This window comes from Liolophura sinensis, chromosome 1, assembly GCF_032854445.1.
Source record: "Liolophura sinensis isolate JHLJ2023 chromosome 1, CUHK_Ljap_v2, whole genome shotgun sequence".
Lineage (NCBI taxonomy): Eukaryota > Metazoa > Mollusca > Polyplacophora > Chitonida > Chitonidae > Liolophura > Liolophura sinensis.
In genome coordinates, this window is record NC_088295.1 from 81988844 (window position 1) to 82122366 (window position 133523).

Sequence of the window (133523 nt, forward strand, 5' to 3'; positions counted from 1 at the left end):
AAAACGGCAAAGCTGGCATAAATCGTTAGAGAGTTACAGGGCTCACAAACGTCATCATCTTTTCCGCCAATTTGGTACAGATAAGATTTTGCAGGACATATCCGCTGCAAAAATTTTATACTGAAAATGTCTTAATCGTACTTTAGAAGAGAGATAAGAAAACACTTTTTCAACATTACTGGGATCATAGCACGACAATGTCTCCCAATACCAACATATTTATAGTGCTACCTCACTGAAGTACCATGCCAAAGAAGCCAAACACGACACCTGGCCTCCACATTTTTCTAACACCCGGCCGATTAATAGATGGTGCATTCCTCATATACTGAGCGCAAAGCGAGGTTATAGATGTTGAAGTCTTCGGTATAGGGTCCCGGATTTACCGGATGCTCTATCCACTAAGGCGACGTAGCCCATGACAATGTTGTGTTTCTCTCACTACTTTTTCAACTCCAGTACAATGTACTGATTATCGACAAAATTACGCAAATTCTATTTCGTTCAGTGAAATCCGACAATATCTAAATGTATCAAGCCAACATAAAATCCATATCAATAAAGTAATTTATTGTTCATTATGTTAAATCAATTAAAGTGCATCTTATCTTATAAAAAGACAAAATTCGACGAGAAATACAGACAGCTACAATTTTCCACTAATTTGTATACACCGGAATTCCTCAACATCTTGGCATGTGACAAAGCATCTTTCAACGCAATTTATGCACATTTATAACTAGATTTTGGAGGCAAAATTATATTGGTTGGGTTGGCCAAATTCAGGGCTTTACAAAAAGTAAAATCGTATTAGTCTACACAGAATAGAGCCATAGTAATTAAACGCTTGATTAAACACCTTGCAGATATGCGAAAAGGTTGAAGAATTACTGTAACGAACGACCTCATTTAGCTGTCCATGAATAAGAATGCACTGCAAACTTTCCGTCGGTATCTTCATCTCAAACATTGTGTATGACTTTTAAAAGATAAGTCAAATATGATCATAAAAAAGAAAAGACAAGCTGTCACAACGTCAAGCAAATATATCTGTATAGAATATGGTCTGGCATGCTCATACAGGGCTATATGTATTTACAGGTCTGACAGGATGCAATGAAACTCACTGCAAGCTTTCATATCATTCTACACGGTCCTGTTTAAGAAAGCTATTTCCAGCTTAGGTCTGAAATAGCGGAAATTACTCAAAAATATATGCATCAAATGAATGAAATTTTGACAGCCGATTAATTCTGTGGTTGTACAATTTCAGCCAAGTTTGAGCACCCAGCCTCAAATATTTTGTTTTGTAAGTAAAATTAAAGGTTTGGATTAAGATTTGGACGAAAGGGCAAAATGGCTAAAATCTTATGAAGCCGGTCCCAGGCCACTATGTAAAGAAGTTTGTTTGAGTCATTCTTGCATTGCCTGTGAAATACTTCAACCATGCGGTGACATTACTCATTACTACTGACATTACTTTGTCTTCCACTCTTCATTTATGTTTCATTCCCTGCACCCAATGAGCCGCAAAATAAACAGTTGAAAATGGACAATATTACACAGATGAGCAAAATCCAAGATCAAATGTTATCTATCCTCGCTAAATACATGTGCATCTATATTTAGAGTATTTTCTCTGATTCCCAGATGAAGTTACCAAACCGATATTTGGAGCCCAAAATGTCTTCTTGTTAGCAAAGGGATCAAAGAAAATATTCTAACTAAAGTCACTTAAAAAGATTGAAAAAAAAAATACAAAAATATTTTCAAATGATACTTCAAATGTCCTTTTCATCGCCCTGTTGGTCAAGAATAAGTGAATAAATTACTGAAAATTTTTAAGGTAAGCTGTATCATTTTCAGTAAAGGAAAGTTGCTTAGAGAAATGGCTGTATAGCTATACTTTACACTGACTTCACTTCCACAGGTCATAAACAAACAATAGCTAAACGGAGATCATCTGCCTCATGCATGGGTCTGTAGGCTTCACAACATATGTCTACAGGACGCTGTTACACACAACTGACGTATCATATAATATCCATAACAATGAAAAATATATGACATGTGTATAATATATCCATACTTGCAAAGAATTCGTGTTCTAATATTAAATATCTTAAATGAATGAGTAAGGCACATCATAGTCTGCATGACTTGTAGTGCACAATTTCTATATGAATACCGTTCACAACAGAGGGATTGTTCATATGACTGCTTTCTCTGAAGTAAGTAAATCAAGACGTTGACTGAGCAGTTTCATCTCATAAGTATCTTAACCAAGCATTTAATTGCCATAATAACAATCTCAAATTCCTAATATTTGACTAAAGCTAAATGTAATAACTACTGTCAACAATTTGACCCTTGTCGAATATAATGTTAATATTTTACATCCTGAGGCATACGGAATTCTGTCAAATGAACGACAGTACCAATAATGAAATAAAACGTGCTGTGTTTGCGATTCCTTAATAAATAACAAAATGGCGTGGGATCTTGTTCGACACATGTACATTTTCACCAGTGTCTTGCATTTCAATAAATACAACGATGTTAAAAGTCGATGAGTTTTATTGCTGCACCGGTCCAAAGCAATGGTATCATTTTCACGCTTGGTCTCTCAGCCTTCTTGTGGTACCATCTTAATGGATTCCCCTTTCGTAAAAGTCTCGCGATAAGAACTCATCCGCGAGCTCCATGTAAGTTGTCGGGGGTACGTTGGGGTGCGGCAAGACTTGCCCCGAATCAGGCGCAAGAAGGTTTCGCGAAACTTTGCACCGGAACAAAAATACAGGAAAAAGTTTACAGCATGATTGGTATCCTCCAGGGTTTGAGCCATTTCCACGAAAAAGTAATCCTCCACGAAGGATTCGAGACCAGCATTGCTGTAATGTCTGAACAGGGTCAAGATGACCATTAAAAGTTCAAGTAGAAGGAATACAAACGCTGTGGTGAGCAACATGGCCGTCATCCGGGACGGCGCTTGGTAACGGCCTCTTGTTCTGAAGCCGTTCACTTTAACCTGTTGCCCGAATCTCCGTGCCTTCCTCAACCCAAATATGATCAAGATGTTGGTGACAAGAATTAGGGCGAAAGGTAAGATGATATAAAGTATAGGATGAAGTTTCTTGAGCACGGCCCTAGCGACGTCATATCTCAATCGGATGACGCAAACAGGCCCGTAGTGATCGTGATCCAGTCGGGCGTATAGCCAGAATGTCCAAACACTAGGGCCGATGAAAATCAAGGATCCAATGACCAGGAACAGAACTGCATGTCGCTTTGTGGATACAAGGGATACGCGCAGCGGAAACCACACGGCAACAAAGCGTTCCAGGGATATAACAACGATCAGCCAGCTTGCGGAGTACTGGGCGAAGAAGAACAAAAATAGCATGAGTCCACAGGAAACCTCTTGGGGAAGGGAAGGATATCTGACCAGATGGACTGCCAGAAGCTTACATAGCAGGCACACGGTATCTGTGACAGCCAAAGTGGCAATGTAAATAGATGTGGACGTGATGGGCTTCATGCTGCAGATGGTAATGAGAGCCACCGAGTTGCCCAGTAGCGCCACCGCTGTCAGGATATATGTAGAGTAAGTGTCCAGCCATTTCGCAATCTTAAAACGGGTTAAATGCGCTATAGCCAGAATACCGTCCGTGGAATTTTCTATGGACAGGCTATGTGTTGTGTTCTCGAACCAGACTGTGTCATAAGCACGAAGGGTACTATTGTCCACCTGGGATAAGAATGGTTCATATGCCTCAGTCGTATTCATATCTGCGGTGTTTAGCAAGTGTGCAAACTTAAGAAATGCATGGCTCACGCCGATGAAGAGGAATGGAGATATGGAGTGAAACTTTTGTCTTGGGAACCTCTCCTGTTCGCAGAGGTGTCTTATGTGTCAGCCAGCAGTAGAAAGCAGGGCTACTTGCCCATCTCACATGGTGGCGATGAATCACCTGTAAAGAAAACCAATATGAAATCAGTTGTTTGTCATTCGCAATGCTCTACCCTTTAAACAGGGCTAGTCGGTAACAAAATTATCGTCATGTTTTGAAATGTCATTCTGCAACAGCAGGTGATATTAGCGAGTGGGGTGGAGCGAAACGGCCAACAAAATCTGAGTCATTATTAATTAAACGTCTTTAAGGTGTGTAAAAAAAACACGTGCAGGTGTCACTCTGTCACGTATCACATTCACGGCCATGGCTATGGCCATGATGAAAGGTGCTGTGACCAGAGCTCTTGATACTGACTTCCATGCAAGGCCGAAACAGTATATCAGTAACGGTACACCCCAAGAGATAGCAATTTCTGATAGACTATGCATCATTTATTATTTGAGAGATGTACACAGCACATAAACCATCTGCGTGTGGTTCGAGGCACGAAGCCAACTGACTGTGGTCCCAAACCTAGACACCCATTGGTAACATTAAGGGAAAATGACATCGGTGCCAAAATTCTAAGTTCATAAATTATTCCAAAAGTGTTTTCATGGTAGAAAATATCTGGAAAATTCCAAAGGTTATGTATCTTTTAAACATACTGATCCATTGTTTCTTTCGGCTAAAATGATAAATCATCAATACCTCGTGCTAGTCATATTTGGCAAAACATTTGTAAATATAATATTTTATCCGAGTCTGCGATCTCTGCAACGACGAAACATTTGGCGCCTTGGAACGCGTGAGGACAATACATGTGAGGAGTTAGAAAACATTATATAGACATTTTTAAAATTTATTGGTTTCTTTATTTGACCGGTATTTCTACGCCAAAGTTACCATGAGACGGAGGTCAGGTTTATGACTGGAGCGAAACGAACAGACTCTGTTGAAAACCACCATAACGCGCTTATGGCCTGGCAAAAAAAACAACAAACAAAAAAAAAAACACAAACTTGAGCTGGGTTCGAACCTGTGGCTAGGCTGTCCAAGGCGTAATGGAAATGGGCAGAATTTGTTCAAGTGGGCTGCCTCTCAGATCGTTAAATGTCACTGTTATGATTATCTATAACTGTTGTATTAATATAATGGCGTAATTAGACATTGCAGGAAAATTTAGTTATTATCGTTTATGGGACATTATTACGAATTTGCATCAGAGACTTTTTATGGGTTCAAGAATGGCGCACCGGTATGTTTTGCTCTTATATTAGCTTTAACAAACTAATTCTTATATGCAAATGTATTCAACCATCTCTTTGAAAGATTATCATTTGAATCCGCAATTAACTTTCATAAGCAGCTAACCGCCATATATCCGTGAATATGGAACGTTCACAAAGTTATGTCCTCGCGTGTTAGCAATGTGCACTGTGCAACTTGTGGCGTGTTGAGGTAAGTTCACAGGAATTAAATACGGCCAGAAATGACAAATATTAAAACGTAGTCAATCATTTGGTGATTTTCGCCCAGTCCCTGGCGAAAATTTCTCTAAAAAAGGCGGCACGAAATCAGATTTTATTTTTGTTATGCACATGTACATCCACAGGCTGCTTGAATTCTTTTTGAAAAATTTTCAAATATCCAACACCGTTTCTGCACAATAATTGGTACTAACTTACAGTACATGTCATCTATAGGAAGCCTTTCATCCAGAAATCGCCATATCCAGTCAATGATTAATGGTGCATGTTTCATCTTTCATCTTTCAGAAAGCTGAATTCAAGAACTATGTGTAACATGATATATGCTATAGAGACTAGTTATTTCATACGACAATATCTCATGGAAACTTTACATAGGCCTTTATGTATATGTGAAATAATGTATAGGCCTACTGGGGTGTATATAGGACTACCGTAGTGGTTATAATTTTCACAAAAAGTACGCAGCATTTTTCATGTTACGGCACTCTTTGATCCTTCTCCACGTTAGGGTCTCGTAAAAACCACAATGCCTCGGAATGTTTTAATGAAGGTTTTCAACTAAGCTGTCAGTCGAAAACAAAACATTTCAACGAGTCGATCTAAAGTATTACATTTTCTGTCTTAACGGCCGACGTGACACTCATATTCCCTTTTCTAGAAGTAGAATTGGGTTATAATGATATAGCTTAGGACTGTTGTTTTGACTGAAGGTAATGCTTGTGGACTAAAATGAACAATATGTGACCAAGATATATGGAATTATGGCATTATTTTAGCATTTCACGCGTTCAGAACGAATTGCACAACGTTATGCTATCCATGTCGGTATCTGTTTAGCGTGCAGGCATCGGATTTACTTCTATTTTCACTAAAATAGACTGACAAGTCGAGCTTACCTCGTAGGTCTTTCTGGAACCGAATCCTATAATCTGTCTAACAGTCTGGTTCACGGCGATTCTCTGACGTAAGACATCTGTCTCTGTCCTTAAATACGGAATGGTACAGGTGAGGTGTGACACGGATGTGGTGTTCACCAGCAGGAGGAGGGACAGCTCCGCCCTTCACAATTCATATTAAGCTCTCATCAGCACGAATTAAAAACTACAAGGCCTGTTTCCCCCCAGAGGGCTGGCCTCGGTCTGCACCAGTCAAGTCCCAGCCTAGTTTTTTGTTTGGCCGCTACTGATGGTGAACATTCACAGTGCCGGGAGTGCCTGGGTTCACTGTAGTACGTCAGCCAGTGGCCCCTTGTGAATGGCAGCAGTCGCCTCGTCTATTGTTACTATTGTACTCTGCTTGCTGACATACTCGGCACACTCCCGAGGTAACAGCTATAGCCGACTTTCACACGGCCAAACTGGGCTCCGGTGGAGCGTATCGTTTAGTGGATCTATACCGAATAAAAAACCAGTTTATAAACAATTATTATCATTGTAAACAATTATACGACACTGTTCATGAACCCCACACGACATGAACGCTAAATCCTAACACTTTTATATTGTATGAATATAACGCGTTCCATTTACCATGTAGATAACAAGCAAAACTATTGCACAGCACAGGGAGACTGCGGTGAACTGATAACAAGTGTTGTATATATAGGTTAATAAAGCCTCAATTTAACACATTTTCCTGTCATAACTAGCTCAAAATTACCACACCAGTTTTCGAAAGCATGAAGTTAGCTTTTGATGTCATTAGTAGCATTGGTAGCCAGTGTGGTCCATCGCTTGAGCGTTGTGCTGGCTAGTGGCAATTCTCATGCAGTGGCAACAAGTGAGAAACAAACATCTTATCTCAGATTGCCGTGGCCGTAAAATGTGGCATACTGGGTACCAAGCGTATACAATTTCTATACGTGAGCGGATCCACAACATGCAACGCACCCAGTTGTCACATGTTGCATTATTTCTCAATCAGCTGCACACATCCATCATATAACATGACATGAATTACACCAGTGGGTAAAACATATATCACACGATTACTCACACTTTGGCAGAGATGAGTATTACACTGGTACATGTAAGCAATAGTTTCCATAAAATGGCATACACAATATTTTGATGTATTCTGTAAGAATGTATGGATATGTGTATATTCTGCCCATGACTCCTGTTACATGTGGTATATTGGGGTATGTTTATATTCGCTGCATATCACACCGGGCCTGGCAGCAGGCCTATACTTATGTGATACATAGGATGTACAGGTTGTAACAAAGACCTGATGCACAATTTCCTGCTTTATGCATTTTGTAGGATACATTCATGTCACACAATGTTGATGTAACGCTGTTTGAACATAGCAGGTCTATTAGTCGCACATGCACGCATCCATTTCTTTCCGTAATTTACCGATATAAGACTGGGATACAATATTGTTATGTGCATTCAGTTTATCATCTTCATATAAGTGTATCTTGATATAAGTGTATATAGGCCTATACGAATGTGACAATAATGGTGGCAATGCATTTATATATTTATTGTTTTTATTTATTTTCTTGGGTGTGTAACGCCATTTGCAAGATTGTTCAGATTGTTTCATGGACTTACAATAATGGTGGTGAGTCTTAAGGGTGGAAGAAACTGGATTAACTATTAAAGGTAAACAACAAAACTTTGGAAAGTTACTGACAAACTTTCTCATTTGTGTAAGGCATATGCGCTTCACTGGTGGAAGACATGTGGTCTTCAACGAAGCAGAGATTGCACTATCCTATGAGCTACGCCAAGCGATTAACTGTCACCTAGGCTCAAGGAACAATGAAAGCAGGGGAATCTGGAATCTGGGTAAGGAAGCCTTTATGTTTAAACATGTGCAGTGTAGTAATAATGGTACATGTATATGTAGCATTTGCATAATTTATTTGTTCACTTGTTGTTTTAATAACATTTTTTGTTTGTTTGAAGTCACGAGATTTTTGTGCGTGTATGTAGCCGGTTATAGAGTATAACACGCTGTCGTTGTATTAAACCCGCAGACTACTGACTTGTAGTCAACATTGCAATGCACGGCCTTATCCACATTTGCATAACACAGTGTATTACACATAGTGTATGTGTTGTTGACATCAGCTAAATGTGAAGCTGGTGGCAAACGACCATTGATTCACACGTCGCGGATAAAGGCGACGAGATACGGGTTTCAGTGTAATTATTTCGGGGACAATTCTAAAGGGAACACTTATCCTTGTTAATTAGGCCTAATATATAAAAACGACAAAAGGGGTCTGTGAACCCTGGAACATGGTTACAATCAAACATTTACATTTCTGTGACATTTTGAACACTTCTCCATGAGTAATTTATGTTCAAACTAAATGTTATGCCATGAGTGAGCAAAGTATCCGACCAATAAGATATACAATCCAACCATCATCCGCATCCCACATTACTTGGAGCACGTAGTGACACGCGTAGGCGTACACATGAGTATCCTGTTTTCCACAGTGCCAAATTAAGATCCACTGCATGCTTCAGCTTTACGCACTTAAAAATGAATGATAACGGCTTAACGCCAGTTCGGCAATACTGAATCCATATTGTGGCGAATTATTCACTTAAAGAGTTCAAAAACATAGACAAAAGAATAAACGCCGAGATGATTGCCAATCCTCGCCACTGATTTTACTTCTATTTCTTAATTTAATGTCCACTTTTGTGACCGATGTGGCGCGTATGTACTGGCCACAAAATTTCAGTTACGCTCTATTTATATATTTATTTGATTGGTGTTTTACGCCGTGCTCAAGAATATTTCACTTATACGACGGCGGTCAGCATTATGGTGGGAGGAAACCCGGCAGAGCCGGGGGAAACCCACGACCATCCGCAAGTTGCTGAAAGGACCTTCCCACTTACGGCCGGAGAGGAAGCCAACATGAGGTGGACTTGAACTCACAGCGACCGCATTGGTGAGGCTCCTGGGTCATTACGCTGTGCTAGCGCGATAACCAACTGAGCCACGGAGGCCCCCAGTTACGCTTTAGTCCACTCCACAAGCACGCTTCCCCATCTATCTTATGCCATACTTCGAACAAAACTTGTGTTTAATACGTGTGATTACTTTCTCAACATTGGACACAATGTTGGATAATTTCCTTTTTCTTTGCAGATGGTGCTGTTCTAGACAGTTTCATATTTTAATTAATCTGAGAATGGACTCGAATGGTTTCACCAAGTATATGGTTTGAGCACGGGGTTCATCTTCTTCGATTTTTGTGCACACACTGCTGACGACTTCAACTGAGAAACAGTGTGTCTAAGAAGATGTAGCGGAGTTCCATCACCTAGAATAATCTTGCGTTAAACCATGTTAAGAACGATGTTGAGGGCAGGGTATTAAAACAGGGTGTAGGTCTCTTTAACAGCATCTAATTGTGTTGGATTCAACAGCCTATTTCGGTGTTACTAACGACATCTGATTTTTCTCACAGTGTTCGGGGATAACAATTCTTTTCCAACCTGAAGTGGGTTGATTGAAATGTACCTTTTATTGGGATAACGACAGTATTGTATTTTAAAATGCATGTTAGTACTACTGCAATGCTCACTGTTGCATTCAGCTAACCAAAAATCACGAAGTTAGCACGAATCTTTAGATCCTTATTACTTCTATGCCTACAGAAAAGCCCGATTGTCATTGGTATGGCCTATCATGAATTTCGTTCTTTCACGTGATGATTTGGAGCTCTAAGTTCCTAGGCAAGTATTACTAAATAATCCCTCACAATAATAAGTCAATCTTACAGTTAGTGCAGAAAAAGCCATAACTTGATTCCAGATTCTAATGTGTTCGGACGATATTTTGAATGATATATAGCCGATGTGGCATATCACCCATTCATGCAATCAAACAAAAAAACCAGTGCCAATTATACTTGTGCTCAGGTTAGGTCACCCAAGCTCATAAATAGACTGAAACGAATTCATTTTACATATTATGTCACTGAAGCCAGCGTTCTTGTCCAATATCAGTTCACGTGTTCTTGATTCAGGTATGGGGTGTTTTCCTTATATATTCACAGGGTCAAGGATCGTGGGGAGTAAAGCTTAACTGAAACATTATGAGTAATTTAATGGACATTTCTATTACAACTGACCTGACTTGACATTGATAGCAGACATGAACTGATTCCATCGACTACGCTTGATCAAATTAGGTGAAACCTGGAGATATCGTATATAGCTGGAGTGTTTGGTGTACCATTAGAACCTGTATTGAGAGAATACATAGAACTACGACGCTTGTCAGGACTTGAGAAAATAACCGTTATCATTTTTTCAAGTTTGTCATATGGAGAGGATTGGCGGAAATTACTTTGTAGCCTCTATACCGAGCGACGTCTCATCAGAATCGATTCCCGCCCCATGCACCCAATTCTAGCCTGTGTCCGGAAAATTGAACACATAGGCCTATTCTTTGTCTTCTGCATACACTTGTAATGATAAGTGCGACTTGAAAATCAGAGGTTCGTTCCATTATTTTCCCACACAAGTGTTAATAATTGAGCATCACCTAGAGACAACACATCCCATTAGGCTTCCAATATTACCACTAAAGGACACACAACGGAACAGTTAAACCCAAGCACACCTTCACAATACAGCCTTTATAGTGATAATGCTTATACCTAATAGAACGTATAAAGGCTGTCCTGCATTCTGATTAGACACTCCCTACTCTGTCGTGCACAATATCAACTTGCAGAAAGTGTGCAAAGGCAGAGGTTTTCATTTAGGGCTACATTTCTTGATTGGAGAGAATGACAAGAGATACGACCAGGGGTAGCACTACCATTTCCTATGTGGGTGAGAAGGTTGTCGGGGGCTAAGTCTCTAATTAGGCAAGAACCTATCTAATAAAAACGATGTGGCGTTAAGCCATAATCATTCATTCTAATAATAAAGGCTGTTCTACGCAAGAAATGGAAGCCCGCCCTCGGGCTCCACGGTCACTGACGATGTACTGTAGATAATTCATGTGTTCGGATACAGCTACATATGGATGGGTTGCAGATATTATATTGGTAATTTTACTAGGTACTAGCAAAAGTTTGCACCCAACACAAAATGGCATGTGAATGGTCGCCCTTTAGTCGGGTTTGAAGCCGATAAGGCAGATATACCCCAATCAACTACCATGATTCACATTTCTGTCTTCGCAATAGTCAACGTTCGGCTTCACGGAGAACACATGCAATTCAGGTTAGAGGTGCAATGTCGGCACTGTTTACCTTTAGTCAAGACCAATCTGTTGACAATTATAGTTACCAGATTCGTGACAAGGAGCGTACGATCATAACCCGCAGTCAGACCGGACTACATCTGCATGAGGTAGCGCTTGTCCTGTTTTCATTCCATAGTCAAATTCCACCGTTTCACTGTCTATCGCGCGAGCGCATCTTAAAAGATACATGAAGATGAACACTAAAACAAAGACTTGGGATAGAAGGGTAATGAAGAAAGTTACGCACCCCCCACTTTTTTGAAGCATAATCTCCACTATTTTGTGCATATCTTTCGTCAACTGTTGGAAATGATGTCATCAATGAATTACCTGGAAATGCGGAATGGGTTTAGCTCCCCCGATATACCTATCACTGTTGACGTCATGAAAGGAGGCTACTTAATTTCCGGACTGACCACTAGGGCCTTAGAAAAACTGTTTAAGCCCAAAGAAAAAAGCGGAGAATCTTTTTTTGTATATGTTAATACACCTTTCAGTGTATCCTTAAATCCTAGGTCAATACCTATCGAATGGCATCATTGATTTCCAAATCCAGAAAGGACGCTCTACGGATTGTTGAGTGAACTGTTAACCTAATTTCATTTTTTTATTTCAAACATTTAAAACCCAGTATATGCTCCTGCTTTATCCGTAAACTGTTAATTATCGACTTCAAAAAAATTAGGGACAATTTATTATGGAATTTGGCCGAGCGTACGTAAATTATTCCATAGATGACGACCCTTTCATGCAGTAAAAAGCAAGTTCATATAGTTGACAATCGCCGAAGGCGCATGATTTTGTATCTATTTTTTCTAAGCCGAAAACATTCAGGTATTCAATTTGTTACTGTTGTTGGATACCAACCGTTCGACAGCGTTCTGCAGTTATTAATAATCTATCCAGAAGATCCCTTGAGCATGTGCGCCATTACACATGTACGTTAACGCCTTAGCTTAAACGCGAGGAGAGCATAATTACAAAAAAATATTCTGTATTCGTAAGGCAAAATAGATTTTCTTTCCTCAGCAGGCCTATGGATAATAGCTTGCAAATTGTACCAGAAACATAATTAACATATTTCTGTCAGGTTAAGCTTACATCTACACGTAAACAAAGCACCTTTAAATAATTTACATTTGGTGATGTCTGGCGAAGACCGTTTTTACACAGCCATGCCCAACGGAATATGGTAATAAAACATATCCTTGTCTCATTCGTTAAAAGCCCTCAACATGTAGCATGTGAAGTTTTTCGATGTGTGGACTGGCACAATTACATCCTGACGATACCCAATATCTGACATTCGAGCCTTTCACTAATTGGTGAGAGAAGTAATCCTGCTGGTCAAAGACTTGAAACCCTTGGTAGTTGACGGTAAATTCGACTTCACACCGGAAAAAGAAGACAGGTCTCTCTCTGGAGCCCAGTTATTCGTGAGGTAAATTAACCAAATGAGAGTTACTTCTTCCGACTCCATCCTCATCAAAGTGCAGTGTTTACAGATTGATTTTAGGACTGTATGTCGCCATTCACAGATCATTAACGGATCAACCTCAGCGGTGCGAGATCAGTCACAGCTGCTTGCTCATTACCACACAAAATAGTACAATACATCCAAGAATAATACACCTCTCGTGGCAAATGTCAGTTAATTGAGACGTTTCGTCGATGTGGAAACACTAGCTTCACTTCAATGAACAATGATAATTTTAGTTCGCTTGCATTATCAAACAAACTCAATTCCGTCTCACAATATACCCACTCTAAAATGTCAGTATAGTGGCATGACGCAGTCCGCCTGGTGATGTTGTAGGCTTAGTTCATTTGTCCTTTAATTCCACCTGCTACTTTAGTTTCAGCTCCGATTATGGACAGAAAGGTCTTCGATTGAATTTCAGACATAGGTTAAAACCACAAAAACTGGAAACATGATATGAGGTTGGCTTAGTTCACCATCTGGTCGTTCTCAATCGCAGATCTTGAAAATAGAAGGAATTAATAACAATACTAGTTTGGGGACAGCTAACAAGTATCCAATTGACAAGCGCGTGCGCAACAATGTCACAGGGAATAAGTATACAATTGACAAGGACATGTTCAACAATCACAGCGAACAAGTATACACCTGACAACCACATGTGAGACAAATTTCCAGGTTTTTATGTATTTATTTATTTATTTATTTTTAATGACATACTCAAGAAAATTTTGCTGAAATCTTAGTGTACAGTTTTATAGGTGGAGGAATCCAGTGTCCAGGTTAAACCACTTAACTTTGGCAAGTTTTTGGCAATTTTTTCACAAGTGACATGTGTCATATAGTAGTAAATGGTGCGTTTCTGTGTGATTATTGCACACTGCTTGCAGTCCAAGTCCCTGAAAACAGTGGAAGTAGGGGAATCTTTAAATTCCCTGACCACAAATGGGAATAACCCATATCATAATTGATGGCCATCTTATGTATGCTGTCACAATCTAATTCCAGTCATGAGTATTCAGGAATAACGTAATAGATTTAAAAGTTTGCTTAAAAATACTAAAATAATAATACAACTTTAAAAAAATGTAAAAAATTCAAAATATAAACTGGCTAAAAACCTATCTATATTCTTATATATAATCCACACCACCTCCATATGGCACATTTTCACATTTTGATAAAAGAATCAGTTAACTCTGTCTCTGATTCAAGAATTCATGATGTCTTTGCTTCACAGCAGGTATGATCTTAGACTCAATCTCAATGCCGGCTGCCATTTCTTCACTAGATATGCTTACAAATTCTTCACTTAGTCTGCTCACAAATAAGACTTTCTGTTTTCTTGTATCCAGAACATTGGCAATCACAAGCTGTGAAAAAGGAAACAGGAATACCTATAATAAACTAACGATATTAGTATAATCTCGTAATCTACTGTAAATCGTCAACTTTTTTGACCTCTAAAGCACTTTTTTTGGTGGAATTTATGCATAGAGTTATTATAAAATTGACACTAAAATGACAAAGATGCAAGCTTCATAAATCTGTGCAACTCATTTCTCTACCTCCTATAGTTGCTAATGTTTCAAAATATTTGTTGCAGAAGTGAATGAAAAGATTGAAGAATTTGGGTTACCTCCAGAAAATAAGCTAAAATATGTAAACATAAAATGTTGAACTTCAAAAATGCTGGATTCATAGGTATTCATGAAATGATTGAAACAAATGACCATTTGTCACTAACAAATTATCTTAAGTTATCAAGTACATGTATGTGAAAATATTACTTTTATTTTAAAAAAAAAAGGACGTTCAAAAGATAAAAATTACCTGATGTTGATATTTTGTCAAGGAGTCCTTTGATTTTTTCACAAGAATTTGTTCATCTGTTTCAAGCTACAATAAATGTAATGCACAATTACATTTACAAATGATGTAGAAATGATGAAATATTACATTAAATCCATTAAAAAATAATTCTTAATATTTGACCATATTCTTTACAATGCTGTCTTAATTTCTTATAGCTTGTGTTGTTGTTCAATCTTATACTTACATCAACTGAAACATAATTCAAGCAGAAATGGATCAGCATATCCTTTGGTAAGAAAATATAGAACACACGACAAATCCGAACACAAGTGTCCCTCAAGACAACCAGTGTGGTGTTACCTTAAATGAAACAACAAATGCACTGGGAACCCAGTCTTTCACCAGTGGCTTCAACATTTTGGGGACTAACTGTAGAGACAGTTGGAGGGCTCCATCAGAGGACTGTATTTTATGCTCTGGCTGCAAAAACAGAAATACATGAACTTCCAGCTCAAACCCACCTTTAAAGTACTAATGTGCTGTGAGCTTAGTGGTATGTGAAGCACACTGAATCCAATGCTCTTTAAAGGATTCAATAAATGGTAATATTTTTTTTGCACTCTATCGTTAGTTTTTGGCATGTTCCAACTTTTAGGAGGAAAAATAAGCTCTTCAGTCTACATGTTAAGAGGTTTAAATGGCTGTAAAGGTACAGCTTTGTCAGTTTTGAGCAGTCAGTCTGTCAGTTAACAAACTTAGCCAGATCAGTAATGTAAATTGTGCATGTTTTCAAAACAAGTGTAAATGGGAAAACAATAGAGATGGGGCACTAAGTCTATATATAAAATGTACATGTGGCTTAAGACTAGTCATCCTTATTAACCTCTGCTTTCCAGAAATCCTGAGTACGGACAAAAATATCCATAAACATGCAATATAATTTATAAGACAGCAAATATGTCCTAAAAAAAAAAAAAGACTTTTTTTGAAAATTTCTGCATTGTTAGCTTAAATGCTGAACATTTACAATCATCATCATGTTTGGTCAATCCTTTAATGCAAAAACACTGACCCAGCAAGCTGAAACTTGGAACATCTCTGTTATAGTGAGTTGTACAATAAAATTCATTTAAAAATATAAAGATGGATTTTAAATTTTTTTCTAAAAACAACCATGTCATTTTGTAGCCATTCACAGCACCGGAAGGTTCACAAGTACATAGTATGCTTATTTAAAGATATGAAGTTTTATTACATTCCTACTGTAGTGTACTACTTTTGCGTTGCATATCCACCTACCATTTCATTTTTGGGAATGTAGAAGTCTGAGACAGCAGCTGCCAGGTAGAGCACAGCTTTTGGTCCTATGGAATGTAAAGCCTGGCAACTGGCCCTGAGCAGATACAGGTAATCTGCCAATGAGGTGAACTCCACACAGAGAAGACTGCCTGATTGTCTAACACTCTCATACAGGCTCAGCTGCTTCTTGATCTTTGCTCGATAACAGTCTTTTACTGCAGAAAAACAACAAAATACAGCTGATCACATACCCATAAATAGGATGGATATTGTATACCATATGACACAATTACTGTATGTACAGAAAATAATTTATTTCTTGTTTGTTTGCCGTCTGAATGCTGTCTGTGTCAGTTTTAGTTACCCTGTTAATTAGATTTCATTGCTGATTGATGTGACAGAGACAAAAGGAGGCCAAGGATCAAATTGACATTGGTCGCTTTAGTCCAACGTAAGCAGAATTTTGCCACCTTAAACAGCCACTGACCTCAATGACCTGCGATTTATCAACATGTAATACAGTTACCATGTTTTTGACTACATCTACCTTAATAGCAAACAATTATCTACACATATGGCTTCTATTAGATACTATACGTGAAAATCAATCATACAGCAGTGATCATGATTTCCTATATTTAATTGAAGGACCAACTAATACTGAGGACTGGTAGATCTCAAAGGACCCCTGGTCCTACAGGCCAGAGACATTGTGTCATTAACTTTCAACTCCTGAGGTACAGCAGGTCAAATGCAATTACATGTACAGTCCTACTTCTTGGGGGGCAGAGCTACATTTGTCTGTCTATTTCTTCTGCCTGTGTGTTTTCTTTCTTAAGTCCATAAATATCTATGAAAAAACGATAAGCCATGTTCAAGTAAAACATAACATATTCATGTAATTGGATGTGAATACTTAACATCTGTTATTGGATATGGCAGCTACATGTACATATATATATACAGATAAGTTCAATCTGCATCTTACAAACAGCAAATTCTGATCCAGAGAAACCTCATACAAATCTGATCTCTCTCCACATGCATAAAATATATTAGTGTATTGTCTATGTCAAGTCAACTGACTAACAACCACCAGAACTAGATGTTGATCATGGATTATAATTTTCCTGAAACATTGCTGTACCTTGTATATCGATAATTTAAGTCAATAGAACTTGGTACAGTCATATGAACAAATCTTGAGGATTGTACTTACGCTTTGGACTCATGACTCAGTATGAGATTTAAAGTTTGCGTTTCCTAAGAGGTTTACATCAGCTCTACACTTACACCTTTGTCCAGTAATATCTCTCAGTGACTCGTCTCTATCACCTGTCTGCCATTATTCTCTTACGTTTTCCTTGCCAATATTTTCTCTCAGAAGCAGCACTGACCGAAGCATTTAGATTTAGTGGAGCAATCAAATGAATATTTTGAAACGAATGAGACAATTTTCATCGTCAAGGATAAAGGTAGGATCTTGTTTCTTCATCAGGACTTAAAAAATATCCAATTGCTTTCAAATTTAAAACTGTTGAAGAATTCATTGAAATATAGCCTTAAACTGTCAAGCTTCAACTGACCCATTTGCTCATTGTAAAACCCAATTTATTCATTTTATCATATGATTAATTCTTCTAAAAATCATTGCATCCTGCAAAAAAGTACTATTTACATTGACGAACACTGCTACCTGTTAATGTCTCCAGATCAGCATGTGTACAGCTAATCTCAATCAAGTCCAGGACAGACAGTCGGGAGAAGTGACGAGAGAAAGGCTTTAGAGAACGAGATCGGTGTAGAAACAGAACAGCATAGCCATGCTGTAGGAAATATCTGTTGAACTGTCAAGGAAATGTTCAGAAGACTTTTGGAGTATACATGTTAATGTGTATGTACTTTGCCTCTGTTCTGAACTTCTTCATAACACAACTACATGTACATTCATTTCATCTAATACACAGGTTTCGAGATATGACGTTACGACAACAGAGTGACGTCCCTTTGTGACATAACATCGTCGCTTTAAGGCACAGTAGGGCCAGTCTTGTAGTTTTAACATGCTGTGGTATATAGAATATAGAGTACTAATTAAAAAGGATTAGACTGATCTTCTGAATCATGTTCTTGGATGGATTTGGGTTCCCAATATTGCAAAACTAATGATGTTATCCTGGTACTTTGATCCAAACATGATCAGTGCCATGTTATGAGATAGGCAGTTAGCCCTACCGTGCCGTAAAGTGGCGACGTCATTTTGCAATAGGACGTCACTCTGTTGTCGTAATGACGTAACTCGAAAACTGCGTATTCAAACTTAATGATCTGAGTGTATAATACTGATTACAGATGAAAATTTCACATGAGCTGCAGTTCAAACACCGTATTAAGTTGTCAGTCTCCTTATTCAGGCAACGTTTCATAGAAGGATACTCTGCCGATGAAGAGCCTCTTGTTCCCACACTGAAGTTATCGATGAAACGAACAGTTCGGCTTTCTAATGGAACTGTGGTTCCCCCAGACTGTGAAAAACATAAATTAAGCAAACTTAATGAGAAATACTTGAATTTGACACAAGAAAATTTAGAGAGAAAAATAAATCTGGTATGCCAGCCATACCCACAACTGAAATTAGGTGTCCACAGAGCATTGAGTCTTAAACGTAATTTTGAGAATCTTTAATCACCCAGTGAAGATAAACCATAATGGAATCATGCAAGTTCTTAGGCTGATAAAATATGAAGGAGTACTGATATGATGTGACATGCATTCAAGATGTCAGTCAGAAAAAAACTTACATTCTGAGAGGAGTTGGAATGAGCAGTCATAAATTACATCGCAGTCTGTTCGTTGAAGAGTTAATGATGTGAACATGTGACAGGGGGGCAAAAAAAATGGGTCCTTGTGTAATAAGGGTCACATAATGGTCTTTAATAAAGCTGGAGTAACATGTTAAGAGGATCCAGATGTGACGTCAGAAAATGTGGAAATCAGCATTTGACTCATTTTATTTGCAACACACTAAGCCCTCAACATAATCCCGAGAGCACATAGAATATATAAAGCATACAAAACCTAAACAAATATTAAATCCTGTCTAATTGTACATGCTATTATCTTGTAAGACAATGACACATTGACTAGAACATGAAGAACTTCTTTCAGAGGTTAAGCTACCAGACCGTGACACAAAATAAATTTTGTCTATCAAAGGCAACTGCCTACATCACAGGGAGCTGTCAGATCAATTATTCCAAGTTTGTTCTTTATGTCATCCACAGTCTTTATAGCTGTTCAGTAGTATAAAGTATAATATTTTCAAAAAATATCCTTGATGGCCTGTTTTACATCATAATTTATATTTGTACATCCAGAATTGAAAGAAATCTGCATGTCCATGCCAATGTCACGTAATTACAAATCGGTAAGCCTACCAATATCCCTGCTTGACAAGGGTTATTTTCAGCCTTTGATTTTTGTGTTGTGTTTTATAGAAACCAAGACATGATCTCCAGCCAATCTGCAGATGTCTGTAGGTCATTACACCTTGGCCAAAATAAATTTTCCTTTTAATTTCAGATGACTCTGACTGCAAGACAGGAGAGAGGTTCTGAGCGCTGAGAACTCAGGTCTAGACATTTGTCAGTGAAAGGTCAGTGCCGGCAATAATGGCAGAGTAATAACATCAAGATGTGTTGAACTGTGCACTGTGTTTAAACTGTGCCTAGAGAAGCTAGGCAGAAATCTTAAAATGGTATGAAGGATACCCTATGGAACAAAGATAAAACCACGGTTCAGAAAGATTTACAGCGATTAACACTATTTAACCACTATAAATGAAGAGTCCAAAAAACAAAATCTTTGGCAGTTTCCGTAAACTTTTCCTGATGTGGCAATGAATCAGACAGATGCGATGTCGAGTAAGGCAGTTATGCTGGAATGACATCTTGTGCCTGAAGTACGACTTCATTTGTGGCTATATGTCAGCAGTGGGTGACGCCAAGTGTTCTTGCATGACGTCACACCAGGTAAAATTTAAAATGACAGGAAACTTTTTTTCTGTACTTCCCTCTGAAACAAACGAGAGTGATTTTAATAAGGTGAAATTTTTTCCCCAATTTAGGAAAGAAATTCAGGCTATGGTTATCCTTGAATTATTACTTGACCCTGCTTTTAAGACATACGGGTCTTGACACTGGAGTTGCTCTTTACAACTGTGCAATAAAAATCATTCTAATTCTGATTCTGCCACTACCTCAAACTGTCACTGTAGGCTATACATGTACAAGTAACTCGCTCGAAGGTAGCTCAAAGCTAGCAGGACGTACTTACGTAACACAAGGCAAGCAAGTTTCCTATGTGTAAGTTCGTCCAGCCAGCCTTGGGTTAACTTGGGCATCAAACAGCCTCGATCAAAACATTCTCCAATCGGACAATGAGTGCAGCTTACCGTTACAAGAACTACGTCTTTACCCAATGCTTTATGTGAGTCGATAAATGAATTTATACGAGATTTAGTCTCGTCAAACTGTTCTGGGACAGCAATTCTTGTAAATATATCATCCCACTTGTCATGTTCTGCCATCTCTATCAATCACTAGGGCCACACGTGCGACCATACCTAACGTGGTTTTCATTACAGAAGAGCTCCATGGCTGCTCATTCCGAGGTGATAGAAGGGCGAAAGTACATGACTTAGTTTCACTTGAGGTCGTAGAACGGCTTGGTCGATGCCATTTTTCAGCATAGATCATTAGGTAATGCGTGTGTGTAACCATGCTCATGACATTCTTTTCCACTGCTTTCAGGGTCAGTCCACAGATTGAAGTTCAAATTGTATTGATCACTAGTATCAGATTGATGACGATGTGCTGTTTTAAAATGATGACTCGGGATACATAAGTGTTTTAGTGAAAATGTCAAACTTTTAAGGTAATAATAACTCCATCTTAACAGATTACATTTAATCTTAATTAGCACGGAGGCGTCAAAGCCAGATCTTACACTGACTTACAAAGTTACAGGGCCATTAACGATTAATCTATGTATCAGCAAAGGCCAATACTATTATTGCATGATATGCAGTAATAATTGGACAGTAAATATCATATTTTTACAGTGGAACCATTTACCGATGATGATTTTATTCTTCATAAGCACATATATTTCCTTTGAAACATTTTAAAAATGAATAAGTGTGTTAAAGTCACAAAATAATTTGGAGAAACAGTTTGCTTAATTTGTTTGGAGGGGCTCGGTGGGATTTACGAGGATCAGGCCATCCATAGAAACAGTTTCTGTAATTATGTGGTGTTTTGGAAAATGAGGTCATGTAGATTTACATGTAGCACAAAAGCTTAACATTAGTGTCAAGAACAGGCCTAGAAAAAAACATAACTTATTTGTTGGCTGACTCTATTTATTAGGCACTGGCCCAGACATCTCAGTAGAGCATCTGCGTCGAGGGCGGTAGATCCAGGATCAATCCTGTATCGGGTCACACCCAAGTCTTTAAAGAGGAAGTTGTAGCTCCCTTTCTTGGCATTCAGCATTAAGGTGATAGTGCAACCACTGGTTGACTCCTTTCTTGCCTTCAGTATGTCGTTGGTTTCATGGGCTGAAAGATTTAATGCCTGAGTGAGCCAATGCATATTTAACAGTGTGCATATATGTAACATTGTAAATTGTATTGATCATCAGGGAATAAATCAACAGGATATGATTTACCACAATTATAGAACAAATATTTTTGTCGGATCTTGATTTGTCAATGTAGAAAATGTGACATTTTTTTAATGTCATGGGCACTCAGCATCTATTTACGTTAGGAGATTGAGTACTGTACTGCATGCATTCTGTAGTAATCTATAGCAAGGTGACATAGGTACATGTATATATATAACACCAAGTGCCTTTGTTACAATGACAAGGCAGAACACAAGTAGACCTAATGCCCAATCCATGTATCGCAGCAGGTTTTCTGCAATAATATTATGCCTATGTGTTTACAAATAGATTGATGTTTGTTAAACTGACAGTTATGATAATGTCGTATATAATATCTTTACATTGACGTGTGAATGCATGAATGAAAGAAGTAATGGACTGTTTTTCATTTGTCGGTGTTGTAGTTCAGTCATCACATCCCCGTTTCAGTATGCTTCACAGGTATGTATTGTATGATTTGTTTCAAAGCACATTTTGCCAGCCTGTGTACTTATTATTCAAAACTGCATTGTCATTTATGGATGAATGTTAAAAGAGAACCCCAATGCCTTCATTTTCATACTAAATGTTCCCTAGACACAATATTTTTGCTATGTTAGTGTGCAAACTGCATTTAAAACAAATATTATTTTAACCAGTTCCACTTAAAAAACCCAGTTTAAGCTGGTGCATCTGTCTGTCTTGTAGGGTGTGAGGCCCTGATTGGGTGATGGGGTGGCGGGATATAAGCCTTGTCCATCGGCCTTTTACTTTAGTAGGCGTGGTTGAATTAGGCAGTCACGTACGACTGTGATAGAGTTCTCTGTAATCAAAGGTGATTTGCATGAGGTCTGGCCCATATTTTCTCAATCTATGGCATTGTTAGGCCACGTATGTTACTTTACAGTACCCTGTGTTTGTGTTAGTGCAGTCGCAAAGCCACACTTAGGCATGGAATAATGTCGAAATTAGTTGTAAAAGTGTAGTGATTGTCTCCTCTGTATTGTACATTGTCAATTTTCTTGTCTTGCTTCTGAAGGCATAAACTTGTTTGGAAAAATGAGTTGGACTTTATAAATGTTGATTCAATCTTGTCAAATGTTGACTTACTTGAGTATAGCAGTTTGGTGATGGTTGTTAGGGTTACACCCATCCATTTTTCATATATGTATCTACATCTATCTTCAAAGCCTTGAAGTTTTTTTAATTAAGAGAAATTTGACAGAAAAGGAAATGAACACAAGGACAGAAAAATTTTAAAAAAGACTTTTTAATATATTACCACTAAGAACCTTAGAACAGGGTCCTTTGTGGCAGGGTCATTCTGTTTATGACCAACAAACATAATTTTATTAATGGCGTATCTGACATGAGAATTTTCTTTTAAATCAGATTCTACACTCAAATCATCAGCTGTTCATTAAATATAACTGCAGTGTTCAGAGCACTCTGCAATACTTTATGTAGTAATGTAAAATCACAGAGACAAATTTTGTGTACCTGTGCATTCCTTACTTACCATCAAACAGACAATATGTAGTAATACATGTTCGTTTTGATTGGTGACATTGTTGCAGGTCATTAGAACGAGTGAGGGTAGTTCTTCGTCACATTGTAAGTACATTTCACTTTCTTCTGTAATGAATGGTATATAAGGAAGCATTCTTGATGATGCATGTCTGTATAAATGTACCCCGAATATTCAAGTTGTATTCTTATAAACATTAAAAACATTAGGCACTTATATTTAAGTTTTTTGCAAATACATACATCATTGAGCAGTACTAAAAGTTTTGGTAGATCTATCATTTTTTTGACTGTAGCTAAAATCTTACATTTAATTTGCATTACCACGTGGGGTATCCTAGGCTGAGTGATTAGTGTGCTTGTTTGCTGTGAGCCGGGGTCCAGCTCATGTGGACGTGTGTTTCCCAGAGTGCTGTTTTCTCAAACCATAATGCTGGGCACCATTGTATAAAGTTATATATTCTAAAGTAGGGCTTCAGCATGAAGGGGATAGTGCAACGCCTGGTTGACCCATATCAGTATAATGGCTCGGGCGGGGCGGCATTCTTGCCTTTGGTAAGGCATTTCAGTGAAGCAGCACTAGATAAAAGAGCAGTGGAAATCTGTCCTGCAACAAGGAGGCACATTACATGCACTCTAAGGATTCCTTCGTCGTCATATGACTGAAAAATTGTTATGTACAACATTAAACCCCAAGCACTCCCTCACCCACTTAAAGTAGGGCATTAAAGGAGAAGAAAACTTAAAAACATGACACTGTAGGCTGAATAGAACACATTTTTTTTCTATCTGATGGTGCCTGCTGCATTATTTTGGCCATTTTTCCTTGCCATACACGTAAAGCCTGAAAACGTCAAAGCTGGCATAAATAGGCGAGTCCATCATGTAATTTATCTATAATATTATATGTGATATAATCTTTTGAATATACCAGATCGATAAATTTACATTTTAACTCTAGCGACCAACTACTGCTGTCAAGATTGTATGATTTCCCGTGAAAGTTAAAGGAAAAGAAAACTTTAAAACATGACACTATAGGCTGAAAGTGCACATTTTTTTCCTATCTGGTGGGGCCTGCTGCATAATTTTACGATTTTTCCTCGCCGTACACGTAAAGCCTGAAAACGGCAAAGCAGGCATAAATCGTTGAGTTTATCGCCTCCTCCATTTTTAACACCCTGTAATTTATGCTGGGGTTGTGTTGCCTCTCAGCCATTGAGAGTCGTTAATACTGCCGGCTTGTTCGTGTAAACTCGGATTCTACCCCCAACATTCCGGTTTCCCGATCGTCAAGCGGAAAACGAACTGTACTGTTTGCTACCTTCTGGGAAGAAAAGTTCTACCGGAAATGTACGAACTGCACTTCGGCGGTTTCCGACGGCAATTCTCCTCCTAACATAGAAGACTTTAGGACTAGTTCTTTGGCAAAATGAAGTCGCCCAGAGTGGATTTTGGTGCTAACTTTATTTATAATTTGTCAACTTGAGGTACATATTATAATTTTTTATGGCATGCACCTACGAGGTAAAATATACTCTTTTCAATGGTATTAAATTGTTATTTAAATTGTTATTTAAATTTTCCTCTCCTTTAAGCATCAATCAAATGAATAAACAAATAATACTGAGTGTTTAAATGTACTGTTTTGACTTGTGTTCCGCAGCTGGCTTCTGCCAAGATGTCCACAGAAGCAGGTTCTGCCTCAGAAGAAGTCATCTTTCAGACTGTGGGAAATAAAGGGGTCATAACTCTGAACAGACCAAGTGCCCTAAATGCTCTCAATCTGCCTATGATAAGGAAAATGTATCCGCAAATGTTGGTGAGAATAAGTCATATTGAGCAAGTATGGAATGGATGTGACATGTCTCATGTATGATGTTTGCTAATTGGTACATGCAGCAAGGTTCACTATAACCGTGGTGGCTGGCATTATGGTTGTAGGGAACCCAGCTAAGCCAGAGGGAAACTCGCAACCATCCATCCACAGGTTGCTGGAAGGTATTACCAAGAATAAGGGATTTACGTTATTACAGTGGATAAGTAGAAGAACTATCGATATTGAAATCTTTCCTCTAATGCGTGTGTATGATCTGCATATGAATTTCACTCAGATTTTAAAGTTTAGCATTTTTTAAGTGGCACATTCTGCTTGATTCTAATTGATTCTTCCACTCTGTAGGCCACTTAAGAAATTTTGTACGGTTTCATTAATTTCTTATCAGAAAATTTAAGGCTTTTATGTGCTTCTGGAAGTGCATTTTACATGCCAAACTTTAGGTGAAATGCTGTATTTAAAAATGTTTCATTCCGACTTTTAAGATCTATATCCCTGTTGGCCAGTATTACAGTTTCTTTCGCACAACATATATGGACAAGAAGTGTGTGGCAGCATTTTGAACCTTTCAAAGTGTGTTAAGTAATAGCAGCATATAATTTAACAATGTTATGAGGAATATTTCTGAATGAATTGTTGTCCTTTTTAGACTTGGGAGGACAGCCCTGAGGTCAGCCTGGTGATTATCAAAGGGACAGGGAAGAAGGCGTTTTGTGCAGGAGGTGATGTGAGAGGTAGGTCATAGTTATAGTTACAGTTCATTTACTGTAAGGTGGTTCTCACTGGAATAGAGGATAAAGACATTTCACCAAAGCACCACGATCCCAAAGACAGTGAGGGGAATCTGCATTCCTTGCCAGAATTGAACTTGCGCTGTGTGTGTGTTGTGATTAGAGCTGCACACTTGACCATTGTACCACCTTCCTTTCCCTGTCCCTTGATGATACACTGCTTAGTTACTGATAGCTCAGTGACTAATTCTAGCCTACTCTACTATTTTCTGTGCAAATTAACAATTTAAGGTTACGTAGCATCTAATTTTCACTGATACTGTAAATTACTTAATATTTATTGGAATTTATTTTTGCAGATTTACGTCAAATATATGTTCGCAGGGATTAATTTTCACATATTTATTCAAGGGAATACTGAAAACAATCTCAAAGCTGACTAATTTTCCTTGTTTTAATATGGCTCAAAATTACTCATGGACTTCAAACAGTATTTTCAAGGGTGGCTTTAGTCCTCTGTTGTTTCCTGTGGTGTCACTAATTGTCTTAATGTGGATCAAAGATTAAAACAATATAACCAAGAAGATTACTGTAGCACCTATGGTGAACAGTATTCATAGAGGTGTCCCGACTTTTCCCGCCATTTAATGAGTACTTTTAATCAACTGGCAAAATGACCTGTCACCTTTTGAGCAGTTCAGTGCAAAAAATATGAATTCACAATTATGAGACCCAGTCATTCATTCTTGTGTTCAGTTTTAATCTTCCTCTGTAGCTGGTCAGAAACTGCTAATGTTGCTGTAGCTGTCGAATGGCCATTGCATTGTTGTACACACTTCACAGTATGCTAGAAGTTCAATGGTCCAGAGCAGTGACACAGCCAATGGGATAGCATGAATAAAAGCAGCATTCAGCCAGCATGCTGGTATCTACTTTTCTTTCACTTTAACGGCATACCGTTAACGTGAATCAAACTAAAGATGAATGAACTTCCACTTTGTTTTGTACCCACCGTGCCCTATCACCAGAGTTTGCATATATTTAAAGCGCAATTTTTCTTCCCTGCTGTTAAAAATTTGTGATCCATCAGGCTTTCTTATCCCAACTGCAGTCAGCCTGGCAAAAGTTTCACTAATTTGTGGTTCACCAGGCTTTCTTATCCCAACTGCAGTCAGCCTGGCAAAAGTTTCACTAATTTGTGGTCCAACGGGCTTTCTTATCCTAACTGCAGTCAGCCTGGCAAAGGTTTCACTAATTTGTGGTCCACCGGGCTTTCTTATCCTAACTGCAGTCAGCCTGGCAAAGGTTTCACTAATTTGTGGTCCACCGGGCTTTCTTATCCTAACTGCAGTCAGCGTGGCAAAGGTTTCACTAATTTGTGGTCCGGTTTTTTAATACTACTACCTGCAACATGTGATTCAATATGGGAATTTTTTTAAGTTGGAATTATTTTTCACGGTTAATAATTGACTGCGGAATCTGCAAAAATTAGTTCCATGTGAAATTTAAGCACTTTACAGTACCTGTTTAATATCAAGGAAGGTATTTTCTACAGATATATCACAACAGTGTGGGTGAAAATGTACTTGATGGATATTAACATTATTTATGATATTTCTGTCATTAAAATTATTTGCAGTTTACGTAATCACTATCTTGAAAGTGTCATTATGTCTTTCAGCACTTTACGATGCTGGCCAAGTTGGAGACCGCTTGACACAGGACTTCTTTAGAGAAGAGTACATGCTGAATTATAAGATTGGTATGTCTGTGTGTGTACATGGACATGGATGGAGTACTTGTGTACATGGACATGAATGGAGTACTTGTGTACATGGACATGAATGGAGTGCTTTTGTACACGGACATGAATGGAGTGCTTTTGTACACGGACATGAATGGAGTGCTTGTGAACATGGACATGAATGGAGTGCTTGTGTACATGGACATGAGTGCATGGACATGAGTGGAGTGCTTTTGTACACGGACATGAGTGGAGTGCTTTTGTACATGGACATGAATGGAGTACTTGTGTACATGGACATGAATGGAGTACTTGTGTACATAACATGAATGGAGTACTTGTGTACATAACATGTATGTACTCTTCTGCTGCACTACACTAAATATAGGGTAAACTAGTTTTAGTCCAGGTTTTGTACAAAATGACTCACTACATTAAAATTTTAACATTACATTACATCTTTCCTAGGCTCACTATGTGTTCTGTTTTGTGTTCATACATATAACTCTGTATTTATGAATTTTGGGGGAGGAGGTTAAATGTTGTTCCACTCTTCTCTGCATGTTTTATTTACAAAAACTGGTAAAGCTATTCTAAACTGAGAATATTTCTAGGGAGCACTGTACCATAAAGAGACAAGGAGGAAGTAAGCACCAGTATTTTCATTGATTTTGTCTACAGGAACCTATAAAAAGCCTTATGTAGCTATCATTGATGGAGTTACAATGGGAGGGGTGAGTTGTCCCATACACATGTATTCAATTAATGACTAAAGTGTCAAGCAATCTAACAGATATTACTGAAAGAAAAAGTATGACCAACAAAAGGCAGCCATTAGATATGCAAGCACAAAGTTTTGTCTTCCTTTTGTACAAAAAATCTGAGATGATAGATTCTAGTGGTACATGTATAGTGTTAGACTGAAAACTGACTTCGCTTTGACTCAGTTGAACAACTCTGAGGTCACAATGATGAGGCAGGAAGTGATGTCAGAAAACACAAAACTCTGTCTCAACCTTTGCTTTCTAACAATACTTCATAAACATGCATTCGTTTTATGTAAGGTATGCACACTATGGTTCTAACCAGCACCTGAAGCAATTTTATTGATGAGTGCCCATTAAATAGAGTGTGTGGTGTCAGTGATATAGAGTAGCTGTAAAGTGAGCATAGAGTAGCTGTAAAGTGAGTGTAGAGTAGCTGTAAAGTGAGCATAGAGTAGGTGTGAGGAGAATGCCATCAGGAGTCATCTTCATTCTTACAGCGTGTTAGTTGTTTGCTGTCTGTTTTAGGGTGTAGGGTTGTCTGTACATGGGAAGTACCGTGTAGCCACAGAGAGGTCACTGTTCGCCATGCCAGAAACTGCCATAGGTGAGGTTATGTCTCTCAGTCTATAAACAGCATCATTAGCCATGGAACAGCATGTTTACGCATGTCAAATCATCAAAGCAGATTGTTGATGTGATTGACTGGTCAACCAATTAGAGGTGGTTCTTTCATAACTTATCTATCAGCCATTTTTATTGGTTTATCAATCAGTACAACAGTGCTTTTATTAGATTAACGATGTTGTACACAGTACGTGCTGAAGATAACTAGCCAAATAGATAAGCATGCTTTGGTTTGAACCAAATGTGCAGAAGACAGACCATGTGATTGCTTACCTAGTGAAAGTAGAGGATGTAACTACATGTAGGAGTAGAAAGTGCTCACTTTGACAGTAGCACTAGGAGTTTTGTTTTTTAAGTGGATTTAACAAATACATATATTACTGACAAGGAAAATACAACTGAACGGACTGAATCAAACATTTCAGTAAACGCCTCTATTTTGCTAGTTAAGATAACCTGTCTGAAAAAACCTAGGAGGACATTTTTAAAGTTGTATCACTGTCACATGGTTAAATTCAAGTTAATGTGCGTTATTTAGTTCATGCCTTCACATTGTCATCACCAAGTAGCTTAGATAGATAGATAGATTGTGTTTCAGACACAAATATGGTCCACAGAAAATAAATAACAATACAATAATGAATGAATAGTGATATACAAAAGAGAAGGCCACACGCAACATAGAGTGGCTGTTTCAGTTAATGCTGTAAATATAGGTGTATAGTAGTATTTAAATTACTTTAAATGGTGCAGACATTACTGGATGGATTTTTTTCAGATTGTCTTGCTTGCTCATTGACCAATCCACGCTGTTGTTTAAAATTGTACTCAAAATGAAGAATATCACATCATCATGCTCATTCAGCTTGTAGCATCCTTGATCTCTGGGTGGGAACTGCTCATCCTGAGTTGTGTCCCTTTGGTCCTCAAAGGATTCTCAAACTTGTTGTGCAGTGTTATCTTGTGTGTCATGTTACAGGTTTATTTACGGATGTAGGAGGAGGGTACTTCCTGCCACGACTGGAGGGTAAATTGGGGGTGTACCTGGCCCTCACTGGGTTCAGACTGAAGGGTAGGGATGTCTACCATGCTGGCGTGGCCACTCACTTTGTAGACGCTGATAAGGTAATGTAATTACAAATTGTGCCTTGTTTATTAATTAACTATAAAAGATGAGACATGTGACATTACATAAAACCCTTCTTTAACAGTTGAATCTTCCATCTATCTGGCTTATGGTGTCTTAACAGGATTTAATGGTATATAATATTGTATGACATGAAGCTGAAGCTTTGTTTATGTTGTAATTGGGATTTGGGGTGGACTTTCAGGTCATAGATGGATGTCAGTTTGTTGGTAGTAATATTTTCTTTTTTTTTTGAAAATATGTATAATTTCTGAATAAACTGTTTAAATCTATGGTGGATAATGTCCCTGTTCAGCAACTTCTGTTGAAATAAAAACACATTATTGTTTAACAGCTAGAGGCCCTAGAAGACAGTTTGCTGAGTTTAAAATCCACCACGGATAATGACATATCAAAGGTTCTGGGAACTTACCATGAGCAGGTATGTTTCTGTTATTTTAAATAATAAAACACATTTAGCAGTTCCATGGTTTAAGGCTGAAAGGACTGAAAGCTTCAGATGCAATGCATTGAAGATAGCTCCTCAAAGTGTTCATCCCAAAATGCATCCTGGAAGCAGAATAGGGGTTAGCAATCATTGCACAACTCCCAAAAGCCCTCATGTGGGGCAGATTCAATCCCAATTGGAGAGTGGAATTTTAAATTCTCTTGTCACTGTTCATGGGGTCGTGGTGACAATATATAGTTATTTTTGGCTGAAGTGTACTGAAGACCTCTTGTCAAGAATGGCATCATTTACTCTGAAAATTGTAAGAACAATCACTGCTATTATGAGGGTTTGAATTGAACTTTGTTCTGTGACATAAGAATTTGTAAGTCTTCTGTATGCTGGCTAGCCATGTGTCAATATGTGTTTCTGTCCTCATCCTTACAGAGTACAACAGGGAAGGGTTCTGAGTTTGTATTAGAGCACCACATTGATCGTATCAACACACTGTTCGCAGGGGAATCACTGGAGGAGATATTTGACAGGCTGAACAAAGATGGGTCAGAATGGGCTATGCGTCAACTAGAAACATTGAGAAAAATGGTGAGTAGTTTCTTTTTGTCTGTAAGCAGTTGGAGTTGTGCACTAATGAAATAAATTTCTATTAAATCACAGACATATTATAGGTTTGAGTATTGTTTTTTTCAGGGCCTTTGTTGGCTTAAGTAATTTACGTGTGATCCCAAAGTATGACTACATGCATTTCCAGGCAACTGAAGTAAAGTGTTCCAATCTAGTATGTGATTGTTTTCATTCTCCAGAGGTGCATGTGTTTCCTCCGGGATGTGACCACTTTTCTCCTCTTATAAACCCGAACACCATCAAAGAAGTAAAACATTCGTCAGCGCAGTGTAAAACATCAGCGTCAACATTTGTGTTCATTGTGGTCTGTAGCTTGTGTTTTCGTTTACTGATCTGTTATTTAGAGTGAACATAAAAGTCAGCCACTTAATCTGAATTAATTGATAATGTTGTATGTAGCAGGACCTTCTGATATATAACAGACAGTTTATTCAGATTTTAGGAAGATATTTTCATAATAGATCCAAACTTGCTAAAGAAAAATAATGCAAAGTCACAGTGTTTTTCTTCAAGCAATGACTCTCCCAAGGCGGTTTTCTTGCCAGCTCACCCTGACAAGTTACTGCTGTCTCCTGCTCGACATGTACGCATTGTGACTTGGGTAGCCGTTCTTAGTTCCCTGCTCATAAATGTGTGGATTAAAATGCACCAGATTAATGCTTAAACTAAACGCTAAAATCTAATTTATTGCATCAGTATCTGTCTAACCACTATAAGAAACCACACCGACAATAGAGAGCTAATAGGTTTATTGACTTGACACCCTATTGTCACATGACGCTTTCAGCAGTAGTGATTAGCCAAGTCCATAAGGGCTTCAGCAGCATAGCTGCTCAGAGTGAATTGTCTGTCAGTGCCATATCCCTAACGCTGAACTTCATCTCTCGGCTTTCAAAACATTATAGAGTTTTTTACATATTTTTGTGTGGTAAATGTGTCCTATAGCCTCTTTTACTGTGTATATAAAGTGGCAGACTTTATGTTCACTTTAAGTTCCCTACCTCGGTGTCTTATGCAGTTGCCCACCTTACAGTCCTGTTATTTAGACTTCTATCTCGCTGTTCTGTTATTTATAGTTGCCTTCCTCCCTGTTCTGTAATTCACAGTTGCCTTCCTCTCTTTTCTGTTATCTACAGTCGCCTACGTCCCTGTTGTGCTACTTAGTCTCCTATCTCGTTCTGTTATTTACAGTTGCCTACCTCCTTGTTATGTTATTTAGTCGCCTATCGCACTGTTCTGTTAATTACAGTCGCCTACCTCCATGAAGGTGTGCCTGCGCCAGGTGTTAGAGGGAGCCAAACTCAGTCTGGAGGAATGCCTGAAGATGGACTACAGGCTTGCACAGCGCTTCATGGAAGATAAAGACTTCTTTGAAGGTGTTAGGGCAGGTGAATGAAAATTGAACCTCACGATTGCGCTGGGTTATTCATGTAATCCAACTGAATCTGATCAGTGTCAGTTTTACAAGGTGTTTTTAGCGGACTTCCCCCCTTATGACATTTTAGTTTTCACTGTCTTTCTCCAGGATCCTCAAACAGAAGGGTGTAGGAGTTTGCCCAGACACTGGCATTGTCAGTTTCCTCCTCTTATTGATGGGAATACAACTCTTTATTATGTCTCTCAGTGTAAAACCAATCTTCTCGTTTCCTCCAATAATATGATTTGTGGTTCGTAAGTAGCATTTTGTTTGATTTTTTTCAGTGCTAGTGGACAAAGACAACAGTCCGAAATGGGATCCTCCATCAATAGAAGGGGTAACCAAGGAGAAAATAGACTGGTACTTTTCTCACTTACCACCAGAGCAAGAACTCAAATTGTGATGAAGAGTGTGCTGTTTGACATTCTTAATTCAGCATATTTGATTCGTTGTGGAATATCAGTGTCTAAACTAGTTGGACATGTGTACTTGCAATTGCCATGACATCAGAGGGGTGATTTCCTGTCAAGGCTAAGGTGTATGTTTGAATGACAGTATAATGAAATGCCATATAGTTACAATGTAACTCACAACCACAGAAACGAAAAACTTCAAATCAATGTCGGAATTTGCAAGAAACATTCATTCTTTTATACATACAGAATGAGATTTATATGAGATATTGTTAATGATTTGAGGATTTGTGAAATTCATGAATCTGTGCTTTATGGTGGGTTTATATTGAGCAGACTCAGTAAGTCATCAGATATCTGTGACTTATTCCTGCAACTTCCGGCAGGTTGAGTTATCAACTGCATATGGCTATTTTGTAACAGACAGTCCAGTGTTGACTCTGGCATGGCTACAGCCGTATTCACACTCGTCACATGCAACAAATGGAATGAAAATGGGACAAGTGTACTTTGTAACCCAAGTTCAGATGAAGCGATTTGTTGAATGGTATAGTGAGATGAAATAGCTTTTGTCATATTTTCACTTGACCGTGTAATTCAACAGTTGCACCATGGGAATGTGGCTTTATAGTTGTCTCATCTTGCATGTAGGACAGGTCTGCTGGATTATCTCCCCTGGTGGGCGCTAACAACAGGTTTCCAGCTCTAAATTTAAGAAGATGGGCAACTTCAGTTCAGAAAATAAATCGTAATCCCATGTGCTGAATACAACATTGTTCATCAACAAGAAGAGAAAAATGCTTACCTTATATACAACTTATTTCCAAGCTGAAGAGGCATATATAGAAGTTCACGGAGTAAAATCCCAAAGTTTCTTTATAAATTTGAGTTATTCGTTGGTACATTCCTATGTACATTCCAACATCGTTATGGTACATTGGAACGTTGATTAGATTAGAAGTTTATGCATCAAGAAACTTTGTGATGTTATTCTCAAACAGTGACAATCCACTCAATGATCATAGAGTATATTGTATATTGTTTCCAGACGCACGAGTACATGTATCTCGCTTCGGACAGACTTTTACATTATGTGCATATACCCTCTCAAAGTGGAATTGTATATTTTCGTTCATCTTCATCTGCACACAAGTTCTCTGGTATGGTCCCAGTTAAATTTGACAAACATAAAGCTTAGTTGGGGTAGAAGGTTTGGCAGAAAACATGGCTAACCTCCTGGGTTTTATCTGCAGCCAAACCAGCTAACTGGATTCAAGCATGTGACTGCAATGGTCAAGGACTTGCCCACCTGACCCAGTAAATTATTATGGCAGTTACCTGCAATTTTTGATCCGCTTCGGTGGCCTAATGGTTAGAGCGTCCGCCTCAAAGTTAGGAGACCCAGGATCGGGTCATACTAAAGATTGTCTGATGTCTTGATATTTCAGTGGTGGCAGCAATCCTCGCCGTTATACATGTATGACTGAAAAATTGTTAATTATGACGGAAAACTCTGGCATACATACATGCAATTTACAACACTTCATGATATGAAACTCTTCTAGCTAAAGCTTGGTTTTTACGATGGGTAGGATGAATTCAGGGAACTTTGGACATCCAGCTACCTTCGGACTAGATTAAAAATTATTTTATTTATTTATTTGATTGGTGTTTTACGCCGCCCTCAAAAATGTTTCACTTATACGACAGCGGCCAACATTATGATGGAAGGAAACCGGGCAGAGCCCGGGGGGGAAACCCACGACCATCCACAGGTCGCAGAGAGCTGAAGAAAGAATCTGTAAAATATCCAGATCTGGGATTGAATTTGTAATCGTCAAAAAGTCAATGTCTCAATGTCCTGGATCTATGTTCGAATGTACCTGACTGTGATAGCCTTGATACTTTTCAAGCAATAAACAAAGCCTATGAGGATGCATATTTTAGTTAAACAACTATGTGTAGAGAAAATATTTAGTAGTTGTTTGGCTCTGTGTCTGAAGATTCCTGACATTACTCTATACAGCAATAAATACTATGTCTGCTGAAGTTCACTCAATCTACAATATCAGAATATCTTAAAAATTAAGTGGACTTACTATATTATCACATAAAATCCTTGAGTATGTCTTTAAGCAAGAATCAAATTTATTTGATTAGTTTTATGCCGTAGTCAAGAGTATTTCACTTATTGGTATATGACAGCGATCAGCATTATGGTGGGAGGAAGAGCCACCATATTGTTAATATTGAATAGTCAAAATATGGGTTATACACAATAACAACAGTGCACCGAGTGCACATGCTGTAGATAAGTGTTATCACTTGCTTCTAAATGTTATGTCTCAGGATTTATTGGCCTTTGAAATATTGTGAATAAAAACATAATTTGTTTGTTAAGGTATACTAGTTATTAACCTTGGAATTGTAGAAATCCTTTTTTTGTCACTGTTGCTAGGATATGTGGTGCAACAGGAGCCTTGAACAAGAAAGCGAAACATTCCACAGTTGAAATGACATCGACTCTGAAGCTCTACCTATCTAGTTTGTACTAAGTCAGCATGGATATCAAGTAACAATGTACCTATAGATTTGCAGCAGTCTACATAAGGGGCATGACCTCTAATTCACATCATCAGTCTCTACGTTGCTACAGTAGCCCTTGTTTCACCGGTTCATGTCCGTGGATGCATAGTAAAGCTAGTAGCTATACAAGGCTTGTGTTTACATGTACCTATAAAGTTGTAGTTAACTTTGGGACGTTAGACATCCCACAAAAATCAGACATACACACAGGCTTATGTGCTCCGGACCATATCTGGACTCGGGTCCCAAACCTTAAATATGACATAATGATCTTGCAAGTTTTATATCATGCAACTTAGAATGCTGCTTTCTGAGAGCTTTTAAGTCTGTTAAGAAGGGAAGTTGTATGAAAACTTCACTTTTTATCTGTAAAGCATCACATTTTTGTTCAATTTACCCGTTAGTTTTAATACAGATAAATTAGTTTGAATGACCAAACCTTTTCCAAAACTAAAATGGCTCTAGATGTGACCCTGGTGCTCTGCAATAGGCATCAACTCGTTCAGCACACAGGAACACTTTCCAAAACTTTTACTAGTACAGTTTTAATAGAAGTATTTGGGTACATTTAAAAATACACTTGTTTCCATACAAGTATAATAATGTACCTGTTGTGATGGAATCTTGTGGTCAGTGTTATTAAAATAATACAACCATCAGTAAAATGGTTAATAAAATCTCCAAAGCACTAACAAAACCGCTCGTAATATATCATCAAACTGGTTAGTAAATATATCTGCATCTACACTTACTGAATACAGTCAGACCATTGGACTATATCTCTCAAAATGTTCTGTGAGTATAATTGCTTTCCATTAATTAATCTGTAGGAAGGCTTGTCTTTTGAGGATTGCAGAGTGCTACAGTAATATGTATACAAGTAAGCTACAATCTTGATCACTGCCCCTAAATGAGAACGATTTTGGGAGCAAAAGGCACACAGAACTGATCTTCGACATTTTTGGTTGTGGAATTCCTGTCCCTATTAATATAATACATACAAGATTTAAACAAAGGAAAAGAAAACGATAAGATATGCAGGATAAAATTTGAAAATATAACTCCTTAACCATGATATCTTTGCATCAACAAGTACCTGAAATCATTTCATAAAATCACTATAAACACTCCTTAATTTCCTCTTGGTAGACATGTGCCAGTGCATGGGTAACACGTCTGTGCTTTCTCCTGTTCAATTCACATACATTTGCTGATTCAACAGTAGAAAAGAATTAATGTAAATAAATAATATGCATGGAATACTAAATACTCCAAGGTAAAAATAGCAACACATAGAAACTTTCCACGTGCAATATCACAACAAAACCAAATCAATTAAATAAAAATGGAATTTTCAGAGTGACATTACAATAATCACTGTCAACATGATCTTCTATTTTTTTCGCTAGCAGTTAAATAACCCTGCATACATCAGGTTATAGCTACAACAGATGGTCAGTATAGCTACAGAAAATGGCTGGCATAACTGTTAAGGAGAAGAATACATGAAAATGATGCCAAAATCAGATGAAAGAGCCGTGAAACATATTTGCAAATATGGTCTTCAATACTGTATTCATTTTTCTTTCAGAGAAAAAGGTATTTGAATAACTTTTGTATGGAGCATTTGGGACCACCTGTTGGTATATATTTATAAATGTTCTAAATAAGGATGTGATGCATAAATTTATTTGGATGTAAATTTTTTGTTTACATATACACTTAATCTGAATAATAATAATATTTATGAATATATTAGATATATAAATATGATTAAATCCAGGCTGTACACATTTGTTGCTAGGAAAGAACAAATTCTAGTGCAAATGTGTTTATTAAACATACGTTACATCCTCACTTAAAACAACATTACGTGAAGACAATATATACCATGACATGGTCTCAAATACCCACCATATAAAAATTATTTCATCTATTTTCTCTTTACACCAATGTGCTCGCTGTGAATTCAAGTCCAGCTCATGCTTGCTTCCTCTCCGGCCATATGTGGGAAGGTCCCACAGCAACCTGTGGATGGTCGTGGGTTTCCCCCGGGCTCTGCCTGGTGTCCACCCACCATAATGTTGGCCGCCGTCGTATAAGTGAAGTATTCTTGAGTATGGCGTAAAACACTGATCAAATAAATAAATAAATAAATTTTCTCTTTAAAGAAAAATAAAAAAAAGTATTGACCACATTTACAACAAACGTTTCACACTCTTCCATCTGAACTTTACATAATTTTTATATTTTCTCCCCGTTTAATGGCTACATGATCCAGGCTAACATCTCTGCTTGATATAGTGAGATCTTCTTGTTGCCGACAACAATCACTCCAAATGTTGGTGTTCCTCTCTCCCATGATGAGTGCGCCAAGTTGAGAAAACTGCCACGCTGAAGAGAAAAGTTATGCCCACCAGAGAGAATGTAGTCATGGCATTAAAGTACTGTCTGTAGGCGAAACGGAAATACCAAATTGTGGCCAGAAAGACTGCAAATAGCGGAAACATAAAGATGCCTATGTCCAAGTCGTTCCTAGTGTCCGTGGGTGGAGGGGTTGATTGGTGTTGGGCCTCTGTTACCAAACAGTGGACTGTACAGTTATCCCGAATGTTGTACGACTGAAGAGTTGAAGTATCATTCTGCAGGCACTGACCATTGAAGATGAGACGCACCAGTTTGTTAGCTGCCAGCTCTGGACCAAAGTGAGTCCTGTCAACATGATGCAACATTCTATAATACATAGCTTTATGACTTACAGAAAACTCAAGCCTATAAATTGTAGTACAAGTACTTTACGCACACAAACACATTTGTGTATATCTATATATATATCTATATATATATATATATATGCATATTCCTACCAACACAGAAAGTTAAGCTTGATTATATTAAAGGTATATGAATACCATACAACATTTTAAAGCTCAGTTTTACCTGAATATTTTACTGGAACAGATTTATTTATTTGATTGGTGTTTTACACTGTACTCAAGAATATTTCACTTATACGACGGCCACCAGCATTAGGAAACCTAGTAAATGAAATAAAACATGAAAGTAGCACCTGTGATTCTAGACTCGGTGAAATAAAAACTTGGCCTAACTGTAGAAATTGTATACTGATGAGATAACAGGATAAAGCACTGCAGCAGTATCACAATAATGTTGTAGCACCTAATTATCCACATTTAGGTATTTCCATTCTTATATGACAATTAGTGTGTTTCACAACTATCAAAAAAATATGCCTTCTAAAATGTCTTAAACACATTACGTAGATTTGTTTGGACACTTCTGACAAACAGATCAATGTGAAAATAGCTTCTTCAAATTGTTGTGTTTCTGACAAAATACTTAAAAGCTGTATAAAAGACGGAAACTAACAGTAACTACTACATGTATTATGGATTTGAACCAATTAAGATTTCAAGTGACTTGGCAGTATTAGACATAGGGCCTAGCAGCATCCATTATAAGAGCAAAGGTACAAAATGTTTTCAAAAAATTCAAAAATGTTTTTTTTTTTTTTTGGATTTACTGACTTTACTTTTTCAACTAAGGGCATGCTTTTTTTTATCTAATCCTCTTGTGGAAAAGGTGGTATTTACAGTATATGTGTATGTTACTATCCGAATGCAGTTCTTGGGGGGCGCAGAGTATGTTCTTCCAGCGTGATATGTACTAACCTTTTAAACTGGCCAATAGTTTCCAATGGATTGGTCTGCACCAGCCGCTGAGTGTCATTCAGGTATTTTAGCTTCACCCTTATGTTTCCATCGCTCAATTCAATTTCCTGTAGAACGGACGGCTCAACTGAAGGTTCTTCATCCACACTTCTCTGTGGACTGATTTGGCTTGTTTCAGAATTGTCAGCATGTGATCCAGCACCATCACTGACATCACTTCTCTGCCTGTCAGTGGTAGTTTTATCTGATGAACCATTGACAGCTGAGTCTTTTTCCTTTGACAAGAAGGCTAAACGCCTTTGTCGAATTGTTTCATGATCAACCAAACTATTATCTAACTGCCTCTGATGATCATTTGAAGAGGAATGAGGAATGTCAGACCTGGTTGTCTCCCCTGTGGCAGTCACTGGCTCGTCTACAGTTTGTATATGATTGTTTACTTCCTCCTGCTGTTCACTGCCTCCACTAACTTCACTTGCCTCTGTGCTAGGGGTCTCGGCTACCACATTTCCACCATTCGTCTCGGAGTCAGTATTCACAACAGGTTGCACAGTCCTCCTGCCCCTAGTAAGCTCTACAATGAGAAGACTGAAGAATGGTATGTCCCTTGTGTGTGTGGACAGCCATGCACACACGACTACAATAACAATCAGTAGGGCAGCAAAAACAAATGTAACTTCGTCTCCTACTCCTTCAATAAGTGACATCTTCTGGGAATTATGTGCCTTGCATCTGGTGAAAAAAAACAAAAAACAAAAAAACAAAGAAACAAATAAAATCATCAGTTTGCAAATCTAATACATGTCATACCTACACTACTGACAAGTAAATGTATGGTACTATGTAGGGGGCCTGTAGGCTACAGTACTCGTCACGTGACACACACACCGCCTTTCATTCTGGCACCGTTCATTAACTCCGAACACTGGTTAAACTCCCCAGTAATTTCAAACCATCCTTATGTCACACATTTATTCAGGCACGCGCCCTTAACCAGTAAATCATTCTGATGTGCCTTTTCATATGATGTAAGACAAGTAAGCACACACACCTGGACGAAGGCATCAGTCAGTTTTCATGACGCCGTCCAAAAACAAACCTTGTCTCAACTACACCAACCACTGAGGGCAAACCATTTATCCATGAGCTCAAAGAAATCAGCGATCTGGTATAAAGGAAATATCAGTTGCACACCAACATTGTACAATTTTACACTCAAGTTCTTACCAACAATTTGTCACGTCTGTTCACATTTTCCCAATAACACTTTCGTCTACGTCATCAAAACAAGTGTTGCAACCAACCTACTTTCCGCAACAAACTGATGGTCTCTGCTAGTTCCTTGTTTGACTTCATTGCGAAAGGACTGCAAATGCTGCTGGTTTTCTCGTCATAAAATCCATACCTGATACATTGAAGCATAAGGTCGTGGCAGCGTTTCACTACTGGCCAAATTTACGTGCGAAGCGTGTCGGTTTGTGCAGAGGTTGTTTCTGATTTTGCAACATTTCTGTCATGTGAGGAGATTGCATGGTTGCACGTGATATGTCATTCCCATTCAAAATGGCGGGTTTAGCGAAAGCAAAGGCTGGTCGACTCATGGCTGTTATTGGTGATGAGGTAATATGGCCTTTCTGTTGACTCTTGTTTTCTCATGGCGATACACAGCAACTATGTACTATTCTATAGGAACACGTGGTTATGAATTTGTAAACGTGAGGGGAAGCTAAAACACTTTGTGTAGCCATAGAAATGGTCACGGTGTCCGAATTCCATGGTTGCTAGTGTTAGTCTGGCAGATTTGGGTTGACACCTCTGACACTAGTCCATCTGGATGGACTCGTGTGCCTTTTAAAAATTCTGCCAGTCATCGTAATAGTGAGTCCATAAATGCTTCCCAAAAAACATGACGCAGATTTCAAACTCCCATTTCTTCCCACTTAACTCACCTCCTCTGCTCATTTAGGGCCTATATGTAAATTTTATCGTGGAATCTCCAATACTATCCTCTTAGTTTACTATTCTGTAAAACGGGTCAGAAGTTTCAGGTCACGCGACCACCCTTTCGTGTCTAAGAATGGCCGCCCAATGTTTAAGTATTGAGGAAAAGGCTACTTTTTGCCTATTTGCTAGATACCAGTAAGGCCTAGCTGTACAAATTGACCTCCCGAAAGCTCTGCAGAATTACTGAGACTATCTGGAAAGCTGAAAATTATACAAAACCAATGGATACAAGATCACTGACAGGGATTCAAAAATAGACATTTTCCTATGCAGTAACGTTGGGAGGACCCTTTTCTTCACCCACACCGTTTGTTTCTAAGGAGATCACATGGTCTCTAGGTTCCAATCTGTCTTACAGAATCCTCTTCTATGAAATTGACTAACTTGCTGCGTGGTGGTCATGTTGACTGCTTGAATTTCAGAGGTACGAAGTGCCTCGCAGTCGACAAGATGGAGTTGATCACAATGAAGTCCTCGCTCACCGCACCCAAATTTACTTGCACTAAAAATATGTTCTTTTTTATGCCTTTTTGGATTGAATTAAGAAGGTTGAGTTTGTTCTTGCAGGTGGCAATCAAAATAAAACTTCTAGAGGATTTCAATACCAAAATTCAACTGCATTTCAAACCCAGAAATTGACATTGACTGTTACAATGCCCGAGACAGGTATGTGGTGACATACCTTCAAAGCGGAATATTCAGAAAAAAGTTACATACCATTAGCAATGTCAGATCGTTCTCAATTTAAAAACTCAATGCAGTTGCCTACCCTGGTCGAATTTGTCAATACTGTCAGTCCAGCAGGTGATTTTGAGCATCGGTCAACATTGTGCGGACGTGCTGATGGTGACATTTCTAAGCAGGGTGCATTAAGTATCGTGGTGCAGTTTTGACTTGACAACTTCTTTTAATCTTTGGGACAGATATTGGTAGTGTAGAAAGTAGAATATTACATTCAGGGCTCAATTTTAAGGATTTTTCCTGCATAGCCTGTTTTTGTCTTTCTGTGTGTCTGCACAGAATTTTGTTGCTCGAACGGTTTTATCTACAATTTTTCAGCGAAAGATTGATACATGTATACCTATTTTCCCAACATGGTGTTATTTACTTAATTTGTTTATTTGATTGGTGTTTTACCCGATATTCAAGAACGTTTCACTTATACGACGGCGGCAAGCATTATGGTGGGAGGAAACTGGGCTCGGGGTAACCCACGACCATCCGCAGGTAGCTGACAGTCCTTCCCAATGTACGGCCGGAGAGGAAGCCAGCATGAGCTGGACTTGAACTCACGGCGACTGCATTGGTGAGTGGCTCCTGGCTCATTATGAACGCTAGCGTGCTAACCAATTGAGCCACGGAGGACCCCAACATAGTATTAAACAATATAACCAACAATCAAAAAAAAAAAAAAAAAAGAAATGACACACTTATTACAAGTGAGTGTTATGGTGTTTAAAGTATATCACATGACACCAGGCTGCTCAGCATAATTTTTAACTTGGCTCTGCTAGTGCTGCGTGCTAACGGATGAAGACACAAGTTGCATGTATATGTTGTTTTTGTAACAGAAATTCAGACTTTAGTGAAACCGGCCATAAATTATAGATTTAATGAAATTCTAACAGAAATAATTTCATACTTAAATACAGAAATGTATTGTAGAACATGTAGAAAAGTACATGTAAATTTCGAACTTGTGAACATTTTTCTTACCACGAGAGCTTTGACAAGATTGCAGCACCTGCCAAGTTCACTGTTTAATCTGTAATGGCATTGTCAGTGAACCCTGTCTAAGAAACTCATTTCTAAAGACATCAGGTCGCCTTCTCCTGGATTTATTTACTGACTTGAACCACTGTCCTAAAGACCTTTCAGCAGTGGCAAGCTGTTAGGCATATGGTTCTTGAAATGAGTGTAACTCATATATTGGGTGGGCATAAAAAATGTGCTGTACTTTGATGCTTCATTGCTCCATTATTCTTTGTTCAAACCCTTTCAAACTTGTTACATTCAAATGGCATGATTTTGTTAATATACTGACCAGTTTTCAAGGTCATAGTTTGAGTAGTCTTTACACAGGGTTAAAATGAAAACATAGCCTCAAAAACGCACGTTCGGGTGACCCCATATGGCATCATCTGTCAGGTGTCATGAGTAGAGCACGCCCTGCACCTGTGTGACACGTGTCAATCAAGTGGCGTCTGGCTCCAGTGTCAGAGAAACCCTTCTGCCAGATAGGCACAAGTTTTGCTGAATAAAGATGGTTTTCTCTGTGGCGGACAAGGAATTGATCACCTTTTCAAGTAAAACAAGGTAGAACATCATTTTGAAATGTGCTGAAGATGCGTTTTTGACTCTATTTTGACTTTGGACCCATGAACAGAAATCTTAAAGGATGAAATTAAAATTTGGTCTGTATACTTGGGACATAATGGCTTTTGAGTGTGTAAATATTTAGAAGCTGATGTAAGAGGGTTTTGGAGATATTGAGTGTCAAAGTACGGCCCATTTTTTCATGCCCACCTGATATAATTTTCATGTAGCTTGATTCCAGGCCGTGTGTCTCCCAGCTAACATAGCATAATGTAGTGATGGTACCCATGAACCAGGATAACATGATGATCGTGGGAACACTGAAATTTGCCCATCAAAATTTTATGTCCAACACAAAATATTTTGAATTTGATTTTGTAAATTTAACTTTGTGTACTAAAAGAGATTTATAATTGTTTATAAGAGGGCTCTGATTATTGTTGACTCAATTTGGGCTGGGCCAAGAGTAGTTTCACCATAACATTTGTATTTTATGGCCCTTGAAGCAGGTCACAGGGCTGTTAAAACTAGTGAACTCTTGGTTCCTTCGAAAGTGTAACTATTAATGTGACCGCAAAACTGCTGAGTTCATTTGTATCCTAAGTGAGGATGTGTACTGGAGTTTGAAAGTCCTTTTCAGACTCTTGTTAAGCAAGTCGAAGCAATTCTCTTGACAAAGTGCAGGTTTGGACAAATAATTTCTTTGTTTATACTTACATGTGGTCACAGTGATAGTGGACTTCATTAAATGAAGCAGAACACAGATTTTTGTGATGAGATACTATTCTTTATTGGATATTAACAGGAAACAGCAATTTCCTGCCTTTAATGTGATTTATTGGTGTTTGTGTTACAGGATACATGCACAGGGTTTCTATTGGGAGGAATAGGTGAACTGAACAAAAGTCGGCAACCTAACTTTCTGGTTGTTGATAAAAGTAAGTTATATCTGTACCGTAATTTGGTTTAAGAAGTGTGAGCTTGCTGTGGCATGGTGTTTTATTACAAGGGCACAGCATGTTACACATTCTTGTTTGACTTATTTAACTGAAAATAAACCATGAGAAATTACATTAGGGTAACAAGATGAAAAAGTACTGCAGGAACATAGAAGGGTTGGCTTGGGTCACTTAACTTGGGTGATTAACATGTAAATGGGTAACTTGACTTGGGAATAGTTTCTACATGTTTCCTTGACCATATGCCTACATTGCACATGTAATCGACAAATCATTTTACAAAAGCAGGGATATATCTGTGTTCATGAGTTTTTCTGCATTATTGAAAAAACATGAGAAAAAAAAAAAAAAGAAACAGCAAAAGTTTCACAGTCCATAAAGATGTGATGAGACATCAGCTATGGTAAATCTGTCTGCTGTGGACAAGTGAAAATATATGAATCAGTAGATGTATTTATTTGTTTATTTGATTGGTGTTTTACACTGTACTCAAGAATATTTCACTTACATGACAGCAGCCAACATTATGGTGGGAGGAAACCAGGTAGAGCCCGGCGGAAACCATCCGCAGGTTGCTGGGTGACCTTCGCACGTACCCAGTAGATGTAAGTAATGTACAGATGGAACTTTAAAATTGCTAAATATTTTCTTCTATGATAATATGCACCCCCCCCCCCCCACACCCCCCCCCCCCCACCACACACACACACACACACAAAGTTTGTTTTGTTTGTCTCTGAGGAATGGAGTACTGCACTCCCACCTTAGAGAAAAAAAGATGATATGAAAGAGTGCTTGTAATCTCATGTAAAGTGTGCACTTGGTCAACACTGACATTTTTGCCTTGTAAGGGAGAGCACAAGTTAAAAGTAGCAGCTCAAGTTGTAGTTGTGCAGTTTTATCCCCTCTGCATTATAATCAGGTTTTTGTTATTGAAGTCAGATTTTAAACAAGGAAAAGGGATATGTATATGTAACTGAGTCCTTGTCAGTGCGTCTCCTACAGTTGTAATTGGATTTTTATAAAACTTTGTAGGCATTACAGATACCATCTCAGGATTGTACATGAGTTATTTGGATGGCACCTGATCAATTATTTCCCTTTGAAGATAGAATTGGGACTTGCACATAGTGAATGTTTGTACCTGGTACAAAAAGTTGTATCTGGTGAAGAGTTGTATCTGGTCTCTTTGCTGATATGTAGCATGCCCTTGCTTACATTTGTTGACATTTCTCATCATGCTTTCTTATACAACACATCTGTATTCTGAATGGGAGGGCAGTATTATACCACACCTTCCACCATCTTGTAAACAAATCTTACCTAATTTTAAGCCCATCTTGCATAGTGCGTGCAGGTGATGAGTTCATTGTGCAGTTGGTCTGTTGAGTATAGCACCAGGGGAGATTTGCTGTCTTGTCATCAGCATTTTGTTAAGCATTTGCTGTAAAGCTGAGTTTGCTATTTTAACTCATTCATGTACATTTCTGTTTCACATTCTAGATACAAGTGTGAGTGAGATAGAAGAAAGCTTCAAATCTTTCCTCAGACGAAATGATATTGCCATAATACTGATCAGTCAAAATGTGAGTGTCTCATGATGCGATTATGTTCTGTCTTTTGTTCTGTCTACAATGAGCATCTTTGTCATGTTATTTGATGTGAAGTGTCTTGTTTTCTTGTTTTCTTTTTTCTTTTGCCTCTGGCTAGGAATGTAATATTGAGTTCTTAGTAGATAATATCCGGTCTGGTTTGTTCATCTTGTGCAACTTTAGTTTAGTATATTTGAAGTTTGTTATTGGTAGTAAGTGATTGCAGAGCTACATGTACATCGGAGAAACCAATCATGTACTGAAGGCACTGCTGCTTGATCAGGAATCATCCCTGAGTTCATGTTTCATCTGCCTCAATTGCATGGCTACACCAGTGATGTTTGGCAAACAATCGATCAGCCCTTATCCAATCAAATTTTTGATATTTTTGCAATAGTCCAAGTAATTACCTTTTTCTCACAAATTATCAGCCTAGTTTCAGCACAAGTCGCCATTCAAAACTGATAATAAAGTTATCCTAGATAAATAAAAGAGGCCTTAGTGGCTCAGTTCTCCAAAATGTTCTCTCTGAAACTGATCGGCCAATGACCAATGAGGCTGCAGGCTTGAATCCTCTTTGTCTCCATAGAAGTCAAAGATTGGTTAGTATGACAATGGATAAATAAATAAATAAATAAATAATAATAACTAACAAACATGTGGAACATATTTCCAGGTTAACCAAGCTATAGTTTGTGTCATTATCAGATAGCTGAGATGATTCGACATGTGATTGACAACCATCTAGAGCCTATCCCAGCAGTATTAGAGATCCCCAGCAAAGACCATCCTTATGACTCCAGCAAAGACTCCATTCTCAGGAGGGCCAAGGTGGGTAAATGTACATGTACTTTCACACATGTGCCTATGTTCTTAAATTATCATTTGGTTTACTTTTGTCTGTGCCTGAATATGTATGAGGATGCTGTAGACTAATGAACCAAAATTGGTAAAAATGCTTTTGTTCATATTCATTTGCAACAGATACTCCAAGTCTTCAAATATATTTGACCACAGGCATAGAGAAACTTTTGTCAAATTAGAGTAGAGTTATCTGATCTGGAAAGATAATTTTATTACTCTTTGATGTACAAGTGTGCCCAGTCTACCTGGTATTTGAATTTGTTGGGGCTTTATGACAGTTGTTAAGAACCATTTTGTTCAAAGACTGATAAGTTTTCAGGTTAGTGATGAACCTAGGTATCAATGTGTTGTTTGTGTTTGTATTTTTGTAGGGAATGTTCTCCGCAGAAGATTTCAGATAGATATTGTGGCTGGTTTAGTTTGGCTGGGAAGACATTCCAGGAGTTAAGCATACAGATCAAGAGTAGGCCAGGAGTATTTAGGAGTGGACAAGGAACAAGTTAGGAGTAGACCAACAGTAGGTTAGGAGTAGATCAGGAGTACATTCAGAGTTCAGGATCAGACATTAATGCATCTGTATAATTTCAGTTTCTTTAACAACATTTGTAGGCAAGTAGCAGCCACTGCCTCTTAATTAAGTTAAAGCTAAAAGAATTAAAATCCAGTGTGTATAATTTCAGATTTATATATTTATTGGAGATGAACCTTGGGACTTTTGTTTTAAATCCTGTCCGAAATCTTGGCAATCTCCCAAAACTGAATCAGTGAAAGTGTTCAGAGAAGTTAACAGAGACTGTTCGTATCTTTTATTTGGTGCTGTAAGGGATATCTGCTAGGTGTCTGCAGGTGTGGTTAAGTGATTTATCCGATCTGTAAAGCATGGCTGTATTATATGTGTGTAGCTTGTACAAACAGGATTGTTTTCCCCATAAACATCTCATTGTCTGTATTATGTAGCTGCGGAATGGAAGAGAATTAAAATATATTATGTGTGTAGTTTATTTCTTGTATTGTGTCTGTTCAGATCAATGCATATTCAAGATGATCAGGATGATTGGTATCTTGTTTACTTGTTTTCTTTGCAGGTGCTTTATTCACCAGAAAGAGTTGGCCAGTTTACTATAAAATATCTGTCGCATGGTTCTGTATGGTATAGTGTAAATGTATATCAAAATTAGTCTGCCAACTGCCGAAAATACGTCATTAGCTTGCCAAAATTCCACCCTTTGCCGCTGATATGTAGATACATGTAGGTTGATGTTCCTCATGATATTGGACATCGCGAACTTATTTCATTAAATGGATGTCTGATTTTCCCCAGGTATTCCGGTTTCCTCTGGACGTGAAATTCTAACCGCCATTGTATGAGTGAATAATGCTTTGGCGCGGCGTTACACAACCGTCTGATAAATAAATAAATAAATAAATAAAAGTTGACCTATCTAGATTTTAGGTGTCATCTGTGTTTTTTTTTAAGTTAGAAAAATAGGTAAAAGTAAATGAATATATTTTTGTATGCCCCCTCTAATGGTGTAGACTTGAAGAAGTGCACGGTGGCCTGTTGCGACCAACTCCCTCGTGAGCTAATCGTGCGCGGTAAGGTAAGCAGCAGTCTGCGGATGGTCATGGTTTCCTCCCACCATAACGCTTTCGCACAAACATGATAAATGGAATAAGGGCTTCTGTGGCCGAGAGGATTAGCACGCGCGGTTCAATGACAAAAGCCGCTCACCAATGCGGTCGCTGTGAGTTCAAGTGCAGCTCTTGCTGGCTTCCCCTCCGGCCGTATGCCGGAAGGTCTACAGCAACCTGCGGATGGTCGCGGGTTTCCCCCGGTCTCTGCCCGGTTTCCTCCCACCATAATGCTGGCCACCGTCGTATAAGTGCAATTTTCTTGAGTAGGGCGTAAAACACCAATCAGATAAATAAATAAACAGGTAAATGAAATATTCTTGAAGACGGCAGTTAATTGTTCAAATTGAAAGATGGCTTTTATGGGCCATAATTTATTTTACATGTACATTTAATTTATACCCCAAACTGCATTTTGTGAAATTTATTAATGTAATATGTACCAGTAACTAAACTCACGAAGCAGTTGATCGGATTTATAGAGATCAGGCTACGATAAAAACTCATGATATATTGGAAAAATCTTGTACACATCTACCAATTCATGGTCCTGATAATCCATGTTACTGTCTGAAAACAAGATATGTACTTAAAACTTTTTCTCGATAAAACATCTTGAAAAATGAATACGCCTATGTTACATCATTTCGTTCTTTATGCTTTACTGATGATGCTGAATTGCATAAAGTTGTTGTTTTCTTCTTTATTAAGACCACATATCAAAAAGTCGATTATATTTATTTACATTCTGAAAATTTATCATTTCATAAACAATCGCTTCCGCTTTACCTGAGTTAAATAGAAATTTATTTCAGTCGATATTTACATAATTTCATTGTGCCACATACATGTAGTACAAAGGTTATTGGACAATAAACCACAATTAGAATTCAAATAAGACATACATCTACAAAAATTATACCCACGAAAATACCGAGCATAACCTCTAATAAACCCCTCTTATGAAACTTCGCAAATCGCATTATTAAGGAGGTTAACTGTTGATTCACTCCACTCACGAACGCCATTCAACGAGCTATACATGTGCTCTATCCGTTGTTCAGGTGTCTTCTGGAGGAGCTCGACAACGCCATTCAACGAGCTATACATGTGCTCTATCCGTTGTTCAGGTGTCCTCTGGAGGAGTTGGAGGACAGGCACTATTCTCCACAAAGGACCGCCAATGTCGGCGACGATAATGATGTTGTTACATGGAGAAATTGGTCTGCTACAAGCTTTTGCTATACTATGCAACTTGATACTCTCGCGACACTGGGATGTCGGACCAAGTCCTGCACCGTCAAGTGGGTTATCACAGGAAACACACCTCTAAATGTGCTTGGTTTCGTGAAAGAAAGTGTTATGAAGGTTACAAACCCACATGTTCATAACATCTGAAAAGAAGAAACTGGAAGGCTAGTTTAGAAATAGGCGTGCAGGAATGTGTATATTTTAGTGATTTTATATATAATTACATTAAATAATCATTAACCGGTTGCTTCAACAGAATGCCTAACTTAGTTGTTTGTACTGTTGAAAGCAGGTGACAAAATCTTGTGATATATGTACTCTCTTGAATAGAGATATTGCCGTTGGACACGTTTGACATATATAGTGATGTTGCCACATCACACATTTGACACAATTAACAGCTGATAAAACGAACAAGTCTGATATTGGGTGTTCTCTTAACACATAATAGATACACTTGGTCACATCAGTCATTGTAAAGTCTGGTTTGTAGGTCCGGCTATCCAACATAAATAAGGTATATCTCTCAATAAATACTGATTTCAAGCATATAGTTTCTATTATTATAAGTTAGGAACAACCTGTATTATTGCTTCGATCAATTTGTCATTGATCAAAGAGTATACAGGAGCATTCAACAATTCGGTAGTCGACTAGAAAATGGGAAATATCATTGTCTATAGGCGTGCTACTGCGTGGATTTGTCAGCCGAGATTTAATGAAATTGGAATATCCATATCAGCACACAAACACCCATGCGGTATTCATTTTCTTGTTGCGAAAGTAATACACGAGGGTTGTCGTTGCAACGCATAGTAAGTCAAACAGTGCAGCCTTCGAATCGGTCCACGATATATATTGTTTGCAATCCATTTCATGGCATTTAAGTGTCAGTCCATTCTTCATTTCCATCCACTCTAAAGACAAGTCATTCACGGGTAAAAATTCCAGTCGTGTCAAAGCGTGTGTGGACATCCACGCATGACCATGAATACCATTAAAATCTCAGTAATGTATTTTTCATCAGAATTAGGCTGGTGTCGGGGAATACTGGTACATGTCTGGGATAGCGGTCCATTATTGTGCAGTAGGGTGCTCAGCCGGGGGCTGCTCAGGAGCAGCACTGGTACTAGGCTGGGGATCCTACAACAAAAATACGTTTATTAACCTTGTGCGCATTCAGCGGACAAATAAAAGCTATAAGCCTTCATATATGTTACTTTATGTATAGCTAGCACAAATTCGAATCGAAAGACGTAATAAGTGGCGTGTTCGCTTCGTGTGGAGGTCAATGCTTTGATGTGTACGGCCAAGTACATCCAAACATAGGTATCGTGGATTATACATGTACTCCTCATACCCGGAAGCACAAAGGCTGGTCAATCTTGTGTCCGAATACTGCCCATCCACAGCTGGCTAATATGTTTAATGATGGATGAATGAATGGTTATGGCTTTACGCCACATAGGCAATATAGTTTAATGATGTCTTTAGTGAGGTAACACTATTTAAATATATTATCAGGAACATTTTTATTCGGGGTGGTTGGGGGGGGGGGGGGCAGCTTCGAGATATGATAGCAGCAGAGTTAAAAGACAGGTACATCTGGTTTCAAAATTTGTGGTGCTCTTTTAACCAATTTTTAGTGCTTGAATATAAAGACATATGCCTTTTAGTTGACTAATTACAACAGTATTTCAGGGAGTTCTAGTAGAAATTCTTAAAACGACTCAATGCTGTCAGTTTGTTATATCGATGGAGGTTATGTTACGTAAGCTAGGTTTTGCCATTGAAGGCTTTTACCTGGTATGGCTCCGTGGGTTCTAGCTCCACCAAAGGTCTGGGAATATGGGGCTGAAACACAAACGCATGTACCAATGAGATACTGGTGTGACTTTGAGATGGCTGGAAGGATATGGGCGTTCTAGATACAAAAACAAACACGGTTAAGCACCTGATTTAATAATCCACATAATGAGTTTAGCTGACACATATCGAGGCTTATAATATTCCAGGAAATGAAACCGTTGATTTAGCTAATAACTTACATCACGTCCCAACAACTGATGGAAAAGTTCAGCTGATGACAAAGGTTCTTCTCCAGGGGCTGAAAGAGAGAATTACCGTATAAGAACAGCTTGCTAGACATCACAGAGGTATACAGTTAAGCAACACAGACACATCTTGCTAAACAACAGAAACACATCTTGCTAAACAACACAGACACATCTTGCTAAACAAAACAGAGGCATCTCGCTAAACAACACAGAGACATCTTGTTAAACAGCACAGAGCTATATTGCTAAAGAAACAGAGAGATCACTTGCTCAACAACACAGAGATATTTTGCTAAACAACACGGGGATGTCTTGCTAAACAACACAGATCTGAAAGTCCTCAGTGTCTGTACAGTCTGCCTTTGATAATAAGGTCGACAAAGACTTGTGTTAGAATTTGTCAAAATATGACAAAACTGTATCCCGGCATGCGTCATAAGCATTCACTTATTTTAAAGGTATGTATAATTTGAAATTCTTCAGCCTTAGGCAATTTAAACATGCAGTCGCCATATAGCGTGGGACACACCATATAATGACGTGGTTCATGTTGTGGGCTTCCAAGTCCATATGGGTTTCACAGAGGCAAAGGGAAATTCGCACAAGCACACCCATGATAATAAATCAAAATACATGCACAAAATTATATTCCCCGTCGATTCTCATTGGTGGAGTGCTTCCACGCGATGGTCAGTCTGTCGGTCACTTTTGACATTCTTGCTTTTCGGGCGGGACAGTCACAGGCACTAGACCAAGGGGCTGAGTGAAAGGCGACATCCACTTTTTTTGGGGGGGGGGGGGTGCACAGCAAGTGCGAATTTGAGCTTTTGCCTCAATTAAGTCTATATTCTGACAGCTAATCACAATGCTTAAGTTCAAGTGTTCCACAGGCCAAGCGTTCTCTTGTCACTCATACTTAACCATTGAGGTGAGGTGTTGAAATTCACGGTCAAAAACTTTTTTGTAACTTTTTTTTTATAATCCAAGTTACAATATGACGTTAAATAATCTGAGATTCCTGCAAAGAAAAAAACTCTTTGAACAGAAATTTGATTTATGGTGTCTTATTGCACTAGGTCTCTCCGGGTCAACTAAAGCCTCACACAAAGTCTTGTAGGTCTACAGGATATCTGTTCTTAACCGGAGAAACCGACCCGGACGGCTGAGTTGGTAGAGCGTTCGCTCCGGGAACAGTAGATCGACGGTCATTCCTAGGTCAATCCTGGGTCGGGTCACACCTAAGACCTTAAAAGAGTAAGATGTAGTTCATTGCTTGGCGTTCAGCAATAAGGTGACAGTGTAACGACTGGTTTATCCGTATCAGTATAATGGCTCTGGTGGGGGAATGGCTTGTCTTCGGTAAGTCGTCTCAGTGACGCAGCACTAAATAAAAGAGCGCTGGAAATCCGTCCTGCAACAAGAAGGCCCATCACGCGTACATGCACTATAAGGACTCCTTCGTTGTCATATGAATGAAACATTGTTAAGCACGACGTCAAACCCTAAGTACTCACTCACTCACTCACTCTTACCCGGAGCCCCTTGGAGAGACAAAGCACTGTTCAGGCTACCCTCGTCCGGGAAGTGTGCCGAGAACATGACGTGTGGCAGAGGAGAGCGATGGTAGACGTCGATATTCTCCTCCGTGATAACATCTGTTGAGAAGGTATTGTCCGTGTCACTGCTGGCATCGGAACGGTGAAGAAATTCTCTCCAGTTCGGTGGGTAGGACAGGAACAGACTTCGAGGAATGCGGAAGGTCCCCGTGAAATACCCCCTGAAAGGAATAATACTGACGGTTGATAACCATGTATGTCCAAGGCTGATGTGTTTGTTTATTTATTTGATTGGTGTTTTGCGCCATACTCAGGAATATTTCACTTATTCGAAATGGCATTAAGGTGGGGCAAAACCGGGCCGGAGTGATCCATGAAAGACTTCCAGGCTATTTCATGTAGGTATCAAAAGTGTGCTAATAAATAATAATATATGCACATACATTTAGAGCAAATATTAAAACCATAAAGAGAGTACCGCGTAAAACACCAATAAAATTAATAAACAGATAAAACCATAGAGATTCTCCAAGATAAACATATTGCAGGTCAAAGAGAGAGCAAGGAATATGGCAGCAATCCTATTGCTTAGACTTTAGCTTTGGGTGGACAATGAGTAACTATTTCGAGTTAAATTTGGGAACATCGAGAGATTAAGATATATCACAATTTGCGCATCCATGTCCGTAAACTACACCACATTAAAGTCTTCAGATTTTGATCTAAATCATTTCGTATGTGATATTAATTATTTCCACACCACTGTGGATAAAGGCTGTAAATAGTAAAGATAGTCTATATATGTTCACAGTGACTCACCCAGGCGTGGTCGTATTATCTTCTTTCTTCTTCTTCTTCTTTCGTCGCATGGCAGCAACAATGGCATAACAGGTACAGCAGAGAGCCAGGGAGAGGCCGATAACCAGAGGCACCATGATTGCTACCCACACCATCGGGTCCCAGGACTGGGCGCTCGAGTAATGGCAATACTCTCCCCAGTAGTCAGACTGGCAACTGAAATTACGCGAATATGAACATTGCCGTCAGAATTAAAAAGGAAAGACCTGTTGATCAACACGTGTGTTTTTCTTTCAAAACAGGTTTATAAGTCTGCATATTCTCTTTAATGAACAAAGTGTTGAAGGGTATCGAAATAACAATATTCACCATAACTAGCAGTGTAAATCTGAGATTCATTTATTTAATTTCATTGATGTTGTACTAAAGGGCTACTGTTTGACAAGTGCTTTCACCTGCAGGCTGGATACCCGTTATCATTCTCATAACACCTCCCCCCATTTTCACAGGACTGTTTAATGTCATACAGGTAACACACGCTCCACTCCCGCTCAAGTAACGGTACTGCAAAACATGGAAAATTCACAGATTTAACAAATCATGGTTAACACAAACACATATTGTACTGGTATATATTTCGGTGAAGACAGTGGTTTAATTGATTTTCACTAAATAAGGCGAAATACCAGTGAAATACAACCGCATACATTTGAAACTTAAGAGTATGGGATTTTTCCCCCATACATTATTGTAACACTACACCATCTATCAGTTCAATCGGTCTCACCTTGCCCAAGCACAGTACCGTCACGAGCGTCTACAGGTATGTAAGTGGCATTGTCTATCGATCTGTTTAATGAGCGCAATTCTAAGAACAGGTGAGCGTTGACGTAATCCTTAAGGATGACAGCTGTATCCCACTCAGCCTGTGGGGTCGCAGGACTGGTGTACAGCACTCGGTGGTAGATGACTGCTTTTCCGTTAGTATTTCTGTAACACCGAGCCAAAACATCTTTATTGATGAATACATAAAACAGGATGCACAATCACGTGTATATTTATTACATGTACTGTAAATATTTCGAAGAATGTCCACTTGTATGAGTAATTCAGGTTATCTGCAGAAGTTTGTAATATCGGTCGCATGGCGTATGTCTGTATAACTTCGTTACTTTGAGCATGTCTTTGGAGCTTTTTCATGTTAAGAACAATCAGTGAGAAAAACTGAGGTGAATAAGGGTTTCATGCTGATATTCCACATCAGCCATAAACTGACTGGTTTACGGCTTCATTTTAGAGGATTGTAGAATACAAACTAAAATTTTCTTACGTTATATTAAGCATTTCTACCCCACTGAGATCCGGCACTGGTTTGTACAGATCACGGAACTGAAAAAAAAAAGAAAAAAAAGAAAAACATAACTGAACTATCCTCTACAAGAATAGCTATAGTGATATTTAACTTGTAAGTCCGGCATACAGATCCTGCATGAGAGAAGACAAAGACAGACCAGTCTGGTCTGACCTTGGTTGAACAATACTGGGATACAATACACCGGCATAGAAATGCTAAATTTATGTACGCTTCATGGCATGCACGGTACACCCCAATGTCAACTTCGGAAACAACTGCATTGTCTCAGAAATTGTATTGGGCTAGGAAGACTTAACTGTGCTTTAACGGTGCGTTTATCTGCATACCTGGCTACATATGTATATGCACCAAATAGTAAGTCCATGTCGCCAGTGCTGCTGAAGCATCATGCCGAAGACTCCAGAAATGACACCCCAACCAGTCACATTATACTGACGCCAGCCCAACAAACCATGTTTCCTCTAACCTCAGTGCTGAGCACTAAGCAAGGCACCAACAAGTACCATTCTTAAAGTCTTTGGTATGACCCGACCCGGTTCACCTGACTTCGAAGTGAAGGTTCTCACCAGTATAGACCACCGAAGCCATCCATTCGAGTTAGTCAAACCTACAGTGATTTAGGTCTGTCCATCAGATCCGTATGAGAACAGGGTTGAGAGCAAAACCGGTTTCTCGAAACTTTTAAAATTTAGTAAATTGCTTAAGTCGGCAGTATTTCTTACTTAAATCGAACGTGGATGTTTCACGAAAAAACCTATGCCAATTACTAAGTCTACATCACTTTATTACACGTTGCTTACACACACAAAAAACAAACCTTATGACACTTCATGAAACTGGGTCCAGAAGTTTGAAACTTACAAAGAGGAGTAGGTCTTGGTGCTCCTCAGTGTTATCTGTAGAGATTTCACCTGATAAGGTCAGTGTCATCAGGGACTCGTGCGGGTAGACAGTGCCTGTAACGCCAGTGATAAGTAATCGACGATGAGAATGATGGGGAGAATAAAGTTTCAGCCCAACAAGAAACGCATCGTGCACGTAATTAGAGTGAACGTGAAACTTGCTTGATATAGAAGACAACGTCTTGCCAAGTAAAACCAGTGTCAAAGTATGATAAATTTATTTGGCAAATGGTCACATATAACCGATGAAATGCGGCCTCTGGTCAGTTTATTTGATTTTGGATTTTATCTTTACTGTGAACGTCAATGCTTTAATAATAGCAACGTCGTCACGTGAAAATCAAATGGCTTAAGCAGAATTAGGTAAAAATTGCAAAAAGTAGTAATTTATTACATGTCACTGGTCTGTAAATGTCGAACATGTCAGATGCCGTCAGATACAAAAAACAATGACATGACATACCTGGAAAGCGCATGACTCCATTGCCGAAGGGCGTGGTCGTTGTGCTTTCGTTACCAACAGGTTTTTTGGTTGTATCAAGTGCTGAAATAGGCAAAGTTATAACTGGAGATAAAATAAATTACTTTTGTAGGTTTATTCTGTAATTGCTCACTTTCCAAGTTACGTCATTACGCCAATAGAATAACGTCCACGTGGAAGAAACCATTGCCCCATTGTGGAGTGGTAGGCCTACATACCTATGTTTTAACATGATAGCTTTCGCGTTTAGATCACAATATCAATATTTTTGCAATTTTGGGAACCCAAACCCATCGAAGAACATAATTTATAAGTCTTCTATACACATGAAAAAAAAACGTTAGCCATGTTAAAACTGGTAGATTTACCCTACTGTGCCGTAAATCGACGACGTTACGTCACAAAGGCACCGTTAACCTATTATTGCCACGTATATCTCACCACTTCCGCAACAGATGCATGCTTTGAATGACAATCATGTTAAATTACACAACAAAGTCAATGCATTTCAATACAATAACATCTGTACTTTAGGTTAAGCAAAATTTCACCCAAGGCCTAAACAGAAAAATATGACACGTTTAGCCCAGTATATATGTGACTTACTTGGGCAGCGACCTATGGAATTCTGTAACTGGCACATACAGGTGTAGCCTCCAGCATAGTTTATGCACGCCTCGTTCGGGGAGCAGTCATGGGTTCCTACATCACACTCATCTATCTCCACTTCACAGTATGTTCCTGTCCAGCCGGGATTACATACACAACCTTTCGTATTACTGCAGGTACGCGCACCGATACTACAGTCACAACTGCTTGCACAGTCTTCACCCCACATTGTAGGGAGGCAGTCTGAAGTATGCAGCAAATATCAGTGTAATGTAACAAATGCTGTCTCCATAATGCTGACAATGTCTAGAGTTTGCGTTGTCAACGACATAAGGCTAGTCAGTTTTATTTGTCTACATCGATCTACTGTCCAAATCCAGCCACTGCATGATAACCTATATTAAGTGTTTATTAATCCCTCGACTTATACGATATAGATGTGCTAAAGCAATAGTGGCTTAGACTTCCCATAAAATAGCTACTCCGAATTCGATCGGTTATTTCACATGACGCGTGGGCTCAAGATGCCTTTCTGATGTTCAAAGCGAACCGCTATACTGACAGCTGCGTGCTATTTAACAAGGGCAGGTAACTGCATCCGGCGTTTAAATGGGGCGCGCTCTGAAGTTAGATTGGGGTCATCCTTGGCCGAACAAAATTTATGTTACGCAGAACGTCACAGCAATCTCGGACTATAAATGCTCACGCACTTCCGCATGACCCGACTGACCCTGAGACTATCGAGTAGGCCTATGTTGTCTTTGTAACCTGGTGGGCTATGTTAGATTTTCCGTAGCTGTACATATTACTGTGCGCATTTACACATAAATAAACTAAGTGCCTTGTTGTTTGAAACAACTACATACCTTGGCATTCCAGTTGATTGTAATAAATGGCCATGCCGATCGGACATGCGCATTTGTACCCTCCTGGAGTATTCTGACATGTGCTCGGTGTGAGACAGCCATGGAGGGATGGGTCCAAACATTCGTCAACATCTGTAGACAGAGTGCGAATATACCAGAAATGTCGCTAAAAAATTGGCGTTTAGACGAAAGATAACTACAATGAATGGAAAATACTTAGCCTGTCTAATTACAGAGAGCCGAATATCTCTTTGAATAGTCGGTTGAATATGGAAGCTACCAAACGAACTGATATTAATTGAATGGACCAAGGACAAAAATTAATTGTAAACGTTTAATGGAATGAGTTGTATTAGAGAACAAGATATATGAACTATCATTAAGATACTAGTAATTAGCAAAACTATCTTTGATTTGCGAGGTTGGTAATACAGAAGGATGTGACATATCCCTTACGTTGACTGTCTTATAGACTACTATATATAATTAATATACGCGTATAATTGTCTTACCAGAACAGGTGTTGTCTTTTTCTAGCTGCCAGCCTCTTTTACAGAAACACCTGGCTTCCTCGGTAGTGTTGTGTAGGTGGCAGCCATGTGACCTGTCACATGACAAGTCTGTGCAGCCGTCAACGATTTCTTGCAAAAAAAAAGGAGATTGATCATGCAACTCCGTGAGAAAACAGAACTCTTGAATTGGAGAGACATCAAATTCTTTCATTATACAGTTTCCAATATTCCCAAACTGAGAGACGAGTCATTACAGAAACACAATGAATTCAGAAGTTTTGCACTCTTGCATGGTGTTTCACCAAATTCTTGCTGAAGAGGCAGGGATCTGGAAGATCCATCTTGACAATGCCAAAAGGTTCTTTTCACTTTACTAGGGACCATGATGGCAAATTATCTTAAAATTTGTTTATATACTTGACTGGTCTTGAACTGTATATCTGTGCTCAAAATTTATCATTTACATGTATTAACCAACGACCTTCGTCAGGCACCTCAAAGCGGCAGATGAATGAGCCATTCGAGCATTCCACTTCATGGGTCATCTTTATATAAAGTAAGTAACTGTGTACAACAGATGATAACTTCACAATCAGCATACGAGGCACTGCTCTTACCTGTTTGCACACAGCTGTGTCCGTCAATATGAAGGGAATATCCGGTATGGCAGTAGCACTGGTAGGAACCCATGTGATTGACACAGCCCTGGCTACAATCGTCTATACCCGCTTCGCATTCGTCAATATCTGTCGTCAAGAAACACGATAAAATTAGCGAAGTATTTCCACATGCAAACTAAAGTGTTGAAAGTACATGAGGAATTTACTATCCTCTAGAAGAATGCTACCTTTAATCACTTGTGATAATGCAGATCTAGGGCTTCATCTTTCATACCTGAACAGTTTTTTTGGTTGGCTGCCAGTCTATATCCTTTGTTACATCGACAAGAGTAGTCTCCCCGCGTGTTTCGGCACGTGTGCTCCCCACACAAGTCAGGATGGAGTAAACATTCGTCTATATCTGGTAAGAAAACAACAATTTCCTGTTATGGTGGCAGAGCACTTATATGGTATCATGGTAAAGAAACATAAACGTAGCCCCACGTATTCTCACATGCCATTACGTCTGTAAACTGTACACTTGTAGAGAGGCTTGGTTTAAAATAGAAAGATAACCCATTTACTCTTAAAAGGTACACTTTGATGCCTCAAGAATGTCTAGCGATGACAGAAAGAGCTCACCATAGCATCCTCCATGGGCATCCGTGTAGCCCGTTGGACAGTTGGTACAGTTGTACGGCCACTTTTGGACCCGGTGATCCGCAGGCGGGAGATCCACACAAGTGGCGTTCACTTCTTCACATGGATGAGTGTAGCAACCGTTAAAGTCCAGTTCACAATGGTAACCTGAAATTTAACAAATATATTTGACGTATAAGTACATCAAGTGTTGTAAGTTGTCGATCCCACTTTTCAGAGATTTTGCCTTCATTATACCTTAATCATAGCCTTAAAATAAACTGCACACTTCTGTAGTTTTATCTTCGTCCATAAGTAGGTTTCAGGAAATTGTGCATTTACATAAATATTCCATGATGATGCTAAAGAATTCCAAAGCGGAGAACTTGAAAAATAAAACATGCTTACCTGTCCAGCCTACAGTGCAGTCACACGCGGCTATCTTGAAAGAAAAGTCCAATGGGTTGGGGTGACTGAAAGCCTTGAAGTCACAGAGTCCGTGGTTAGAGCAGTGACAGAGCCTTATCACGACCATGTGTTCTGCGGAGACACCACCGTTCTCATCTGTGACGCGAAACCTACAGGGTGTAATGCACGACAACTATAGATCTATAAATGTACAGACCAGGTTACTAACACGTTAATCTAATATATTCATTAAAGCATCCCAATTTGTCTAGATGGCGTCAAAACAGACATTCACATACCAAAACATATAAACCAATATGGAAGTCAATAATAATAATAATCACAAGGCCAATTCCCAAATGATTGTTCAACACAAAGCATCAAAGAATTAAGAATTATGTAAAGTACAAAATTAAGACGAATTTATACGAAGACGACGTCGGAAGTTTTCATTGATGTTAAAAGGACGCAATGAGTATTGTAGGCAAATATATGAAATTAGTAGCCAAATCTTGTTCCATGCTAGTTCATTGGATGTCGATAATCAAAAGATTTATCTCATCTGCGCGTTGAGCTGTTCATATATCCAACGTGGCGGTCTAATTCAACACAATGACAATACGGTCTCCATATACCCGGGATAAATGAAATAGATAACGTTTGTTAGTTTAAAAGAAGCTGAACATAAATATGAGGAGAGATTAAAAAAAATCATGCAAAGTCACAATATTTTTCTTCAAGCAGTGACCCTCCCGAAGCGGTTTTCTTGGCAGCTCACCCTGTCAAGTTACTACAGTATCCTGCCCAACACGTACGCATTGTGACACGGGTAGCCTTTCTCAGTTCCCTGCTCATAAATGTGTGGTCCAAAATGCATCAGTTTAACACTTAAACTAACCGCAAAATCCATTTTACTGCATCGATATCTGTCTATCCAGTGTAAGAAACCTCACTGACAATAGAGAGCTAATGGTCTTTTTGACGTGACAGCCAATTATCACGTGACGCTTTCAGCGCTAGTGACTGGCCAAGTTCATAAGAGCATCTACAACATGACTACTCGGAGTGAATTGTCCGTCATTGCCATATATTCCCATTGCTGAACTTCATCTTCTCGACTTTCAAAACTTTATCGAACTTTTTACATATTTTTCTGTGATAACTGTGTCCTATATCATTTTTTATGGCAGACTTTATGATCACTTTAAAGGCTACTACCAATAACATAGTTATAGTATTAGAAACGCGCTGTGGATAACATTAGTTTTACTTTTATAGACAGCATGTACACGCCTCGCTCCGAACTGGATCTCAAAGCTGATCAGTAGACACAAGTCATTACACACACCTCATACGAGCAGTGTCGAGATTGGTTGGAGTCCACCGTACTGTGGCCATGTCCGAAGTCCGTCTCTCCACAGAAGCGTCGGTGGGAATGTTGTATGTCAGGTTCAGGTTTTGGTTCTCCCCATCCGGATCGTGAAATGTTATGTTGAAGGTAGTGGTTTCGTTGACAACCGCATTTAGGTACGTGGTTCCATTAATAAGGGGTGGCCTGTTGGCTGTCAGTGGATTAAGTTAAGCAGAATGAGTGAATATTCTAACGAGGAAACTTAAATGTAAGCAGAGACTTCTTGAAACAATCGCGTGTCCGTAAATATAGTGTTTATCAGGTGGTTTTAATGGAAGTTAAGTTTGCCGAATTTCGTCAGTAATACGTGTGACCGTTTGTCAGCTATCATACTGTCGTCACTGCTCTGGTTTTACTGTCTATGCTCTTATACTTATAACAACTGATGTCAGGCAAAGCTGAAAGATATCATGTTGTAATGATAATACATTATAAAAAGACAGATAAACTTGAGGTATTACAGTATAGAACACTGAATAGCCTCTTTACCGAGAATCCCAGTTACGGTGATCAAGTCTTGATAAGTCTGTTGCCCATCGACCGCGGCCTGTGTGCCCTTTGTAAGGCTGTCATACTGACAGACCTTGTTATCTCCGCAGAGTTTGTACGTCTCACTAAGCTCCTCTGGTGTAGAGCTGTTTTTCAGATCGTCCAGGATGACAGGCACATAGTTCACGTCGGTGTAATCCGTTGAGTTCAGTCCTTCCGGATACCATAGGACAGATTCGTCGCTGTTGATTCGCCCTGTGATTAGGAAGCACCCCGTCAAATGTTATAAAGTTTTAAAGGAAGCGCCATGTCAAAAGGAATGCCACGCATGTGAATTATAGTATCGTGTTAAAGACGTACCGCGCCTACTGGGTGCGGTGACAGATAAAATCATATGTCAAAAGAAGTTTTGTGTCACAGGAACTAATGTGTGATAGAAGGAGTGGTTTCAAACGTAGTTTAGAATCAAAGGAAGTAGCATGTCAAAGGAACTGGTGTGCCATCTTAAAGTTCGGTGTCATAAATTTAGTACCGTTTCAAATGTGCGAAATGAATTTGGTGTAAAGGAAATGCCGTGTCAAATGAGTTTGGTGTAAAGGAAATGCCGTGTCAAATGAGTTAGGTTTAAAGGAAATGATATGTCATATGGAAGACCACATCAAATACAGTACGGTGTCCTTTCGAATTAGTTACATAATTATGGAAAATTGTCCTCGTGAGGAAAGCGAAATGATGTAAATGTATGAAGTCAATTTTTCATTATTTCCCGTCCAAACTATCTGTAATGGCGCCAAGTGTGAATGTTAAACTACATTAATATTAATTCAACATTATAAGAGAATGTATGATGCGCATATATGAATTTTGTCTTTTTGGTAAATACCGTTGGAATCATTTCTTCAAAACTCACATTCTTTCATTGTATCGTAAATGAGTTGATCGTCAGACACGACAGCGATGGTATTCTTTTTCGGGGTCATCAGATCATCATTTAGGTCGCCATTCATGTTGCCCAGAAGTCCAGAGGTGCTATTGGCGTAACGTCCTGGACCAAGTATAAGACCCTGAATCTCCCCGTTCACCAGAGTAAAGTTTAACGCAAAGCCTTAAAAAATAAGAATAAAAATTGTACAGTATCAGTCGGGCGAGTTATTGCCGAATCCGAGGAATTATTTGTCTGAAAGACTTGTTATTAAACGTAGAAGAATAGTGTTAAAACTTGATGTTTGTCTTTCAATTGAAAAATGCCTTTCTATTTCAAGTGTGGGAAATTGTTACAAAACGTGTGTATAGTTCGGTAATAGCCGACATGGTATTGCGTATGAGTTTTCACTTTTATTGATAAAAGATTCCCCTGCTTGCAGTTCTATATATCTGTGACTAAATCAGGTATACTCTCACTGGCGTCCTGGACTCAAATGCAATGATCTTGGCAATTTCCAAAACATCCTTTCTCTCTTTTTATGTCTTATAGGCTTTGTTTTTTCAAATAAGGTTGATCAAATTAGCATGTTTGTAATGCATTGACACGACAAGTATGAATTTGTAAACAGTGCTGGTGATATTCACACACACTGAAACATATATAAGTACAAACATAAGATAATATTGTATGAACGCCGGGTAAAGAAGAGTTTTCAAAGTTGATAGGCCCATACTTATATGCAATATATATTCAAAATAGACGCGCAACAATAAACTGAGAGAGTTATAGTAATTGTGTATAGAAGAATCGGCATCTCTTTTGACAATAATTTTATGGTTATGTTTGATGTTCGTTAACTTGGAGACACGTTGAAAAGGCTAACCATATCTCTCGTCTCTATATACATGTGGTTATCCTATGTAAAATGTTCTTGTGCATACGGAATCTTGCATTCCTGTTTTCTGAGAGGTTTATTTATCTGACTGTAGTTTAACGCCCAAGAATGTTTCACTTATACGATGGCAGTCAGTTTTGTGGTTGAGAGAAACCGCAGTGCCTGACACAGACCTTTATGATATAAAAATAACCAGACACTGCCCATAGACGTCTACGCTAGCACTAAGAGAAGACAAACTTTGGAGTAAACTCATGTTATGAAGATACCTGAATTAAATCCGGCAATGATATGTTGTCCCTCTCGAAAAACTACCAGGTTTTCGGTTGACAGGTTGTCGCCATCGTTGTTAAAATCCACGGTCTTGTTTACGCCATTGACAAAAATTACCATACCTGTTTAGACAAAACATTGCAAAGGATTTTAATATGAATGAACGGCGTTGTGTGTCTTTTATCATTTTCTGCATAAAATGTAGCAAGTCGCGTAAAGGACAGGCTAAAGTTTGTATTCGCTTTGCCTGGCGCAGCGCAGATGAAATAATAAGTCTACATAAGACATCAAATGATTACCAATGTCTCTTCCTCTGTGACATGTCGTTTCTTTACAAAAAGCAAACACCTCGTTAATATATAGGGTCTGTTGTCAATGGACAATTGTTTTCAGTATAAACTAGAAATGTGTTTCTGAATGACAAACACCAAAGCAGCCCTCAGATGTTTCAGCTTCTGTATAACCTTGACCTATCGAACACTGTTCAGCTCTCAACCTTAGCGTAATGATGATAGCTGGTGTACTAAGCATTCCCGAGGCCTGGTCCCTTTGCATTGTTTTAATGTCAGTGTATGTTAATTGTGATGACCACACAGCATTTTGAGTAATTCTAGACCCGTGACGTCTAATAAACTGCAATTAACATCGCTGCATTTTTTTTTACCTAATTCTGCTTAAGCCATGGTGCTAGGGGGCATGTAATTTGCTGCTATTTATGCACTTATGTGAACCGCTAGAATTAAACCCTAACTGAGGTAAACTGAAACTCATCGCTGCTTCTGTATTTCTCTCTGTGCTGTACATCTTAATTATAACGTATATACGTGTATTTCATGAAATTTGAAATAACGATTAACTCGGAAACTTGCTTACAAGATTTTTGCCTTTAAGATTTTTAGTTTTTTCCACTGACTTTGACCTTTGATCTGTGGCCTCAGTATGACATACATAAGCCAGATTCCTCTGGTAGGTGCGTCACGTATCGAAAATATCACAGTCAAAGTCCTTGGGGTAGGATAGTAACTCCGAAAACAAAGTGCAGCGGCGATGGTGGAGGCGAATAAATCTCGACAAAAGTTGTTAACCTCGGAGACTGCTTAATGATCGGAGAGTTTTCTAGTCTTTTATCAATGTAGTAATGTGTTATTATAAAACAAACTGAGGTAAGGTACCTTTAGTTATTGGGTCTATTTCCACTTGGAATGACGAATTTTGTTCTTTAGCAGCAAAGGCAGTGAATGTGGAGCCCGAGGTGTTGTCAGCTGCCTCCATTCTACCTTGAATTGTAAGATCACCACTGGCGTTGACAAGAGTAAATTCCCCTTGACTGCTGAACGGATAGTCAAGACCGTCAAATGTGTGGATATGGGGCCCGCCCTTGAAGAACGCTGGAACAGAACAAGAATTTTAAGGTCAGTAAAGCAAAGTATCCTATCTTGTATGGACACCAGAAACACGTAAATGCTATACGAAAAACATCAAAAACATCATGTTTGTTCTGTCATGGTACATATCTGCCAGCTGCCGACCAGCAATCAGACATACATGTTGTCGGGGGAGGATATATACATCTTTCACAGGATGATACATACAGGTGTCTGTACTCTCTGACTGTGCATACCTGCACCTGCCGATCAGTGGTCACTTACCTGTTGTGAGAGAACGGTAGATTTTACAGGTGTCTACATGTCTGTACTCTCTGATGGTACATACCTGCCAGCTGCTGACAAGTGGTCACTTAGCTGTTGTGAGAGAACGGTAGTTCTTACAGGTCTACAGTCTACATGTCTGTACTCTCTGACTGTAGCCTACATATCTGCATTTGGTGATCAGTAGTCACTTATCTATTGTGAGAGAACGGTAGTTATTACAGGTTTCTACATGTCTGTACTCTCTGATGGTACATACCTGTACCTGTCGACCAGTGGCCATTTAACTGTTGTGAGAGGACGGTAGTTCTTACAGGTATCTACATGCCTATACCCCTGGGATGAAAAGATTTTAAAAATCGGTTTTGCTCTTGCTCGCTTTAGCGTTCAGCGCTGAGAGATAAGAGCAAGGAAACAGGACGGGTTGGCTCGGTGTTAGTATAACGTAACTGTAAGGGGTGTCATGGGTGGGGTGCCATGGCTAGTGTCTTCGGCATGATACTTCAGTGGTGGTGGCACTTTAGTGGCACCCTACCAAGGTACAGAATATGGAAATGGTAGTTCTCACAGGTGTCCCTACTCTCTTGTGGTGCATACCTGGCGATAAAATTACCGAAGAGCTGTCAGACTTACCGGTTGTGGGGGGAAGGTAGTTCTCACAGTTGTCCACAGGTCTGTACTCTCTGTATTGCTCACACATGTCTGTCTCCACACAGCAGCTCATGAAAGCCTCTTCATCCCCGGATTTGGAGACACTAACCGTTGTCTTTCCATAGATGTTCGTTTGTAAGCTGTTGTAGAAGGCACTTTCTGGTTCGTTGTTGTAACAGCAGTGCTGAAGATGAAAGATTCTCACCAGTGCATGTGTTTCTGTTCGACATGTGACGTGATAATTTAAAATTAAACCCCTGTGACCAAGAGACAGAGTACATGCGAATCCTAGGAACTATACAGGCACCTAGGATAGAGGGGAATGAGCCTGTATTGTACAATAGTTTTACGTTGTCTTGAAGATAGTATGACTTCAGATGGAATGGTGTGTAGTATATTACTGGAGTCTATAACTAGCCAAATAGACAAGCAACCACACAGCGTACTTATATCTAATTGTTTCTTATGGCTTCTCAAACACTTCTGTAGACATTTGTAGACAGTTCTCTGTCGGGTGCAGTTTATTTTTTCATAAAAGTGTAACAACTATTACTTTATTTTAACAATAATAATATAATTTACAAGCGATGACTTACCAGAGTTATCCCAGAGTCGTCGGTAAATCTGCTGTTAGCACAATAGGATTCCTGATCAAGCTTGTATTCCGGGTCTACCGAGGCTTGCTGGTAGTTACAAGGGCATCTGCCCACAAAGTTTGCCAACGTGGCTCTTTCCGTCACCTTCTCCTTAAGCAACCAATCTTGGCAGAGTTTATGATTGTTACTGCCTATATTCGCTGGGTTTTCGAGTTCGAAAGCCCACCGGCCCAAGGTACCTAAAATTATGTGGAGAAAAATGAAAAAAATGTGGAAGTAACAATGGATTTGGCCACTCTATGGCGATTACAACCGGGTTCAGTTCATGTTCAGTTTGTTGGGGCCCAAAAGTATTACGCCTAAACACCCAGTGCAACCGGAATCCATTATGTGTAGTTGTGGATATAAAGGTACTAACTTTACCGTTTTCGATTAAAATTCTACTCTTTCATTTATACACCAGATTAAAGTTATATGACCTACCCCCCCCCCCCTCCCCCATTCCTGTCTCCAAGTCGTCTAATGTGTCGTCTGAGATGTTGTGTTGAGCTGTGATGTATTGTCTTTTAATCGATTTTGCTCTGTTGTTGTGTTTTATTGACTACCGAGTAGTCGATGAATAAATGATAAATAAATAAATATATACTCTTTCGAACATGGTCTTACCTAAATTACCCTTAGTGGACGCAATGTCGAAAGCTGCTGGCTTGCCTGATGGATACAGATTGAAAGACGTATTTCCTCCTGAGTAACCTATATACACGTCCCTATTCGCATTCTCCTCCCATCCATTTTCCTTCCCGTCGTAGTTAAAGTACAGAAACGTCCGGTTTCCATCGGATATTAAGGACAGCTGGAATGTCATGGTCTGCGATTGAAAAAAATCAAGATGTAATACAAATTTTACCGTACGATGTTTTTAAACCTTTTGGTATTCCCGGAACATTAACAGTCGACATTAGTAGTGAAAGTTTGGCGGTAAAGCTGATACGGGTGTGGTTTTATTGATTCGCTTTTGCTGTTGAACAGTTTTGGAATTATTTTCTGTGTCTTAAGATCTTTGTGCCCAAAGATTAAAATTACCGGTGTCAACAGATAAAATGCTTGTTTTACCACCATGGTTTGGTATTTTACCACGGGTGTTTTGCTGTGTTACCACGGTGTTTTTCTGTTTCACAACAGTTATAGGTCAGTGAGCATCAAAACACAATGACTGGAAAGTAGTGTGACCGTCTTGCTCATATTATCAACTAATCACCAAACGGAAGGTGGCCGAAAAGACAGTGCATTGATATGTATGAAACATTAGCCTTTTATTTTAAGATTTTTGGTGGACTAAAATCAAAGCATTAAAATCTAAAAGGTAGTTATCATTGGAACCTCAAGGCTTAATTCACCTGGCGGCTGTTTTTGTTAAGTACGACGTAAAACCCAAGCATATATATATAAAAAAACCAAGCACATATATATATATATATATATATATATATATATATATATATATATATATATATATATATATATATATATATATATATATATATATATATATATATATATATATAAGGCGAGCGTCTTTCACGTAAAACCCAAGCATATATATATAAAAAAACCAAGCACATATATATATATATATATATATATATATATATATATATATATATATATATATATATATATATATATATATATATATATATATATATATAAGGCGAGCGTCTTTCACCACTAGACCACGTCTAACTCACAATCTTTTTTATGGATCATACTCTTGTCTTATATATGAATTAGCAAGATGTAATCTTCTTTTAACCATATGACACAAGATCTTAATTTCTAAACAACTGAAATGTTAACAGATTTGTAGATATATATGTGGTTAAAACTCAAGTGTCATCGTTCTTGATAAAAAAGGAAAAGTCTGATTTCAGTTTTCTCAAAATGGAATGGAATCATAACTCAAGTCATTTTTCACAGTGTTCTGGAATATCCTTACATTGGGTATATATCTCAAGTCGACTTCAAACTTTTCAAGTATGGACTGAGATTCTATAAATGACATCATTCTTCGTTCAGTTTTCGTTTTCAAGTTAAGGGTGACATGGGTAATACGAAAACAGTTACCTCATTGGTATGATTTGGTGTCAGTGTATATGGAGGAACTGAATCCCAAGTGACTACAAGCGCCCAGTTGGCTTGGAAATCTGTCTTCCTGTTGCTGTCTGACGTCTGGTTTTGTATGGAGTTGACCGCAGAAGACAACATATTCAGGTACTGTTCCTCAGATTCCCCTGTTTGTTTCTTGTATTGGTGGTAATATACGGTAGACTTATTCCCAGCTGTTGTACCCACGTCGCTCCAGAAAGGGGCTATTATGGCCGTACCTTCTATATCAAGTGGAAAGGCTTGAGGAAAATATCCGTTGGTCTTATTCCCAAAGGATAAAAAGCCATTTGGACTGATCTGAATATCACATGGAAAATCTTGTTAGCATCAGCAAAAGCAAAGTCTCATGATTCACATCTGGCCACACAAGACAAAGGTGACACAGAAGACTACGGCATGGAGATTAAAATTTGAGACAGTGTGAAATTTTGCAGATGGTCGCACGTAACCGACGAAATCCAACCTTTTGTTAACTTACCTTTTTATTCTAACTGTTCATGTGAATGCTTAAAAAGTACTCCCCTAAGCACCATGGCTCAGTCAGAATTAGGTGAGAAAAGACAGTAATGTCAATTGTAATTTAGTGGACATTCTAGAATTAATCATTATGTTGAATTGTCATTTAATAAGCATTTACCTGTACATGTGTAAGAGGGACCAGTCCCCGAGCGGACTCCTAGTTCATAGTGTATACAATACAAAACACTACAGTATGGAGAGTAAACTAGAGCAGAAACGACAGTATGATAGTTGGCAAATGGTTACACGAAACATTTTAGCCCTTTTTTCAGTGTCATGATTTTATTCTAAATATTTGTGACAAGGTTTACACATTGAGCATGCTTCAAAGTATAACAGCCTAAACATAATTAGTTACTAGAAAATTTGGGACGTAAAATGTTAGGATTGGCATTATTTTGCTGCAAATACTGTAAGGAATTATTTACATGACTTACGTGAAAAAAGTCATAAGTCTCCCCGAATAGTGAAACCTCGGAAGTGTGTATCCGCTCCGAAGCGTTATCGTCCGAGAGTAAAAGAATCGTATCGTTTGACTCCTTCCCATAGGGAAACAGGCGAGATTCTGTAAAGCAAAAAGTATGTCATTAATACACATGCTCCCACCCTAAAAGGGCACCTTGGGTTTCAGAGGGCACTTTGACATTTTCCTTCTAGGAGTTGAAGGTTAAACACCATTATAGAACTTATATCCACTTTTGAAAACCGTTGAAGAGATTTAAATGGGACTTTAAGATATGAAGACTGTCTGCGAAAAAAGATGCTCTGGAGAGATAACTTTTCATGGCACAAGCAATTTTCTTAATAGATACTCTGATTTACTTCATTGATTGTTTTACACAGGATGAAAAGATATATCATTTATGGAGCGGGGTTCTAAAGTAGACCTAGCTTGAAACCAGATAGGGCTAGGTGAAAACCACTGTCAGTTGCCTGTTCGAACTAATGCCGAATAGCAAGAAACTGCTTCTGGTTTTACGTCAATTACCTGCTGCTTGAACAGGAATAGTGTTTTGGTCTAAACCTGTGGTTGTACTTTCTTGACTGAGTGTAGAGGTGACTAAACCCGTCGTGTCCTTTGCAGCTGGGTTACTGCTAATCTCAGTTGTAAATGTTCCGGATACCGTAGTACCCAGATGCGGGATCGTCGTTCGATGTGAACTTGTAGACCCTGATGAGAGGGTAGGTGTAGATAATGCTGTCATAAGGGTTGTAGTAGAGGACGCCTGTGTTGTCGTCCCTTTACCAAATGTACTAGTCTTGTTATGAGCAGTTGTGCTCAAGGTAAGAACATCAGGCGATGACAAATTAAAAAACAATGTGTTTAGTGTAAGTAATGAGGTCATAGATGTCATCATGTGAGCATTTGTTGTACGAATGTTACCATTTTCTAAGGTAGACAAAGATAGCGTTGAGGTATTGTTAAAAACAGCTGCAGAAGAATGGCCCATAGACGAATGGCCTGGCGACGTATATGCCGAGTCAGTGGTCTGGGTGGATACTGTAGAATATGTTTTAGGGACACCGTCAGACACCGTAGATTGTGTGGTCGCTGCGGAAGAGGAGGAAGTGTCCTGGGACACTGTACTGCTGAAAGTTGTTGATGGCGCAGAAGTGGATGTTGGTTGTGTGGTCAGCTCAACTGTTGTTGGCTCTTGAGTACTTGCTGTTGTAACAGACTGTCTACTGGTTACATCTTTAGTGCTTGTTGTGGTACCTGCTGTGGACATGTCTGTAGTTTGGGTAGTAGGTGTCAGTGTTGGCGTTACGGATGGGGTAGAAAATGTAACGGTGGTGGCGGTTGAAATGTCCGGCTGCGTTGAGCTGGACTTTGTGGTTGATGTCTGTGTTGAGGAAACTTCCGTCGCCGTTGGTGTGGACTGCGAAACATCTTGCGTTGTACTCGTATGTACCGAGGCAGTGGTCTGGGTAGACACTGTAGAATCTGTTGTGGGGACAGCGGCAGACACCGTAGATTGTGTGGTAGCTGCGGAAGAGGAGGAAGTGTCCTGGGACACTGTACTGCTCAAAGTTGTTGATGGTACAGAAGTAGATGTTGGTTGTGTGGTCGCCTCAACCGTTGTTGGCTCTTGAGTACTTGCTGTTGTAACAGACTGTCTACTGGTTACATCTTTAGTGCTTGTTGTGGTACCTGGTGTGGACATGTCTGTAGTTTGGGTAGTAGGTGTCAGTGTTGGCGTTACGGAAGGGGTAGAAAATGTAACGGTGGTGGCGGTTGAAATGTCCGGCTGCGTTGAGCTGGACTTTGTGGTTGATGTCTGTGTTGAGGAAACTTCCGTCGCCGTTGGTGAGGACTGCAAAACATCTTGCTTTGTACTCCTATGTACCGAGGCAGTTGTCTGGGTAGACACTGTGGAATATGTTGTAGGGACATCGGCAGACATCGTAGATTGTGTGGTCGCTGCGGAAGATGGGGAAGTGTCCTGGGACACAGCACTGCTCAAAGTTGTTGATGGTGCAGAAGTGGATGTTGGTTGTGTGGTCGGATCAACAGTTGTTGGCTCTTGAGTACTTGCTGTTGTAACAGACTGACTACTGGTTACATCTTTACTGCTTGTTGTGATACCTGCTGTGGACATGTCTGTAGTTTGGGTAGTAGGTGTCAGTGTTGGCGTTACGGATGGGGTAGAAAATGTAACGGTGGTGGCGGTTGAAATGTCCGGCTGCGTTGAGCTGGTCTTTGTGGTTGATGTCTGTGTTGAGGAAACTTCTGTCGCCGTTGGTGTGGACTGCGAAACATCTAGCGTTGTACTCGTATGTACCGAGGCGGTTGTCTGGGTAGACACTGTAGAATCTTTTGTGGGGACAGCGGCAGACACCGTAGATTGTGTGGTCGCTTCGGAAGAGGAGGAAGTGTCCTGGGACACTGTACTGCTCAAAGTTGTTGATGGTGCAGAAGTGGATGTTGGTTGTGTGGTCGGCTCAACAGTTGTTGGCTCTTGAGTACTTGCTGTTGTAACAGACTGAGTACTCGTTACATCTTTACTGCTTGTTATGGTACCTGCTGTGGACATGTCTGTAGTTTGGGTAGTAGGTGTCAGTGTTGGCGTTACGGATGGGGTAGAAAATGTAACGGTGGTGGCGGTTGAAATGTCCGGCTGCGTTGAGCTGGTCTTTGTGGTTAATGTCTGTGTTGAGGAAACTTCCGTCGCCGTTGGTGTGGACTGCGAAACATCTTGCGTTGTACTCGTATGTACCGAGGCAGTGGTCTGGGTAGACACTGTAGAATCTGTTGTGGGGACAGCGGCAGACACCGTAGATTGTGTTGTCACTGCGGAAGAGGAGGAAGTGTCCTGGGACACTGTACTGCTCAAAGTTGTTGATGGTGCAGAAGTGGATGTTGGTTGTGTGGTCGGCTCAACCGTTGTTGGCTCTTGAGTACTTGCTGTTGTAACAGTCTGAGTACTGGTTACATCTTTACTGCTTGTTGTGGTACCTGCTGTGGACATGTCTGTAGTTTGGGTAGTAGGTGTCAGTGTTGGCGTTACGGATGGGGTAGAAAATGTAACGGTGGTGGCGGTTGAAATGTCCGGCTGCGTTGAGCTGGACTTTGTGGTTGATGTCTGTGTTGAGGAAACTTCCGTCGCCGTTGGTGTGGACTGCGAAACATCTTGCGTTGTACTCGTATGTACCGAGGCGGTTGTCTGGGTAGACACTGTAGAATCTTTTGTGGGGACAGCGGCAGACACCGTAGATTGTGTGGCAGCTGCGGAAGAGGAGGAAGTGTCCTGGGACACTGTACTGCTCAAAGTTGTTGATGGTGCAGAAGTGGAAGTTGGTTGTGTGTTCGGCTCAACCGTTGTTGGCTTTTGAGTACTTGTTGTTGTAACAGGCTGAGTACTGGTTTTACCTGTAGTGGCTGTTGTGGTACCTGTTGTGGACATGTCTGTAGTTTGGGTAGTAGGTGTCAGTGTTGGCGTTACGGATGGGGTAGAAAATGTAACGGTGGTGGCGGTTGAAATGTCCGGCTGCGTTGAGCTGGACTTTGTGGTTGATGTCTGTGTTGAGGAAACTTCCGTCGCCGTTGGTGTGGACTGCGAAACATCTTGCATTGTACTCGTATGTACCGAGGCAGTTGTCTGGGTAGACACTGTAGAATCTGTTGTGGGGACAGCGGCAGACACCGTAGATTGTGTGGTCGCTGCGGAAGAGGATGATGTGTCCTGGGACACTGTACTGGTCAAAGTTCTTGATGGTGCAGAAGTGGATGTTGGTTGTGTGGTCGGCCCAACCGTTGTTGGCTCTTGAGTTCTTGCTGTGTTAAGAGACTGAGTACTGGTTACATCTTTACTGCTTGTTGTGGTACCTGCTGTGGACATGTCTGTAGTTTGGGTAGTAGGTGTCAGTGTTGGCGTTACGGATGGGGTAGAAAATGTAATGGTGGTGGCGGTTAAAATGTCCGGCTGCGTTGAGCTGGACTTTGTGGTTGATGCCTGTGTTGGGGAAACTTCCGTCGCCGTTGGTGTGGACTGCGAAACATCTTGCGTTATACTCGTATGTACCGAGGCAGTTGTCTGGGTAGACACTGTAGAATTTTTTGTGGGGAGAGAGGAAGACACCGTAGATTGTGTGGTAGCTGCGGAAGAGGAGGAAGTGTCCTGGGACACTGTACTGCTCAAAGTTGTTGATGGTGCAGAAGTGGATGTTGGTTGTGTGGTCGGCTCAACTGTTGCTGGCTCTTGAGTACTTGCTGTTGTAACAGACTGAGTACTGGTTACATCTTTACTGCTTGTTATGGTACCTGCTGTGGACATGTCTGTAGTTTGGGTATTAGGTGTAAGTGTTGGCGTTACGGAAGGGGTAGAAAATGTAACGGTGGTGGCGGTTGAAATGTCCGGCTGCGTTGAGCTGGACTTTGTGGTTAATGTCTGTGTTGAGGAAACTTCCGTCGCCGTTGGTGTGGACTGCGAAACATCTTGCGTTGTACTCGTATGTACCGAGGCAGTGGTCTGGGTAGACACTGTAGAATCTTTTGTGGGGACAGCGGCAGACACCGTAGATTGTGTTGTCACTGCGGAAGAGGAGGAAGTGTCCTGGGACAATGTACTGCTCAAAGTTGTTGATGGTGCAGAAGTGGATGTTGGTTGTGTGGTCGGCTCAACCGTTGTTGGCTCTTGAGTACTTGCTGTTGTAACAGTCTGAGTACTGGTTACATCTTTACTGCTTGTTGTGGTACCTGCTGTGGACATGTCTGTAGTTTGGGTAGTAGGTGTCAGTGTTGGCGTTACGGATGGGGTAGAAAATGTAACGGTGGTGGCGGTTGAAATGTCCGGCTGCGTTGAGCTGGACTTTGTGGTTGATGTCTGTGTTGAGGAAACTTCCGTCGCCGTTGGTGTGGACTGCGAAACATCTTGCGTTGTACTCGTATGTACCGAGGCGGTTGTCTGGGTAGACACTGTAGAATCTTTTGTGGGGACAGCGGCAGACACCGTAGATTGTGTTGTAGCTGCGGAAGAGGAGGAAGTGTCCTGGGACACTGTACTGCTCAAAGTTGTTGATGGTGCAGAAGTGGACGTTGGTTGTGTGTTCGGCTCAACCGTTGTTGGCTCTTGAGTACTTGCTGTTGTAACAGACTGACCACTGGTTTTACCTGTAGTGGTTGTTGTGGTACCTGTTGTGGACATGTCTGTAGTTTGGGTAGTAGGTGTCAGTGTTGGCGTTACGGATGGGGTAGAAAATGTAACAGTGTCGGCGGTTGAAAGGTCAGGCTGCGTTGAGCTGGACTTTGTGCTTGATGTCTGTGTTGAGGAAACTTCCGTCGCCGTTGGTGAGGACTGCAAAACATCTTGCTTTGTACTCGTATGTACCGAGGCAGTTGTCTGGGTAGACACTGTGGAATATGTTGTAGGGACATCGGCAGACATCGTAGATTGTGTGGTCGCTGCGGAAGATGGGGAAGTGTCCTGGGACACAGCACTGCTCAAAGTTGTTGATGGTGCAGAAGTGGATGTTGGTTGTGTGGTCGCCTCAACAGTTGTTGGCTCTTGAGTGCTTGCTGTTGTAACAGACTGAGTACTGGTTACATCTTTACTGCTTGTTGTGGTACCTGCTGTGGACATGTGTGTAGTTTGGGTAGTAGGTGTCAGTGTTGGCGTTACGGATGGGGTAGAAAATGTAACGGTGGTGGCGGTTGGAATGTCCGGCTGCGTTGAGCTGGACTTTGTGGTTGATGTCTGTGTTGAGGAAACTTCCGTCGCCGTTGGTGTGGACTGCGAAACATCTTGCGTTGTACTCGTATGTACCGAGGCAGTGGTCTGGGTAGACACTGTAGAATCTGTTTTGGGGACAGCGGCAGACACTGCAGATTGTGTTGTCACTGCGGAAGAGGAGGAAGTGTCCTGGGACACTGTACTGCTCAAAGTTGTTGATGGTGCAGAAGTGGATGTTGGTTGTGTGGTCGCCTCAACAGTTGTTGGCTCTTGAGTACTTGCTGTTGTAACAGTCTGAGTACTGGTTACATCTTTACTGCTTGTTGTGGTACCTGCTGTGGACATGTCTGTAGTTTGGGTAGTAGGTGTCAGTGTTGGCGTTACGGATGGGGTAGAAAATGTAACGGTGGTGGCGGTTGAAATGTCCGGCTGCGTTGAGCTGGACTTTGTGGTTGATGTCTGTGTTGAGGAAACTTCCGTCGCCGTTGGTGTGGACTGCGAAACATCTTGCGTTGTACTCGTATGTACCGAGGCAGTGGTCTGGGTAGACACTGTAGAATCTGTTGTGTCGACAGCGGCAGACACCGTAGATTGTGTGGTCACTGCGGAAGAGGAGGAAGTGTCCTGGGACACTGTACTGCTCAAAGTTGTTGATGGTGCAGAAGTGGATGTTGGTTGTGTGGTCGCCTCAACAGTTGTTGGCTCTTTAGTACTTGCTGTTGTAACAGACTGAGTACTGGTTACATCTTTACTGCTTGTTGTGGTACCTGCTGTGGACGTGTCTGTAGTTTGGGTAGTAGGTGTCAGTGTTGGCGTTACGGATGGGGTAGAAAATGTAACGGTGTTGGCGGTTGAAGTGTCCGGTTGCGTTGAGCTGGACTTTGTGGTTGATGTCTGTGGTGAGGAAACTTCCGTCGCCGTTGGTGTGGACTGCGAAACATCTTGCGTTGTACTCGTATGTACCGAGGCAGTGGTCTGGGTAGACACTGTAGAATCTGTTGTGGGGACAGCGGCAGACATCGTAGATTGTGTGGTTGCTGCGGAAGAGGAGGAAGTGACCTGGGACACTGTACTGCTCAAAGTTGTTGATGGTGCAGAAGTGGATGTTGGTTGTGTGGTCGCCTCAACAGTTGTTGGCTCTTGAGTACTTGCTGTTGTAACAGACTGACTACTGGTTACATCTTTACTGCTTGTTGTCGTACCTGCTGTGGACATGTCTGTAGTTTGGGTAGTAGGTGTCAGTGTTGGCGTTACGGATGGGGTAGAAAATGTAACGGTGGTGGCAGTTGAAATGTCCGGCTGCGTTGAGCTGGACTTTGTGGTTGATGTCTGTGTTGAGGAAACTTCCGTCGCCGTTGGTGTGGACTGCGAAACATCTTGCGTTGTACTCGTATGTACCGAGGCAGTGGTCTGGGTAGACACTGTAAAATCTGTTGTGGGGACAGCGGCAGACACCGTAGATTGTGTGGTCACTGCGGAAGAGGAAGAAGTGTCCTGGGACACTGTACTGCTCAAAGTTGTTGATGGTGCAGAAGTGGATGTTGGTTGTGTGGTCGCCTCAACCGTTGTTGGCTCTTGAGTACTTGCTGTTGTAACAGTCTGAGTACTGCTTACATCTTTACTGCTTGTTGTGGTACCTGCTGTGGACATGTCTGTAGTTTGGGTACTAGGTATCGGTGTTGGCGCTACGGATGGGGTAGAAAATGTAACGGTTCTGGCGGTTGAAGTGTCCGGCTGCTTTGAGCTGGACTTTGTGGTTGATGTCTGTGTTGAGGAAATTTCCGTCGCCGTTGGTGTGGACTGCGAAACATCTTGCGTTGTACTCGTATGTACCGAGGCAGTGGTCTGGGTAGACACTGTAGAATCTGTTGTGTCGACAGCGGCAGGCACCGTAGATTGTGTGGTCGCTGCGGAAGAGGAGGAAGTGTCCTGGGACACTGTACTGCTCAAAGTTGTTGATGGTGCAGAAGTGGATGTTGGTTGTGTGGTCGGATCAACCGTTGTTGACTTTTGATTACTTGCTGTTGTAACAGACTGAGTACTGGTTACATCTTTACTGCTTGTTGTGGTACCTGCTGTGGACATGTCTGTAGTTTGGGTAGTAGTTGTCAGTGTTGGTGTGACGGATGGGGTAGAAAATGTAACGGTGGTGGCGGTTGAAATGTCCGGCTGCGTTGATCTGGACTTTGTGGTTGATGTCTGTGTTAAGGAAACTTCTGTCGCCGTTGGTGTGGACTGCGAAACATCTTGCGTTGTACTCGTATGTACCGAGGCAGTGGTCTGGGTAGACACTGTAGAATCTGTTGTGGGGACAGCGGCAGACACCGTAGATTGTGTGGTCGCTCCAGAAGAGGAGGAAGTGTCCTGGGACACTGTACTGCTCAAAGTTGTTGATTGTGCAGAAGTGGATGTTGGTTGTGTGGTCGGCTCAACCGTTGTTGGCTCTTGAGTACTTGCTGTTGTAACAGACTGATTAATGGTTACATCTTTACTGCTTGTTGTGCTACCTGCTGTGGACATGTCTGTAGTTTGGGTAGTAGGTGTCAGTGTTGGCGTTACGGATGGGGTAGAAAATGTAACGGTGGTGGCCGTTGAAGTGTCCGGCTGCGTTGAGCTGGACTTTGTGGTTGATGTCTGTGTTGAGGAAACTTCCGTCGCCGTTGGTGTGGACTGCAAAACATCTTGCGTTGTACTCGTATGTACCGAGGCAGTGGTCTGGGTAGACACTGTAGAATCTTTTGTGGGGACAGCGGCAGACACCGTAGATTGTGTTGTCACTGCGGAAGAGGAGGAAGTGTCCTGGGACACTGTACTGCTCAAAGTTGTTGATTGTGCAGAAGTGGATGTTGGTTGTGTGGTCGGCTCAACAGTTGTTGGCTCTTGAGTACTTGCTGTTGTAACAGACTGAGTACTGGTTACATCTTTACTGCTTGTTGTGGTACCTGCTGTGGACAAGTCTGTAGTTTGGGTAGTAGGTGTCAGTGTTGGCGCTACGGATGGGGTAGAAAATGTAACGGTGGTGGCGGTTGAAGTGTCCGGCTGCGTTGAGCTGGACTTTGTGGTTGATGTCTGTGTTGAGGAAACTTCTGTCGCCGTTGGTGTGGACTGCGAAACATCTTGCGTTGTACTCGTATGTACCGAGGCAGTGGTCTGGGTAGACACTGTAGAATCTGTTGTGGGGACATCAGCAGACACCGTATATTGTGTGGTCGCTTCGGAAGAGGAGGAAGTGTCCTGGGACACTGTACTGCTCAAAGTTGTTGATGGTGCAGAAGTGGATGTTGGTTGTGTGGTCGGCTCAACCGTTGTTGGCTCTTGAGTACTTGCTGTTGTAACAGACTGAGTACTGGTTACATCTTTACTGCTTGTTATGGTACCTGCTGTGGACATGTCTGTAGTTTGGGTATTAGGTGTCAGTGTTGGCGCTACGGATGGGGTAGAAAATGTAACGGTGGTGGCGGTTGAAGTGTCCGGCTGCGTTGAGCTGGACTTTGTGGTTGATGTCTGTGTTGAGGAAACTTCCGTCGCCGTTGGTGTGGACTGCGAAACATCTTGCGTTGTACTCGTATGTACCGAGGCAGTGGTCTGGGTAGACACTGTAGAATCTGTTGTGGGGACATCAGCAGACACCGTAGAGTGTGTGGTCGCTGCGGAAGAGGAGGAAGCGTCCTGGGACACTGTACTGCTCAAAGTTGTTGATGGTGCAGAAGTGGATGTTGGTTGTGTGGTCGGCTCAACCGTTGTTGGCTCTTGAGTACTTGCTGTTGTAACAGACTGAGTACTGGTTACATCTTTACTGCTTGTTGTGGTACCTTCCGTGGACATGTCTGTAGTTTGGGTAGTAGGTGTCAGTGTTGGCGTTACGGATGGGGTAGAAAATGTAACGGTGGTGGCGGTTGAAGTTTCCGGCTGCGTTGAGCTGGACTTTGTGGTTGATGTCTGTGTTGAGGAAACTTCCGTCGCCGTTGGTGTGGACTGCGAAACATCTTGCGTTGTACTTGTATGTACAGAGGCAGTGGTCTGGGTAGACACTGTAGAATCTTTTGTGGGGACAGCGGCAGACACCGTAGATTGTGTGGTCGCTGCGGAAGAGGAGGAAGTGTCCTGGGACACTGATCTGCTCAAAATTGTTGATGGTGCAGAAGTGGATGTTGGTTGTGTGGTCGGCTCAACAGTTGTTGGCTCTTGAGTACTTGCTGTTGTAACAGACTGAGTACTGGTTACATCTTTACTGCTTGTTGTGATACCTGCTGTGGACATGTCTGTAGTTTGGGTAGTAGGTGTCAGTGTTGGCGTTACGGATGGGGTAGAAAATGTAACGGTGGTGGCAGTTGAAATGTCCGGCTGCGTTGAGCTGGACTTTGTGGTTGATGTCTGTGTTGAGGAAACTTCCGTCGCCGTTGGTGTGGACTGCGAAACATCTTGCGTTGTACTCGTATGTACCGAGGCAGTGGTCTGGGTAGACACTGTAAAATCTGTTGTGGGGACAGCGGCAGACACCGTAGATTGTGTGGTCACTGCGGAAGAGGAGGAAGTGTCCTGGGACACTGTACTGCTCAAAGTTGTTGATGGTGCAGAAGTGGATGTTGGTTGTGTGGTCGCCTCAACCGTTGTTGGCTCTTGAGTACTTGCTGTTGTAACAGTCTGAGTACTGCTTACATCTTTACTGCTTGTTGTGGTACCTGCTGTGGACATGTCTGTAGTTTGGGTACTAGGTATCGGTGTTGGCGCTACGGATGGGGTAGAAAATGTAACGGTTTTGGCGGTTGAAGTGTCCGGCTGCTTTGAGCTGGACTTTGTGGTTGATGTCTGTGTTGAGGAAATTTCCGTCGCCGTTGGTGTGGACTGCGAAACATCTAGCGTTGTACTCGTATGTACCGAGGCAGTGGTCTGGGTAGACACTGTAGAATCTGTTGTGTCGACAGCGGCAGGCACCGTAGATTGTGTGGTCGCTGCGGAAGAGGAGGAAGTGTCCTGGGACACTGTACTGCTCAAAGTTGTTGATGGTGCAGAAGTGGATGTTGGTTGTGTGGTCGGATCAACCGTTGTTGGCTTTTGATTACTTGCTGTTGTAACAGACTGAGTACTGGTTACATCTTTACTGCTTGTTGTGGTACCTGCTGTGGACATGTCTGTAGTTTGGGTAGTAGTTGTCAGTGTTGGCGTTACGGATGGGGTAGAAAATGTAACGGTGGTGGCGGTTGAAATGTCCGGCTGCGTTGATCTGGACTTTGTGGTTGATGTCTGTGTTAAGGAAACTTCTGTCGCCGTTGGTGTGGACTGCGAAACATCTTGCGTTGTACTCGTATGTACCGAGGCAGTGGTCTGGGTAGACACTGTAGAATCTGTTGTGGGGACAGCGGCAGACACCGTAGATTGTGTGGTCGCTCCAGAAGAGGAGGAAGTGTCCTGGGACACTGTACTGCTCAAAGTTGTTGATTGTGCAGAAGTGGATGTTGGTTGTGTGGTCGGCTCAACCGTTGTTGGCTCTTGAGTACTTGCTGTTGTAACAGACTGAGTAATGGTTACATCTTTACTGCTTGTTGTGGTACCTGCTGTGGACATGTCTGTAGTTTGGGTAGTAGGTGTCAGTGTTGGCGTTACGGATGGGGTAGAAAATGTAACGGTGGTGGCCGTTGAAGTGTCCGGCTGCGTTGAGCTGGACTTTGTGGTTGATGTCTGTGTTGAGGAAACTTCCGTCGCCGTTGGTGTGGACTGCAAAACATCTTGCGTTGTACTCGTATGTACCGAGGCAGTGGTCTGGGTAGACACTGTAGAATCTTTTATGGGGACAGCGGCAGACACCGTAGATTGTGTTGTCACTGCGGAAGAGGAGGAAGTGTCCTGGGACACTGTACTGCTCAAAGTTGTTGATTGTGCAGAAGTGGATGTTGGTTGTGTGGTCGGCTCAACAGTTGTTGGCTCTTGAGTACTTGCTGTTGTAACAGACTGAGTACTGGTTACATCTTTACTGCTTGTTGTGGTACCTGCTGTGGACAAGTCTGTAGTTTGGGTAGTAGGTGTCAGTGTTGGCGTTACGGATGGGGTAGAAAATGTAACGGTGGTGGCGGTTGAAGTGTCCGGCTGCGTTGAGCTTGACTTTGTGGTTGATGTCTGTGTTGCGGAAGCTTCCGTCGCCGTTGGTGTGGACTGCGAAACATCTTGCGTTGTACTCGTATGTACCGAGGCAGTGGTCTGGGTAGACACTGTAGAATCTGTTGTGGGGACAGCGGCAGACACCGTAGATTGTGTGGTCGCTGCGGAAGAGGAGGAAGTGTCCTGGGACACTGTACTGCTCAAAGTTGTTGATGGTGCAGAAGTGGATGTTGGTTGTGTGGTCGGATCAACAGTTGTTGGCTCTTGAGTACTTGCTGTTGTAACAGACTGACTACTGGTTACATCTTTACTGCTTGTTGTGATACCTGCTGTGGACATGTCTGTAGTTTGGGTAGTAGGTGTCAGTGTTGGCGCTACGGATGGGGTAGAAAATGTAACGGTGGTGGCGGTTGAAATGTCCGGCTGCGTTGAGCTGGACTTTGTGGTTGATGTCTGTGTTGAGGAAACTTCCGTCGCCGTTGGTGTGGACTGCGAAACATCTTGCGTTGTACTCGTATGTACCGAGGCAGTGGTCTGAGTAGACAGTGTAGAATCTTTTGTGGGGACAGCGGCAGACACCGTAGATTGTGTGGTCGCTGCGGAAGAGGAGGAAGTGTCCTGGGACACTGTACTGCTCAAAGTTGTTGATGGTGCAGAAGTGGATGTTGGTTGTGTGGTCGGCTCAACCGTTGTTGGCTCTTGAGTACTTGCTGTTGTAACAGACTGAGTACTGGTTACATCTTTACTGTTTGTTATGGTTCCTGCTGTGGACATGTCAGTAGTTTGAGTAGTAGGTGTCAGTGTTGGCGTTACGGATGGGGTAGAAAATGTAACGGTGGTGGCGGTTGAAATGTCCGGCTGCGTTGAGCTGGACTTTGTGGTTGATGTCTGTGTTGAGGAAACTTCTGTCGCCGTTGGTGTGGACTGCGAAACATCTTGTGTAGTACTCGTATGTACCGAGGCAGTGGTCTGGGTAGACACTGTAGAATCTGTTGTGGGGACAGCGGCAGACACCGTATATTGTGTGGTCGCTTCGGAAGAGGAGGAAGTGTCCTGGGACACTGTACTGCTCAAAGTTGTTGATTGTGCAGAAGTGGATGTTGGTTGTGTGGTCGGCTCAACCGTTGTTGGCTCTTGAGTACTTGCTGTTGTAACAGACTGAGTACTGGTTACATCTTTACTGCTTGTTATGGTACCTGCTGTGGACATGTCTGTAGTTTGTGTATTAGGTGTCAGTGTTGGCGTTACGGATGGGGTAGAAAATGTAACGGTGGTGGCGGTTGAAGTGTCCGGCTGCGTTGAGCTTGAATTTGTGGTTGATGTCTGTGTTGCGGAAGCTTCCGTCGCCGTTGGTGTGGACTGCAAAACATCTTGCGTTGTACTCGTATGTACCGAGGCAGTGGTCTGGGTAGACACTGTAGAATCTGTTGTGGGGACAGCGGCAGACACCGTAGATTGTGTGGTCGCTGCGGAAGAGGAGGAAGTGTCCTGGGACACTGTACTGCTCAAAGTTGTTGATGGTGCAGAAGTGGATGTTGGTTGTGTGGTCGGATCAACAGTTGTTGGCTCTTGAGTACTTGCTGTTGTAACAGACTGAGTACTGGTTACATCTTTACTGCTTGTTGTGGTACCTGCTGTGGACATGTCTGAAGTTTGGGTAGTAGGTGTCAGTGTTGGCGCTACGGATGGGGTAGAAAATGTAACGGTGGTGGCGGTTGAAATGTCCGGCTGCGTTGAGCTGGACTTTGTGGTTGATGTCTGTGTTGAGGAAACTTCCGTCGCCGTTGGTGTGGACTGCGAAACATCTTGCGTTGTACTCGTATGTACCGAGGCAGTGGTCTGAGTAGACAGTGTAGAATCTTTTGTGGGGACAGCGGCAGACACCGTAGATTGTGTGGTCGCTGCGGAAGAGGAGGAAGTGTCCTGGGACACTGTACTGCTCAAAGTTGTTGATGGTGCAGAAGTGGATGTTGGTTGTGTGGTCGGCTCAACCGTTGTTGGCTCTTGAGTACTTGCTGTTGTAACAGACTGAGTACTGGTTACATCTTTACTGCTTGTTATGGTTCCTGCTGTGGACATGTCTGTAGTTTGAGTAGTAGGTGTCAGTGTTGGCGTTACGGATGGGGTAGAAAATGTAACGGTGGTGGCGGTTGAAATGTCCGGCTGCGTTGAGCTGGACTTTGTGGTTGATGTCTGTGTTGAGAAAACTTCTGTCGCCGTTGGTGTGGACTGCGAAACATCTTGCGTTGTACTCGTATGTACCGAGGCAGTGGTCTGGGTAGACACTGTAGAATCTGTTGTGGGGACATCAGCAGACACCGTATATTGTGTGGTCGCTTCGGAAGAGGAGGAAGTGTCCTGGGACACTGTACTGCTCAAAGTTGTTGATGGTGCAGAAGTGGATGTTGGTTGTGTGGTCGGCTCAACCGTTGTTGGCTCTTGAGTACTTGCTGTTGTAACAGACTGAGTACTGGTTACATCTTTACTGCTTGTTATGGTACCTGCTGTGGACATGTCTGTAGTTTGGGTATTAGGTGTCAGTGTTGGCGTTACGGATGGGGTAGAAAATGTAACGGTGGTGGCAGTTGAAATGTCCGGCTGCGTTGAGCTGGACTTTGTGGTTGATGTCTGTGTTGAGGAAACTTCCGTCGTCGTTGGTGTGGACTGCGAAACATCTTGTGTTGTACTAGTATGTACCGAGGCAGTGGTCTGGGTAGACACTGTAGAATCTGTTGTGGGGACATCGGGAGACACCGTAGACTGTGTTGTCGATGCGGAAGAGGAGGAAGTGTCCTGGGACACTGTACTGCTCAAAGTTGTTGATGGTGCAGAAGTGGATGTTGGTTGTGTGGTCGGCTCAACCGTTGTTGGCTCTTGAGTACTTGCTGTTGTAACAGACTGACTACTGGTTACATCTTTACTGCTTGTTGTGGTACCTGCTGTGGACATGTCTGTAGTTTGGGTAGTAGGTGTCAGTGTTGGCGTTACGGATGGGGTAGAAAATGTAACGGTGGTGGCGGTTGAAATGTCCGGCTGCGTTGAGCTGGACTTTGTGGTTGATGTCTGTGTTGGGGAAACTTCCGTCGCCGTTGGTGTGGACTGCGAAACATCTTGCGTTGTACTTGTATGTACCGAGGCAGTGGTCTGGGTAAACACTGTAGAATCTGTTGTGGGGACAGCGGCAGACACCGTAGATTGTGTCGTAGATGCGGAAAAGGAGGAAGTATCCTGGGACACTGTACTGCTCAAAGTTGTTGATGGTGCAGAAGTGGATGTTGGTTGTGTGGTCGCCTCAACCGTTGTTGGCTCTTGAGTACTTGCTGTTGTAACAGACTGAGTACTGGTTGATGTCTGTGTTGAGGAAACTTCCGTCGCCGTTGGTGTGGACTGCGAAACATCTTGCGTAGTACTCGTATGTACCGAGGCAGTGGTCTGGGTAGACACTGTAGAATCTGTTGTGGGGACAGCGGCAGACACCGTAGATTGTGTGGTCACTGCGGAAGAGGAGGAAGTGTCCTGGGACACTGTACTGCTCAAAGTTGTTGATGGTGCAGAAGTGGATGTTGGTTGTGTGGTCGCCTCAACAGTTGTTGGCTCTTTAGTACTTGCTGTTGTAACAGACTGAGTACTGGTTACATCTTTACTGCTTGTTGTGGTACCTGCTGTGGACGTGTCTGTAGTTTGGGTAGTAGGTGTCAGTGTTGGCGTTACGGATGGGGTAGAAAATGTAACGGTGTTGGCGGTTGAAGTGTCCGGTTGCGTTGAGCTGGACTTTGTGGTTGATGTCTGTGGTGAGGAAACTTCCGTCGCCGTTGGTGTGGACTGCGAAACATCTTGCGTTGTACTCGTATGTACCGAGGCAGTGGTCTGGGTAGACACTGTAGAATCTGTTGTGGGGACAGCGGCAGACATCGTAGATTGTGTGGTTGCTGCGGAAGAGGAGGAAGTGACCTGGGACACTGTACTGCTCAAAGTTGTTGATGGTGCAGAAGTGGATGTTGGTTGTGTGGTCGCCTCAACAGTTGTTGGCTCTTGAGTACTTGCTGTTGTAACAGACTGACTACTGGTTACATCTTTACTGCTTGTTGTGGTACCTGCTGTGGACATGTCTGTAGTTTGGGTAGTAGGTGTCAGTGTTGGCGTTACGGATGGGGTAGAAAATGTAACGGTGGTGGCAGTTGAAATGTCCGGCTGCGTTGAGCTGGACTTTGTGGTTGATGTCTGTGTTGAGGAAACTTCCGTCGCCGTTGGTGTGGACTGCGAAACATCTTGCGTTGTACTCGTATGTACCGAGGCAGTGGTCTGGGTAGACACTGTAAAATCTGTTGTGGGGACAGCGGCAGACACCGTAGATTGTGTGGTCACTGCGGAAGAGGAGGAAGTGTCCTGGGACACTGTACTGCTCAAAGTTGTTGATGGTGCAGAAGTGGATGTTGGTTGTGTGGTCGCCTCAACCGTTGTTGGCTCTTGAGTACTTGCTGTTGTAACAGTCTGAGTACTGCTTACATCTTTACTGCTTGTTGTGGTACCTGCTGTGGACATGTCTGTAGTTTGGGTACTAGGTATCGGTGTTGGCGCTACGGATGGGGTAGAAAATGTAACGGTTTTGGCGGTTGAAGTGTCCGGCTGCTTTGAGCTGGACTTTGTGGTTGATGTCTGTGTTGAGGAAATTTCCGTCGCCGTTGGTGTGGACTGCGAAACATCTTGCGTTGTACTCGTATGTACCGAGGCAGTGGTCTGGGTAGACACTGTAGAATCTGTTGTGTCGACAGCGGCAGGCACCGTAGATTGTGTGGTCGCTGCGGAAGAGGAGGAAGTGTCCTGGGACACTGTACTGCTCAAAGTTGTTGATGGTGCAGAAGTGGATGTTGGTTGTGTGGTCGGATCAACCGTTGTTGACTTTTGATTACTTGCTGTTGTAACAGACTGAGTACTGGTTACATCTTTACTGCTTGTTGTGGTACCTGCTGTGGACATGTCTGTAGTTTGGGTAGTAGTTGTCAGTGTTGGTGTGACGGATGGGGTAGAAAATGTAACGGTGGTGGCGGTTGAAATGTCCGGCTGCGTTGATCTGGACTTTGTGGTTGATGTCTGTGTTAAGGAAACTTCTGTCGCCGTTGGTGTGGACTGCGAAACATCTTGCGTTGTACTCGTATGTACCGAGGCAGTGGTCTGGGTAGACACTGTAGAATCTGTTGTGGGGACAGCGGCAGACACCGTAGATTGTGTGGTCGCTCCAGAAGAGGAGGAAGTGTCCTGGGACACTGTACTGCTCAAAGTTGTTGATTGTGCAGAAGTGGATGTTGGTTGTGTGGTCGGCTCAACCGTTGTTGGCTCTTGAGTACTTGCTGTTGTAACAGACTGAGTAATGGTTACATCTTTACTGCTTGTTGTGCTACCTGCTGTGGACATGTCTGTAGTTTGGGTAGTAGGTGTCAGTGTTGGCGTTACGGATGGGGTAGAAAATGTAACGGTGGTGGCGGTTGAAATGTCCGGCTGCGTTGATCTGGACTTTGTGGTTGATGTCTGTGTTAAGGAAACTTCTGTCGCCGTTGGTGTGGACTGCGAAACATCTTGCGTTGTACTCGTATGTACCGAGGCAGTGGTCTGGGTAGACACTGTAGAATCTGTTGTGGGGACAGCGGCAGACACCGTAGATTGTGTGGTCGCTCCAGAAGAGGAGGAAGTGTCCTGGGACACTGTACTGCTCAAAGTTGTTGATTGTGCAGAAGTGGATGTTGGTTGTGTGGTCGGCTCAACCGTTGTTGGCTCTTGAGTACTTGCTGTTGTAACAGACTGAGTAATGGTTACATCTTTACTGCTTGTTGTGCTACCTGCTGTGGACATGTCTGTAGTTTGGGTAGTAGGTGTCAGTGTTGGCGTTACGGATGGGGTAGAAAATGTAACGGTGGTGGCGGTTGAAGTGTCCGGCTGCGTTGAGCTGGACTTTGTGGTTGATGTCTGTGTTGAGGAAACTTCCGTCGCCGTTGGTGTGGACTGCAAAACATCTTGCGTTGTACTCGTATGTACCGAGGCAGTGGTCTGGGTAGACACTGTAGAATCTTTTGTGGGGACAGCGGCAGACACCGTAGATTGTGTTGTCACTGCGGAAGAGGAGGAAGTGTCCTGGGACACTGTACTGCTCAAAGTTGTTGATTGTGCAGAAGTGGATGTTGGTTGTGTGGTCGGCTCAACAGTTGTTGGCTCTTGAGTACTTGCTGTTGTAACAGACTGAGTACTGGTTACATCTTTACTGCTTGTTGTGGTACCTGCTGTGGACAAGTCTGTAGTTTGGGTAGTAGGTGTCAGTGTTGGCGCTACGGATGGGGTAGAAAATGTAACGGTGGTGGCGGTTGAAGTGTCCGGCTGCGTTGAGCTGGACTTTGTGGTTGATGTCTGTGTTGAGGAAACTTCTGTCGCCGTTGGTGTGGACTGCGAAACATCTTGCGTTGTACTCGTATGTACCGAGGCAGTGGTCTGGGTAGACACTGTAGAATCTGTTGTGGGGACATCAGCAGACACCGTATATTGTGTGGTCGCTTCGGAAGAGGAGGAAGTGTCCTGGGACACTGTACTGCTCAAAGTTGTTGATGGTGCAGAAGTGGATGTTGGTTGTGTGGTCGGCTCAACCGTTGTTGGCTCTTGAGTACTTGCTGTTGTAACAGACTGAGTACTGGTTACATCTTTACTGCTTGTTATGGTACCTGCTGTGGACATGTCTGTAGTTTGGGTATTAGGTGTCAGTGTTGGCGCTACGGATGGGGTAGAAAATGTAACGGTGGCGGCGGTTGAAGTGTCCGGCTGCGTTGAGCTGGACTTTGTGGTTGATGTCTGTGTTGAGGAAACTTCCGTCGCCGTTGGTGTGGACTGCGAAACATCTTGCGTTGTACTCGTATGTACCGAGGCAGTGGTCTGGGTAGACACTGTAGAATCTGTTGTGGGGACATCAGCAGACACCGTAGAGTGTGTGGTCGCTGCGGAAGAGGAGGAAGCGTCCTGGGACACTGTACTGCTCAAAGTTGTTGATGGTGCAGAAGTGGATGTTGGTTGTGTGGTCGGCTCAACCGTTGTTGGCTCTTGAGTACTTGCTGTTGTAACAGACTGAGTACTGGTTACATCTTTACTGCTTGTTGTGGTACCTTCCGTGGACATGTCTGTAGTTTGGGTAGTAGGTGTCAGTGTTGGCGTTACGGATGGGGTAGAAAATGTAACGGTGGTGGCGGTTGAAATGTCCGGCTGCGTTGAGCTGGACTTTGTGGTTGATGTCTGTGTTGAGGAAACTTCCGTCGCCGTTGGTGTGGACTGCGAAACATCTTGCGTTGTACTCGTATGTACAGAGGCAGTGGTCTGGGTAGACACTGTAGAATCTTTTGTGGGGACAGCGGCAGACACCGTAGATTGTGTGGTCGCTGCGGAAGAGGAGGAAGTGTCCTGGGACACTGATCTGCTCAAAATTGTTGATGGTGCAGAAGTGGATGTTGGTTGTGTGGTCGGCTCAACAGTTGTTGGCTCTTGAGTACTTGCTGTTGTAACAGACTGAGTACTGGTTACATCTTTACTGCTTGTTGTGATACCTGCTGTGGACATGTCTGTAGTTTGGGTAGTAGGTGTCAGTGTTGGCGTTACGGATGGGGTAGAAAATGTAACGGTGGTGGCAGTTGAAATGTCCGGCTGCGTTGAGCTGGACTTTGTGGTTGATGTCTGTGTTGAGGAAACTTCCGTCGCCGTTGGTGTGGACTGCGAAACATCTTGCGTTGTACTCGTATGTACCGAGGCAGTGGTCTGGGTAGACACTGTAAAATCTGTTGTGGGGACAGCGGCAGACACCGTAGATTGTGTGGTCACTGCGGAAGAGGAGGAAGTGTCCTGGGACACTGTACTGCTCAAAGTTGTTGATGGTGCAGAAGTGGATGTTGGTTGTGTGGTCGCCTCAACCGTTGTTGGCTCTTGAGTACTTGCTGTTGTAACAGTCTGAGTACTGCTTACATCTTTACTGCTTGTTGTGGTACCTGCTGTGGACATGTCTGTAGTTTGGGTACTAGGTATCGGTGTTGGCGCTACGGATGGGGTAGAAAATGTAACGGTTTTGGCGGTTGAAGTGTCCGGCTGCTTTGAGCTGGACTTTGTGGTTGATGTCTGTGTTGAGGAAATTTCCGTCGCCGTTGGTGTGGACTGCGAAACATCTAGCGTTGTACTCGTATGTACCGAGGCAGTGGTCTGGGTAGACACTGTAGAATCTGTTGTGTCGACAGCGGCAGGCACCGTAGATTGTGTGGTCGCTGCGGAAGAGGAGGAAGTGTCCTGGGACACTGTACTGCTCAAAGTTGTTGATGGTGCAGAAGTGGATGTTGGTTGTGTGGTCGGATCAACCGTTGTTGGCTTTTGATTACTTGCTGTTGTAACAGACTGAGTACTGGTTACATCTTTACTGCTTGTTGTGGTACCTGCTGTGGACATGTCTGTAGTTTGGGTAGTAGTTGTCAGTGTTGGCGTTACGGATGGGGTAGAAAATGTAACGGTGGTGGCGGTTGAAATGTCCGGCTGCGTTGATCTGGACTTTGTGGTTGATGTCTGTGTTAAGGAAACTTCTGTCGCCGTTGGTGTGGACTGCGAAACATCTTGCGTTGTACTCGTATGTACCGAGGCAGTGGTCTGGGTAGACACTGTAGAATCTGTTGTGGGGACAGCGGCAGACACCGTAGATTGTGTGGTCGCTCCAGAAGAGGAGGAAGTGTCCTGGGACACTGTACTGCTCAAAGTTGTTGATTGTGCAGAAGTGGATGTTGGTTGTGTGGTCGGCTCAACCGTTGTTGGCTCTTGAGTACTTGCTGTTGTAACAGACTGAGTAATGGTTACATCTTTACTGCTTGTTGTGGTACCTGCTGTGGACATGTCTGTAGTTTGGGTAGTAGGTGTCAGTGTTGGCGTTACGGATGGGGTAGAAAATGTAACGGTGGTGGCCGTTGAAGTGTCCGGCTGCGTTGAGCTGGACTTTGTGGTTGATGTCTGTGTTGAGGAAACTTCCGTCGCCGTTGGTGTGGACTGCAAAACATCTTGCGTTGTACTCGTATGTACCGAGGCAGTGGTCTGGGTAGACACTGTAGAATCTTTTATGGGGACAGCGGCAGACACCGTAGATTGTGTTGTCACTGCGGAAGAGGAGGAAGTGTCCTGGGACACTGTACTGCTCAAAGTTGTTGATTGTGCAGAAGTGGATGTTGGTTGTGTGGTCGGCTCAACAGTTGTTGGTTCTTGAGTACTTGCTGTTGTAACAGACTGAGTACTGGTTACATCTTTACTGCTTGTTGTGGTACCTGCTGTGGACAAGTCTGTAGTTTGGGTAGTAGGTGTCAGTGTTGGCGTTACGGATGGGGTAGAAAATGTAACGGTGGTGGCGGTTGAAGTGTCCGGCTGCGTTGAGCTTGACTTTGTGGTTGATGTCTGTGTTGCGGAAGCTTCCGTCGCCGTTGGTGTGGACTGCGAAACATCTTGCGTTGTACTCGTATGTACCGAGGCAGTGGTCTGGGTAGACACTGTAGAATCTGTTGTGGGGACAGCGGCAGACACCGTAGATTGTGTGGTCGCTGCGGAAGAGGAGGAAGTGTCCTGGGACACTGTACTGCTCAAAGTTGTTGATGGTGCAGAAGTGGATGTTGGTTGTGTGGTCGGATCAACAGTTGTTGGCTCTTGAGTACTTGCTGTTGTAACAGACTGACTACTGGTTACATCTTTACTGCTTGTTGTGATACCTGCTGTGGACATGTCTGTAGTTTGGGTAGTAGGTGTCAGTGTTGGCGCTACGGATGGGGTAGAAAATGTAACGGTGGTGGCGGTTGAAATGTCCGGCTGCGTTGAGCTGGACTTTGTGGTTGATGTCTGTGTTGAGGAAACTTCCGTCGCCGTTGGTGTGGACTGCGAAACATCTTGCGTTGTACTCGTATGTACCGAGGCAGTGGTCTGAGTAGACAGTGTAGAATCTTTTGTGGGGACATCAGCAGACACCGTAGATTGTGTGGTCGCTGCGGAAGAGGAGGAAGTGTCCTGGGACACTGTACTGCTCAAAGTTGTTGATGGTGCAGAAGTGGATGTTGGTTGTGTGGTCGGCTCAACCGTTGTTGGCTCTTGAGTACTTGCTGTTGTAACAGACTGAGTACTGGTTACATCTTTACTGCTTGTTATGGTTCCTGCTGTGGACATGTCAGTAGTTTGAGTAGTAGGTGTCAGTGTTGGCGTTACGGATGGGGTAGAAAATGTAACGGTGGTGGCGGTTGAAATGTCCGGCTGCGTTGAGCTGGACTTTGTGGTTGATGTCTGTGTTGAGGAAACTTCTGTCGCCGTTGGTGTGGACTGCGAAACATCTTGTGTAGTACTCGTATGTACCGAGGCAGTGGTCTGGGTAGACACTGTAGAATCTGTTGTGGGGACAGCGGCAGACACCGTATATTGTGTGGTCGCTTCGGAAGAGGAGGAAGTGTCCTGGGACACTGTACTGCTCAAAGTTGTTGATTGTGCAGAAGTGGATGTTGGTTGTGTGGTCGGCTCAACCGTTGTTGGCTCTTGAGTACTTGCTGTTGTAACAGACTGAGTACTGGTTACATCTTTACTGCTTGTTATGGTACCTGCTGTGGACATGTCTGTAGTTTGGGTATTAGGTGTCAGTGTTGGCGTTACGGATGGGGTAGAAAATGTAACGGTGGTGGCGGTTGAAGTGTCCGGCTGCGTTGAGCTTGAATTTGTGGTTGATGTCTGTGTTGCGGAAGCTTCCGTCGCCGTTGGTGTGGACTGCAAAACATCTTGCGTTGTACTCGTATGTACCGAGGCAGTGGTCTGGGTAGACACTGTAGAATCTGTTGTGGGGACAGCGGCAGACACCGTAGATTGTGTGGTTGCTGCGGAAGAGGAGGAAGTGTCCTGGGACACTGTACTGCTCAAAGTTGTTGATGGTGCAGAAGTGGATGTTGGTTGTGTGGTCGGATCAACAGTTGTTGGCTCTTGAGTACTTGCTGTTGTAACAGACTGAGTACTGGTTACATCTTTACTGCTTGTTGTGGTACCTGCTGTGGACATGTCTGAAGTTTGGGTAGTAGGTGTCAGTGTTGGCGCTACGGATGGGGTAGAAAATGTAACGATGGTGGCGGTTGAAATGTCCGGCTGCGTTGAGCTGGACTTTGTGGTTGATGTCTGTGTTGAGGAAACTTCCGTCGCCGTTGGTGTGGACTGCAAAACATCTTGCGTTGTACTCGTATGTACCGAGGCAGTGGTCTGAGTAGACAGTGTAGAATCTTTTGTGGGGACAGCGGCAGACACCGTAGAGTGTGTGGTCGCTGCGGAAGAGGAGGAAGTGTCCTGGGACACTGTACTGCTCAAAGTTGTTGATGGTGCAGAAGTGGATGTTGGTTGTGTGGTCGGCTCAACCGTTGTTGGCTCTTGAGTACTTGCTGTTGTAACAGACTGAGTACTGGTTACATCTTTACTGCTTGTTATGGTTCCTGCTGTGGACATGTCTGTAGTTTGAGTAGTAGGTGTCAGTGTTGGCGTTACGGATGGGGTAGAAAATGTAACGGTGGTGGCGGTTGAAATGTCCGGCTGCGTTGAGCTGGACTTTGTGGTTGATGTCTGTGTTGAGGAAACTTCTGTCGCCGTTGGTGTGGACTGCGAAACATCTTGCGTTGTACTCGTATGTACCGAGGCAGTGGTCTGGGTAGACACTGTAGAATCTGTTGTGGGGACATCAGCAGACACCGTATATTGTGTGGTCGCTTCGGAAGAGGAGGAAGTGTCCTGGGACACTGTACTGCTCAAAGTTGTTGATGGTGCAGAAGTGGATGTTGGTTGTGTGGTCGGCTCAACCGTTGTTGGCTCTTGAGTACTTGCTGTTGTAACAGACTGAGTACTGGTTACATCTTTACTGCTTGTTATGGTACCTGCTGTGGACATGTCTGTAGTTTGGGTATTAGGTGTCAGTGTTGGCGCTACGGATGGGGTAGAAAATGTAACGGTGGTGGCGGTTGAAGTGTCCGGCTGCGTTGAGCTGGACTTTGTGGTTGATGTCTGTGTTGAGGAAACTTCCGTCGCCGTTGGTGTGGACTGCGAAACATCTTGCGTTGTACTCGTATGTACCGAGGCAGTTGTCTGGGTAGACACTGTAGAATCTGTTGTGGGGACATCAGCAGACACCGTAGAGTGTGTGGTCGCTGCGGAAGAGGAGGAAGCGTCCTGGGACACTGTACTGCTCAAAGTTGTTGATGGTGCAGAAGTGGATGTTGGTTGTGTGGTCGGCTCAACCGTTGTTGGCTCTTGAGTACTTGCTGTTGTAACAGACTGAGTACTGGTTACATCTTTACTGCTTGTTGTGGTACCTTCCGTGGACATGTCTGTAGTTTGGGTAGTAGGTGTCAGTGTTGGCGTTACGGATGGGGTAGAAAATGTAACGGTGGTGGCGGTTGAAATGTCCGGCTGCGTTGAGCTGGACTTTGTGGTTGATGTCTGTGTTGAGGAAACTTCCGTCGCCGTTGGTGTGGACTGCGAAACATCTTGCGTTGTACTCGTATGTACAGAGGCAGTGGTCTGGGTAGACACTGTAGAATCTTTTGTGGGGACAGCGGCAGACACCGTAGATTGTGTGGTCGCTGCGGAAGAGGAGGAAGTGTCCTGGGACACTGATCTGCTCAAAATTGTTGATGGTGCAGAAGTGGATGTTGGTTGTGTGGTCGGCTCAACAGTTGTTGGCTCTTGAGTACTTGCTGTTGTAACAGACTGAGTACTGGTTACATCTTTACTGCTTGTTGTGATACCTGCTGTGGGCATGTCTGTAGTTTGGGTAGTAGGTGTCAGTGTTGGCGTTACGGATGGGGTAGAAAATGTAACGGTGGTGGCCGTTGAAATGTCCGGCTGCGTTGAGCTGGACTTTGTGGTTGATGTCTGTGTTGAGGAAACTTCCGTCGTCGTTGGTGTGGACTGCGAAACATCTTGTGTTGTACTAGTATGTACCGAGGCAGTGGTCTGGGTAGACACTGTAGAATCTGTTGTGGGGACATCGGCAGACACCGTAGACTGTGTTGTCGATGCGGAAGAGGAGGAAGTGTCCTGGGACACTGTACTGCTCAAAGTTGTTGATGGTGCAGAAGTGGATGTTGGTTGTGTGGTCGGCTCAACCGTTGTTGGCTCTTGAGTACTTGCTGTTGTAACAGACTGACTACTGGTTACATCTTTACTGCTTGTTGTGGTACCTGCTGTGGACATGTCTGTAGTTTGGGTAGTAGGTGTCAGTGTTGGCGTTACGGATGGGGTAGAAAATGTAACGGTGGTGGCGGTTGAAATGTCCGGCTGCGTTGAGCTGGACTTTGTGGTTGATGTCTGTGTTGGGGAAACTTCCGTCGCCGTTGGTGTGGACTGCGAAACATCTTGCGTTGTACTTGTATGTACCGAGGCAGTGGTCTGGGTAAACACTGTAGAATCTGTTGTGGGGACAGCGGCAGACACCGTAGATTGTGTCGTAGATGCGGAAAAGGAGGAAGTATCCTGGGACACTGTACTGCTCAAAGTTGTTGATGGTGCAGAAGTGGATGTTGGTTGTGTGGTCGCCTCAACCGTTGTTGGCTCTTGAGTACTTGCTGTTGTAACAGACTGAGTACTGGTTGATGTCTGTGTTGAGGAAACTTCCGTCGCCGTTGGTGTGGACTGCGAAACATCTTGCGTAGTACTCGTATGTACCGAGGCAGTGGTCTGGGTAGACACTGTAGAATCTGTTGTGGGGACAGCGGCAGACACCGTAGATTGTGTGGTCACTGCGGAAGAGGAGGAAGTGTCCTGGGACACTGTACTGCTCAAAGTTGTTGATGGTGCAGAAGTGGATGTTGAATGTGGGGTCGCCTCAACCGTTGTTGGCTCTTGAGTACTTGCTGTTGTAACAGTCTGAGTACTGCTTACATCTTTACTGCTCGCTGTGGTACCTGCTGTGGACATGTCTGTAGTTTGGGTAGTAGGTGTCAGTGTTGGCGCTACGGATGGGGTAGAAAATGTAACGGTTTTGGCGGTTGAAGTGTCAGGCTGCTTTGAGCTGGACTTTGTGCTTGATGTCTGTGTTGAGAAAATTTCCGTCGCCGTTGGTGTGGACTGCGAAACATCTTGCGTTGTACTCGTATGTACCGAGGCAGTGGTCTGGGTAGACACTGTAGAATCTGTTGTGTCGACAGCGGCAGGCACCGTAGATTGTGTGGTAGATGCGGAAGAGGAGGAAGTGTCCTGGGACACTGTACTGCTCAAAGTTGTTGATGGTGCAGAAGTAGATGTTGGTTGTGTGGTCGGCTCAACCGTTGTTGGCTTTTGAGTACTTGCTGTTGTAACAGACTGAGTACTGGTTACATCTTTAGTGCTTGTTGTGGTACCTGCTGTGGACATGTCTGTAGTTTGGGTAGTAGTTGTCAGTGTTGGCGTTATGGATGGGGTAGAAAATGTAACGGTGGTGGCGGTTGAAATGTCCGGCTGCGTTGATCTGGACTTTGTGGTTGATGTCTGTGTTGAGGAAACTTCTGTCGCCGTTGGTGTGGACTGCGAAACATCTTGCGTTGTATTCGTATGTACCGAGGCAGTGGTCTGGGTAGACACTGTAGAATCTGTTGTGGGGACAGCGGCAGACACCGTAGATTGTGTTGTCACTGCGGAAGAGGAGGAAGTGTCCTGGGACACTGTACTGCTCAAAGTTGTTGATGTTGCAGAAGTGGATGTTGGTTGTGTGGTCGGCTCAACAGTTGTTGGCTCTTGAGTACTTGCTGTTGTAACAGACTGAGTACTGGTTACATCTTTACTGCTTGTTGTGGGAACTGCTGTGGACATGTGTGTTGTTTGGGTAGTAGGTGTCAGTGTTGGCGTTACAAATGGGGTAGAAAATGTAACGGTGGTGGCGGTTGAAGTGTCCGGCTGCGTTGAGCTGGACTTTGTGGTTGATGTCTGTGTTGAGGAAACTTCCGTCGCCGTTGGTGTGGACTGCGAAACATCTTGCGTTGTACTCGTATGTACCGAGGCAGTTGTCTGGGTAGACACTGTAGAATCTGTTGTGGGAACAGCGGCAGACACCGTAGATTGTGTGGTCGCTGCGGAAGAGGAGGAAGTGTCCTGGGACACTGTACTGCTCAAAGTTGTTGATTGTGCAGAAGTGGATGTTGGTTGTGTGGTCGGATCAACAGTTGTTGGCTCTTGAGTACTTGCTGTTGTAACAGACTGAGTACTGGTTACATCTTTACTGCTTGTTGTGGTACCTGCTGTGGACATGTCTGTAGTTTGGGTAGTAGGTGTCAGTGTTGGCGTTACGGATGGGGTAGAAAATGTAACGGTGGTGGCGGCTGAAATGTCCGGCTGCGTTGAGCTGGACTTTGTGGTTGATGTCTGTGTTGAGGAAACTTCCGTCGTCGTTGGTGTGGACTGCGAAACATCTTGTGTTGTACTAGTATGTACTGAGGCAGTGGTCTGGGTAGACACTATAGAATCTGTTGTGGGGACAGCGGCAGACACCGTAGATTGTGTGGTCGCTCCAGAAGAGGAGGAAGTGTCCTGGGACACTGTACTGCTCAAAGTTGTTGATTGTGCAGAAGTGGATGTTGGTTGTGTGGTCGGCTCAACCATTGTTGGCTCTTGAGTACTTGCTGTTGCAACAGACTGAGTACTGGTTACATCTTTACTGCTTGTTGTGGTACCTGCTGTGGACATGTCTGTAGTTTGGGTAGTAGGTGTCAGTGTTGGCGTTACGGATGGGGTAGAAAATGTAACGGTGGTGGCGGTTGAAGTGTCCGGCTGCGTTGAGCTGGACTTTGTGGTTGATGTCTGTGTTGAGGAAACTTCCGTCGCCGTTGGTGTGGACTGCGAAACATCTTGCGTTGTACTCGTATGTACTGAGGCAGTGGTCTGGGTAGACACTGTAGAATCTGTTGTGGGGACAGCGGCAGACACCGTAGATTGTGTTGTCACTGCGGAAGAGGAGGAAGTGTCCTGGGACACTGTACTGCGCAAAGTTGGTAATGGTGCAGAAGTGGATTTTGGTTGTGTGGTCGGCTCAACAGTTGTTGGCTCTTGAGTACTTGCTGTTGTAACAGACTGAGTACTGGTTACATCTTTACTGCTTGTTGTGGTACCTGCTGTGGACATGTCTGTACTTTGGGTAGTAGGTGTCAGTGTTGGCGTTACGGATGGGGTAGAAAATGTAACGGTGGTGGCGGTTGAAGTTTCCGGCTGCGTTGAGCTGGACTTTGTGGTTGATGTCTGTGTTGAGGAAACTTCTGTCGCCGTTGGTGTGGACTGCGAAACATCTTGCGTTGTACTCGTATGTACCGAGGCAGTGGTCTGGGTAGACACTGTAGAATCTTTTGTGGGGACATCGGCAGACACCGTAGATTGTGTGGTAGATGCGGAAGAGGAGGAAGTATCCTGGGACACTGTACTGCTCAAAGTTGTTGATGGTGCAGAAGTGGATGTTGGTTGTGTGGTCGCCTCAACCGTTGTTGGCTCTTGAGTACTTGCTGTTGTAACAGACTGAGTACTGGTTGATGTCTGTGTTGAGGAAACTTCCGTCGCCGTTGGTGTGGACTGCGAAACATCTTGTGTAGTACTCGTATGTACCGAGGCAGTGGTCTGGGTAGACACTGTAGAATCTGTTGTGGGGACAGCGGCAGACACCGTAGATTGTGTGGTCACTGCGGAAGAGGAGGAAGTGTCCTGGGACACTGTACTGCTCAAAGTTGTTGATGGTGCAGAAGTGGATGTTGGTTGTGTGGTCGCCTCAACCGTTGTTGGCTCTTGAGTACTTGCTGTTGTAACAGTCTGAGTACTGCTTACATCTTTACTGCTCGTTGTGGTACCTGCTGTGGACATGTCTGTAGTTTGGGTAGTAGGTGTCAGTGTTGGCGCTACGGATGGGGTAGAAAATGTAACGGTGGTGGCGGTTGAAGTGTCCGGCTGCTTTGAGCTGGACTTTGTGCTTGATGTCTGTGTTGAGGAAATTTCCGTCGCCGTTGGTGTGGACTGGGAAACATCTTGCGTTCTACTCGTATGTACCGAGGCAGTGGTCTGGGTAGACACTGTAGAATCTGTTGTGTCGACAGCGGCAGGCACCGTAGAATGTGTGGTAGATGCGGAAGAGGAGGAAGTGTCCTGGGACACTGTACTGCTCAAAGTTGTTGATGGTGCAGAAGTAGATGTTGGTTGTGTGGTCGGCTCCACCGTTGTTGGCTCTTGAGTACTTGCTGTTGTAACAGACTGAGTACTGGTTACATCTTTACTGCTTGTTATGGTACCTGCTGTGGACATGTCTGTAGTTTGGGTATTAGGTGTCAGTGTTGGCGCTACGGATGGGGTAGAAAATGTAACGGTGGTGGCGGTTGAAGTGTCCGGCTGCGTTGAGCTGGACTTTGTGGTTGATGTCTGTGTTGAGGAAACTTCCGTCGCCGTTGGTGTGGACTGCGAAACATCTTGCGTTGTACTCGTATGTACCGAGGCAGTTGTCTGGGTAGACACTATAGAATCTGTTGTGGGGTCATCAGCAGACACCGTAGAGTGTGTGGTCGCTGCGGAAGAGGAGGAAGCGTCCTGGGACACTGTACTGCTCAAAGTTGTTGATGGTGCAGAAGTGGATGTTGGTTGTGTGGTCGGCTCAACCGTTGTTGGCTCTTGAGTACTTGCTGTTGTAACAGACTGACTACTGGTTACATCTTTACTGCTTGTTGTGGTACCTTCCGTGGACATGTCTGTAGTTTGGGTAGTAGGTGTCAGTGTTGGCGTTACGGATGGGGTAGAAAATGTAACGGTGGTGGCGGTTGAAATGTCCGGCTGCGTTGAGCTGGACTTTGTGGTTGATGTCTGTGTTGAGGAAACTTCCGTCGCCGTTGGTGTGGACTGCGAAACATCTTGCGTTGTACTTGTATGTACCGAGGCAGTGGTCTGGGTAGACACTGTAGAATCTTTTGTGGGGACAGCGGCAGACACCGTAGATTGTGTGGTCGCTGCGGAAGAGGAGGAAGTTTCCTGGGACACTGATCTGCTCAAAGTTGTTGATGGTGCAGAAGTGGATGTTGGTTGTGTGGTCGGCTCAACAGTTGTTGGCTCTTGAGTACTTGCTGTTGTAACAGACTGAGTACTGGTTACATCTTTACTGCTTGTTGTGATACCTGCTGTGGACATGTCTGTAGTTTGGGTAGTAGGTGTCAGTGTTGGCGTTACGGATGGGGTAGAAAATGTAACGGTGGTGGCGGTTGAAATGTCCAGCTGCGTTGAGCTGGAATTTGTGGTTGATGTCTGTGTTGAGGAAACTTCCGTCGTCGTTGGTGTGGACTGCGAAACATCTTGTGTTGTACTAGTATGTACCGAGGCAGTGGTCTGGGTAGACACTGTAGAATCTGTTGTGGGGACATCGGCAGACACCGTAGACTGTGTTGTCGCTGCGGAAGAGGAGGAAGTGTCCTGGGACACTGTACTGCTCAAAGTTGTTGATGGTGCAGAAGTGGATGTTGGTTGTGTGGTCGGCTCAACCGTTGTTGGCTCTTGAGTACTTGCTGTTGTAACAGACTGACTACTGGTTACATCTTTACTGCTTGTTGTGGTACCTGCTGTGGACATGTCTGTAGTTTGGGTAGTAGGTGTCAGTGTTGGCGTTACGGATGGGGTAGAAAATGTAACGGTGGTGGCGGTTGAAATGTCCGGCTGCGTTGAGCTGGACTTTGTGGTTGATGTCTGTGTTGGGGAAACTTCCGTCGCCGTTGGTGTGGACTGCGAAACATCTTGCGTTGTACTTGTATGTACCGAGGCAGTGGTCTGGGTAGACACTGTAGAATCTGTTGTGGGGACAGCGGCAGACACCGTAGATTGTGTCGTAGATGCGGAAGAGGAGGAAGTGTCCTGGGACACTGTACTGCTCAAAGTTGTTGATGGTGCAGAAGTGGATGTTGGTTGTGTGGTCGCCTCAACCGTTGTTGGCTCTTGAGTACTTGCTGTTGTAACAGACTGAGTACTGGTTGATGTCTGTGTTGAGGAAACTTCCGTCGCCGTTGGTGTGGACTGCGAAACATCTTGTGTAGTACTCGTATGTACCGAGGCAGTGGTCTGGGTAGACACTGTAGAATCTGTTGTGGGGACAGCGGCAGACACCGTAGATTGTGTGGTCACTGCGGAAGAGGAGGAAGTGTCCTGGGACACTGTACTGCTCAAAGTTGTTGATGGTGCAGAAGTGGATGTTGAATGTGGGTCGCCTCAACCGTTGTTGGCTCTTGAGTACTTGCTGTTGTAACAGTCTGAGTACTGCTTACATCTTTACTGCTCGTTGTGGTACCTGCTGTGGACATGTCTGTAGTTTGGGTAGTAGGTGTCAGTGTTGGCGCTACGGATGGGGTAGAAAATGTAACGGTTTTGGCGGTTGAAGTGTCAGGCTGCGTTGATCTGGACTTTGTGGTTGATGTCTGTGTTGAGGAAACTTCTGTCGCCGTTGGTGTGGACTGCGAAACATCTTGCGTTGTATTCGTATGTACCGAGGCAGTGGTCTGGGTAGACACTGTAGAATCTGTTGTGGGGACAGCGGCAGACACCGTAGATTGTGTTGTCACTGCGGAAGAGGAGGAAGTGTCCTGGGACACTGTACTGCTCAAAGTTGTTGATGGTGCAGAAGTGGATTTTGGTTGTGTGGTCGGCTCAACAGTTGTTGGCTCTTGAGTACTTGCTGTTGTAACAGACTGAGTACTGGTTACATCTTTAGTGCTTGTTGTGGTACCTGCTGTGGACATGTCTGTAGTTTGGGTAGTAGGTGTCAGTGTTGGCGTTACGGATGGGGTAGAAAATGTAACGGTGGTGGCGGTTGGAATGTCCGGCTGCGTTGAGCTGGACTTTGTGGTTGATGTCTGTGTTGAGGAAACTTCCGTTGCCGTTGGTGTGGACTGCGAAACATCTTGCGTTGTACTCGTATGTACCGAGGCAGTGGTCTGGGTAGACACTGTAGAATCTGTTGTGGGGGCAGCGGCAGACACCGTAGATTGTGTGGTAGCTGCAGAAGAGGAGGAGGTATCCTGGGACACTGTACTGCTCAAAGTTGTTGATTGTGCAGAAGTGGATGTTGGTTGTGTGGTCGGCTCAGCCGTTGTTGTGTCTTCAGTACTTGCTGTTGTAACAGACTGACTACTGGTTACATCTTTAGTGCTTGTTGTGGTACCTGCTGTGGACAGGTCTGTAGTTTGGGTAGTACGTGTCAGTGTTGGCGTTACGGATGGGGTAGAAAATGTAACGGTGGTGGCGGTTGAAGTGTCCGGCTGCGTTGAGCTGGACTTTGTGGTTGATGTCTGTGTTGAGGAAACTTCCGTCGCCGTTGGTGTGGACTGCGAAACATCTTGCGTTGTACTCGTATGTACCGAGGCAGTAGTCTGGGTAGACACTGTAGAATCTTTTGTGGGGACAGCGGCAGACACCGTAGATTGTGTGGTAGATGCGGAAGAGGAGGAAGTATCCTGGGACACTGTACTGCTCAAAGTTGTTGATGGTGCAGAAGTGGATGTTGGTTGTGTGGTCGGCTCAACCGTTGTTGGCTCTTGAGTACTTGCTGTTGTAACAGACTGAGTACTGGTTGATGTCTGTGTTAAGGAAACTTCCGTCGCCGTTGGTGTGGACTGCGAAACATCTTGTGTAGTACTCGTATGTACCGAGGCAGTGGTCTGGGTAGACACTGTAGAATCTAATGTGGGGACAGCGGCAGACACCGTAGATTGTGTGGTCACTGCGGAAGAGGAGGAAGTGTCCTTGGACACTGTACTGCTCAAAGTTGTTGATGGTGCAGAAGTGGATGTTGGTTGTGTGGTCGCCTCAACCGTTGTTGGCTCTTGAGTACTTGCTGTTGTAACAGTCTGAGTACTGCTTACATCTTTACTGCTCGTTGTGGTACCTGCTGTGGACATGTCTGTAGTTTGGGTAGTAGGTGTCAGTGTTGGCGCTACGGATGGGGTAGAAAATGTAACGGTTTTGGCGGTTGAAGTGTCCGGCTGCTTTGAGCTGGACTTTGTGCTTGATGTCTGTGTTGAGGAAACTTCCGTCGCCGTTGGTGTGGACTGCGAAACATCTTGCGTTCTACTCGTATGTACCGAGGCAGTGGTCTGGGTAGACACTGTAGAATCTGTTGTGTCGACAGCGGCAGGCACCGTAGATTGTGTGGTAGATGCGGAAGAGGAGGAAGTGTCCTGGGACACTGTACTGCTCAAAGTTGTTGATGGTGCAGAAGTAGATGTTGGTTGTGTGGTCGGCTTAACCGTTGTTGGCTTTTGAGTACTTGCTGTTGTAACAGACTGAGTACTGGTTACATCTTTACTGCTTGTTGTGGTACCTGCTGTGGACATGTCTGTAGTTTGGGTAGTAGTTGTCAGTGTTGGCGTTACGGATGGGGTAGAAAATGTAACGGTGGTGGCGGTTGAAGTGTCCGGCTGCGTTGATCTGGACTTTGTGGTTGATGTCTGTGTTGAGGAAACTTCTGTCGCCGTTGGTGTGGACTGCGCAACATCTTGCGTTGTACTCGTATGTACCGAGGCAGTGGTCTGGGTAGACACTGTAGAATCTTTTGTGGGGACAGCGGCAGACACCGTAGATTGTGTGGTCGCTGCGGAAGAGGAGGAAGTGTCCTGGGACACTGTACTGTTCAAAGTTGTTGATGGTGCAGAAGTGGATGTTGGTTGTGTGGTCGGATCAACAGTTGTTGGCTCTTGAGTACTTGCTGTTGTAACAGACTGAGTACTGGTTACATCTTTAGTGCTTGTTGTGATACCTGCTGTGGACATGTCTGTAGTTTGGGTAGTAGGTGTCAGTGTTGGCGTTACGGATGGGGTAGAAAATGTAACGGTGGTGGCCGTTGAAATGTCCGCCTGTGCTGAGCTGGACTTTGTAGTTGATGTCTGTGTTGAGGAAACTTCTGTCGCCGTTGGTGTGGACTGCGAAACATCTTGCGTTGTACTCGTATGTACCGAGGCAGTGGTCTGGGTAGACACTGTAGAATCTGTTATGGGGACAGCGGCAGACACCGTAGATTGTGTGGTCGCTGCGGAAGAGGAGGAAGTGTCCTGGGACACTGTACTGCTCAAAGTTGTTGATTGTGCAGAAGTGGATGCTGGTTGTGTGGTTGGCTCCACCGTTGTTGGCTCTTGAGTACTTGCTGTTGTAACAGACTGAGTACTGGTTACATCTTTAGTGCTTGTTGTGGTACCTGCTGTGGACATGTCTGTAGTTTGGGTAGTAGGTGTCAGTGTTGGCGTTACGGATGGGGTAGAAAATGTAACGGTGGTGGCGGTTGGAATGTCCGGCTGCGTTGAGCTGGACTTTGTGGTTGATGTCTGTGTTGAGGAAACTTCCGTTGCCGTTGGTGTGGACTGCGAAACATCTTGCGTTGTACTCGTATGTACCGAGGCAGTGGTCTGGGTAGACACTGTAGAATCTGTTGTGGGGGCAGCGGCAGACACCGTAGATTGTGTGGTCGCTGCAGAAGAGGAGGAGGTATCCTGGGATACTGTACTGCTCAAAGTTGTTGATTGTGCAGAAGTGGATGTTGGTTGTGTGGTCGGCTCAACCGTTGTTGTGTCTTGAGTACTTGCTGTTGTAACAGACTGACTACTGGTTACATCTTTAGTGCTTGTTGTGGTACCTGCTGTGGACAGGTCTGTAGTTTGGGTAGTACGTGTCAGTGTTGGCGTTACGGATGGGGTAGAAAATGTAACGGTGGTGGCGGTTGAAGTGTCCGGCTGCGTTGAGCTGGACTTTGTGGTTGATGTCTGTGTTGAGGAAACTTCCGTCGCCGTTGGTGTGGACTGCGAAACATCTTGCGTTGTACTCGTATGTACCGAGGCAGTGGTCTGGGTAGACACTGTAGAATCTGTTGTGGGGACATCAGCAGACACCGTATATTGTGTGGTCGCTGCGGAAGAGGAGGAAGTGTCCTGGGACACTGTACTGCTCAAAGTTGTTGATGGTGCAGAAGTGGATGTAGCTTGTGTGGTCGGCTCAACCGTTGTTGGCTCTTGAGTACTTGCTGTTGTAACAGACTGAGTACTGGTTACATCTTTACTGCTTGTTGTGGTACCTTCCGTGGACATGTCTGTAGTTTGGGTAGTAGGTGTCAGTGTTGGCGTTACGGATGGGGTAGAAAATGTAACGGTGGTGGCGGTTGAAGTTTCCGGCTGCGTTGAGCTGGACTTTGTGGTTGATGTCTGTGTTGAGGAAACTTCCGTCGCCGTTGGTGTGGACTGCGAAACATCTTGCGTTGTACTCGTATGTACCGAGGCAGTGGTCTGGGTAGACACTGTAGAATCTGTTATGGGGACAGCGGCAGACACCGTAGATTGTGTGGTCGCTGCGGAAGAGGAGGAAGTGTCCTGGGACACTGTACTGTTCAAAGTTGTTGATCGTGCAGAAGTGGATGTTGGTTGTGTGGTCGGCTCAACCGTTGTTGGCTCTTGAGTACTTGCTGTTGTAACAGACTGAGTACTGGTTACATCTTTACTGCTTGTTGTGGTACCTGCTGTGGACATGTCTGTAGTTTGGGTAGTAGGTGTCAGTGTTGGCGCTACGGATGGGGTAGAAAATGTAACGGTGGTGGCGGTTGAAATGTCCGGCTGCGTTGAGCTGGACTTTGTGGTTGATGTCTGTGTTGAGGAAACTTCCGTCGCCGTTGGTGTGGACTGCGAAACATCTTGCGTTGTACTCGTATGTACCGAGGCAGTGGTCTGAGTAGACAGTGTAGAATCTTTTGTGGGGACATCAGCAGACACCGTATATTGTGTGGTCGCTTCGGAAGAGGAGGAAGTGTCCTGGGACACTGTACTGCTCAAAGTTGTTGATGGTGCAGAAGTGGATGTAGGTTGTGTGGTCGGCTCAACCGTTGTTGGCTCTTGAGTACTTGCTGTTGTAACAGAATGGGTACTGGTTACATCTTTAGTGCTTGTTGTTTTACCTGCTGTGGACATGTCTGTAGTTTGGGTAGTAGGTGTCAGTGTTGGTGTTACGGATGGGGTAGAAAATGTAACGGTGGGGGCCGTTGAAATGTCCGCCTGTGCTGAGCTGGACTTTGTAGTTGATGTCTGTGTTGAGGAAACTTCCGTTGCCGTTGGTGTGGACTGCGAAACATCTTGCGTTGTACTCGTATGTACCGAGTCAGTGGTCTGGGTAGACACTGTAGAATCTGTTATGGGGACAGCGGCAGACACCGTAGATTGTGTGGTCGCTGCGGAAGAGGAGGAAGTGTCCTGGGACACTGTACTGCTCAAAGTTGTTGATTGTGCAGAAGTGGATGTTGGTTGTGTGGTTGGCTCCACCGTTGTTGGCTCTTGAGTACTTGCTGTTGTAACAGACTGACTACTGGTTACATCTTTACTGCTTGTTGTGGTACCTGCTGTGGACAGGTCTGTAGTTTGGGTAGTAGGTGTCAGTGTTGGCGTTACGGATGGGGTAGAAAATGTAACGGTAGTGGCGGTTGAAGTGTCCGGCTGCGTTGAGCTGGACTTTGTGGTTGATGTCTGTGTTGAGGAAACTTTCGTCGCCGTTGGTGTGGACTGCGAAACATCTTGCGTTGTACTCGTATGTACCGAGGCAGTGGTCTGGGTAGACACTGTAGAATCTGTTGTGGGGACATCAGCAGACACCGTATATTGTGTGGTCGCTGCGGAAGAGGAGGAAGTGTCCTGGGACACTGTACTGCTCAAAGTTGTTGATGGTGCAGAAGTGGATGTTGCTTGTGTGGTCGGCTCAACCGTTGTTGGCTCTTGAGTACTTGCTGTTGTAACAGACTGAGTACTGGTTACATCTTTACTGCTTGTTGTGGTACCTTCCGTGGACATGTCTGTAGTTTGGGTAGTAGGTGTCAGTGTTGGCGTTACGGATGGGGTAGAAAATGTAACGGTGGTGGCGGTTGAAGTGCCCGGCTGCGTTGAGCTGGACTTTGTGGTTGATGTCTGTGTTGAGGATACTTCCGTTGCCGTTGGTGTGGACTGCGAAACATCTTGCGTTGTACTCGTATGTACCGAGGCAGTGGTCTGGGTAGACACTGTAGAATCTTTTGTGGGGACAGCGGCAGACACCGTAGATTGTGTGGTCGCTGCGGAAGAGGAGGAAGTGTCCTGGGACACTGATCTGCTCAAAGTTGTTGATGGTGCAGAAGTGGATGTTGGTTGTGTTTTCGGCTCCACCGTTGTTGGCTCTTTAGTACTTGCTGTTGTAACAGACTGAGTACTGGTTACATCTTTACTGCTTGTTGTGGTACCTGCTGTGGACATGTCTGTAGTTTGGGTAGTAGGTGTCAGTGTTGGCGTTACGGATGGGGTAGAAAATGTAACGGTGGTGGCGGTTGAAATGTCCGGCTGCGTTGAGCTGGACTTTGTGGTTGATGTCTGTGTTGAGGAAACTTCCGTCGTCGTTGGTGTGGACTGCGAAACATCTTGTGTTGTACTAGTATGTACCGAGGCAGTGGTCTGGGTAGACACTGTAGAATCTGTTGTGGGGACAGCGGCAGACACCGTAGACTGTGTTGTCGCTGCGGAAGAGGAGGAAGTGTCCTGGGACACTGTACTGCTCAAAGTTGTTGATGGTGCAGAAGTGGATGTTGGTTGTGTGGTCGCCTCAACCGTTGTTGGCTCTTGAGTACTTGCTGTTGTAACAGTCTGAGTACTGCTTACATCTTTACTGCTTGTTGTGGTACCTGCTGTGGACATGTCTGTAGTTTGGGTAGTAGGTGTCAGTGTTGGAGTTACGGATGGGGTAGAAAATGTAACGGTGGTGGCGGTTGAAATGTGCGGCTGTGTTGAGCTGGACTTTGTGGTTGATGTCTGTGTTGGGAAAACTTCCGTCGCCGTTGGTGTGGACTGCGAAACATCTTGCGTTGTACTTGTATGTACCGAGGCAGTGGTCTGGGTAGACACTGTAGAATCTGTTGTGGGGACAGCGGCAGACACCGTAGATTGTGTAGTAGATGCGGAAGAGGAGGAAGTATCCTGGGACACTGTACTGCTCAAAGTTGTTGATGGTGCAGAAGTGGATGTTGGTTGTGTGGTCGCCTCAACCGTTGTTGGCTCTTGAGTTGTAACAGACTGAGTACTGGTTGATGTCTGTGTTGAGGAAACTTCCGTCGCCGTTGGTGTGGACTGCGAAACATCTTGCGTTGTACTCGTATGTACCGAGGCTGTGGTCTGGGTAGACAGTTTAGAATCTGTTGTGGGGACAACGGCAGACACCGTAGATTGTGTGGTCGCTGCGGAAGGGGAGGAAATGTCCTGGGACACTGTACTGCTCAAAGTTGTTGATGGTGCAGAAGTGGATGTTGGTTGTGTGGTTGGCTCCACCGTTGTTGGCTCTTGAGTACTTGCTGTTGTAACAGACTGAGTACTGGTTACATCTTTAGTGCTTGTTGTGGTACCTGCTGTGGACATGTCTGTAGTTTGGGTAGTAGGTGTCAGTGTTGGCGTTACGGATGGGGTAGAAAATGTAACGGTGGTGGCGGTTGGAATGTCCGGCTGCGTTGAGCTGGACTTTGTGGTTGATGTCTGTGTTGAGGAAACTTCCGTCGCCGTTGGTGTGGACTGCGAAACATCTTGCGTTGTACTCGTATGTACCGAGGCAGTGGTCTGGGTAGACACTGTAGAATCTGTTGTGGGGGCAGCGGCAGACACCGTAGATTGTGTGGTAGCTGCAGAAGAGGAGGAGGTATCCTGGGACACTGTACTGCTCAAAGTTGTTGATTGTGCAGAAGTGGATGTTGGTTGTGTGGTCTGCTCAACCGTTGTTGTCTCTTGAGTACTTGCTGTTGTAACAGACTGACTACTGGTTACATCTTTAGTGCTTGTTGTGGTATCTGCTGTGGACATGTCTGTAGTTTGGGTAGTAGGTGTCAGTGTTGGCGTTACGGATGGGGTAGAATATGTAACGGTGGTGGCGGTTGAAGTGTCCGGCTGCGTTGAGCTGGACTTTGTGGTTGATGTCTGTGTTGAGGAAACTTCCGTCGCCGTTGGTGTGGACTGCGAAACATCTTGCGTTGTACTCGTATGTACCGAGGCAGTGGTCTGGGTAGACACTGTAGAATCTGTTGTGGGGACATCAGCAGACACCGTAGAGTGTGTGGTCGCTGCGGAAGAGGAGGAAGTGTCCTGGGACACTGTACTGCTCAAAGTTGTTGATTGTGCAGAAGTGGATGTTGGTTGTGTGGTCGGCTTAACCGTTGTTGGCTCTTGACTACTTGCTGTTGCAACAGACTGAGTACTGGTTACATCTTTACTGCTTGTTGTGGTACCTGCTGTGGACATGTCTGTAGTTTGGGTAGTAGGTGTCAGTGTTGGCGTTACGGATGGGGTAGAAAATGTAACGGTGGTGGCGGTTGAAGTGTCCGGCTGCGTTGAGCTGGACTTTGTGGGTGATGTCTGTGTTGAGGAAACTTCCGTCGCCGTTGGTGTGGACTGCGAAACATCTTGCGTTGTACTCGTATATACTGAGGCAGTGGTCTGGGTAGACACTGTAGAATCTGTTGTGGGGACAGCGGCAGACACCGTAGATTGTGTTGTCACTGCGGAAGAGGAGGAAGTGTCCTGGGACACTGTACTGCTGAAAGTTGTTGATGGTGCAGAAGTGGATGTTGGTTGTGTGGTCGGCTCAACCGTTGTTGGCTCTTGAGTACTTGCTGTTGTAACAGACTGACTACTGGTTACATCTTTACTGCTTGTTGTGGTACCTGCTGTGGACATGTCTGTAGTTTGGGTAGTAGGTGTCAGTGTTGGAGTTACGGATGGGGTAGAAAATGTAACGGTGGTGGCGGTTGAAATGTGCGGCTGCGTTGAGCTGGACTTTGTGGTTGATGTCTGTGTTGGGAAAACTTCCGTCGCCGTTTGTGTGGACTGCGAAACATCTTGCGTTGTACTTGTATGTACCGAGGCAGTGGTCTGGGTAGACACTGTAGAATCTGTTGTGGGGACAGCGGCAGACACCGTAGATTGTGTAGTAGATGCGGAAGAGGAGGAAGTATCCTGGGACACTGTACTGCTCAAAGTTGTTGATGGTGCAGAAGTGGATGTTGGTTGTGTGGTCGCCTCAACCGTTGTTGGCTCTTGAGTTGTAACAGACTGAGTACTGGTTGATGTCTGTGTTGAGGAAACTTCCGTCGCCGTTGGTGTGGACTGCGAAACATCTTGCGTTGTACTCGTATGTACCGAGGCTGTGGTCTGGGTAGACACTTTAGAATCTGTTGTGGGGACAGCGGCAGACACCGTAGATTGTGTGGTCGCTGCGGAAGAGGAGGAAGTGTCCTGGGACACTGTACTGCTCAAAGTTGTTGATGGTGCAGAAGTGGATGTTGGTTGTGTGGTTGGCTCCACCGTTGTTGGCTCTTGAGTACTTGCTGTTGTAACAGACTGGGTACTGGTTACATCTTTAGTGCTTGTTGTGGTACCTGCTGTGGACATGTCTGTAGTTTGGGTAGTAGGTGTCAGTGTTGGCGTTACGGATGGGGTAGAAAATGTAACGGTGGTGGCGGTTGGAATGTCTGGCTGCGTTGAGCTGGACTTTGTGGTTGATGTCTGTGTTGAGGAAACTTCCGTCGCCGTTGGTGTGGACTGCGAAACATCTTGCGTTGTACTCGTATGTACCGAGGCAGTGTTCTGGGTAGACACTGTAGAATCTGTTGTGGGGGCAGCGACAGACACCGTAGATTGTGTGGTAGCTGCAGAAGAGGAGGAGGTATCCTGGGACACTGTACTGCTCAAAGTTGTTGATTGTGCAGAAGTGGATGTTGGTTGTGTGGTCTGCTCAACCGTTGTTGTCTCTTGAGTACTTGCTGTTGTAACAGACTGACTACTGGTTACATCTTTAGTGCTTGTTGTGGTATCTGCTGTGGACAGGTCTGTAGTTTGGGTAGTAGGTGTCAGTGTTGGCGTTACGGATGGGGTAGAATATGTAACGGTGGTGGCGGTTGAAGTGTCCGGCTGCGTTGAGCTGGACTTTGTGGTTGATGTCTGTGTTGAGGAAACTTCCGTCGCCGTTGGTGTGGACTGCGAAACATCTTGCGTTGTACTCGTATGTACCGAGGCAGTGGTCTGGGTAGACACTGTAGAATCTGTTGTGGGTACATCAGCAGACACCGTAGAGTGTGTGGTCGCTGCGGAAGAGCAGGAAGTGTCCTGGGACACTGTACTGCTCAAAGTTGTTGATGGTGCAGAAGTGGATGTTGCTTGTGTGGTCGGCTCAACAGTTGTTGGCTCTTGAGTACTTGCTGTTGTAACAGACTGAGTACTGGTTACATCTTTACTGCTTGTTGTGGTACCTGCTGTGGACATGTCTGTAGTTTGGGTAGTAGGTGACAGTGTTGGCGTTACGGATGGGGTAGAAAATGTAACGGTGGTGACGGTTGAAATTTCCGGCTGCGTTGAGCTGGACTTTGTGGTTGATATCTGTGTTGAAGAAATTTCTGTTGCCGTTGGTGTGGACTGCGAAACATCTTGCGTTGTACTCGTATGTACCGAGGCAGTGGTCTGGGTAGACACTGTAGAATCTGTTGTGGGGACAGCGGCAGACACCGTAGATTGTGTGGTAGCTCCAGAAGAGAAGGGAGTGTCCCGGGACACTGTACTGCTCAAAGTTGTTGATGGTGCAGAAGTGGATGTAGGTTGTGTGGTCGGCTCAACCGTTGTTGGCTCTTGAGTACTTGCTGTTGTAACAGACTGAGTACTGGTTACATCTTTAGTGCTTGTTGTGATACCTGCTGTGGACATGTCTGTAGTTTGGGTAGTAGGTGTCAGTGTTGGCGTTACGGATGGGGTAGAAAATGTAACGGTGGTGGCCGTTGAAATGTCCGCCTGTGCTGAGCTGGACTTTGTAGTTGATGTCTGTGTTGAGGAAACTTCCGTTGCCGTTGGTGTGGACTGCGAAACATCTTGCGTTGTACTCGTATGTACCGAGTCAGTGGTCTGGGTAGACACTGTAGAATCTGTTATGGGGACAGCGGCAGACACCGTAGATTGTGTGGTCGCTGCGGAAGAGGAGGAAGTGTCCTGGGACACTGTACTGCTCAAAGTTGTTGATTGTGCAGAAGTGGATGTTGGTTGTGTGGTTGGCTCCACCGTTGTTGGCTCTTGAGTACTTGCTGTTGTAACAGACTGAGTACTGGTTACATCTTTAGTGCTTGTTGTGGTACCTGCTGTGGACATGTCTGTAGTTTGGGTAGTAGGTGTCAGTGTTGGCGTTACGGATGGGGTAGAAAATGTAACGGTGGTGGCGGTTGGAATGTCCGGCTGCGTTGAGCTGGACTTTGTGGTTGATGTCTGTGTTGAGGAAACTTCCGTCGCCGTTGGTGTGGACTGCGAAACATCTTGCGTTGTACTCGTATGTACCGAGGCAGTGGTCTGGGTAGACACTGTAGAATCTGTTGTGGGGGCAGCGGCAGACACCGTAGATTGTGTGGTCGCTGCAGAAGAGGAGGAGGTATCCTGGGACACTGTACTGCTCAAAGTTGTTGATTGTGCAGAAGTGGATGTTGGTTGTGTGGTCGGCTCAACCGTTGTTGTGTCTTGAGTACTTGCTGTTGTAACAGACTGACTACTGGTTACATCTTTAGTGCTTGTTGTGGTACCTGCTGTGGACAGGTCTGTAGTTTGGGTAGTAGGTGTCAGTGTTGGCGTTACGGATGGGGTAGAAAATGTAACGGTGGTGGCGGTTGAAGTGTCCGGCTGCGTTGAGCTTGACTTTGTGGTTGATGTCTGTGTTGAGGAAACTTCCGTCGCCGTTGGTGTGGACTGCGAAACATCTTGCGTTGTACTCGTATGTACCGAGGCAGTGGTCTGGGTAGACACTGTAGAATCTGTTGTGGGGACATCAGCAGACACCGTATATTGTGTGGTCGCTGCGGAAGAGGAGGAAGTGTCCTGGGACACTGTACTGCTCAAAGTTGTTGATGGTGCAGAAGTGGATGTTGCTTGTGTGGTCGGCTCAACCGTTGTTGGCTCTTGAGTACTTGCTGTTGTAACAGACTGAGTACTGGTTACATCTTTACTGCTTGTTGTGGTACCTTCCGTGGACATGTCTGTAGTTTGGGTAGTAGGTGTCAGTGTTGGCGTTACGGATGGGGTAGAAAATGTAACGGTGGTGGCGGTTGAAGTTTCCGGCTGCGTTGAGCTGGACTTTGTGGTTGATGTCTGTGTTGAGGAAACTTCCGTCGCCGTTGGTGTGGACTGCGAAACATCTTGCGTTGTACTCGTATGTACCGAGGCAGTGGTCTGGGTAGACACTGTAGAATCTTTTATGGGGACAGCGGCAGACACCGTAGATTGTGTGGTCGCTGCGGAAGAGGAGGAAGTGTCCTGGGACACTGTACTGCTCAAAGTTGTTGATGGTGCAGAAGTGGATGTTGCTTGTGTGGTCGGCTCAACAGTTGTTGGCTCTTGAGTACTTGCTGTTGTAACAGACTGAGTACTGGTTACATCTTTACTGCTTGTTGTGGTACCTGCTGTGGACATGTCTGTAGTTTGGGTAGTAGGTGACAGTGTTGGCGTTACGGATGGGGTAGAAAATGTAACGGTGGTGACGGTTGAAATTTCCGGCTGCGTTGAGCTGGACTTTGTGGTTGATATCTGTGTTGAAGAAATTTCTGTTGCCGTTGGTGTGGACTGCGAAACATCTTGCGTTGTACTCGTATGTACCGAGGCAGTGGTCTGGGTAGACACTGTAGAATCTGTTGTGGGGACAGCGGCAGACACCGTAGATTGTGTGGTAGCTCCAGAAGAGAAGGGAGTGTCCCGGGACACTGTACTGCTCAAAGTTGTTGATGGTGCAGAAGTGGATGTAGGTTGTGTGGTCGGCTCAACCGTTGTTGGCTCTTGAGTACTTGCTGTTGTAACAGAATGGGTACTGGTTACATCTTTAGTGCTTGTTGTTTTACCTGCTGTCGACATGTCTGTAGTTTGGGTAGTAGGTGTCAGTGTTGGTGTTACGGATGGGGTAGAAAATGTAACGATGGGGGCGGTTAAAATGTCCGCCTGTGCTGAGCTGGACTTTGTAGTTGATGTCTGTGTTGAGGAAACTTCCGTTGCCGTTGGTGTGGACTGCGAAACATCTTGCGTTGTACTCGTATGTACCGAGGCAGTTGTCTGGGTAGACACTGTAGAATCTGTTGTGTCGACAGCGGCAGACACCGTAGATTGTGTGGTCGCTGCGGAAGAGGAGGAAGTGTCCTGGGACACTGTACTGTTCAAAGTTGTTGATGGTGCAGAAGTGGATGTTGGTTGTGTGGTCGGATCAACAGTTGTTGGCTCTTGAGTACTTGCTGTTGTAACAGACTGAGTACTGGTTACATCTTTAGTGCTTGTTGTGATACCTGCTGTGGACATGTCTGTAGTTTGGGTAGTAGGTGTCAGTGTTGGCGTTACGGATGGGGTAGAAAATGTAACGGTGGTGGCCGTTGAAATGTCCGCCTGTGCTGAGCTGGACTTTGTAGTTGATGTCTGTGTTGAGGAAACTTCCGTCGCCGTTGGTGTGGACTGCGAAACATCTTGCGTTGTACTCGTATGTACCGAGGCAGTGGTCTGGGTAGACACTGTAGAATCTGTTGTGGGGGCAGCGGCAGACACCGTAGATTGTGTGGTCGCTGCAGAAGAGGAGGAGGTATCCTGGGACACTGTACTGCTCAAAGTTGTTGATTGTGCAGAAGTGGATGTTGGTTGTGTGGTCGGCTCAACCGTTGTTGTGTCTTGAGTACTTGCTGTTGTAACAGACTGACTACTGGTTACATCTTTAGTGCTTGTTGTGGTACCTGCTGTGGACAGGTCTGTAGTTTGGGTAGTAGGTGTCAGTGTTGGCGTTACGGATGGGGTAGAAAATGTAACGGTGGTGGCGGTTGAAGTGTCCGGCTGCGTTGAGCTTGACTTTGTGGTTGATGTCTGTGTTGAGGAAACTTCCGTCGCCGTTGGTGTGGACTGCGAAACATCTTGCGTTGTACTCGTATGTACCGAGGCAGTGGTCTGGGTAGACACTGTAGAATCTGTTGTGGGGACATCAGCAGACACCGTATATTGTGTGGTCGCTGCGGAAGAGGAGGAAGTGTCCTGGGACACTGTACTGCTCAAAGTTGTTGATGGTGCAGAAGTGGATGTTGCTTGTGTGGTCGGCTCAACCGTTGTTGGCTCTTGAGTACTTGCTGTTGTAACAGACTGAGTACTGGTTACATCTTTACTGCTTGTTGTGGTACCTTCCGTGGACATGCCTGTAGTTTGGGTAGTAGGTGTCAGTGTTGGCGTTACGGATGGGGTAGAAAATGTAACGGTGGTGGCGGTTGAAGTTTCCGGCTGCGTTGAGCTGGACTTTGTGGTTGATGTCTGTGTTGAGGAAACTTCCGTCGCCGTTGGTGTGGACTGCGAAACATCTTGCGTTGTACTCGTATGTACCGAGGCAGTGGTCTGGGTAGACACTGTAGAATCTTTTATGGGGACAGCGGCAGACACCGTAGATTGTGTGGTCGCTGCGGAAGAGGAGGAAGTGTCCTGGGACACTGTACCGCTGAAAGTTGTTGATGGTGCAGAAGTGGATGTTGGTTGTGTGGTCGGCTCAAGCGTTGTTGGCTCTTGAGTACTTGCTGTTGTAACAGACTGAGTACTGGTTACATCTTTACTGCTTGTTGTTGTACCTGCTGTGGACATGTCTGTAGTTTGGGTAGTAGGTGTTAGTGTTGGCGTTACGGATGGGGTAGAAAATGTAACGGTGGTGGCAGTTAAAGTGTCCGGCTGCGTTGAGCTGGACTTTGTGGTTGATGTCTGTGTTGAGGAAACTTCCGTCGCCGTTGGTGTGGACTGCGAAACATCTTCTGTTGTACTCGTATGTACCGAGGCAGTGGTCTGGGTAGACACTGTAGAATCTGTTGTGGGGACATCAGCAGACACCGTATATTGTGTGGTCGCTGCGGAAGAGGAGGAAGTGTCCTGGGACACTGTACTGCTCAAAGTTGTTGATGGTGCAGAAGTGGATGTAGGTTGTGTGGTCGGCTCAACCGTTGTTGGCTCTTGAGTACTTGCTGTTGTAACAGAATGGGTATTGGTTACATCTTTAGTGCTTGTTGTTTTACCTGCTGTGGACATGTCTGTAGTTTGGGTAGTAGGTGTCAGTGTTGGTGTTACGGATGGGGTAGAAAATGTAACGGTGTTGGCGGTTAAAATGTCCGCCTGTGCTGAGCTGGACTTTGTAGTTGATGTCTGTGTTGAGGAAACTTCCGTTGCCGTTGGTGTGGACTGCGAAACATCTTGCGTTGTACTCGTATGTACCGAGGCAGTTTTCTGGGTAGACACTGTAGAATCTGTTATGGGGACAGCGGCAGACACCGTAGATTGTGTGGTCGCTGCGGAAGAGGAGGAAGTGTCCTGGGACACTGTACTGCTCAAAGTTGTTGATTGTGCAGAAGTGGATGTTGGTTGTGTGGTTGGCTCCACCGTTGTTGGCTCTTGAGTACTTGCTGTTGTAACAGACTGAGTACTGGTTACATCTTTACTGCTTGTTGTGGTACCTTCCGTGGACATGTCTGTAGTTTGGGTAGTAGGTGTCAGTGTTGGCGTTACGGATGGGGTAGAAAATGTAACGGTGGTGGCGGTTGAAGTGGCCGGCTGCGTTGAGCTGGACTTTGTGGTTGATGTCTGTGTTGAGGAAACTTCCGTTGCCGTTGGTGTGGACTGCGAAACATCTTGCGTTGTACTCGTATGTACCGAGGCAGTGGTCTGGGTAGACACTGTAGAATCTTTTGTGGGGACAGCGGCAGACACCGTAGATTGTGTGGTCGCTGCGGAAGAGGAGGAAGTGTCCTGGGACACTGATCTGCTCAAAGTTGTTGATGGTGCAGAAGTGGATGTTGGTTGTGTGGTCGGCTCAACAGTTGTTGGCTCTTGAGTACTTGCTGTTGTAACAGACTGAGTACTGGTTACATCTTTACTGCTTGTTGTGGTACCTGCTGTGGACATGTCTGTAGTTTGGGTAGTAGGTGTCAGTGTTGGCGTTACGGATGGGGTAGAAAATGTAACGGTGGTGGCGGTTGAAATGTCCGGCTGCGTTGAGCTGGACTTTGTGGTTGATGTCTGTGTTGAGGAAACTTCCGTCGTCGTTGGTGTGGACTGCGAAACATCTTGTGTTGTACTAGTATGTACCGAGGCAGTGGTCTGGGTAGACACTGTAGAATCTGTTGTGGGGACAGCGGCAGACACCGTAGACTGTGTTGTCGCTGCGGAAGAAAAGGAAGTGTCCGGGGACACTGTACTGCTGAAAGTTGTTGATGGTGCAGAAGTGGATGTTGGTTGTGTGTTCGCCTCAACCGTTGTTGGCTCTTGAGTACTTGCTGTTGTAACAGACTGACTACTGGTTACATCTTTACTGCTTGTTGTGGTACCTGCTGTGGACATGTCTGTAGTTTGGGTAGTAGGTGTCAGTGTTGGCGCTACGGATGGGGTAGAAAATGTAACGGTGTTGGCGGTTGAAGTGTCCGGCTGCGTTGAGCTTGACTTTGTGGTTGATGTCTGTGTTGAGGAAACTTCCGTCGCCGTTGGTGTGGACTGCGAAACATCTTGCGTTGTACTCGTATGTACCGAGGCAGTGGTCTGGGTAGACACTGTAGAATCTGTTGTGGGGACATCAGCAGACACCGTATATTGTGTGGTCGCTGCGGAAGAGGAGGAAGTGTCCTGGGACACTGTACTGCTCAAAGTTGTTGATGGTGCAGAAGTGGATGTTGCTTGTGTGGTCGGCTCAACCGTTGTTGGCTCTTGAGTACTTGCTGTTGTAACAGACTGAGTACTGGTTACATCTTTACTGCTTGTTGTGGTACCTTCCGTGGACATGTCTGTAGTTTGGGTAGTAGGTGTCAGTGTTGGCGTTACGGATGGGGTAGAAAATGTAACGGTGGTGGCGGTTGAAGTTTCCGGCTGCGTTGAGCTGGACTTTGTGGTTGATGTCTGTGTTGAGGAAACTTCCGTCGCCGTTGGTGTGGACTGCGAAACATCTTGCGTTGTACTCGTATGTACCGAGGCAGTGGTCTGGGTAGACACTGTAGAATCTTTTGTGGGGACATCAGCAGACACCGTATATTGTGTGGTCGCTTCGGAAGAGGAGGAAGTGTCCTGGGACACTGTACTGCTCAAAGTTGTTGATGGCGCAGAAGTGGATGTAGGTTGTGTGGTCGGCTCAACCGTTGTTGGCTCTTGAGTACTTGCTGTTGTAACAGAATGGGTACTGGTTACATCTTTAGTGCTTGTTGTTTTACCTGCTGTGGACATGTCTGTAGTTTGGGTAGTAGGTGTCAGTGTTGGTGTTACGGATGGGGTAGAAAATGTAACGGTGGGGGCGGTCAAAATGTCCGCCTGTGCTGAGCTGGACTTTGTAGTTGATGTCTGTTTTGAGGAAACTTCCGTTGCCGTTGGTGTGGACTGCGAAACATCTTGCGTTGTACTCGTATGTACCGAGGCAGTTGTCTGGGTAGACACTGTAGAATCTGTTATGGGGACAGCGGCAGACACCGTAGATTGTGTGGTCGCTGCGGAAGAGGAGGAAGTGTCCTGGGACACTGTACTGCTCAAAGTTGTTGATTGTGCAGAAGTGGATGTTGGTTGTGTGGTTGGCTCCACCGTTGTTGGCTCTTGAGTACTTGCTGTTGTAACAGACTGAGTACTGGTTACATCTTTACTGCTTGTTGTGGTACCTTCCGTGGACATGTCTGTAGTTTGGGTAGTAGGTGTCAGTGTTGGCGTTACGGATGGGGTAGAAAATGTAACGGTGGTGGCGGTTGAAGTGTCCGGCTGCGTTGAGCTGGACTTTGTGGTTGATGTCTGTGTTGAGGAAACTTCCGTTGCCGTTGGTGTGGACTGCGAAACATCTTGCGTTGTACTCGTATGTACCGAGGCAGTGGTCTGGGTAGACACTGTAGAATCTTTTGTGGGGACAGCGGCAGACACCGTAGATTGTGTGGTCGCTGCGGAAGAGGAGGAAGTGTCCTGGGACACTGATCTGCTCAAAGTTGTTGATGGTGCAGAAGTGGATGTTGGTTGTGTGGTCGGCTCAACAGTTGTTGGCTCTTGAATACTTGCTGTTGTAACAGACTGAGTACTGGTTACATCTTTACTTCTTGTTGTGGTACCTGCTGTGGACATGTCTGTAGTTTGGGTAGTAGGTGTCAGTGTTGGCGTTACGGATGGGGTAGAAAATGTAACGGTGGTGGCGGTTGAAATGTCCGGCTGCGTTGAGCTGGACTTTGTGGTTGATGTCTGTGTTGAGGAAACTTCCGTCGTCGTTGGTGTGGACTGCGAAACATCTTGCGTTGTACTCGTATGTACCGAGGAAGTGGTCTGGGTAGACACTGTAGAATCTGTTGTGGGGACATCAGCAGACACCGTATATTGTGTGGTCGCTGCGGAAGAGGAGGAAGTGTCCTGGGACACTGTACTGCTCAAAGTTGTTGATGGTGCAGAAGTGGATGTTGCTTGTGTGGTCGGCTCAACCGTTGTTGGCTCTTGAGTACTTGCTGTTGTAACAGACTGAGTACTGGTTACATCTTTACTGCTTGTTGTGGTACCTTCCGTGGACATGTCTGTAGTTTGGGTAGTAGGTGTCAGTGTTGGCGTTACGGATGGGGTAGAAAATGTAACGGTGGTGGCGGTTGAAGTTTCCGGCTGCGTTGAGCTGGACTTTGTGGTTGATGTCTGTGTTGAGGAAACTTCCGTCGCCGTTGGTGTGGACTGCGAAACATCTTGCGTTGTACTCGTATGTACCGAGGCAGTGGTCTGGGTAGACACTGTAGAATCTTTTATGGGGACAGCGGCAGACACCGTAGATTGTGTAGTAGATGCGGAAGAGGAGGAAGTATCCTGGGACACTGTACTGCTCAAAGTTGTTGATGGTGCAGAAGTGGATGTTGGTTGTGTGGTCGCCTCAACCGTTGTTGGCTCTTGAGTTGTAACAGACTGAGTACTGGTTGATGTCTGTGTTGAGGAAACTTCCGTCGCCGTTGGTGTGGACTGCGAAACATCTTGCGTTGTACTCGTATGTACCGAGGCTGTGGTCTGGGTAGACACTGTAGAATCTGTTGTGGGGACAGCGGCAGACACCGTAGATTGTGTGGTTGCTCCAGAAGAGGAGGAAGTGTCCTGGGACACTGTACTGCTCAAAGTTGTTGATTGTGCAGAAGTGGATGTTGGTTGTGTGGTGGGATTAACAGTTGTTGGCTCTTGAGTACTTGCTGTTGTAACAGACTGAGTACTGGTTACATCTTTACTGCTTGTTGTGGAACCTGCTGTGGACATGTCTGTAGTTTGGGTAGTAGGTTTCAGTGTTGGCGTTACGGATGGGGTAGAAAATGTAACGGTGGTGGCGGTTGAAGTATCCGGCCGCGTTGAGCTGGACTTTGTGGTTGATGTCTGTGTTGAGGAAACTTCCGTCGTCGTTGGTGTGGACTGCGAAACATCTTGTGTTGTACTAGTATGTACTGAGGCAGTGGTCTGGGTAGACACTATAGAATCTGTTGTGGGGACAGCGGCAGACACCGTAGATTGTGTGGTCGCTCCAGAAGAGGAGGAAGTGTCCTGGGACACTGTACTGCTCAAAGTTGTTGATTGTGCAGAAGTGGATGTTGGTTGTGTGGTCGGCTTAACCGTTGTTGGCTCTTGACTACTTGCTGTTGCAACAGACTGAGTACTGGTTACATCTTTACTGCTTGTTGTGGTACCTGCTGTGGACATGTCTGTAGTTTGGGTAGTAGGTGTCAGTGTTGGCGTTACGGATGGGGTAGAAAATGTAACGGTGGTGGCGGTTGAAGTGTCCGGCTGCGTTGAGCTGGACTTTGTGGGTGATGTCTGTGTTGGGGAAACTTCCGTCGCCGTTGGTGTGGACTGCGAAACATCTTGCGTTGTACTCGTATGTACCGAGGCAGTGGTCTGGGTAGACACTGTAGAATCTGTTGTGGGGACAGCGGCAGACACCGTAGATTGTGTTGTCACTGCGGAAGAGGAGGAAGTGTCCTGGGACACTGTACTGCTGAAAGTTGTTGATGGTGCAGAAGTGGATGTTGGTTGTGTGGTCGGCTCAACCGTTGTTGGCTCTTGAGTACTTGCTGTTGTAACAGACTGACTACTGGTTACATCTTTACTGCTTGTTGTGGTACCTGCTGTGGACATGTCTGTAGTTTGGGTAATAGGTGTCAGTGTTGGAGTTACGGATGGGGTAGAAAATGTAACGGTGGTGGCGGTTGAAATGTGCGGCTGCGTTGAGCTGGACTTTGTGGTTGATGTCTGTGTTGGGAAAACTTCCGTCGCCGTTGGTGTGGACTGCGAAACATCTTGCGTTGTACTTGTATGTACCGAGGCAGTGGTCTGGGTAGACACTGTAGAATCTGTTGTGGGGACAGCGGCAGACACCGTAGATTGTGTAGTAGATGCGGAAGAGGAGGAAGTATCCTGGGACACTGTACTGCTCAAAGTTGTTGATGGTGCAGAAGTGGATGTTGGTTGTGTGGTCGCCTCAACCGTTGTTGGCTCTTGAGTTGTAACAGACTGAGTACTGGTTGATGTCTGTGTTGAGGAAACTTCCGTCGCCGTTGGTGTGGACTGCGAAACATCTTGCGTTGTACTCGTATGTACCGAGGCTGTGGTCTGGGTAGACACTTTAGAATCTGTTGTGGGGACAGCGGCAGACACCGTAGATTGTGTGGTAGCTGCAGAAGAGGAGGAGGTATCCTGGGACACTGTACTGCTCAAAGTTGTTGATTGTGCAGAAGTGGATGTTGGTTGTGTGGTCTGCTCAACCGTTGTTGGCTCTTGAGTACTTGCTGTTGTAACAGACTGACTACTGGTTACATCTTTAGTGCTTGTTGTGGTATCTGCTGTGGACAGGCCTGTAGTTTGGGTAGTAGGTGTCAGTGTTGGCGTTACGGATGGGGTAGAATATGTAACGGTGGTGGCGGTTGAAGTGTCCGGCTGCGTTGAGCTGGACTTTGTGGTTGATGTCTGTGTTGAGGAAACTTCCGTCGCCGTTGGTGTGGACTGCGAAACATCTTGCGTTGTACTCGTATGTACCGAGGCAGTGGTCTGGGTAGACACTGTAGAATCTGTTGTGGGGACAGCGGCAGACACCGTAGAGTGTGTGGTCGCTGCGGAAGAGGAGGAAGTGTCCTGGGACACTGTACTGCTCAAAGTTGTTGATGGTGCAGAAGTGGATGTTGCTTGTGTGGTCGGCTCAACAGTTGTTGGCTCTTGAGTACTTGCTGTTGTAACAGACTGAGTACTGGTTACATCTTTACTGCTTGTTGTGGTACCTGCTGTGGACATGTCTGTAGTTTGGGTAGTAGGTGACAGTGTTGGCGTTACGGATGGGGTAGAAAATGTAACGGTGGTGGCGGTTGAAGTGTCCGGCTGCGTTGAGCTGGACTTTGTGGTTGATGTCTGTGTTGAGGAAACTTCCGTTGCCGTTGGTGTGGACTGCGAAACATCTTGCGTTGTACTCGTATGTACCGAGGCAGTGGTCTGGGTAGACACTGTAGAATCTTTTGTGGGGACAGCGGCAGACACCGTAGATTGTGTGGTCGCTGCGGAAGAGGAGGAAGTGTCCTGGGACACTGATCTGCTCAAAGTTGTTGATGGTGCAGAAGTGGATGTTGGTTGTGTGGTCGGCTCAACAGTTGTTGGCTCTTGAGTACTTGCTGTTGTAACAGACTGAGTACTGGTTACATCTTTACTGCTTGTTGTGGTACCTGCTGTGGACATGTCTGTAGTTTGGGTAGTAGGTGTCAGTGTTGGCGTTACGGATGGGGTAGAAAATGTAACGGTGGTGGCGGTTGAAATGTCCGGCTGCGTTGAGCTGGAATTTGTGGTTGATGTCTGTGTTGAGGAAACTTCCGTCGTCGTTGGTGTGGACTGCGAAACATCTTGTGTTGTACTAGTATATACCGAGGCAGTGGTCTGGGTAGACACTGTAGAATCTGTTGTGGGGACAGCGGCAGACACCGTAGACTGTGTTGTCGCTGCGGAAGAAAAGGAAGTGTCCTGGGACACTGTACTGCTGAAAGTTGTTGATGGTGCAGAAGTGGATGTTGGTTGTGTGGTCGCCTCAACCGTTGTTGGCTCTTGAGTACTTGCTGTTGTAACAGACTGACTACTGGTTACATCTTTACTGCTTGTTGTGGTACCTGCTGTGGACATGTCTGTAGTTTGGGTAGTAGGTGTCAGTGTTGGCGCTACGGATGGGGTAGAAAATGTAACGGTGTTGGCGGTTGAAGTGTCCGGCTGCGTTGAGCTGGACTTTGTGGTTGATGTCTGTGTTGAGGAAACTTCCGTCGCCGTTGGTGTGGACTGCGAAACATCTTGCGTTGTACTCGTATGTACCGAGGCAGTTGTCTGAGTAGACAGTGTAGAATCTTTTGTGGGGACAGCGGCAGACACCGTAGATTGTGTGGTCGCTGCGGAAGAGGAGGAAGTGTCCTGGGACACTGTACTGTTCAAAGTTGTTGATGGTGCAGAAGTGGATGTTGGTTGTGTGGTCGGCTCAACCGTTTTTGTGTCTTGAGTACTTGCTGTTGTAACAGACTGACTACTGGTTACATCTTTAGTGCTTGTTGTGGTACCTGCTGTGGACAGGTCTGTAGTTTGGGTAGTAGGTGTCAGTGTTGGCGTTACGGATGGGGTAGAAAATGTAACGGTGGTGGCGGTTGAAGTGTCCGGCTGCGTTGAGCTGGACTTTGTGGTTGATGTCTGTGTTGAGGAAACTTCCGTCGCCGTTGGTGTGGACTGCGAAACATCTTGCGTTGTACTCGTATGTACCGAGGCAGTGGTCTGGGTAGACACTGTAGAATCTGTTGTGGGGACATCAGCAGACACCGTATATTGTGTGGTCGCTGCGGAAGAGGAGGAAGTGTCCTGGGACACTGTACTGCTCAAAGTTGTTGATGGTGCAGAAGTGGATGTTGCTTGTGTGGTCGGCTCAACCGTTGTTGGCTCTTGAGTACTTGCTGTTGTAACAGACTGAGTACTGGTTACATCTTTACTGCTTGTTGTGGTACCTTCCGTGGACATGTCTGTAGTTTGGGTAGTAGGTGTCAGTGTTGGCGTTACGGATGGGGTAGAAAATGTAACGGTGGTGGCGGTTGAAGTTTCCGGCTGCGTTGAGCTGGACTTTGTGGTTGATGTCTGTGTTGAGGAAACTTCCGTCGCCGTTGGTGTGGACTGCGAAACATCTTGCGTTGTACTCGTATGTACCGAGGCTTTGGTCTGGGTAGACACTGTAGAATCTTTTATGGGGACAGCGGCAGACACCGTAGATTGTGTAGTAGATGCGGAAGAGGAGGAAGTATCCTGGGACACTGTACTGCTCAAAGTTGTTGATGGTGCAGAAGTGGATGTTGGTTGTGTGGTCGCCTCAACCGTTGTTGGCTCTTGAGTTGTAACAGACTGAGTACTGGTTGATGTCTGTGTTGAGGAAACTTCCGTCGCCGTTGGTGTGGACTGCGAAACATCTTGCGTTGTACTCGTATGTACCGAGGCTGTGGTCTGGGTAGACACTGTAGAATCTGTTGTGGGGACAGCGGCAGACACCGTAGATTGTGTGGTTGCTCCAGAAGAGGAGGAAGTGTCCTGGGACACTGTACTGCTCAAAGTTGTTGATTGTGCAGAAGTGGAAATTGGTTGTGTGGTGGGATCAACAGTTGTTGGCTCTTGAGTAATTGCTGTTGTAACAGACTGAGTACTGGTTACATCTTTACTGCTTGTTGTGGAACCTGCTGTGGACATGTCTGTAGTTTGGGTAGTAGGTGTCAGTGTTGGCGTTACGGATGGGGTAGAAAATGTAACGGTGGTGGCGGTTGAAATGTCCGGCCGCGTTGAGCTGGACTTTGTGGTTGATGTCTGTGTTGAGGAAACTTCCGTCGTCGTTGGTGTGGACTGCGAAACATCTTGTGTTGTACTAGTATGTACTGAGGCAGTGGTCTGGGTAGACACTATAGAATCTGTTGTGGGGACAGCGGCAGACACCGTAGATTGTGTGGTCGCTCCAGAAGAGGAGGAAGTGTCCTGGGACACTGTACTGCTCAAAGTTGTTGATTGTGCAGAAGTGGATGTTGGTTGTGTGGTCGGCTTAACCGTTGTTGGCTCTTGACTACTTGCTGTTGCAACAGACTGAGTACTGGTTACATCTTTACTGCTTGTTGTGGTACCTGCTGTGGACATGTCTGTAGTTTGGGTAGTAGGTGTCAGTGTTGGCGTTACGGATGGGGTAGAAAATGTAACGGTGGTGGCGGTTGAAGTGTCCGGCTGCGTTGAGCTGGACTTTGTGGGTGATGTCTGTGTTGAGGAAACTTCCGTCGCCGTTGGTGTGGACTGCGAAACATCTTGCGTTGTACTCGTATGTACCGAGGCAGTGGTCTGGGTAGACACTGTAGAATCTGTTGTGGGGACAGCGGCAGACACCGTAGATTGTGTTGTCACTGCGGAAGAGGAGGAAGTGTCCTGGGACACTGTACTGCTGAAAGTTGTTGATGGTGCAGAAGTGGATGTTGGTTGTGTGGTCGGCTCAACCGTTGTTGGCTCTTGAGTACTTGCTGTTGTAACAGACTGACTACTGGTTACATCTTTACTGCTTGTTGTGGTACCTGCTGTGGACATGTCTGTAGTTTGGGTAGTAGGTGTCAGTGTTGGAGTTACGGATGGGGTAGAAAATGTAACGGTGGTGGCGATTGAAATGTGCGGCTGCGTTGAGCTGGACTTTGTGGTTGATGTCTGTGTTGGGAAAACTTCCGTCGCCGTTGGTGTGGACTGCGAAACATCTTGCGTTGTACTTGTATGTACCGAGGCAGTGGTCTGGGTAGACACTGTAGAATCTGTTGTGGGGACATCAGCAGACACCGTATATTGTGTGGTCGCTGCGGAAGAGGAGGAAGTGTCCTGGGACACTGTACTGCTCAAAGTTGTTGATGGTGCAGAAGTGGATGTTGCTTGTGTGGTCGGCTCAACCGTTGTTGGCTCTTGAGTACTTGCTGTTGTAACAGACTGAGTACTGGTTACATCTTTACTGCTTGTTGTTGTACCTGCTGTGGACATGTCTGTAGTTTGGGTAGTAGGTGTTAGTGTTGGCGTTACGGATGGGGTAGAAAATGTAACGGTGGTGGCGGTTAAAGTGTCCGGCTGCGTTGAGCTGGACTTTGTGGTTGATGTCTGTGTTGAGGAAACTTCCGTCGCCGTTGGTGTGGACTGCGAAACATCTTGTGTTGTACTCGTATGTACCGAGGCAGTGGTCTGGGTAGACACTGTAGAATCTGTTGTGGGGACATCAGCAGACACCGTATATTGTGTGGTCGCTTCGGAAGAGGAGGAAGTGTCCTGGGACACTGTACTGCTCAAAGTTGTTGATGGTGCAGAAGTGGATGTAGGTTGTGTGGTCGGCTCAACCGTTGTTGGCTCTTGAGTACTTGCTGTTGTAACAGAATGGGTACTTGTTACATCTTTAGTGCTTGTTGTTTTACCTGCTGTGGAAAGGTCTGTAGTTTGGGTAGTAGGTGTCAGTGTTGGGGTTACGGATGGGGTAGAAAATGTAACGGTGGGGGCGGTTAAAATGTCCGCCTGTGCTGAGCTGGACTTTGTAGTTGATGTCTGTGTTGAGGAAACTTCCGTTGCCGTTGGTGTGGACTGCGAAACATCTTGCGTTGTACTTGTATGTACCGAGGCTTTGGTCTGGGTAGACACTGTAGAATCTGTTATGGGGACAGCGGCAGACACCGTAGATTGTGTGGTCGCTGCGGAAGAGGAGGAAGTGTCCTGGGACACTGTACTGCTCAAAGTTGTTGATTGTGCAGAAGTGGATGTTGGTTGTGTGGTTGGTTCCACCGTTGTTGGCTCTTGAGTACTTGCTGTTGTAACAGACTGACTTCTGGTTACATCTTTAGTGCTTGTTGTGGTACCTGCTGTGGACAGGTCTGTAGTTTGGGTAGTAGGTGTCAGTGTTGGCGTTACGGATGGGGTAGAAAATGTAACGGTAGTGGCGGTTGAAGTGTCCGGCTGCGTTGAGCTGGACTTTGTGGTTGATGTCTGTGTTGAGGAAACTTCTGTCGCCGTTGGTGTGGACTGCGAAACATCTTGCGTTGTACTCGTATGTACCGAGGCAGTGGTCTGGGTAGACACTGTAGAATCTGTTGTGGGGACATCAGCAGACACCGTATATTGTGTGGTCGCTGCGGAAGAGGAGGAAGTGTCCTGGGACACTGTACTGCTCAAAGTTGTTGATGGTGCAGAAGTGTATGTTGCTTGTGTGGTCGGCTCAACCGTTGTTGGCTCTTGAGTACTTGCTGTTGTAACAGACTGAGTACTGGTTACATCTTTACTGCTTGTTGTGGTACCTTCCGTGGACATGTCTGTAGTTTGGGTAGTAGGTGTCAGTGTTGGCGTTACGGATGGGGTAGAAAATGTAACGGTGGTGGCGGTTGAAGTGTCCGGCTGCGTTGAGCTGGACTTTGTGGTTGATGTCTGTGTTGAGGAAACTTCCGTTACCGTTGGTGTGGACTGCGAAACATCTTGCGTTGTACTCAAATGTACCGAGGCTGTGGTCTGGGTAGACACTGTAGAATCTTTTATGGGGACAGCGGCAGACACCGTAGATTGTGTGGTCGCTGCGGAAGAGGAGGAAGTGTCCTGGGACACTGATCTGCTCAAAGTTGTTGATGGTGCAGAAGTGGATGTTGGTTGTGTGGTCGGCTCAACAGTTGTTGGCTCTTGAGTACTTGCTGTTGTAACAGACTGAGTACTGGTTACATCTTTACTGCTTGTTGTGGTACCTGCTGTGGACATGTCTGTAGTTTGGGTAGTAGGTGTCAGTGTTGGCGCTACGGATGGGGTAGAAAATGTAACGGTGTTGGCGGTTGAAGTGTCCGGCTGCGTTGAGCTGGACTTTGTGGTTGATGTCTGTGTTGAGGAAACTTCCGTTGCCGTTGGTGTGGACTGCGAAACATCTTGCGTTGTACTCGTATGTACCGAGGCAGTTGTCTGAGTAGACAGTGTAGAATCTTTTGTGGGGACAGCAGCAGACACCGTAGATTGTGTGGTCGCTGCGGAAGAGGAGGAAGTGTCCTGGGACACTGTACTGTTCAAAGTTGTTGATGGTGCAGAAGTGGATGTTGGTTGTGTGGTCGGCTCAACCGTTGTTGTGTCTTGAGTACTTGCTGTTGTAACAGACTGACTACTGGTTACATCTTTAGTGCTTGTTGTGGTACCTGCTGTGGACAGGTCTGTAGTTTGGGTAGTAGGTGTCAATGTTGGCGTTACGGATGGGGTAGAAAATGTAACGGTGGTGGCGGTTGAAGTGTCCGGCTGCGTTGAGCTGGACTTTGTGGTTGATGTCTGTGTTGAGGAAACTTCCGTCGCCGTTGGTGTGGACTGCGAAACATCTTGCGTTGTACTCGTATGTACCGAGGCAGTGGTCTGGGTAGACACTGTAGAATCTGTTGTGGGGACATCAGCAGACACCGTATATTGTGTGGTAGCTGCGGAAGAGGAGGAAGTGTCCTGGGACACTGTACTGCTGAAAGTTGTTGATGGTGCAGAAGTGGATGTTGGTTGTGTGGTCGGCTCAACCGTTGTTGGCTCTTGAGTACTTGCTGTTGTAACAGACTGAGTACTGGTTACATCTTTACTGCTTGTTGTGGTACTTTCCGTGGACATGTCTGTAGTTTGGGTAGTAGGTGTCAGTGTTGGCGTTACGGATGGGTAGAAAATGTAACGGTGTTGGCGGCTGAAGTTTCCGGCTGCGTTGAGCTGGACTTTGTGGTTGATGTCTGTGTTGAGGAAACTTCCGTCGCCGTTGGTGTGGACTGCGAAACATCTTGCGTTGTACTCGTATGTACCGAGGCAGTGGTCTGGGTAGACACTGTAGAATCTTTTATGGGGACAGCGGCAGACACCATAGATTGTGTGGTCGCTGCGGAAGAGGAGGAAGTGTCCTGGGACACTGTACTGCTGAAAGTTGTTGATGGTGCAGAAGTGGATGTTGGTTGTGTGGTCGGCTCAACCGTTGTTGGCTCTTGAGTACTTGCTGTTGTAACAGACTGAGTACTGGTTACATCTTTACTGCTTGTTGTGGTACCTGCTGTGGACATGTCTGTAGTTTGGGTAGTAGGTGTTAGTGTTGGTGTTACGGATGGGGTAGAAAATGTAACGGTGGTGGCGGTTAAAGTGTCCGGCTGCGTTGAGCTGGACTTTGTGGTTGATGTCTGTGTTGAGGAAACTTCCTTCGCCGTTGGTGTGGACTGCGAAACATCTTGTGTTGTACTCGTATGTACCGAGGCAGTGGTCTGGGTAGACACTGTAGAATCTGTTGTGGGGACATCAGCAGACACCGTATATTGTGTGGTCGCTTCGGACGAGGAGGAAGTGTCCTGGGACACTGTACTGCTCAAAGTTGTTGATGGTGCAGAAGTGGATGTAGGTTGTGTGGTCGGCTCAACCGTTGTTGGCTCTTGAGTACTTGCTGTTGTAACAGAATGGGTACTGGTTACATCTTTAGTGCTTGTTGTTTTACCTGCTGTGGACATGTCTGTAGTTTGGGTAGTAGGTGTCAGTGTTGGTGTTACGGATGGGGTAGAAAATGTAACGGTGGGGGCGGTTAAAATGTCCGCCTGTGCTGAGCTGGACTTTGTGGTTGATGTCTGTGTTGAGGAAACTTCCGTCGCCGTTGGTGTGGACTGCAAAAGCATCTTGCGTTGTACTCGTATGTACCGAGGGCAGTGGTCTGGGTAGACACTGTAGAATCTTTTATGGGGACAGCGGCAGACACCGTAGATTGTGTGGTCGCTGCGGAAGAGGAGGAAGTGTCCTGGGACACTGTACTGCTGAAAGTTGTTGATGGTGCAGAAGTGGATGTTGGTTGTGTGGTCGCCTTAACCGTTGTTGGCTCTTGAGTTGTAACAGACTGAGTACTGGTTGATGTCTGTGTTGAGGAAACTTCCGTCGCCGTTGGTGTGGACTGCGAAACATCTTGCGTTGTACTCGTATGTACCGAGGCAGTGGTCTGGGTAGACACTGTAGAATCTGTTGTGGGGTCAGCGGCAGACACCGTAGATTGTGTGGTAGTTGCGGAAGAGGAGGAAGTGTCCTGGGATACTGTACTGCTCAAAGTTGTTGATGGTGCAGAAGTTGATTTTGATTGTGTGGTCGGCTCAACAGTTGTTGGCTCTTGAGTACTTGCTGTTGTAACAGACTGAGTACTGGTTACATCTTTACTGCTTGTTGTGGAACCTGCTGTGGACGTGTCTGTAGTTTGGGTAGTAGGTGTTAGTGTTGGTGTTACGGATGGGGTAGAAAATGTAACGGTGGTGGCGGTTAAAGTGTCCGGCTGCGTTGAGCTGGACTTTGTGGTTGATGTCTGTGTTGAGGAAAACTTCCGTTGCCGTTGTGTGGACTGCGAAACATCTTGCGTTGTACTCGTATGTACCGAGGCAGTTGTCTGAGTAGACAGTGTAGAATCTTTTGTGGGGACAGCAGCAGACACCGTAGATTGTGTGGTCGCTGCGGAAGAGGAGGAAGTGTCCTGGGACACTGTACTGTTCAAAGTTGTTGATGGTGCAGAAGTGGATGTTGGTTGTGTGGTCGGCTCAACCGTTGTTGTGTCTTGAGTACTTGCTGTTGTAACAGACTGACTACTGGTTACATCTTTAGTGCTTGTTGTGGTACCTGCTGTGGACAGGTCTGTAGTTTGGGTAGTAGGTGTCAATGTTGGCGTTACGGATGGGGTAGAAAATGTAACGGGTGGTGGCGGTTGAAGTGTCCGGCTGCGTTGAGCTGGACTTTGTGGTTGATGTCTGTGTTGAGGAAACTTCCGTCGCCGTTGGTGTGGACTGCGAAACATCTTGCGTTGTACTCGTATGTACCGAGGCAGTGGTCTGGGTAGACACTGTAGAATCTGTTGTGGGGACATCAGCAGACACCGTATATTGTGTGGTAGCTGCGGAAGAGGAGGAAGTGTCCTGGGACACTGTACTGCTGAAAGTTGTTGATGGTGCAGAAGTGGATGTTGGTTGTGTGGTCGGCTCAACCGTTGTTGGCTCTTGAGTACTTGCTGTTGTAACAGACTGAGTACTGGTTACATCTTTACTGCTTGTTGTGGTACTTTCCGTGGACATGTCTGTAGTTTGGGTAGTAGGTGTCAGTGTTGGCGTTACGGATGGGGTAGAAAATGTAACGGTGGTGGCGGCTGAAGTTTCCGGCTGCGTTGAGCTGGACTTTGTGGTTGATGTCTGTGTTGAGGAAACTTCCGTCGCCGTTGGTGTGGACTGCGAAACATCTTGCGTTGTACTCGTATGTACCGAGGCAGTGGTCTGGGTAGACACTGTAGAATCTTTTATGGGGACAGCGGCAGACACCATAGATTGTGTGGTCGCTGCGGAAGAGGAGGAAGTGTCCTGGGACACTGTAACTGCTGAAAAGTTGTTGATGGTGCAGAAGTGGATGTTGGTTGTGTGGTCGGCTCAACCGTTGTTGGCTCTTGAGTACTTGCTGTTGTAACAGACTGAGTACTGGTTACATCTTTACTGCTTGTTGTGGTACCTGCTGTGGACATGTCTGTAGTTTGGGTAGTAGGTGTTAGTGTTGGTGTTACGGATGGGGTAGAAAATGTAACGGTGGTGGCGGTTAAAGTGTCCGGCTGCGTTGAGCTGGACTTTGTGGTTGATGTCTGTGTTGAGGAAACTTCCTTCGCCGTTGGTGTGGACTGCGAAACATCTTGTGTTGTACTCGTATGTACCGAGGCAGTGGTCTGGGTAGACACTGTAGAATCTGTTGTGGGGACATCAGCAGACACCGTATATTGTGTGGTCGCTTCGGACGAGGAGGAAGTGTCCTGGGACACTGTACTGCTCAAAGTTGTTGATTGGTGCAGAAGTGGATGTAGGTTGTGTGGTCGGCTCAACCGTTGTTGGCTCTTGAGTACTTGCTGTTGTAACAGAATGGGTACTGGTTACATCTTTAGTGCTTGTTGTTTTACCTGCTGTGGACATGTCTGTAGTTTGGGTAGTAGGTGTCAGTGTTGGTGTTACGGATGGGGTAGAAAATGTAACGGTGGGGGGCGGTTAAAATGTCCGCCTGTGCTGAGCTGGACTTTGTGGTTGATGTCTGTGTTGAGGAAACTTCCGTCGCGTTGGTGTGGACTGCAAAACATCTTGCGTTGTACTCGTATGTACCGAGGCAGTGGTCTGGGTAGACACTGTAGAATCTTTTATGGGGACAGCGGCAGACACCGTAGATTGTGTGGTCGCTGCGGAAGAGGAGGAAGTGTCCTGGGACACTGTACTGCTGAAAAGTTGTTGATGGTGCAGAAGTGGATGTTGGTTGTGTGGTCGCCTTAACCGTTGTTGGCTCTGAGTTGTAACAGACTGAGTACTGGTTGATGTCTGTGTTGAGGAAACTTCCGTCGCCGTTGGTGTGGACTGCGAAACATCTTGCGTTGTACTCGTATGTACCGAGGCAAGTGGTCTGGGTAGACACTGTAGAATCCTGTTGTGGGGTCAGCGGCAGACACCGTAGATTGTGTGGTAGTTGCGGAAGAGGAGGAAGTGTCCTGGGATACTGTACTGCTCAAAGTTGTTGATGGGTGGGCAGGGAAGTTTGGAGTGATTTTGATTGTGTGGTCGGCTCAACAGTTTGTTGGCTCTTGAGTACTTGCTGTTGTAACAGACTGAGTACTGGTTACATCTTTACTGCTTGTTGTGGAACCTGCTGTGGACGTGTCTGTAGTTTTGGGTAGTAGGTGTTAGTGTTGGTGTTACGGATGGTAGGAAA

At 43.9% G+C, this 133523-nt stretch overlaps 6 protein-coding genes across 8 annotated transcripts; 2 read left to right on the forward strand and 4 right to left on the reverse strand.

Annotated features, from left to right (window-relative positions):
* Positions 1–610: 610 nt before the first annotated feature.
* On the reverse strand, positions 611–6482 carry LOC135482254 (probable G-protein coupled receptor B0563.6). Its single transcript, XM_064762143.1, has 2 exons — positions 6283–6482; positions 611–3971 (listed from the first exon to the last, which is right to left on the reverse strand). Exon 2 carries the CDS (start codon positions 3785–3787, stop codon positions 2627–2629), a length of 1161 nt encoding a protein of 386 aa, XP_064618213.1. The 5' UTR covers positions 3788–3971; positions 6283–6482; the 3' UTR covers positions 611–2626.
* Positions 6483–13858: 7376 nt separating this feature from the next.
* LOC135482335 (phosphopantothenate--cysteine ligase-like) lies at positions 13859–20805 on the reverse strand. The gene is made up of 7 exons (XM_064762264.1): positions 20671–20805; positions 18654–18742; positions 17914–18056; positions 16218–16432; positions 15279–15398; positions 14937–15002; positions 13859–14476 (listed from the first exon to the last, which is right to left on the reverse strand). The coding sequence occupies exons 1-7, from the start codon at positions 20803–20805 to the stop codon at positions 14297–14299; spliced, it is 948 nt and encodes a 315-aa protein (XP_064618334.1). The 3' UTR covers positions 13859–14296.
* Positions 20806–20881: 76 nt separating this feature from the next.
* Positions 20882–35228, forward strand: LOC135461798 (3-hydroxyisobutyryl-CoA hydrolase, mitochondrial-like). Of its 2 annotated transcripts, XM_064739038.1 has the most exons (14): positions 20886–20977; positions 21647–21776; positions 22352–22388; positions 23504–23540; positions 25120–25275; positions 25940–26024; positions 27703–27783; positions 28447–28499; positions 29058–29136; positions 30136–30281; positions 30638–30724; positions 31178–31333; positions 32622–32760; positions 33074–35227. In XM_064739038.1, exons 3-14 carry the CDS (start codon positions 22378–22380, stop codon positions 33190–33192), a joined length of 1149 nt encoding a protein of 382 aa, XP_064595108.1. In that variant the 5' UTR covers positions 20886–20977; positions 21647–21776; positions 22352–22377; the 3' UTR covers positions 33193–35227. The 2 variants fall into 2 exon arrangements, with proteins under 2 accessions (XP_064595109.1, XP_064595108.1); XM_064739039.1 differs by lacking the exon at positions 21647–21776 and having other exon boundaries at positions 20882–20977; positions 33074–35228.
* Positions 35229–36869: 1641 nt separating this feature from the next.
* LOC135461800 (transmembrane and ubiquitin-like domain-containing protein 1) lies at positions 36870–40758 on the reverse strand. Of its 2 annotated transcripts, none has more exons than XM_064739042.1 (3): positions 40708–40758; positions 39481–40212; positions 36870–38500 (listed from the first exon to the last, which is right to left on the reverse strand). In XM_064739042.1, exons 2-3 carry the CDS (start codon positions 40185–40187, stop codon positions 38119–38121), a joined length of 1089 nt encoding a protein of 362 aa, XP_064595112.1. In that variant the 5' UTR covers positions 40188–40212; positions 40708–40758; the 3' UTR covers positions 36870–38118. The 2 variants fall into 2 exon arrangements, with proteins under 2 accessions (XP_064595112.1, XP_064595111.1); XM_064739041.1 differs by lacking the exon at positions 40708–40758 and adding an exon at positions 40532–40663.
* A 285-nt stretch (positions 40759–41043) lies between these two features.
* Positions 41044–48211, forward strand: LOC135481804 (V-type proton ATPase subunit F-like). Its single transcript, XM_064761524.1, has 5 exons — positions 41044–41100; positions 44657–44738; positions 46263–46345; positions 47060–47182; positions 47587–48211. Exons 1-5 carry the CDS (start codon positions 41044–41046, stop codon positions 47614–47616), a joined length of 375 nt encoding a protein of 124 aa, XP_064617594.1. The 3' UTR covers positions 47617–48211.
* A 26571-nt stretch (positions 48212–74782) lies between these two features.
* LOC135464644 (mucin-2-like) lies at positions 74783–108443 on the reverse strand. The gene is made up of 7 exons (XM_064742122.1): positions 108182–108443; positions 104736–104899; positions 87958–88002; positions 87456–87561; positions 87088–87218; positions 85355–85500; positions 74783–75071 (listed from the first exon to the last, which is right to left on the reverse strand). Exons 1-7 carry the CDS (start codon positions 108441–108443, stop codon positions 74783–74785), a joined length of 1143 nt encoding a protein of 380 aa, XP_064598192.1.
* Positions 108444–133523: the final 25080 nt, after the last annotated feature.

Excerpts from the sequence above, each read along its gene's own strand:
- LOC135482335 (XM_064762264.1), bottom strand. The coding sequence starts at position 20,805 with ATGGCAGAACATGACAAGTGGGATGATATATTTACAAGAATTGCTGTC. Across the intron at positions 18,743-20,670 it reads AAGACGTAGTTCTTGTAACG|TCTGGGGGAACCACAGTTCC; the intron begins GTAAGCTGCACT and ends TGTTTTTCACAG. Across the intron at positions 14,477-14,936 it reads TGACAAAATATCAACATCAG|CTTGTGATTGCCAATGTTCT; the intron begins GTAATTTTTATC and ends CCTTTTTCACAG.
- LOC135461798 (XM_064739039.1), top strand. Across the intron at positions 23,541-25,119 it reads GGGTAGTTCTTCGTCACATT|CTGGCTTCTGCCAAGATGTC; the intron begins GTAAGTACATTT and ends TGTGTTCCGCAG. Across the intron at positions 28,500-29,057 it reads ATGGAGTTACAATGGGAGGG|GGTGTAGGGTTGTCTGTACA; the intron begins GTGAGTTGTCCC and ends TGTCTGTTTTAG.
- LOC135461800 (XM_064739041.1), bottom strand. Across the intron at positions 38,501-39,480 it reads ACTATTGGCCAGTTTAAAAG|GACTCACTTTGGTCCAGAGC; the intron begins GTTAGTACATAT and ends TCATGTTGACAG.
- LOC135482254 (XM_064762143.1), bottom strand. The coding sequence starts at position 3,787 with ATGAATACGACTGAGGCATATGAACCATTCTTATCCCAGGTGGACAAT.
- LOC135464644 (XM_064742122.1), bottom strand. The coding sequence starts at position 108,443 with ATGTCCACAGCAGGTACCACAACAAGCAGTAAAGATGTAAGCAGTACT. Across the intron at positions 104,900-108,181 it reads CACTGCCTCGGTACATACTA|CAAGTACTCAAGAGCCAACA; the intron begins GTACAACACAAG and ends CTGTTACAACAG. Across the intron at positions 87,562-87,957 it reads GAGCGACCACACAATCTACG|GACACTTCCTCCTCTTCCGC; the intron begins GTGTCTGCCGCT and ends ACAGTGTCCCAG.
- LOC135481804 (XM_064761524.1), top strand. The coding sequence starts at position 41,044 with ATGGCGGGTTTAGCGAAAGCAAAGGCTGGTCGACTCATGGCTGTTATT. Across the intron at positions 41,101-44,656 it reads TGGCTGTTATTGGTGATGAG|GATACATGCACAGGGTTTCT; the intron begins GTAATATGGCCT and ends TTTGTGTTACAG. Across the intron at positions 44,739-46,262 it reads CTTTCTGGTTGTTGATAAAA|ATACAAGTGTGAGTGAGATA; the intron begins GTAAGTTATATC and ends TTCACATTCTAG.